This window comes from Hemicordylus capensis, chromosome 1 (assembly GCF_027244095.1).
Source record: "Hemicordylus capensis ecotype Gifberg chromosome 1, rHemCap1.1.pri, whole genome shotgun sequence".
In the NCBI taxonomy this organism is placed as follows: Eukaryota; Metazoa; Chordata; class Lepidosauria; order Squamata; family Cordylidae; genus Hemicordylus; species Hemicordylus capensis.
In genome coordinates, this window is record NC_069657.1 from 205,602,236 (window position 1) to 205,746,414 (window position 144,179).

The 144,179-nt window shown below is 44.7% G+C and overlaps 4 long non-coding RNA genes across 5 annotated transcripts; 2 read left to right on the top strand and 2 right to left on the bottom strand.

Moving 5' to 3' along the window:
* Positions 1–769: 769 nt before the first annotated feature.
* Positions 770–16,854, bottom strand: LOC128340858 (uncharacterized). Of its 2 annotated transcripts, none has more exons than XR_008314035.1 (4): positions 16,709–16,854; positions 6,002–6,086; positions 5,018–5,123; positions 770–914 (listed from the first exon to the last, which is right to left on the bottom strand). It is a non-coding gene; the product is annotated as an uncharacterized LOC128340858 (long non-coding RNA). The 2 variants fall into 2 exon arrangements; XR_008314034.1 differs by having other exon boundaries at positions 6,002–6,163.
* On the top strand, positions 16,669–119,160 carry LOC128340856 (uncharacterized). The gene is made up of 4 exons (XR_008314031.1): positions 16,669–16,689; positions 96,010–96,055; positions 97,979–98,046; positions 118,383–119,160. It is a non-coding gene; the product is annotated as an uncharacterized LOC128340856 (long non-coding RNA).
* LOC128340861 (uncharacterized) lies at positions 25,181–27,606 on the top strand. Its single transcript, XR_008314038.1, has 2 exons — positions 25,181–25,490; positions 27,001–27,606. It is a non-coding gene; the product is annotated as an uncharacterized LOC128340861 (long non-coding RNA).
* On the bottom strand, positions 48,032–63,629 carry LOC128340860 (uncharacterized). Its single transcript, XR_008314037.1, has 3 exons — positions 63,536–63,629; positions 55,858–55,974; positions 48,032–48,390 (listed from the first exon to the last, which is right to left on the bottom strand). It is a non-coding gene; the product is annotated as an uncharacterized LOC128340860 (long non-coding RNA).
* Positions 119,161–144,179: the final 25,019 nt, after the last annotated feature.

The following is a 144,179-nucleotide window of genomic DNA, read 5'->3' on the forward strand; positions in this document are numbered from 1 at the left end:
TGGCACTGGTGCCATCACCACTACCTCCTCCATTAAGACAGGAGCTGCCTTCCAGCATGTCCTTCAAAGCAAGTACCCAGGTCAAACATTTCCTCCATTTCGTCCACAAAGTTCTACACAGGACTGAGTAGTTCTGTATAGAACTTTGTGATCCCTTCTTCTTGCTTCCTTTGCCAAGTGGGGTAGCAGACAAATTAGACATGCATTGCCCTTCACTGAGAGGAGCAGAAGTTGTTCTTTTGCTCCTGGGCAATGCATGTGTCACATCAATAGCATTTGTAATACCACAAGGAGAAGCAGTGGATGCATGATTGTTACTATGCTCCATGACTATGCTTTGGCTTGAGTGGGGCAAACTAGCTTGAATTGAGAGCTTGAGAGCCAGCATGGTGTAGTGCTTAGAGTGCTGGACTGGGACCGGGGAGACCTGAGTTCAAATCCCCATTCAGCCATGATACTAGCTGGGTGACTTTGGGCCAGTCACTTCCCTCTCAGCCTAACCTACTTCACAGGGTTGTTGTGAAAGAGAAACTCAAGTATGTAGTACACTGGCGCTCTGGGTTCCTTGGAGGAAGAGCGGGATATACATGTATAATAAAAAAAATATTATAATACTAATTAGGTGCAAATGTGCATACAGCCATGTTGTTTTATAAGGTAGCTGGAAAGCTGGCTGTGGCTAAAGACACTGTCAATATTAGGGTACCCAGAAGGAAGAAATAGAGTCACGTCAGATCTCTTTGGAAAACAAGGCTATGTTTATTAAAGAACAGAAATTTACAAGATAAAAGTGGTAGCTGTTGGAGAACCGACGACAGAAAACTGACAGAGAACCGATGACAGAGATCCCAACTATGAGATGCTGGTCCTTAAGTATAGTATCGAATTCCAACGGATACAAACTTGAGAGGATTCTAGCATAAAGAGGCAGGGGAGAGAGATGAAGGAAGAGAGAGAGAGCAAACGAGAGAGAGTCATAATAATATACCTATCCTAGGCTGGTCTGCAAAGCTGGTGTGCAAGGACAGAGAGCTTGCTGCTGACATCCTTTGTTAGGATAGAAGGCGGCAAAGACTAAAAGATGTTACAGGGAGGGGACCAAGTCTGAAAGACCTCTAGCACAAGAAAAGGCACCATGCCTTAAACTATTGGTTGCCGAAGTCCACTAACTGGGGTTGTACTAAGATAGGAAGCTTCAGCTGGTACAGAACACAGTGGCCAGGTTGGTCTCTGGGTCATCTCGGAGAGACCACATCACTCCTTTGTTGATAGAGTTACACTGGCTGCTGGTAGGTTTCCAGGTAAAATACAAAGTGCTAGTTGTAACTTATAAAGCCCTAAATGGCTTAGGCCCTCGGTATTTAAGGGAGCGTCTTCCTATCTATCTATCTATCTATCTATCTATCTATCTATCTATCTATTTATTAAAACATTTTTATACCACCCAAAACTTACGTCTCTGGGCGGTTTACAACAGAATAAAAACAAAGTAAAACATTCGTTAAGACAAAAATGGGGGGGAACACACACATTACAACAATTAAAATTTTAAAAAATAATATTTTAAAACAGCATTAAAACCATTTAAACCACTAAAACAACATTAATTAAAAGCCTGGGTGAAGAAATGTGTTTTTAAAGACTTAAAAAGCTGTCAGAGATGGGGAGGCTCTTATTTCACTAGGGAGCGCATACCAAAGCCTCAGGGCAGCAGTGGAGAAGGCCCGTCCCTGAGTGGCCACCAGACGAGCCGGTGGCAGCTGCAGACGGACCTCTCCAGCAGATCTCAGTGAGCAGTGGGGTTCATGCAGAAGAAGGCGTTCCCTTAAATACAGGTAGAAGGCATTTCCATAGTTTAAATCCCTTAAATTATGAGCCCCACCGCCCATTGAGGTCATCCAGAGAGATCCTCCCCATCTCTGACAATTTTTAGAAAGCATTTGAAAACCCACCTCTTCACCCAAGCCTTTTCAGTTCTTTAAAATTTTATGGTTTTAATTTGTAGGTGGTTTTTAAATTGTTAAATTGTTTTAAGTTTTTGTATATATTTTAACTTGTTTTATGCTATTGTTAACTGCCCAGAGACGAAAGTGTGAGGCAGTGTACAAAACAGATAGATAGATAGACAGACAATCACACTTAGGGGTTTTCCCTAAATTACACATTGGTTGTATAAGGGGTATCCCTAAAGGAGTATCCCTCAAGGTGAGGGGGGAAAGCATTCCTTTATAGGAAAAGTTTGGCCTCAGGGAATGGCTAGGTGTATGTCCATCTCAGCAATGATCCTTAATCACTCTTTAAAAAGTTTTGATTAGTCTAAGGATCATGAGAATCTTGATTCTATTAAGGCTTCCCAAAAGACAAAGGGACCAGTGTAGGTTTCTTCCTTCAGGCTGAGATTCTCCAGCATGACTCATCGAGAGCAGTTTCTGGAGCTCTTATCATGAAGAGCTTAAAGACATTGAATAGTTTTAATGTCTCTCCTAGTGCTAACCTTCTGAAAACCCCTCCAGGAAGCTTTTCACACAGGGCTTTTGAAGCCCTTTAACTCGCATCTCCTCCGGAATGGAGGGGGTACTTTCACATATCGGCTAGATTTATCCCGAAGTCCCTGCGAATTATCGGGAAGCAGTTCACACACAATTCGGGTTCTTCACTGCACATTAGAGTGTAGCCCAATTTATATCTGGGGTTAAAAAAAATCCATTATTTGTGGCAGTTTTGGGGGGTAACTTCGAGTTTGCAGTAAAGCCTCTCAGTAAACTTGCGGTAAAGCCCTCTGTGTGTAAAAGTCCCAGGTGCAGTAAAGAGGAGAGTGAGGAGAGATTGTGAATGTATGTTTTCCGCATATTTCTTGCACAGGACTACTACACTGCAAGCACTTAGAGCACTTGGAGTACCACTTTCCACTGAGTGCTATTGCACTAAAAAACAAGATACATTGAAACTATGTGTTTCTCATAAAAATCATCATATGGACATTTTCCGGTCTGTGATATTGGTTCTTCTGTTGGCTAGTTTTCTTTCACTTGCATCTGTTGTTAATGAAAACTTCAGAGAAATAAAATTTCTTTCCTGAGACTACTTGGAAATCACAGAAAAAATATTATGGAGAAGTGTTGTGTAAAATAAATCTTAACAGAAGGCAAGTGCCCAAGTATGATGCCCATCAGCTCAATAACCTTTCAATCTTCTGAAGAAGAAGAAGAAAAGAATTTAAATATACAGCAAGATCTTTGATAAATCTGATAATATACCTCAAGAGGACCTAATTTATTCGCAATATTGTGGTTTTACTAAACCAAGGCTGGATAAGAACTAGATTAAGCAGCATGATTAATGTGCTGTTGGATCTGAACACAAAGTCTTCCAGTAGGGTGGTTAAAACTTTATAATAAAGATCCATGAAAAATAAGGCACTGAGCCAGCTGTGTCTGAAATCACAGTAGATCTGGCTGAAATAATATAGTATATCTGAAAAGACTGTTTAATATATTCAGCTGCACAGAGGAATACACGATGCAGAAAGTGAGAGACTTGACTTGCAATCACAAACAACAACTAATTCATAAAAGGAGAGGAGAGCTGGTCTTGTGGTAGCAAGCATGACTTGTCCCCATAGCTAAGCAAGGTCTGCCCTGGTTGCATATGAATGGGAGACTTGATGTGTGAGCACTGCGAGATATTCCCCTCAGGGGATGGAGCCGCTCTGGGAAGAGCAGAAGGTTTCAAGTTCCCTCCCTGGCTTCTCCAAGATAGGGCTGAGAGAGATTCCTGCCTGCAACCTTGGAGAAGTTGCTGCCAGTCTGTGAAGACAATACTGAGCTAGATAGACCAATGGCCCTGTCCACCCCCTGCACAGTACCTCCAGTGACTGTTGCTGGTGTCTATCTTATGTTTCTTTTTAGATTGTGAGCCCTTCGGGGACAGGGTTCCATCTTATTTGTTTGTTATATCTTTGTGTAAACCACCCTGAGCCATTTTTGGAAGGGCGTTATAGAAATCGAATAAATGAATGAATGGTCTGACTCAGTATATGGCAGTTTCCTATGTTCCTATGATATCAGATATTTATTAGCAAAATAATGGGCATTCGGGCTGTCTATGAACCCCATCGCCCACTGAGATCATCCAGAGAGATTTGTCTGTAGTTGCCACCAACTTGCAGCCTTCTTTGTTGCCAACCTGAGACTCGGAAATAAGATCTTCTCCATCTCTGAGAACTTCAAAAAAGTCTTTAAAGACACATATATCTTGACGAGGACATCTGAGGGGGCCCTGCTCCGGGTGCCGACAATGAGAGAGGCCCAGCTGTCGTGCATTCAGGACAGGGCCTTCTCTGTTGCTGCCCCCAGACTCTGGAATGCTCTCCAGTGGCCATTCGTTCCTCGGACTCCATCACGGCTTTTAGAAAGCTTGTAAAGACTTGGCTTTTTACCCAGGCTTTTACATAATCGTTTTTACTGCTGCTTCTGGGTGTTTTTATTTGTTGTATTGTTTTATGCCTGTTTTTATATGTTTTTATACTTTTAGCATGACGTTTTTATTGTGTTTTTATTGTATGTTTTTAACTTTTGTAAACCGCCTTGGGGCTATCTTTTAACGAAAGGCGGTATAAAAATGCAAAAATAAATAAATAAATAAATAAATAAATAAATAAAATATATTCACCCAAGATTTTTCTAACTAGACTTGTGGTTTTAGATAGTTTTAAGGTTTTAATTTCTGTTTTAATTTGTTTTATTTTGCTGTAAACTGCCCAGAGACGGAAGTTTGGGGCAGTGTAAAAATATAATATAATTCAACAAACAAACAAATAAAATAACATAACATTTTGGATGTGAGGGCAGAAAGGGAATTAGTTGGTGCTTGCATCAGCTGTGAATCTTCACATGGAACAAATGTCCCTCCTAATATTCTTCCCTCCCTGGAAGCTATAATGAAGAAAAGCAGAGCCTGAGTGCCTACCTGACATTATCAGCCAATAGACTAACCCCCTCTCTCTTCTCATACTTACTTGCATACAGATATAATACATGTACAAAGCCTCTCACACCCATTGAGCTAATTCAAATTGTTGTCTAGAAACCGAGTGATCCTCACTTCAGGGTGGAACCAGATATCTGTAGGGGAAGAACAGCAGTTCAGTCCACAAATAGCAAAGCAAAACCAGTTTGCTGAGAAAGCAGCAAAGCAAGAGGTCTTGAGACAGTCCTTTAGTATTGAAGAACTACAAGGATTTATGTAAAGAAAAGGTTACAAACCATGTGAAAGAGCCTGCAGCTTAAGTTCAGCTGTAGCTCATGGCTGAAGAGAGACCAAAACAAACAGCCATTTCTGGAGAGACAAAATGGAGACTAACACTGGAAGAAGGGAGGAGTCCAGCACTGTTATCCATGACCCTAAACACCCCCCCCCCCCCGTGATCACTATGAGACATTGGAGCTGAGAGCTGATGCTGCCAGGGTCCTAGCTCCAACAATATTCTCAGCAAACATGTGGTCCCAATCCTGCATCTGCAGAGATGTGAAGGCCAGTGCAGTGGTTGGAATGTTGGACTAGAACTCAGGAGACCCAGGTTCAAATCCTTTCTCATGCACGAAGGGTGACCCTGGGCCAGGCACTCTCTCAGCCTCTCCTACCAACCTCATAGAGTCATTGTGAGGATAACCTGGAGTGTGTGCATATATGCTGCTCAGACTTTCTTGGAAGAAGGGTGGGATAAAAATAAAATATGAGAATACAAGCTAGGGACACTTTCTGGGGGAAATTATCACCTGATGTAGGGTAGCATGGGTTCACCACCTGAGCCTGCTGCTTCTCACCTGTAGATTCCCCCATCCATAGATCATCTTCATTCTATTCACCACAAAGCACCAAATCAAGGATATGAACTGCCAAATGTGTAACTGAGCCCATGATTGTAATGGAGCTATGAAATCCTGAGCTGTAGCAGACATGGGGTGGGGGGCCTTGGCAAAACTTGGGGAATGAAATTTACCTTTTAAAAAGAGCCAGCATTCCTGCGCACAGCAAGCCAAGAGAGATGTGGGCTGGGGTGTTAGGCTGTGGGAATTCCATTGCCTCTGTCGAGGGAAGGTATAGACATTTCCAGTAGCAGCTAGAAACACACACATATATACTTGCAGGACACCACCTTTATCTGTGTGTGGATGGAGAGAGAGAGACCAGCAAAAGTGTGTATGGGGGAGCCTTCCCACATCTCAGAAGAACAAATCATTGGCAATCCCTGTCTCCTGTTCAGTTTTGCTTTTATACGTCATTCTTGTCAGCAATGTACAAACATCCTGGCTTAGTAATCAAACTAGACAAAATATACTTGATGTTGGAGCACTTAAAGAGGCATTCTGCTGAAGTGTTGGGCATAATATGAGAGGTTCACACTTAGGGTCATTTTTAATGATAGAGTGAGAAAGCACCAATAACAAATACCTTTAGTTGGAAGGTGAAAGTCTCACCCAATCTACTTCAAAAATGACTTTAAAGGGGTAAGCATACTAATCCGTAGAGGACAAAAAAAGGATGAAATGGGGGGGGGGGAGTGTAGAAAGCCCTACATATAAATAGTAAACAGGCATTAGACATTTTACTACTCACAGATCTCCAGAACACTTGCTTTATTACAATCTGTGGCACAACATACTAGCAAGGAAAAAAACCTCCTGAGAACCTCTGGCAATATTTTCTGGGAAATATTTCACAGCAAATGTGTTATTTTGACAATCTACAAGTGTATTTTCAGAGTGGAAAACTGAGAAAACTCCCATTTATCTGTCTTATATGTGCTCTCATGAACTCCATTTCAGGATTGTTTCTACATTAAAAATGGTTCTTGGAGTACTAATCTCACAACTTTGCAAATTAATTATTGCATTACCAAGATATTTTCTTTGCTAGTATTTTTCACATAGCTAGACATGTTGGATTAATTTTCCTGCATGCCCACTCCATTTTTCTCTCCTTCAAGCCTGCCTTGGTAACTTATAATGATCCATATTTTCCTTGCCTTCCCTGTTTCCTGCTGTGCAGTTTGGCCCTATGATAGCTGTCATTAGGAAGCTCATAACAACACAAAAATGAGCAGGGCACACTTAGAAATATTATGTGGATTAAAATGCAACCTGAAGCATATTTTGGCAGATATTCAATATAGGCTGCCATCCAGTTTTATAGCACATTGGCTATACAGAAAAGAAACTGCCGGGCTGGTGTAATTATCCCCACAGAAAAACATTTCCTAGTGCAAAACAATGTTTGTCTCCATGGGACAATTTCATTTAGACAAACAATTCTGACCGATTGGTTTGGATGAAAAGGTTTCATTTGGTATGTGTTTGTTGGGGCACTATTCTATGTTCACACAGAGCTGTAGCTTCTTGTTATTTTCTCTGCTCCTGTACTTTTAGCAGCAGCCTCACATGTAAAAGCTAAATGTTTGTATGCTAGACAGCTGCTGACAACAGAGATTGTCTAAAAGTGAAGGGACTTTAGCTTAGAGGTAGAGCACACGCCTTGCATTCAGAAGGTCCTGGTTCAATCCCTGATGTCTCCAGGTATGGCTGGGAAAGTTCCTTATCTGAAACCCTGAAGGGCCATTGACCATCAGGCCCCACTCAGACATAGCGTGAAACCTTGGCTTGATGAAGCTGTGTTAATCTGTGAAGCTGAGAATCATGCCACAGACAATTGGCTAACCATGGTTTGGTAAGCTCTGGCTTCTGGGCAGAGGAACTCCTCCCTCTTCCTAGTCTGCCCAGGCTGTATCCCAGCAAGCTCCATTCTGCTTGTGTCATCAGACTATTGGCAAAGCATCAGCACTCTAGTGAAGCTGCAACCATTGGTTGCAATGTTCGAGGGTGGTATGCTCAGCGTGATTGTGCCTTTTCAGCAGTGTTTGGCCACCCTCAACAAGGCAAAAATGTGTTAAATCTTTAATCACACAACTCACACCACTGTCTTCTGCAGTTGGGGAGGAAGGGTCTTATGGCCCCCTTCTTCCCTCCCCTGGGAAGAGTGGATTGGGCCCCTTTCTTCCCACTTGTACTGGTCAAAGATAGACTGCACAAGTGGTCCCACTACTTTTTCTCGTATGTTCGCAGAATGAGTTTGTTACCAACAATGGCCATTTTTGACATACCCACACCAGCCCATTCTCTAGGAGATATATGAGGAGACACATGATACCCTCCCCATTTCTCTAGAGACTTCTGTTTTTCCTCCCCCTAGACCCCCCATCCCTATCCCGTATGTATGGATAGTATGAGACTGCTAGGAAGAGGGCGAGATTGCTTAGGATTTGGCTCTTTGATTTTTGCTAGCATTGCTCTATTTTTTGTACAAGTTGGTAGGGCAAGGGGGACCCAGCCCCTTCCCCTGGGTGCAAGCATGCTTGGTCCTGGCCAAACTTCATGAGAAGAACTGTCCAGCTAGACCTGTTGTTGCTACTACTGCTGCTATGAATATTTATATCCCACTCTTCAACCAAAGTTCTGAAAGCAGTTTCCATAGAAAAAAAAATTCTACATAAATAAAATGGCCCTCTCACCCCAAAGGGCTCACAGTCTTAAAAGTAACATAAGGCAGATGCCAGCAACAGCCGCTGGAGGGATGCTGTGCTGGGATTGGATAGGGCTGGTTGCTCTCCCCCTGCTAAATGTAGGAGAATCACCACTTGAAAAGGTGTCTCTCTTTATTCAGTTAGTGGGGTGGGGGTTAAGAGCAGGATTAAATCACACTTCTTGTGCAATGAAAACAGATTCTGCTCCAGAGTGGACCACTCTCTCATGAGAATGCCTAGCCATAGAGACACACATGCTCACAGAAGGGCTTTTACTGCCCGACACAATTGACAGTTCCACCAAAGCTTGGGAAGCATCCCTCAGCAACATCTCTCCTGATCCTTGCAACTGCCAGGAACTGAGAATAAAAGCGCCCCTTAAAAGAGTCTGGTCTCCTTGCAACTCATCTACATGCTTGGTTTTGATGTTCATGGTAATCTGGCTAGCTGGCGATTGTTCTAATCCATGGGTATCCTGTCCCAGATGCCTTGCGGTTGCTGGTATGCCGCAGCACCGGATCCTGCTGGTACTGATTACCAGAGATGTAGGACTCATCCTTGGTCTCTCCTTGTCTGCCCAACCAACCTGGAACCGCTCAAATACCTGAAGTGGCCTGGACTACTTTGAAGTCTGGAAGGGGTGGGTGGAAGGGGAAGGTGCAGAGTAGGAGTTCTGTTGTGAACCAGGTCCCTCCGACTGTGGGCCCCCCTATAGATGGAAGGTCTAGCTCATGAGAGTGCAGTCAAATGGAGAGCTGAAAGGCATTAGTGTTTCTGTTTTCTCTTGTGTACTGGCCCTCTCATGAGAAGGCTAACCCCCTGGCTGGCAAGCCAGCACAAGGATGAGAGTGTGTTGGGTCTTTCTCACTGCTTTGCCTGGGCCTGCAAGCCTGGTGGCACCCTTGGTTACAGTGAATCAAACCACAGGATCCTTTGCCTGCTTAATATACATAACCCTTCCCAGGAAGTCAACAAGATATCTTCCTGGAGTATCAGATGAGTAGTCCTGGCCCTTCTGTGGTCCGGCAACCTGTGTCTTCCCTCAGGATCCTCAGGCATATCCCTCAGTCTGGTCCCCCCCCCCCTTTATGAATATTAATGCCAAAGAAACCACATTCCATTGATAAGATCTGAGCGCCCCAGGAATGGGGCTAGATCAGGTGTTAGGTCAATGAAAGGGCTCCTTGCACATGTGTCTAATCTTTTATTTAAAGCATGCTTTCACCAATACATTCTGTCCCTTTAATTTCAGGAACTGCAGGAACATGGCATCCATGTTGCCAAGTAGCAGCAGAAAGAGCAAGGGAAAGGCAGAGGGCTGGGCATCAGGTCTGAGAGGTAGCCAGCAAGAAACGCGGCTGCCCTAGAACTGACGCATTTATAGGTTGCTCTGAGCTGGCCTCTCTATGGTAGTGGGAGGAGCTTCTGCACGAAACCCAGGTTATGGCGCGTGGCAGAATTTGGACAACATGATGCTGCCTTCCAACCTCAGGTTTCAACAGTGAAACTCACTACGAACCAAGGTTTCAAATTCAGGTTTGGAAGTGAAAATGGAGCCACAGCTGGGTGACAAAACTGTGGCTTCAAACATTTGGATGATCACAAATTCAAACATCTGGCATGTTTACCTCTGGTTTGGCGTTATGTTAGAATGGGACCTCAGAATAAAAATACTGACCTGGATGGATCAATGGCCTGATTCAGTATAAGGCAGCTTCATATGATTGTTGAAGAAACAGAAGGCCCTGCCTGTTTCTACAGGAAAAGGACCACAATCTGGGCAGCACATTCACTGGCTCCCAGCAGAGTGAGTCTTTCTCACGGCCATTTCTTTCAGTCTCTACCTTCCATGTGCCAGGAATGGTAGCTGGGAAAGTGGACAACCCAGCAGAGGTTGATGGCAGTTGTGTGCCTTATGTAGCATTGGAAAACTTAGTACTATAACAGGCCTTCCTGTTCTCTGGCTTTCCCAGCAATGGAATTGAAAATGAGACATCCATCATTGAAAATGAAAGGTCATTTATGTAGTTGGTACAAAACAAGCTATAGCAGAACTCTGAATAAAAGGTTAACAACAACATCGGCTGATATCTGGTCAACTTACACCTGTGTAGCCATATTGAAGTTTAGTTAATTCTTGAGTAGTACCCTTGAGCAAGTTAGTCTGGATGTCACCCACTGCCTTGTTCCTCCCTAGTTCACAGCACACAGTTTACTCAACATACAGCAAGCCATCAAGCTCAGCTTGGCACCCCTGTTCAGGTGGGCACCCTGGGTGACTACCCAGCTCACCCACTCCTAAGGTTGGCCTGAGTGGAGTTCAAAGCATACACACCAGTACTTGGATTATGGCAGAAAGCTAAGGGAGCCCTTAACAAAATCCCCAGACCTCACTCCCTGATTCCTCCCAATTTTAGGAAAACCCTCCCCCTTGTAGCCATGAAAAACATAAGCCAAAGGAGCTTCACAAATGGTAAGGAGCTCGCCTCCCCCTGCCTACATTATTAGTTGAGCACTGTGTGTTATTGTACACAAGTGTGAATACTACTTTTGACAATAATAAAAATCAAGCTTTGTTTTAAAAAAATCTTGCAACCAAGCCAAGTTCAGACATACATGTGCACACATAAACACAACTGTAACTGGTCCAAAGGTAAAACAAAAATGAGGTGGTATTTCCCGCCCCCCTACACATGTGTTGTCCACTCTAACACATAATGAGAAAACAGGTGCTGTCTGTATTAAGCCGGCACAGTTGGATGTCAAGGTTGGGGGAGGCCATGGATTGATCTGACATTGTAGAGATATTCATGGCATTATTTCTCCTCCTCCCTGCTCCCTGCACAATATAATCTCCTTTTTACTTGCTTGCCTATTAATCAACCCATTCTAGTGGGAGGTTTAAGAGTTCATATTAAGCAGCATATTTCAATCTTTGCAGTCTCATTCCTGGCTTCTATTTCTGGATCATTGTGTTCAGAATTCTGAGGTACAAGTTAATTAATATGTCAGCAGTATCTCATTTAGATGGGAACAGGATAACACTTAGGCCTATTCCCATGCCTTGATATTGGGTTGTTATCTCTGATTTGGACAGTGGAGAAGGAATTTCCATATTTTTCAAGCATGAAAAAACAACAACTCAATGTCCTGCTTCCAATCTGTATCCTTAAAAAAGAAAAAAAAGAAAACCCTCTCTAGCTATTTATATTACTCTTATGTAAATTTTATACCAAATTCTCTCTGACAATTGCGTTATTCCTTCCCAAAGTGAGGCAGAAAGTCTTGATCACTGAGGAACGAAAGAGACACGACACAGGGGATCTGTGTCTGATCTCCCAAAGCTCTTTTATTTTACTCTAAAGTAGTCACCAGTGGAGAGGTTCTGATTTTGATAAACAGCAGCCCTAAGGGTGGGGTTTTTTTTAAAATCCCTATGCCTTTCCCCAGATCTAAATCACCCCCAAAGCACCTCTGCGAGAATTAGCACCTCTGGGGGAAATCACCCACAATTAGCACCTTGGCAGGGGAGGAATACAGGCACAATGTAGTAGGGATGTGCACGGAACCGGATGGGGGTGGTTCGAAGGGGTGGGGGTTGGACTTTAAGGGTGGGGGAGGGTGCACATACCCCTCCCCCTGCTTCTCCCCTGCCAGTGCTTGGTTTCTGTAAACTCCTTCGGGGTGGTAGCGTTCCCCCTTACCGCCCCTTCCCCTTTTCGGCCAGAGGTGGTAGGAAATACCGGGCACGCCTGCGCATGAGCCTGTGTGACATGCACGAGCACGCACACAACAGGTACTTCCGGCCACAGAGGGGAAGGGGCGGCAGGGAGGTATGCTGCCACCCCAAAGGACTTTACAGGAACCAAGTGCCGATGGTGGGGGGGTGGGGTGGGGAGAAGCAGGGGGAGGGGTAAGTGTACCCTCCCTCAACCTTAAAGCCCAACCCCCCACAAATGTTCAAACCAGCCAGTGTTTGAACCTGTTTGGAGGCCCGTAAAAGGGGCCAGGTTCGTGCACATCCCTACAATACAGTGGGGCAAATAACAGCAGGTTTCGGTGGTAAAGATTTAGTTCAAGAAAATAGTACGAAGGGCAGGTATTAAACACCACCCTCCATAACAGCAACTCTGATCAAAATTGGAGGGCATACCCTGGCTTCTTTAAAGTAAAGCAAAAGTTGTGAGTGTCAAACATAGATCTCTCACCTCACATTTGTGTTCTGGACCCCACATACCAATGTAAGCTTTAAACCTGGTTCATGTTACAGCTGAACCAGGCTAATGTGAGACATTGAGGCTATTCAAAAGTGCAGTGGAAGGGAGCCCAGCTCGGTTCCCACCGCATGGCTCCCGCTGGCAAGCCTGCTTTATTTCCCCACCCTTAAATGAGGTTAGTGGATCAAGCACTCCACTAACCACATAGTTTGGAAAATGTACCCCCACAGTGTAGCTTTGTGCCATGGTGACTCACAAGGAGACACCTGACCAGGAGGCTACAACAAGTCTGCCAGTGTTGGGGGGCTTCCCAGAATGCCCCACACACTAGTACGGGGCATTCTGGGACTCTGGGCCAGGCAGCCCCCAATCCCCACCGCCCCAACTGGCTCTCTGATGGAGCCGGTAATCATGTGGGCAGCTGATCCGGCTGCCCAGGGTGAGCTGCCTCCTCGTCTTCAGGGAGAGCAAGTCAAGCCCGCTCTCCCCGCAGAATCCTCTTGGGCTCTCCACACTGCTCATGGGGAGAGCCTTGTTTGCCGAAAACAGGGAGACAGAGGAAGATCCTAGTTCTAGGATCATGCAATATAAGAACGCAAGAACAGCCCTGCTGGATCAGGCCCAAGGCCCATCTAGTCCAGCATCCTGTTTCGCACAGTGGCCCACCAGATGCCTCTGGGAGCCTACAGGCAGGAGTTGAGGGCATGCCCTCCCTCCTGCTGTTACTCCCCTGCAACTGGTGCTCAGAGACATCCTGCCTTTGAGGCTGGAGGTGGCCTTTAGCCCTCCGACTAGTAGCCATTGATAGACCTCTCCTCCATGAAGTTATCCAAACCCCTCTTAAAGCCATCCAGGTTGTTGGCTGTCACCATGTCTTGTCATAGGTCTTGGGGGGGAGCTACCATGTGCATAAATACACATGTCTCACATTCGCCTGATTCAGATGTAACATGTAACATATTTAAAGCTTACATTTGTAGTATGGAGTGAACTACAGTGTCCCATTACATGCACATATAGGAAAATGGTTTGTATAAACCACAGCAAGTTAACAGGAAGCTCTTTTCTACTTCCCCTCACTGCCCATTGTTGGCACAGGGGGAAATCTTTCCTTCTGCCTTCCTACGAACAGAGAGAAATATTTTTCCTCCTCTTCCTTTTCTTCCTATTCCCTACAGCTGCTGTCATTCCACCTCCTGCTCCTCCTGCTCTCTGGCTTTTGAAAAGGTAAGCTAGATACTCTCCTCTCTACTCCTCCACACTTCTATCCACTTCCCATTCCTCATACTCTACCTAAAATAGGAGCTGGAGGAGGCAGCAGGAGAGATGTGGCAACATTACCCACAGGTAGGGGAGACATTAGGGTGAGGTGATTGTTGGAGGCAGCATGTAGCATTACAAGGGCAGAAGAAATGCCCAAGACAATGAGTTTCTTATAATGCTCCGTAGCATGCAGGAGTGGGAGATTGATCTCTGTGAAAAGGATATCAGTGTGTTTCCACATAAAGTCTGTTTGAAAATGGAAGCTCTTTTTAATTGTGTACACAGGGTCAGAGGACGTACTTCCTTACAGAAGTCTGAAAAGTAGTTTCTCATCATGGATTGGCAGCAAATGGCCAGCAGATGGCACTGCAAAATAGTGCAATGGGGAAGTTTTTCTTCATCTCCTTTTTCTTCCTTCCTTCCTTACCATAGGAAATTGAACTCCACTGTATTAGCCACTTTAAAGGGGATTCTGCTTTTTTAAAAATGACTAATGATAAAAAGAACTCTCCCTTTGTCAATGAGGTAATATTCTCCCTGCCCCACTGCCGCTCAGCATTTAAATAGCACCTCTTTTATGCATCATTCTGAAGCTGTGATATGAAACACACACAAGAGACCCAGTTTGTGCATTGGTTTGTGCTTACCACAGTTGAAAACTCAGACCAGTGTTTGAGATTCCAAATGTACAGGCAAACCATTTACCTGCTTTCATTTCCCATGTGCTCACCAATACAGTCTCTGGGTAGAGTGCTCCCTGGGGGTAGAACGATGCTCATAGGAACATAGGAAGCTGCCATATACTGAGTCAGACCATAGGTCCATCTAGCTCAGGATTTCTACACAGACTTCTCCAAGGCTGCAGGCAGGAATCTCTCTTAACCCTATCTTGGATCTCCAGGGAGATCCAAGGGAGGGAAGCTGGAACCTAGATGCTCTTCCCATAGCAGATCCATCCCCTAAGGGGGATTTCTTACAGTGCTCACATGTGGTCTCCCATTCATATGCAACCAGGGCAGACCCTGCTTAGCTAAGGGGACAAGTTATGCTTGCTACCACAAGACCAGCTCTCCTCTCTATAATGATGGTTTGTCAGTTCAGTCATCATACCAAACCAAAGTTAGCACAAAACTATACCTTGCAACCCCAATTCAAAGCATGATTTCTGATTTGGATTTCTAGCCAATTGCCATGGCTTCTCAATTCATACATACAGTGCTATGCACAGCATTCATTATTGGGATTTGTATTGACCTGATCCAGGTAATGATCAAATCATCGTGGGTTGCATGACTAGAAGGCAAGCTTGGTTGCTATGCAAGACAAAGTCAGCTAAGACAAGGGCTCAGCAATTCCTTAGATTAATTAACACAGCAGTAATTAACATAACTTAGGTAAAGCTAATTAACATTAGGAAGTTTAGTTTTTCAAAACTATTAGGAACACAAAATGGGGGGAAATGGCTATAGTTGTTAGCTGCTTGCCTTGAAGTGACTTGAACATTTCCAATTCCACCCCCTGTGAGGAGAAAAATGGGATAATTTTCAAGCTAATTTAAGGCTTGAAAATTACCCCAAAATACTCCCTCTGCTATTGCTGATCCTTTAAAATGGCTTCCTTTAAAATGATAGGCTTCCCCTATCATTTACCGATCTGGCAGTGAGTGGGATGTTAAATTTTCTTTCTTTCTTAAAACAAAAGAATGCTCTAGCAACTGCCCCCTCCCCCATGCTAAATGTAGCTTTCTCCTCTGGGGGCTCTTGGGAACCAGGAGCCTCTCCAAGGACTGTGGGCATTATGAATACCCATGGGAGGAAGCTATGTCTGGCAGGGGGAATTTGCTGACACTTACTTTGAAGGTTGCGGGCTAGCAAACCTTTCTGAAACCTAAAAGAATCAGGGGTGCTTTCAAAGTTTGGTGCTCATTTGAGGCAAGCTTTTATGAAGCTTGCAAGCTTTTATGAAGCTTGCCAAATGTTTTTATGAGCCTAAAGCCAAACTTTGGTGACACTTTTATTTCCTGGGAAGAAGCCTCCCAGTGGAGCCTACGTCTGAGGAACCTTGGACAGATTGCACTGTAAGTACTTTAATTTCTCTCTGAGGTGATTCTCATGATCACCCGAAGGCGGGCTAAGGGAGCCTAGCCTGCTTTCGTGCAATCGTGTGCTACAATGGGAGCTGCACGGTTCCTGGCAGCTAGCCCTCTGAAGTACCCCTCTCCTTAGCCCAAGTTAGCAGAGTGAGCGCTCTGCTAACCCGGGCTTCCGGATCATGTGCTGCCATGGAGTGGTGCTATGCCACAGTGACACATGAGTAGACCCCCACTGGGAGTCTGCAAGCAGTCTCCTGGGGTCGGGCATCCTGGGACTTCTGGTGGCCATGTGGCCCCCGATCCCTGCAGCCCCCGCTGGCTCCGTGATGGAGCCGGCAGTTGTGTGGGTGGCCGATCTGGCTGCCCAGGGCTCCGCAGACCTCATTTTGGCAAGTGATTGTGAGACTCGCCTCTCTCTCTCTTCCCTGTAGACCAGGGTATTGTATTCTATTTAGCAATCCTTTATGTTTTGTTGTTTGGAGGTTTGTCCCAGTGGGGTTCCTGTAGAAAGTGTGAGAGAGGAATCGACCCTGCTGTAGGTACAGTGATACATGTTACCTGTGGATCCAGCAAACCAAACCATCCTTGGTTTCGTGTATTCATGTTGGGGAACTGACACCCGACCTCGGCATACGTGGGGAGAGGGAGGTGGGGAAAGGGTTAAATTTGTGTATCCACAGTTCAGGGAGTGGCCGGAAATGCCATTGGAGGTAAATTTCGGACACCATTTTGTGTGCGGGAGCCATTTTGTGTCTCATTTAGTTTTTAAAAACCACCCCCCCCACACAAAAAATCATGGAATAATGGCAACATTTTGGCCTCTGGGGGGCATTGCTGGACTACTGGAGGCCCACGGAGCATGGTAGGGCACTTTGCTTTCTGTTTTTTTGCCATTTATGGCAAGATTTTTGGGCCTCCAGGAACCTAAATCCCATGATCACATCGAGTTTAATGACCCGGTATTTGTGATTTCGTTATCCATCATAATTGTGGAGAGCAGAACCCCCACAAATACTAAGGTCCACCTGAATGCTGCCACAGCACCAATTTGCTGGGAGACAGGAGAGTACTTGACCTGCAAACTACCCCTTCCTCTTTCTTCAAGAAATGATTAGCACTTTATTCCTTCCCAGAAATGCATGAGAAAAACACTTAATTCTTTTCTGGCACAGTTTTTAATTTGTTGCTTGGCTAGACCTATGCTTGCAAGAGGATGAAGATGTCAAGTAACTCTTCTATAGGCAACTTTAGGGGGAAAGTGTTTAGTGTGTCATCCTTACAATAGAAACTGCTCCTGTTTTAGGCCTCACTCTCCCTCTCCCTCCCCTTTTCCTGTCAGTCATCTTTTACTATTGCTCATGTTTTATGTCAGATGCTGAAGAGAACAAAATCTGTGTTTCATTTACCTCACCTGGAGCATTTCCAGATAGCAGGCTTTACTGTGAGTTTACTATGAGTTTGAATTTGCCCCACAAACCCGACACAAATAGTGGTTTATTAGTTTTTTTTACAACTGACATAAATCAGGCTGCACTCTAATGTACAATGAAAAACCCGAATCATGTGTGAAGTGCTCACAGGGGCGTTGGAGTAAATCTGGCTGATATGTGAATGCACATCCTCCATTCTGGAGGAGAAGCAAGCTAAAAGCCCCATCTAGAAATGTTCTTATTGCCTGAATACCAGCAAAAAAAGCTCCAAACACCTCAACAATACATTCACACAATCAAAAACTAAGGCTCTCCACATGAGCAGTGTAAAAAGCCTAAAGGGGTTTTGCGGGTAGAGCGGGCTTGGACTGACTGCCCAGACGATTACCAGCTCCATCATGGAGCCGGCTGGGGGGCAGGGTTCAGGGACCTTCCAGCCCCCAGAAGCCCCAGAATGACCCGCATGATGTGAAGAGGTTAGTTGTAGCCTTCCCGTCTGGGGGTGGGGTGGGTGCTCCTGAGTCGCTGCGGTGCAGAGCCATGCTGCAGCGATACGCAGTCCTCTAACCTGCTTTTCAGGCGTGAAACCTGGGTTAGTGGTGGGTTACAAAATAGGGATTGCCGTCGCTGGGATCTGCACAGCTCCCAGTGGTTCTCATGCACACTGGACAACTGCACTCCCTTAGTCCAGTTTCCATGTGCACATGAGAATCGCCTCACTGTGTCCTACCCACATTTGGGAGCTGTTTGTGCTCCCAGTTTTTGGTTGTGTGGAAGCAAGGTAGGAAGAAAACCTCAGTAGAAGTGATTGTGTGGAACCTGGGTAGCTTTTCCTCCTACCTTGCTTCCACACAATCACTTCTACCCAGATTTTCCTTTTCCTTTTACCTTGCTTCCACACAACCGAAAACTGGGAGCACACAGAGGACCGGGTCTCATGATCAGTGAGACCTGGTTTGGGACGGTGAGTGGGGAGAGCGGGCTCCCTCCCCACTCACCTGCAAAAACCAGGTCCAACTGATCGTGAGACCCGGCTCGTTATGTTTATCCTCACAACAATCCTCTGAGGTAGAGGATTGAGTTCCATGGCTGAATGGGGATTTGAACTCAGGTCTCCCCAGTCCTAGTCCAACACTAACCACTATACCACACTGACTCTGGGATTTCTTCCCAGCTACAGCTGGCCTGAATGAGATCGCATCTATATGGTTCTTTATTGGAAAACAGTGTGAATTATTGCTCAGTCTTTTTAGAGTCACAATGAAACTCTTATTGTTTTCTCTTTCTCTGTGCACTGCAACTCTCTGCATGTCTACTCAGAAGTAAGACCCACTGTGCTCAATAGGGATAAGCATGCTTAAGCATGTTGACTCAGAAGTAAATTCCATTGAGTTCAGAGGGCTTACACTCAGGTAAATTGTGAAACTTTACCGAGAGCACGAGTGCAATGCTATCCCTATCTTTTCCTGGTTAGTATAACTACTTCAAGTGGCTTTATTTGCCAGTATGACATTGTGCAACTTTTGTGTACTAAAAGAATAGATGAGGAACACGTAACGATAGACTGTTTATGAAGTTATTACCTTAAATGTTACTACAATAATTACTCTTATGAGTAATTTCTTATGAGCAGGGTCATTCTTGCCGTCTGTTAAATATAATTCATTTGCACTTCAGAGATAATGACTAATCTGTTGCTGCATTAATTTTACAGAAACAACACCCCTCCATCTGAAGCATCAACTTTTATTAATTCCTAATGTCCACACATTAATTGATGTGTTTCCCCCCCCTTACTTTGTTTAATTGTGTAGAACCCTTTTCTATAAAGCCAGGACTGCTGTTTATTCATTGCAGACATGTTCTTTTTCTCAGACTGACTGAATACAAATTCAGGGAGTAATCCTGAATTCCTTCACTGTGAATCTGCAGTCTACAAAAGTATTGCAGCTTGTGAGAAATGGAACTTGCCATGACTGGTATCTTGCAGATAGGTGGTTCTAATGTTCGAATTACAGGGGGGACTGGTCCCCATAGCTTTTGTGATGTTTAGGTACTGTTTTGAGAACATTATCAGGAGCATGCTTCCAAAACATGATTGGTATCTCTTGCACAGTGTGGAGACAGACTGGTGTGGATAGTTCACTTGTTAAGAGAAGTTTAATTAGTGAAAACAACAATCCATTGGGCATCATTGCCATCCACTCTGTATCTCAGATGATACACACTTCCTTGGGGAGGGGGGTCTTTAAAAAAGAAATTTAGTGAGTCCAGAACTGAGGGCATTTCCCTTTCTGGAGCCTACTTCTCACAAACAGAGTGAGAACAAAGAGGAAGGGTATTATTATTGTGGGGGTTTTGTGTGTGTGTGTTGAAGACTCCATTAAAAAACAAAACAAAACCCAAAACCCAAATTCAGAACACGTTAGTTTTGTGATGGGAGTTGGAAGTCCTCCATTGCTGTCTGTCTCCTGCAATGTACTTGGTATCAATCAATCAGTCTTTATTATGGTCATAGACCAGCATAGTGTACTTGGTACTGGCCTGTTAAAGGCAGGCCTTTAACAGCAGTTACATCTGTAGGAATCATCAGTATGGAGATGTTATAAGTTGCTAATGGCTGCATTTCTGTAAATTGTGATTTCCTTGATTTGTGATATGTGGCAACCCTGGGGGTGAATTTGCTTAAAAGTTCTTCACAAGCCGTGATTTTTTTAAAAAAAAAAGTATTTAAAAGCGAAAAGACTGAAACAGGGCGGAGTCACCATTGGGCGAACGGGTTCAAAGAACCCGGGCCTCACCCAATCAGGGGCCGTGAGTGCAGCCCCAGACACGCCCCCTGCATCTGACGTCAGAGGCGGGGGTGTTATTTTGATCCCAAACGGGGCCACGGGGCCCTGTTTGGAGCCAAAATCAACCCACGCTGCATTGGCAGCATGGTCGGAGCAACTCTCCCTACCTTAAAGGCAGGGAGAGCCGCTCCTAGTCCCGCTGCCAATGCAGCAAGGCTGATCAATCTCCGTCCCAAACAGGGCCACATGGCCCCATTTAGGAGAGCAATCGGCCCGTGCTGCATTGGCAGTGTGGCCGGAATGGCTCTCCCTTCCTTTAAGGCAGGGAGAGTTGTTCCAGCCCACGCTGTTCAAAGCAATCCGGGCCGATCTCCTTTCCAAAGGAGCGGCCCTGTTTGGAAGGGAGACCACACCCTTGCGTCTGATGTCAGACGCGAGGGCATGGCTAGCCGGGCGCGCCTGACATCAGATGCGAGGGGTAGGGCCGAGGGGCCGCTGTGGTGGCCGCACACTGGCCGCCGCCAGCCTGGCTCTGCTCCTGAACTGAAAGTGTCCTGATTCAGGCTAGCCAGGACTAGAGTGGCAAACTGATCAGAAAACAACCAAAGTGAGCTGCTTTTCTGATGGAACAGCAAATTAAAGTTAGCAGGTAAAGCTCTTCACAGCATGGAGGTATGCATGATTACCTGCTAGTGTCTGCCCATCTAGCTGCTGATAAAGATCCTGTGCAGCAGCAGATGAAAACCTTGCACATCCCTTCCCAAAAGTAGGGATGAGCATGAACCATGGTTTGTGCACAGGTTCAGCACAGAACCAGTTCGAGAGAGGTCTGAACTGGTTAGGGACCGCTGGTGGGGGGGGGGGAGTGGAGAGCTGGATCTTTAAAAAGGAGGAGAGCAGGTCCTTCCCTGCTCTTTGCTACCCCATTCAGCTTCCTGCTGCAATGGCGCTCCCCCACAAGAACCCACACACAGCTCAGGCACACGCATGGTATTTGCACATGTGCTGACACCATTTGCGTGGTCAGTATGGTGTTGACCATGCAGGGGTTCTTGGGGGGAATGCCATCGCAGTGGGAAGCTGCATGGGGTGGTGGAGGATCATGGAAGCTCCTCCTTTTAAAAGATTGCACTTGCTGCTGCCTCATCCCGGTGGTGCCGAACTGGTTTGGGGCCATACCTGTGCATGAACCTCAGTTTGTGCACATCCCTGCCAGAAAGCTCAGGCTGAACAAGAACTTAGAGCTACATCTTCCCCCATGTAAAATCTCAACAGAATATCCACTAGATCACACTGATTCAATGAATAATCCTCTCCTCTTTTTTACTTTAAAAGAGTTCTTGATAGGCTCCAGACTTGTTTTGTCATCTCTACTAAACATGATTCAAAATGATGGCTGTTCTGTTTTGACAATATAAAGGCACTAGCAATTTTCAGCCCGTCAGATTAACGGGCGCTAGGAGACCGCCCCCCATCTCCCACGGGGCCGAGTGCGGCTGCCAGCGGACCCAGTCCTTCCCAGTCCGTGGCGTCCGCCGCCATCGGGGCCAGTCGCTCCGCAGCGGCCACCGCCACCTCTTGCTGAGGCCGCGGCTCTGCCACCGCCTCGCCTGTACTCCCGGGGCGGCGGTGGCCGCCATCGGGGCCAGTCGCCCCACCGCGGCTGCCTCACCCGCACTCTCGCCGCGGCGGTGGCTGCCGCCATCGGGGCCAGTCGCCCCGCTGCGGCCACCGCCACCTCTGGCCGGGGCTGCGGCTCTGCCGCCGCCTCGCCCGCACTCTCCTCCCGGTGTTGGCGGCAGCCGCTTCTCCGCCGCCGCTTGTCCTCCTCCCAGCCCCAACATGGCCGCCGTGTCCCCGCGGCCGTATCTTTCTCGGCCGATCTGGGCATGCGCTTTGCGCATGCCCAGAACGGCCGAGAAAGACACGGGCCGAAGAAAGACACGGGATCACGCTCAAGCTTATTATTATAGAGGATTAGGAGCATAGGAAGCTGCCTTATTTCAAGTCAGACCATTGGTCCATCTAATCAGTATTGTCTACAGTGACTGGCAGGCAGCAGCTCTCCAGGTTTTCAGGCAGGAGTCTTTCCTAGCCCTACCTGGAGATGCTGCCAGGGCTTTAACCTGGACTTCTGCATGTGAAAAGTGTGTGTGTGTGTGTGTGTGTGGCATTCTGGGGAGCCCCCCCCTCCCGCCAATGCCAGGAGGCTTGCTGTAGCCTCCCGGTCAGGGGGCTACTCGTGAGAGCTACGCCATGGTGACGCACAACCAGGAAAACAGGGTTAGTGGAGCGCTCGCTCTGCTAACCTTGTTTAACGGGGGGAATTCAGCGGGCTTGCTGCCGGGAACTGTGAGGCTCCTGCCAGTTCACACATGCAGTGGAAACCAGGCTGGGCTCCCTTATCCTGGTTTCCACTGCTGGTGAGAATAGCCTCATAGTCACCTATCCAAATGTAAATCAAGGAGAATCTGGTTTAGCAAAGGGGACCATGTATGCTCACTACCACAAGACTGACTCTCCATCCCATAATATATATCTCTTTTCAATGGAAAAAGTCCCTTTTTACCCAGTTAGCCCCTGCCCCCTTCATTTAGGTAAAAATGAATTCCTGGAGAGCAGAGATTGGGGTCCCTTGCCTGATTACTGTGACCCTGATTTCCACACATCCAAGGGTCCTGTTTGCACAGAGCCTATGAGGCTCTTCTCACGATTGGTGAGAAAAACCTGAATGGGGTTTGCCCGGAGAGCGGGCTTAGCACACAAGCAGGCACGCAAGCAGGCAGGCTGCTCCGAGTGGCCGAAGCAGCCCCCCACACGACTGCCAGCTCCGTTACGGAGCCAGCAGGGGCTTGGAGGATTGGGGGCCACACAGCCTCCGGAAGCTCCAGCATGCCCTGCGCACGTGTGCAGGGCATGCTGGAGAGACCCTCAAGCCAGGAGGCTGCTTTTCCGCCTCCTGGTTGGGGGTTTACTCGTGAGTTGCCGCGGTGTGGAGCCGTGCTGCGCCAACTCACATTTGGAAAGCCCAGGTTAGCAGAGTGCTTGCTCCTCTAACCTGGGCTTAGGGGAGGGCTACTTAAGTGGGTGACCCGCTTAAGAACCACCGGGCTTGCAGCCAAGCCCAGTGGATCTCAGAATGGTAGACAATCGGGCTAGCGGAGGCTAGCCCAATTTTCTACCATTGTGTGAATAACCTCTATAACTATAGGCTCACAACCAGCATGATCCATGTCTTGTAAAAATGGAGGTACAGATAATGTATACACAGATTACATTTGTTCACACCGAGATTACATATGTCTTGAGAATACCCATATAGGCTTTGTGCAAACAAGAAGCTTGGAAGTCAGGGGCATGGCCAGCTGGTGAAACCTCAATTTCCTTCCTCCATGCATTAATTTCTACCCAGATGAACACCCAAATGCCCATCTATTATCAAATAACTGAATGGAAGGAACTGAACATTTTAGAATTAAGGAAATATTTGCTTAATACATGCATGGAATGTGACAGGCAGGCTAGTAAGATAAGATTGCATCAGGACAAGCACACTATTTATTCTAGAGAGTGCTCCCCCACCCCCACCATTAATCTTTGCCTCTTTACCAGTCTTATGATAAGATCAATCTCCTTGGCTTATTTAGAAAACAACATACAGGCTGGCAGGAAAATAAGGCCTTTTCACTCAGATCTTTGCTTGTAATATAATCTTTTACTTGAACTATAATGTTGATTGACTTTAGACAAATGAATAAGCAGGTCCCTTTAAAGATCCCTTGTGTGTCTGTTTACTGTGCTAGGTCAAGGTCAGAGTAATACAACACCTTTATGCTTGCTGTGAAGAAAGCCTAATGGATTAATTGGCATCAACTGAGAAAAGTCATGACTGAGTCCCCAAGCCACTTTTTGTGGCAGCTGGAGTTATGTTTTAGTGTTTTATCTCTTTGTTTTTAATCGCCTGTTGTCTATCTTTGTTTTAATTGTGTTTGTAATTATGGAAGCCACTGTGAGAACTTATCTGCTACGCAAGCAAGTTTAAAATGCCGGAAGAAATAAGTAATATGAACTATAGCATTGCTAACTACATAATTGTGTATATGGGTCTAACAGTGGTCCACATGCAAAATAATTGGGACACACACACACTATGATGAAGGGGTAAAGCTTCACCTGTTGAACTTGCCTGCCATACAGATTTGCAGGGCATCAACTAGGAAAACACAGTGGAGACCCTAATAACAAGTGCTCTGAAAATGAATGATTATGATGAAAACATATATGCGGGGATGGCGCTGGGGATTAGACAAATTCAGGGAGGACAGGTCAATGAATGGCAATTAGTCATGAGAACGAAATGTTCAGAGGAAATACAGCTTTGAAGTTTGGGTGGGCACATTCTAGCCTCAGCCCTGACATTATCATGTGTAGCAGCCTCTATTCATTTGATGTGATGAAAACAATCTTGTCTAAAGTCTTTACTTGATCATAATGTATATTTTGGAAGAATAACTGAACTCTGAGATTTCTGTGGGATGCCTTTCCGTGTGTAAATTGCAGGTATGGTTGCCAGATTCAGACCACTAAGAAGGCTCTAGTACTTTGAAAAATGGCATAGAAAAGGAAATTGTATCAGCTGCTGATATGCTTTTGTCACTGGAGCACTGTAAGAAGAAAAGCCACAGCTGAGGCCTGTTCGTACAGCCATTTGTGGGGTTGGTTGAAGCACTGGAGAGCTCCTACTTCATTGGCAGCATATAACCAGAACCTCTGTTTGGGCCAGCAAATCCAGGAAACACATGATTAAGCCAGGAGAGGTATACAGTGTTGAAATTGGGAGCTGCAAGCGTAAAAAGTCGTTGGAGGCCTGGAATGCCTTCCCAGCATGCCTTGTGCTGCTAGCACACAGGAAAGCCTCATAATGTCAGCAGCTGCCATCTGATTGGTCATGATGGAACAGGAGGTGGATCGAGCTCTGCTGAAGCAAATCCAGCTTCAGGATCATAGAGTGTGCTTTGCAGAGTGGCACATCTATGGATGTTAGCCCTTGTAGCCACAACTCTCTATTGTTTCTGTGTGAGGGAAGGCCTTCTGGATCCTGGTGGCTGGGTAGAAGAGGTGAGTCAATTCACATGATAAGGGACTCAAGATAAAAGAGCTCTCCTTTTCTCCTATCTTGCTTAAGAGTGGAGTAGGAAAAGTTACCCTTGTTTGAGCAACTTGGGCTGGAGGGATTTTTGTGAGTTCACATAATGATGCAAACTGGGATAGTTTGCCTTCTACTCTGATTTGGATTATTGTGTGAACCCAGCCCTGGTGAAATTCTGCCATGCACGAGGGCTACCTTAAGGCTTGACATGGATACACATATTGTAGGCATGGCTTCTAGATTCAGTGACCAAAATATTAAACAGAGAGCTTTAACTTTTCTCATAGTTGTGAGTGGTGACCCTTCCGTTTTATGAGAATGGATGCTGTCAGTGTAGACATGGAATGAGCTTGGTGATTCCTTGGAGAGTAGGTTTTGTCACTCTCTTACAGTCTTGCCCGTTGTAGCCACTACACTATGGCACACAGTACATGGCTAGCCTATTGCAATGTAGTGCCGCAGGGTAGAGGCTTGAGAGTTGGAATGGACCCGGGCTCAAATCCTCACTCAGCCATGAGAATCTCTGGATGACCTTGGGCCAGTCACGATCTCTCAACTTAAGCTGCCTCACAGCCCTGTTGTGAAGATAAATGGGGGAAGGGACCACGCATGCCACTTAGAGAGAAGGATTAAAAAAAAAAAAAGAGTAAAGGAGAATGAATTAATCAGAGCTATTGAGATCAGAGCTGCTGCTAAGAGCTTCCGGAATATCTTCTACTGTCCACATGGCCTCTGATATGAAGGCAGTAGAGGCTCTGTTAATGCGAAAGTCAGGCTCTTGCATGCAGTTTGGTGAAATCCGTCTCTGGAGTGCTTTTAATTTAATTTGGGAATACCTGTTTGGGCATTTTGTAATCACTTAGAGGAGGCTGTCATCTTTCATTATTGCATTGACCTTTAGAACTAATAGTGTGCTGGCTCCCATAATTATGTGGAAGAAGATGAAAATGAGTTTTTACCACGCTAGTGGCGTGGGGTATAGATGGAAAAAACTCACTTACTGATGTTGTTTTTTAAACCAATTATATGGTTTTTTGCCACAAAGCCTGGCCTCCTTAAACGCTAATAATTCAAATAACAATCTCCCTAAAATACCTATTTCTGAGAATATGCAAGGGCTTTATGCATCTCCTTTTCAGAGGCCAGTGTGTGAAAAAGTCTAATGGAATTGCATATCAACATTAACAAACATTGAGAGAAAGCATTTACTAAACTATACAAAAGGTCTGTGGGCATAGCTCACCACTCCAATGTTAAGTCTCTCCTTTCCCTGCACATGCGTGTGCATGCAATCCCCCACCCCCCAGCAGATTGGAGTTGTGTGTGTGTGTGTGTGTGTCTTTTCCTGCAATTCTGTGCACATCTACTTGAAAATAAACTCTACTGAACTCAATGGGAGTTACTTCTGATAAACATTCATCAGAGTGTGTTGTATGTCCATGCTGATATACTGATCTTGAGGTTTCTTGACTTCATCAGGATGCCCCTGATTCCTGCCAGAAGAAAAGCAGAAACCATGAATGTAGCTGTTAATGAAGGTCTATAAGGGAAACAAAAGAATATACCCAAGGATTTGTACAACTCCTGAATGAATGAAAAATGTTGGTCCAGCACTACAATAACTAAACAAGAAGGAGCGTGAAGTTTAACATTTAGCAGCAGCTGTGTGAATACTGAGTATATTTAAGGCTCTGAACTGCATACTAAGGCATGGTTTCAAATTGGGTTTAAAGCTTCTGATTTATGCTCCTAATAAGCCAATCTAACATTTCTTTTCTTAATTTTTGATAAATGAAGTGTGTTGGGCAGGATGCTATCCTTCAATTTATTTTTGTTTTAGAACTTGTTAATAACAAATCTGACTGTGCTCCACATGTAAAAGAGCTGTGCAGGGCATTGGGAGCAAGAGTTCTCTTAATGAGATGGGAGTGCAATCTGTTTAAAAGACAAATCTCTCCCCTTCTTCTTTCCAGACAGGACACTTAATTTAAATTGCTGAATCAAAACTAAATGCTGTTTTCCCTAGCTTTGAATTCATTTCATTCTATCATTTTGAAATGGTTTGGAATACAAATTGCATGCATTCAGAGTTTTCTGCTTATATTATTTACATTTTGAAAGGGGCCTAAGGCCCAGAACATATATATTGGCATGCATTTTAATTAAGTTGGTCCACATCCAGAAGAATATATAGGGAGGAATGTAAGTGATTGCACCAAAATAGATCTTGAATTATGAGTATAGGATTAAATGGGTATTTCCCATTGGTATGGACTGAATTTATTTAAATAAATCGCCTTTTCCTCTTGTAAACTTATAGCAAAAAAGGGTTGATCCTGCAAAAATGACATACCTATCCCGACTGCTGAGTGGGGACTACTTTGACTTATTTTAGTATTTAAACAGTGAGAGGAATAGAGAAACTGTATATAATTGGAAGCAGAATGTGACATTTCTTGCTCCACTGGTCAGTCCTAAAACATCACTTCAGTGAGGTTAGAGATAAAATGTATGAAGCAGTATATGAAAAGGAAATACATAACACTAACGCACACAACCTGGTGCATCAAGTTGATTCGAGTGCACACACAGCCTGGTTTGCCACTTTCTGTCCGAGTTTAGATGTAGCGCAAAACTGGGGCATAGCGTTAAACAGGGCAGCTGTCGCGTGAAAAGGGGCAGAGGTTGGAATGTTTGTGAAACTGTGGTTTCACGGCAAAAGCAACCTCTGGTTTGCCTTGGCAAACTCCAAATTGAAACTTAGGTTAACTCAAAGGTTCGCTGCCGAGACCTCCAGTTAGGCTGCTGAAGCGTTATGTCCGACTTCGGATGCTGTCATAACCACAGTTTTTCCCGGTATGGGGAGGGCATCCATGACTGATGGGTAGTCAGCCTCTGCATGCTCCAAGACAGGGCCAATCAAAAACGAGCACGTAGTCCCTTCTCTCCGCTCTGCCCCCTGCTTCCCAGTTCTGGTCCTGTCTTCGCTCCAGGACAGTCTAGTTTTGCTGGACCTCGTTCTCTCATCTTGTTCTCTGTGTGCAAGGGGGGGAAAGGAGTTGCTGGTTGTTTTTCGAGGATTGTCCGGGTTGTGAGTTACTTCCCCTCTGTTCTGCAGCCACGTGTGTTTCCCTTTCTTTACCCTGCCCTACCCTTCCCTTTCTTTAACCCCCCCCACCTAAAATGGAAATATCACAGACCGGTGACATGCTTAGAGGTTCCCTGTCAGAGGGCCCTCTCTCAGATACCCCTAAGATCACCCCAATAACTTCTTTGGAAGTTGGGGAGGGAAGACTTTTGGTCACCGTGGACCTTGCTAATCCTCCTGCGGGAGAGAGCAGTACGATGGCTGCTCTGCCTAAACCAGCTAAAATGCTTAAAAAATCCAAGCACCTTGAAGGGGCTGGAGGCACCAGGCTTAAGAAAAAGAAGAAAGCTAAGAAAGTGGCCTCAGACAAAGCCCCTCTCAGCAAACGGCTTCAACTCCGGGCCGTCAGAGCTCAGCAACGAGATAAAGCGCAGCAGTGGGAGAAAGGGCTAACGGCTCTTCCCGCCGAAATCGTGCCCGACATTTTGACGCTTTCCGCTCCGACCGCGGCTGTTACGGACCCAATTCTGGCTTCAATGGTGACCACAGCCAGCCCGGGGTTGCCGATCCCGACCGGGACGCGCAAGGAACAACCCTTACTCACGAGTAAGAATGTCGGGTCCGTGGTGGAGAGCGCCCATCCGGGGGTTTTTCTGGCGGGAGGAGATCCAGTTCCCAGCGGGGAGTTGCTCTCGGGGAGAGAGATTTCCTGGCTGAGATCCTTTATTCAGAAGCAATGCATGGCTATAGTTCCCAGTGTGCTTCAAGGTGCCAAAACGGCACAGGGTGACTTAGTAGCCCCCTCACCACAAGGTGACTTGGTAACCCCCGCGCTGGTGGTCCCTACGCCCCAAGGTGACTTAGTGGCCCCCGCACCGGCGGTCCCTACTTGAAGGGACCGTCGCCCATCATTCTCTTCGTCTCCAGGGACTAGCCCCATTAGACAGCCTATTCCCCTGGGGGAGAGGGTCTGGATGGCGAGTAAATTAAGGAGGAGACGGTTGCGTGGAGTTCCTGACTTCTGCTCTTCTGATGAGGAGTATTATCACCAAAGGGCTTGTTCTCAGCCCAAGCGGGCACGTTTTACAGGGGAAGCTGCAGTTCAAGATCAGATTCCCCCAGAGTATATCAGGCCTGCTACATCAAGACATCTATCTCGAGAGACCAGGGACTCCAGTGTGCCCCAATTGGCGGCACAAGGGAATGCACCTTCCTGTGATCCCCAGGCTTTGCCTATTTCAAGGGATACGGGTTCGAGTTCAGAGGAGTCCGAAAAAGAGGAGGGGGAACTCTCAGATGAACAGACTCCGCCGGATAAACCAACCACCGCCAGGTTGTTCTCTATTGTGGAGTTTGAAATTTTATTAGCAAAAGCTAAAAGGGCCATTAAGGATGTGTCCAGTGACTCTGCCTCTCAACCAGTGGTGGGATTGGACCAAGAGGTCTTTCCATCCACCTCAGCTTCCCCAGCCACGGTGCCCTTCCCTGCACTTTTTAAAGATGTTATGTTGGCAGAATGGGGGGTGCCGGTGGCTTCAAAGCCAGCATTGCATTTTCCTAAGAAACTGTATAATTTACCCCCTGAGATTATGTCTTTATTAGCTATTCCCATTGTGGATGCTCCCGTGGCCCGACTGGTGCCTTGGTCAACAAGGAAGGCGAAGAGTTCCTCAAGTCTCCCGAGGAGAAGAAAACAGACCACTTGCTGCGGAAGTGCCATGAGGCGTCGGCAACGGTTATCTGGGCCACTGCAACCAATTTGGTCTTTGCCAGGGCAACTATTTTGTGGACCAAGGAGTTGGCAAAGTTGGTCCCGCCTGATAATACCAAATTGAGGCAGGGTCTGAACAAGGTAGCCTGGGCGTCTGCTCTTATGGCAGACTCTAGCCTGGACTGTCTGCAGCACGCAGCTCGCTCTATGGCGGCTGCTGTGGCGATCAGAAGAGGCTTATGGCTCAGACACTGGAGGGTGGATTCTAAATCAAAATTGGCTCTAGCTTCCACTCTGTTTAGAGGCACAAAGCTTTTTGGCGAAGCCCTCGAGCCGGTTCTGGTAGAAACCCATGATAAAAAGAAGGCTATGCCTGTAGGATGGGGGGACAGAAGGTCTCTCAGAGCTACAGGGTTTCAGAGTTCCTTTCGCCCCTTCAGATCATTCAACAGGACGGGGTCTCCTGGATTCCGAGACGGATTCAGAGACAGAGACTTCAGAGGCAACCAGTACAGGCAACACTGGCGCCAATCATGGAACCCTAAGCCCAGAGGATCCGGCCGGAAGACTGGATCATTCGGTTCCCAGCAAGACTGTCGGAACCGTAAGCAATGACTCGTGTCCTGTCGGAGGCAGGCTACGAGCTTTTGCACATTTATGGGGGGAAATCACGTCGGATCGATGGGTTTTACAAACAGTTACAGAAGGTTATTGCATAGATTTTGTGACCACCCCTCCGGATTCCTTTTTCGGAACTCCTGCTTCAAAGGATCTTGTAAAAGAAAAATTGATGCTAGACGCGATCCGACACCTGTTGGACATTCGGGCCATAGAACCCATTCCGGTGTCCCCAAAACCCGATGGGGTGTTCTCCCGTCTTTTTCTCGTCCCAAAGAAGTACGACACCTGGAGGGCGGTGCTCGACTTAAAAAGGCTGAACTGATACGTGTGGAAGAGACCTTTCTGCATGGAGTCTTTCAGAACCATCAAGGCGGCGATTCTTCCAGGGGACTGGCTGGCATCGCTCGACTTATCAGAGGCCTATCTGCACGTGCCAATTCAACCATCGTCGAGGCACTTCCTCAGGTTCGCTTACGGGAAACAGTTTTTTTCAGTACAGGGCCCTTCCATTTGGCCTGTCATCGGCCCCGCGAGTTTTTACCAAACTCCTAGTGGTGGTCATTGCCTACCTCAGGATGCGGGGGATACATGCTTACCCGTATCTAGACGACATTTTGCTGAGGTCAGAAACGGAAGCACAAGTGACAAGGGACGTGGAGTTCACAGTTCAGACCCTAGAAGCGCATGGGTTCAAGATCAATCACAACAAGAGTCACTTGCAACCGTCGCAGCGACTGATACACCTAGGTGTCCTATTCGATACCAAAAGGGCATTGGTCAGTCTCTCCACAGAAAGGCAACTGAAGATCTGTCGAGTTCTCCGCCCTTTATTGCAAAGATCCAGAGTGACGCTAATGCAGCTGGCCCACGTCCTGGGACTAATGGTCTCCTGCATAGACTGCTTGCCTTGGGCGAGATGGCACTCCAGAGCATTACAGTGGCTTCTGCTGCCTTATCAAGAGGCCATTATGGAGAAGAAACATATTTGGGTACCACTGACCAACGAGGTCAAACGGTCTTTTGCTTGGTGGACATCTCCAGCCCTGAAGGAAGGTCTTCCCTTACTTGTCCAGGACAGACTCATAGTGACCACCGACGCGAGCCTCTCCGGGTGGGGGGCTCACTGCTCCGAAGTCCAGGCTCAAGGCAGCTGGTCTCAGGCGGACCTGAGACACAATATAAACTGGCTGGAATTGAAGGCAGTTTGCTTGGCATTGGAAAAATTCCAGGATCATCTGGTGGGTTGGCACGTCCTTATAAGAACCAACAATATCGCCACAAAGGCCCACATAAATCATCAGGGTCACGTTCACTGATGCAAGAGACAGGCCTCCTGTTCACATGGGCGGAAGGTCGCCTCAGGACTATATCCGTGGAACATCTGGCGGGCCTTCTAAATTGCCAAGCGGATTGGTTGAGCTGCCAATTCCTGGATCCAGCGGAGTGGGAACGCCATCCGGAGGTGTTCGAACAACTGACATCTCGATGGGGGTTGCCGATGGTGGACATGTTCGCCTCTCCACAGAACAACAAACTCCCGAGGTTCTATTCAAGATTCCATTGTCGCCATGCAGAACAGGTGGACTCACTGGTCTCGAAGTGGCCCCAGGGGATGCTGTACGTCTTCCCTCCAGTAGCTATTCTGGGGGCAGTTGTCCGAAAGGTAATCGTCGAAAGAGCCGACGTCATTCTAATAGCTCCTTATTGGCCAAGGTGACCATGGTTCTCAGATTTGATGGCACTGTCGATTCAGGAACCATGGATCCTCCCATTAAGGAAGGACTTGTTGATCCAGGGCCCCATTCTCCACCCAGGCCTGGAGTGGCTCCACCTCCACGCTTGGAGGTTGAGCGCTCAGCATTAATGAACAAAGGGTACTCGAAAAAGGTCCAGGATACCATCCTGGCGGCTAGAAGACCATCGACTAATCGGATCTATCAGATCACATGGTCCTCTTTTTGCACATGGTCCCGGTCAGTTGGGGTGGATCCTTTGAATGCTGGAGTTTCGGCTGTCCTGGCCTTTATACAAGCGGGGCGGACAAAGGGCTCAGTACTAACACCTTATGACAGCAAACTTCAGCCCTGGCTTCAGTCCTCCCCATTGCGTCCAAAGAGTCTCTACGCCTCCACCCTGACATCCGCCGTTTTTTGCGAGGGACGACCAACCTGAATTCCCCACCGATTCGTAGGTTTCCCACGTGGAACCTGAACAAGGTTCTGAATGCCTTGACCTAGTCGCCCTTTGAACCTTTGCATCAGGTTCCATTGCACCTCCTTTCATTCAAGGTTTTATTTCTGGTGGCTATCACTTCTACCAGACGGGTCTCTGAATTGGCAGCGCTGTCAGTTAGGGACGAACTCTGCGTGTTCCAAAAGGAATCAGTGGTGTTAAAATTGGACCCAACCTTTTTACCTAAAGTGAATACGATCTTTCATAGGAGCCAAGAAATAGTGTTACCGTCCTTCTGCCCAAAACCCGACATCAGAAGGAAAAGGTATGGCATACATTGGATGTTAGGAGGGCTCTCCGCATCTACATTAAGAGGACTATGAGCTTCAGAAAATCAGATTCGATGTTTGTTTGTTTCCTACCTTTGAGCCTAGGTACGAAGGTTAACAAGGAGACTCTGGCTAGGTGGTTGAGGGCCACTATTGCCTTGGCGTATGAGACCTTGCAGTTGGAGGCTCCTTCTAATATCTCTGCTCATTCTACCAGGAGTGCCGCTATATCTGTGGCATTTTTGGCTAGAGTCTCACTGGAGGACATATGTAAAGCGGCCACGTGGTCGTCCTCAACTCCCTTTGTCAAACATTACAAAATCCCTTCATTTTATGAACCGCAGGCCGCAGTGGCACGTACGGTTTTACAACAGGTGGTTTGAGTGCAGCATCCGCATCCCACCCCGCTGGTTAGCTTGGGTATGTCCCATCAGTCACAGATGCCCTTCCCATACCGGGAAAAAGAAACATTGGTAGACTTACCGTGAAGGGTTCTTTTTCTGGTATGGGGAGGGCATCTGGCCCGCCCGCGGATGCAGAGGTGGAACACCTGGGTGGTGGAGCAACTCCTAGGGATCATAGTGAAGCTATCCCTTTGACTCTTTCTGCCTTCATTTCTTCTTTACCTGCTCTATGCTGTTTTTTCTATTGAGGTCCGGCATTACAAGTTCAGTACGTAGTTATTCGTTGATGTTTTTCATGGCAGCAAGTTACCTTGATCGTCTCTCCCTGTGCTCCGCAAGACCAGAACTGGGGGCAGAGCGGAGAGAAGGGACTACGTGCTCGTTTTTGATTGGCCCTGTCTTGGAGCATGCAGAGGCTGACTACCCATCAGTCATGGATGCCCTCCCCATACCAGAAGAAGAACCCTTCACGTTAAGTCTACCAATGTTTCTTTCATGCTGAATTTCAAACCTCGGTCATAAAGGCGGTGGTGCAGACCTGCCCAGGGATGTGGCAGCTCTATACCAGCAGTGCTTCTTGCTGGCCACCTCTCAGAGAACTTGTCCCACCGTTCCCATCAGGTATGGAGTTGCCCAGCAACAGGGACACAACCATGTCCCATCACAGGCTTGTCATCCTCTCAAGCTGCACAAGCACACAGGAAAGCACACATTTTCCTACTCTGTCCCTTGCTCTCTCCCCCCACCCTCCACAGTTGGGCAAGCAGGAGGGAAAGGAGATGGGATGTCAGGATGGGCATTAAGTGCTTTGCTCCCAGAGAAGGAAGTGACAGTGATGTATGTTCACCAGCACAAACACTTCAGGTGGAAACATAAGCCGGGCACCCTATCACAGCACCGGCAGGGGAACACTCAGCGGGTGGGGGGTGCCCACAGTCGGGTTCAAAAGGCAGCTCCAAGCAGAGATTCTGGAGCAGTTGAGTTCTATTTTTTTTCACAGAAATGTTGGGGAAGGGGACCCCACTGGGGGTTAATGGTCCCTAGGCTTGCTTATGAGAAGAACTTTATGTGAGGAATAGGCATGCATTTACTTGGTGCTACTCTCATTGTATGCTCCCAGTTTGCCCCATTCTTGAGTGGACCGCTCTCTTGTGAGAGTGCCAGGCTATCAGTGCTCAATATCGAGCCAGGATGCTCTATGGAGGAAAGTCGCATGGACAGGTACTTCGGCGAGTTCTGTCCCAGTTCTGGAGACTGCTGCCAAGTAGCTGTCAAACCATACCCCCCCCCCGACATCTCATCCACCCATTTGGAAGGTGCTCCCTGCCAGCCCGTCTGGCCACCTGGACATGTGCACCCTTGCCTGTGGCCCAAAATGGCAACCCCACTGTCCTGGGGCCACTGAAAACTGGGGCTCCCCTCTCCCATGGATCCCCACGCTGGCAGATCTGCATACAGTGCAGTGCCAGGTTGAGCCTAGGAATTTTGAATGGTTTTAAAGGTCCACCCTAGACCCCAGTGTTTTACCCATCCCTGCATGTGGCCAGGCTCTGACACATGGGCATCAAAATCCCCTGTGGGTCCGCACAAGGCCTTATGGGGAAGGGGGAGTTGCAGCCCTCAAGTTCAGTCATTTGCCATTGAGAGTTGGGGGCTCAACACAAGTGGGGCCCCCTATGGAGGGATTATCTCAACCTGTGAGCATGCAATCTGAAGGCGGACCTGGGGCAAACACTGCTTGCTCCTCACTAATAGACTGGTCCTCTCATGGGTGGGATAGCCAGCCGCCAGCAAGCAACATGAGCAGGGCACCCCATCTCAGAACTCGAAGGGAAGCAAATGGTTAGTGGGGGGCCTGGGGTCGGGTTTAAAAGGCAGCCCCAAGCAGGGATTCTTGAACAGCCCCATTCTCTCACAAATCCCTGCACTGGCAGATCTGCATACAGCGCAATGCTGGAACAAATCCAGGAATTTTGAATGTGTTTAAAGGTCTGTCCTAGTTTCTCCCCCATTCGCGCATGCGTCCAGTCCATGGCACATGGAGCGGCAAAATCTCCGATGGGTGCATGCAATTCTTCACAGGGAATTGGGGGGAACATAGGTACATAGGAAGCTGCCATATACTGAGTCAGACCATAGGTCCATCTAGCTCAGTATTGTCTACACAGACTGGCAGCAGCTTCTCCAAGGTTGCAGGCAGGAATCTCTCTCAGTCCTATCTTGGAGAAGCCAAGGAGGGAACTTGGAACCTAGATGCTCTTCCCAGAGCAGCTCCATCCCCTGAAAGGAATATCTTACAGTGTTCACATTTCTAGTCTCCCTTTCATATGCAACCAGAGCGGACCCTGCTTAGCTTAAGGGGACAAGTCATGCTTGCTACCACAAGACCATTTATCCTAGGGCTGTAGAGATTCTGTTCTATCTTTTACCATGGAGAGTTGGGGGCCCCCTTAGGTGGGTTGGCTCAAATTGTGAGTGTGCAGTCTGAGGTTAGACCAGCTCCCTCACAGCCTCCTGGTCCTCCACAGCAGACTGGCCCTCTCATGAGAGAGCAAGCCCACCAGCAGCAAGCTGCCAGTGGAGTTGGATGTTGATTGGGTCTGCATGGACTGTTTGGGGTTGCCGGGGTTACCCCATGGAACAACATCCCAGGTTACAGTGGGACAGACCCCCTCCTGCATCCTTTGCGCTCCCCCATCTACAAACCTCCTCTTAGGATATCTTCAAGTTCTCTTCCAGTGTTCCAGTGTTCTAATTTTTTTTTCCGTGTGTGTGTGGAATGAGTTTTGTTCCAGGCAGAATGTTAAGGCAGTGTGTGCACATGTGCGTTTAGAGTGGGACATTCCTGATTTAACCTGAATGGGATCTATAATTAAAAGAAATTAAAATTAAATTAAAATTGAGGAGACATTAAAAAAAATGGGAGTGGGAACATGCACGCACACCTTAGAGGAGTGGTTCCCAAACTGGGAGCCTCCAGATGTTGATGAACTACAGCTCTCATCATCTCCAGCCACAATAAGTTGTAGCTGGGGGTAATGGGAGCTGTAGTTTAGCAACATCTGGAGGCTCCCAGTTTGGGAACCACTGGCCTAGAGGAAACACTATTCCCCTTCCTTTCCTAAGTAACAGGGAAATAGTGCCCTTCCCAGCCACCTCCCTGCCCTCGAATCGTGCTGGTGGAGGGTTCTTTGTGGGGAGGTGGCACCATAGCTGTCCGAAGAGGTGCTGGCATGGCATTGCATTTAAAGGGGTTTAAATGCCCTTTCCATGATGGCGGGTGGAGTGCTCCAAAAATGCATGACCGTGCTTGGTTTGGATAGTTGTGGCTGCTCCGCTGATGTGCTGACACTTTGCCCACAACCTGACTGTGACGCTTGCTAGGACCAGCCTCAGCGGCCAGGCAGCAGGGAGGGGGCTCCCCTCTCCTGCAACTGGAGGTTGTTGGGCCACGATTGGATGAATGTCTGTGGCGCCATTCACAGTTTGCAACTGAAACCATGGGTTTGTTCTACATCTGAACTCAGCCTCTGTCTCTGGCAAGATTATATTTTGAGGGCATCCTGCATTCTTCCAGCAGGTCCCCCCTTTAAGAAACATCATTCTGTGAATAATTTCAATTATGGCTAAATGTGCATAATTGTTATTAGCTAACACATGCTCTTGTATTTCTGAAAGTCCTTTTCTTTCTAGGGTTAGCAAGAGCCAGTTAGGCCACTTTATGTTGAGATAGCTCCATGAATACGCCCTAGAAATTAATTATAGTAAGTCTAAAATCCTAGCTTTTGTAAAACATCCAAAGATCTTGAATTGGTCTTTGAATAGGCATAAGCTGGAACAAGTTAAGACCTTTTAAATACCTAGGTGTTGTGTTCGAGGCCTCTATGAGATGTAGTGCACATCTGCAGTACGTCACTCAAAATGCACAAAAATTGTCAGCAGCCATTCAATCCTATTTTCATCAGCTCAGTGCTCAATTTGTTCCGGCAGCACTTACATTATTTTTAGCTAACTCCTGCCCTCAGATGTTGTACGGACTGCAATTGGGTCCGTATGCTAATTTTGCAGCTTTGGAGGTTGTTCAGACAAAGTTTTTAAGCTCTATTTTGCAGACCCCTAGATGTGTCCCAAACATGATCCTGAGGCTGGAAGCTGGTATTCCTAGAGTGGAGGCCCGGATGTGGCTTTCTATTTTAAGTTACTGGCTGAAGTTACATTTCTTTCCTACCCTTATGGATAGTTTTAACTCCTGTTGGAAATCGTCAGGTTTTTTTAAATCAAGCCTTTATAGTCTTAGCTTAGATGTCCTGCTGAAGATGGGATTCATCCATGTGAGACTAGCAGTAAAACAACGGATATATGATATGGAGGTGTAAATTGATTGGTCTTTAATCCCCAAGGAAGTTTTTTGGGGGGCTACAGCCCTATAACAACAAACCTGTGAGTTATTTAGATAAACCTACAATTGCTAAATATCGCAGGTGTTCACGTTGGCACGATTTAATGTATTACCGTCAACTGATTTGGAGGGTAGGTTCAGAAGGATTCCTGTAGAATAGAGACTGTGCCTGTGTGCTTCTGTGCCCCTGGTGGCGCAGTGGTAAAACTGCCGCCCTATAACCAGAACGTTGCAAGTTCGATCCTGACCAAGGGGCTCAAGGTTGACTCAGCCTTCCAAGGTCGGTAAAATGAGTACCCAGAATGTTGGGGGGCAATATGCTAAAACATTGTCAACCGCTTAGAGAGCTTCCAGCTATAGAGCGGTATATAAATGTAAGTGCTATTGCTATTGCTATCGGAAATCAGTTTTTCACATTTTACTTTACAGTTCCCTTTACAGGGACTTGCGTCAATGTTTTATTTCTCTGCTATTGGTCAATTATCCAGGGCATACAGACATATTTTATGTTAATTACTTGCTTTCTGATCAGAAGGAGGAGATAACGACTAATGTCGCAAAGTTCTGTGTGGTGGCTAGGAAAGTTAGGCATCGGATAGTAGACCAGCTCGTGTAACTTGGGGTTCATGTGTTATGCTGAGACATTATACCAAACTACTGTAAACACTGTTGATTCTTATTTGTACTTATGTTTTGAATTTTGGTCTTTGACCATAAATACACTTGGCTTGACTTGACTTGTTAAGATAGCCATGTCAAGGTAAGGCCCTGGTCAGCAGCTAGATTACAGGGAGACCTTTTTGAGGAAGGAAGCCCTACCCATCCTGCAAAATGAGTTCCCAGCAGTCCCATGCCTTCCAGCAACCAATAGTGCTTCTCTGGCTTGGCAACTGGGAGGCCAGTTAGTGCTACTAGTGGGGCCAGTTTGCACTTGGAGCCTCCAGTGGTTGATTGATATTTTATAGGCTCCAATGTGAATGGAGAGTGGATATGTAGGCATGATCCAGCCAAAGACAAGCACTTTTAAATCCCAGTTATTCAGTGGAATAGTTGCACAAGTATTTAAATCTTCCCCACTGAAATCAAAAGTGCCTAATTGTTGCTAGAACATGCAATATACACTTTCAATTTGGAGAACTATTCCCAGAGTTGTCTCTGTCAGTCTGAAAACTTTAGCTATAGGGAATAGTACTCTAATAAAAGGAATCTGATACAATGCATTGATTGAAAAGCAATGCTTCCTTAGACCATTACACTAAAAGCTGTTTCACTATTTAGTATTCACAGTCTCCACAGTGGGTGCCATTGATCTGGGAGATTGTACTTGCCTTGATTGTTTGACATGGGAGATCAATCTCACATTTTAATGAATACCTCTTGGTGGACTGACTGAGGTAGGGTGGGATGGATAAAATGTACAATCAATTAAAGCTGATTATGAGAGTTCAAAACTTGGGATTGTTTACTGCCCATGGCTAGTTTGGGTTGAAATGAGATTAACTGACAAGGTCTCTTTCTTCTCAAGGATTATGTGTGAACAGATGATGCATACAATGAGAATGCTAAAGAGAGCAAGAGGAGGTGAGGCTGAACGTTTTTGCCATCCAGCCGTCTGTCCATTCTGACTGTGGGAAGAAGAAGATTTCTCTTCAGTTTACCCCTTTTGGCTGCCTATCTTTTGCTGCCTCCCTTTAACTGGACTTGGTGGAGGAAGTTGTTGTTGTTTATTTACGATCTTAGATCAAACATCAATATACGCAGAATATACACAGTAAAAAGAAAATAATGGAAACAAAGTCTAAAATGTCATCAAATATATAAAATCAGGAATCTTTGACAGTAACCGATTGCTGGAGGAAGCTTTGGGTGAGAGATGTGGCTTTTTCTCTAGCTATTCTCCAAACAGCCCTCGGCACAGAGAAAGAAAGTCCTGTGACTCTTATTGGTTGGTACTGGCCTGGTTATACCTATGTGTTTGGGCTCTGGTACAAATGAGGGAATGAGAGTGCCTTTCGGGGGTCCAACTATTTCAGTAGTGGTGGGGAATAAGAGATTTGGTGTTGGCAGGATGGCCGTCTGTTACAGAGGAAGGGACACCAGAAATTTAATAGCTACATCTTCTTCCAGTTGTCCCGTCAGCTCCCACGTCTCAGTGAGGCTATTCACACGATGGGGAGAAATCGGACTAGTGGACGTGAGCCCGATTTTGCCCCATCATGTGAACCACAGGGCTCAGCTGCGAGCCCGGTGGTTCCTAGGTGGGTAACCTGCCTAACTAGCCCTGCCCTAAAACCCGGTTTGTGGAGCGAGCGCTCCACAAACCTGGTTTTAAAGATTGTGAATAGCCGCGGCTCTGCACCATGGTTACTCATGAGTAGAGCCCCGGAGGGGAGATGAAAAGCTGCCTCCCAACTCCAGGGGTCTCCCCAGTATGCCCTGTGCGCTTGTGCAGGGCATACTGTAGCTTCTGGGGGCCATGTGGCCCCCGAGCTCCCCAGCCCCCGCCGGCTCCATCATGGAGCCGGCAATCATGTAGGCAGCCGATCTGGTCGTCCAGGGCTCCCTCCCTGCTCGTGTGTTGGGAAAGCAGGCTTAGCCCGCTCTCCCCGCGCACTCTCCAAAACCGGGTCTTACTGATCGTGAGATCCGGCTCAGTGAGTAGTTCCAACTACCCACAGAACCAGACCATGCTCCTCTGGAATGCCAGATAAGACTGAAATAATCCATGATTTGATCATGGACGAGGGAGCCAACCTGCTTTGTATAACAGAGACCTGGATTGGGGAGACTAGTGGCCCAGTTTGGGCTCAGCTTCTCCCTGCTGGGTACACAGTTGTGGAGCAGGTTAGGGGAAGTGGGTGGGATGGTGGCATTGCAGTGATCCATAGGAATAACATGTTCCTTTCCAGAATCCCTGTGAAAGAGCTGGCCTATATTGAGTGTATATACCTTGGCCTGGGGACCAGGGATAGATTGTGGATTCTGTTGGTGTATTGAGCACCCTGCTACCCAATGGCATCCCTAACTGAGCTGGTTGCAGAGTTGATATTGGAGTTGCCCAGGCTTTTGGTGTTGGGGGACTTCAATGTTCACTTTGGGACTAGCTTGACTGGTGCTGCTCTGGCCCTATCCAACCCCAGCACAGCATTCCTCCAGTGGCTGTTGTTGGTGTCTACCTTATTTTTCCTTTTAGATTATGAGCCTTTTGGGGACAAGGGACTATCTTATCCCCCCCCCCACCTATGTAAACCGCTTTGAGAATTTTGTTGAAGAGTGGTATATAAATATTTTTCATGGTGTGTCGTCGTAACACCCTCAATTTGGTTGTTGTTTTTTTGCTCAGATCAGGGTGGTGTTCCATGGGTGGGGACTCCTAGAGTGTCTCCATTATCATAGACTACCATCTGGTTAAGGTTGGTTTCACGGCCACAATCCACTTCTGGATTCCATAGGATTCAAAGAGGCCTTGGAAGGTTTTAGAGTTGGTTCTCCTGGTGATTCTGTTGATGTCCTGGTGGAGACCTGAACTTACTAGGGCAGTAGACACAATTGCCGTAAGTGTCCTCTCTGTTCCGTGTCAAAATCAGCCCCATAGTATACAGCACAGCTATAGGAGCTGAGGTGGCAAGGGAGAAGACTGCGACTCTCATCTGACAAAATACAACACAACGCCCATTTAAAGGCTTATAGTGTGGCAATACGTGCAGCAAAGAAGCAATTCTGTTCTGCACATATTGTACTGCAAGTTCACATCCAGCAGAGTTGTTCAGAGTTATGAGGGGATTGACTCAGGTCCTCTCTTCTCTGAACTTGTATTTGGAGTCTTCATCATCCCACTGTGATGCCTTTAATAATGTTTTTGCAGATAAAATCTCTCAGATTCGGGCTGACTTGGGCTTTACTGTTACTACAGAGTCAACGGCAGGGGTGTCCAATGGCAGGGGTGTCCAATAATTCCACTTGTTTGATTAGAATGGATTGTTTTCAATTTGTGACTCCTGAGGAAGTGGACAAGCTTCTTGGAGGTGTTTGGCCTACCACTCGTTCTTTGGATCCATGCTCAACATGGCTTCTATTAGCTAGTAGGGAGGCTGTTAGAGATGGCCTAGTTGACATCATAAATGCCTCACTGGGGGAGGCCAGGATGCCTCCATGTTTGAAGGAGGCAATAGTGAGACCTTTACTTAAGAAGCCTACTCTAGAGCCCTCAGTGATGGATAAGGTGATTGGGCAAGGTGCTTGATCAACTCCAGGTAGTTTTGGAGGATACTGATTATGGGATACTGATTATCTAGACCCTTTTCAAACTGGCTTTAGAGTGGGCTATGAGGTTGAGACAGCCTTGGTTGGCCTGATGGATTATCTATACCAAGGAACTGACAGAATGAGTGTGACTCTGCTGGGTTTTTTGGATCTCTCTGCGGCTTTTGATACCATTGGCCCTGGTATCCTCTTAAATGGTCTGAGGGATTTGGGAATAGGAGGTACTGTTTTGCAGTGGTTCTGTTCTTATCTCTCAGGCAGATTTCAGATGGTAGCACTCGGGGATAGTTGCTCGGTTAAATGAAAGGTATTGTATGATGTCCCTCAGAGTTCCATCTTATCCCCAATGCTTTTAAATATCTACATGAAACCACTGGGTGAAATCATCAGGGGATTTGGAGCAGGGTGTCATCAGTATGCTGATGACACCCAAATCTATTTCTCGATGACATCATCATCAGGCGATGGCATCGCTCCCCTAAATGCCTGTCTTCAGGCAGTAATGGGATGGATGAGGGATAATAAATTGAATCTGAATACAAACTAGATGAAGGTACTAATGGTGAGGGATCATAACTGGAGTGATGTGATAGAATCTCCTGTTATGGTTGGGAACAGAACATGTGCCTGCCCCCCCTAAAGGAACAGGCACATAGCTTGGGAGTGCTTCTGGACCCAGGTCTCACCCTGTTGTCTCAGGTGGAGGCTATGGCCAGGAGCACTTTCCATCAACTTCTGTTGATACGACAGCTGCATCTGTTCCTTGATGATAATGATCTCAAAACTGTGGTGTACTCACTGGTAACATTGCTTGACTACTGCAATGTGCTGTACATGGGGCTAGCTTTGTATGTCATTTGGAAACATCAAGTTCAAAATGCAGCAGCCATATTGTTCTCTGTGGTTTCTCAGAGAGACCATATTATGTCAGTTTTAAAACAGCTGCACTGGCTGCCGATAATGTTTTAGGGCAAAATACAAAATGCTGGTAATTACCTTTTAAAGCCCTAAACAGTTTAGGACTGGGTTACTTGGGAGAGCCCCTTTTTCAGTATGATCCCCATCCCCTTTAAGGTAATCAAGAGAGGTCCGTCTCTCGCTGCCACCAGCTTGGATCAGGTCATCTCTGGAGCTGCTTCTGGGCTCTGGCATGCGCTCCCTATGGATATTAGAGGCTTAAGAGTCTTAGCGGACTTTAAAAGAGCCCTAAAAATATCTTTTTAGCCTGGCCTTTAATGAGTATTGAAATGATTTTACAATGTTTTTTATTTTGTTTTAATGAGTTATTTATTTGATATTTGTCTGTTTTGATATTTGTGAACCGTCTAGAGCCATCTGGGTGAGGTGGTGTAGAAATCTAATAAAAAATAAAATAAAGGCAGAAAGGCCCAATCATTTTTCCAGCAAGTCATCAGCAAGATGGGTCATTAACTTTTAAATAGTTCAGTTGCAGCTTCAGTTATATTTTAAACAGAATAATTATGGTGGTGGAGGTGGAGGGAGAAGAAAACATAATGGAAATAACCTGAAAGCTGAATGTGAGCAAACCAGAATTCAGCAATATTCCAGCTATAAAAACCAATTTCTGGAAAAATGGTTACCTTTCTTAGTGTTTACAGACCCCCTCTGAAGCATTTCATAGAAAATCTGTTAATTAACTCTGTTAATATATACTAGATAATCTATAATTTGAAGTTTTGAAATGATTAACAGCAGCCCTATAATCTTACTATCTATTATTTATTGCTTCCTCATAAGTTAATATTTGGAATTGTACTGTAAAATAATATTCTTTGCCTTTTCTTTCTCTCTCATTTCCACTGTTACATCATCTCTAGCCTAAAGCATAACACAATGCCTGATTAGTGCATGTCAGGGTCGGACTGGGGGACACTTAGAGAGCGGTGGAATGTATGTGGGGAGGGCACTGGGTTTTGACCAGGACTGAGGGAGGGGGAGATGTGGGGGGCTCATGCCTCCCGCAGACCGAAGCAAGTACACCTTAAGATTGAAGCGTGGAGAGCAAAGCAGGCTGCTCAGCCCAAAAGGGTAACCTGAGGTGGTTATATGCTGTTGGCACCGCTCCTTCTGCAAGAGGAGCCAACGCGGGAGTCCCGACTGCCAGCAGCATCCTGCTCCTACCACACCCACCACCCCACGCAGGTCTAATACCACGGGCAGCTAAGCCGTGGCCAGCAGTGAGGCATGGTGGGACATGAGGATCTTCCAGGTGCCCACCTGCCTGACTCCTTGGGGTGGGGACACTGGGGGCCAGGTCGGGTGAGCCCAGGAGGGCAGCGGCTTTGGACGCCTTTGGACAGCTGCGCTCCCTGGTGCGCAGCACCACCAGCACCCTTCGCAGGTCATCATAGGGTGCACCGGTAATCACCCTGGTGTCCCAGCAGCATAGTCTGGCCCTGGCACAGTCTGGCCCTACCAAACCAAAGGGAGAGGCGTGGGCTGCATGTGTACAATAACATTTGGTATGACTTCATATGAACCAGGGAGTGAAATAGAACACAGCCCTGGAGAGTCAGATAGGAGTGCTGGTTTGACTCATTGAAGCTCTTCTCATGACCAGTGAGAAGAGCTTTGGGGCTAACTGCAAGGAAGGAGGGTTAACCTTCCCTTCCCCACAGATGATCCTCTGTTGGTCTCTGGGCGGGTAGATTGCCCACCCAGATGAGCGGCGGCTTCCCTGCGGTGCTCCCACACCTCATGTGGCCGCTCCAGGGTTCGCATGACACCCCCCCCCAGCCCAAATAATGCACCACATGAGTGCGTAGTGCATTACTGGAAGCCCCCCTCCCCCAGAGTGTGCCTGTCATGGCTGCGAGCAGCCACGGCAGAAACATGATTAGAAAATGAGCACTCGCTCCCTTAACCTCATTTAACGAGGAGGCTACTTAGGCAGGTTTGCCAGGATCGGGCACGATCCCGGTGGTTCACACCAGTGAGCAAAACTGGGCTGGGTTTCCTTAGCTCAGTTTTGCTCACTTGTGTGAATAGCCTCATTGCCTTAGCCAGGTATGTGTCTCCTCCTCTAGTCTTTCCTATGATCACTTTTAAAGGGCCTTTAAATGGCCTTGCTCATTTAATTTTGGATGTAACCATTTCATCTTGGATGCTTCTGAGTGAATGTACATTGTGTGGCCTTTTGAGGGCTACACAAACTCTTGCTGCCCTTACCACTTGCATCACAAGTGCCATAGGTTGGCCATCTGTGCAGCTGAAATGCTAGAATTACTGTGTATTTGGCATTTGAACAAAAGGAGGAAAGAAGTGCAAGGGATTTTTAACATTGTCCTTGTAGTGGAAACTCTAATCTGTTTTGGCTCTGAGCAAAGAAAAGCATATAGTGAATCTAGGGAGACTTCTCCTTGACTTGACCCTGATCTCTCTTGCTGCAGGGCATGTCTGTGTTTGTATTTACTCCTTAGGAGAACAGAATATACTTGAGAAGAAAATGGGAGCAAATGAATGCTCTCCAGTTGCAAGACATCGACACTGGGTTGAAAATGAGTATTTAAAAAGTGATGTGCTTTTATATCCTGATGTCTATGCTTTTTCAACCTGGGAAAAGAGAATTTTAAAAAATGGGAATAAGAGAGTAAGGACAGCTTTTTATAGTCTTAATTTTTAAAAAAAATAGATGGGGTGTGGGTATACTTAGGACCTGTGTCTACTATACAGCTCCCTGGATATAAGCAATGACATTTCATGGACCAAACCCAAGGGCTATTAAGAAAACAGGAACATACTGCACTGGAAATTCCTTAAGATTTCTCATCGTAGTTAAAAAATAAAATAAAAAGTTGACCGAACTTCAGAATCTCCTTTTTACACATTGTTTTCTAATTGGGTGAAAATCAGCAAAAGCAACAACAACAAACCACTAACTTCAGAAATCTCAAACAACTCCCCTATTTTATGAGTAGTTTAGTATCATCAAATAAGAAGAGACTGGGAACAATGGAAGGATGCATGTTGTTACAGAATTAAAGATCTGTTTAAAGTGGGAGAAGTGATATCCAGTCAAGAATTATCTGGAAACATGGGTAGTGTCAAGCAGATCCTTTTTCAGTATTTTCAACTGAAACATTTTAACTCATGTTTCAAGATTTGAGGCAAACAGGACATATTTGGCATTTGGGGAAAAAATCAGTATTGAAGCAGAAAGAACAAGAATAGCAGAAGGCATTCCCCCTAAAATATCTGTTAAATTAATACAGATGGAAGAGAGAGGAAAGGAAAGGCTTCAGAAATACAGTAGAAGTGGAATAGGTTTTGCATCTAGGACATTTCTGCTCAAAAGTGGAAGTGATCATTAATGAGATCAAGTGTACTGTCACCACTAAATGGAGGGGAAACCACACTAAAGTATGGTATGATTGGTATCTTACTCTCTTAAAACTCAGTAAGGTTAATCAGGTGACAATGAATGGTTGCTGGCATTTTAGAGCATTAAGAGCAGATGACAAACTATGAGAAGAAATGTTCTACAATCTCGAGCTGTTGGAGGGAGATGGCATACATGATTCTTTGACCTTGTCTATCTTGCTAAGTCTCCACTAAGATTTTTCTTTAATACAGATGGAAGGCATATATCATATATCAGAACATAGTAGCTATCAAGAAATGATTGATAACCTAATAGTAACTGCAATAATTGAAATTATGAAGTAATGAAAGACTTAGACCAGATCTATCAGCAGAGCAACAAGGATACTATGAATATGACAAAATGAACATATCTGGTTAGGTTTCAAGAAAGGAGGGAATGTATTAAAAAGATTAGGAATTTTTTAGGATATTGGAATGACCATGGCATATAGGACTATACAGTGCAACTACAACGTTCTGATATACATTCTCAGTGTTTAAGCATAGAATGAGTATATCGTTTTTCTTCTTTATATTGTTTGGACTATCCCTTGATATCTAGGGAAAGGAAAGGAAAGGTTGTGCCATTAAGTTGCTGTCGACTCCTGGCGACCATAGAGCCATATGGTTTTCTTGGTAGAATACAGGAGGGGTTTACCATTGCCTCCTCCAGCGCAGTATGAGATGATTCCTTTCAGCATCTTCCTATATTGCTGCTGCCCGATATAAGAGTTTCCCATAGTCTGGGAAACAGACCAGCAGGGATTCGAACTAACAGCCTCTTGCTCCCTAGACATGTTGCTTTCCCACTATGTCATTAGGTGGCTCTGATATCTAGGAGAGGAGATCGAATATGTATGATTTTTGTAAGCTGGTGGCATTTCATCCCCCCCCCTTTGAAGTGACCTTTTCTGCAAGTATTGTACCTTTTTGTATATAAAATACATTGTATTCTTTGTATCAAATATATTTTGATACTAAAAAGGGAAAAGAAACTTGCTCACTTGTCCAATTATTTAGTCAAAATAATATTGCTGTGCACACCAATTTAACAGTTCTTAATGAGGATCCATTAAAATGTGCCTTAGTAATCCATACACTTTGCCATGGTCTGAGCTTTTAGAATTGAGTGGTACAAGTTATGTGCTTTAATCTAATTAGATAGTTCTATTTAAATGAAAGAATGACATTTTGGCATTTAAAGCTGTGAGTTAATTTTCGCTGTGAGTAATCATTGACTAATTGGTAGGGTGGGAGTGTTTTGAAAGCAACCATAATTTCACTTGGAGCACCATGGAGAGACAGCATGGGGTTTGCTGTCGGTAGTCTCAAATACACCCTCCAAAAATACAGTAATTCTAGAACTCCTAAAGTGAGGAAAGACAGTGGGCATTATTATGCTGTTATCACAGATAAAAGTATCTTTCTTTCTTCCTCCCTTGCACCAGTAGGATGTCCTCCATCTCTAATCATGAATGCCGTAAGAGCATGTAAAGTCACTGCAGAAAAATTAAAAATAAATTTGTTACTAACGACAAAAATAAAAGGACATCATTTTCATAATAAAACGAACATGTTCTAGTGAAAAGAATCTGTTGTTTGGTGAAGTTTATGATATCACAATTCAACTTTTAATGTGAAATATATATTTCTTGCCACTCTTGAGTTGATTTACACAAGGTTACTTAAAGCGTGACTTACATTTACAATCATTTAAACAGTGTTTAGGCTTGGATCTTAAATACCTAGTTATTTAAGTAAGGCATTCTCACTCGGGACATGCCTTCATCAGAGCTGGATAAACTTATTCAGCATATGTGGTCACCACAGCCCACAAGTCCACTACTGAGAGTCTGAAGTCCTCCACTAATCTGAATGGCAGATGGACATGGTAACAGATCAAGTATTGACTGTGCAGACTACATAATCTGAAGAATGATGTAGGTACAGGCTATGTCCTAGACAGCATCTTGCTTTCTTTTGTGTGGGACTGCTTCCAAACCTCTGGATGAGATAAAGCAGTATAAAATGTTTCCAAGAGCATTTCTGTAGTCAGCTAAGTAACATAGGCATTATTGTTTCTCGTTCAACTAGAATATGTCCCTGTGTGTGTGTGTGTGTGGGGGGGATAGCTTTTTAGAGCGATTTGTTCCGGAACCACCAAAACATTGTTACAGCTCCTAGGTGATCATACTTAGTTATGCTTTTTGTTTGCTAATAGTCAGGGTGATCGGTTGATTTTGTCTTAATTAAGATATTTTTAACTTAATTCGATAATTATTAATTATCGAATTAATAATAAGATTTTAAAAAACAGTGGTACATAGGCTGGTAACCTCCAGGCTTGACTACTGCAATGCACTCTGTGTGGGTCTGCCTTTGTATGTAGTCTGGAAACTACAACTGGTACAGAATATGGAAGCCAGTCTGGTCTCTGGGACAACCTGAAAGAGGTGATGGTGGTGGTGCTGATGAAGCCCATACTGTTGCTCTAGGAAATCTGATGAAGGAACAGTGGTTTTGCTTTCTACTTGTAGATGCTCTTTACTTCTCACATGCTCCATTTGTGTATTTGGAAGTAAGACTGACATTGTGAGGAGGACATAATCATCTCCAATCCTCTCTCATCCAAAGGAAGTGCTGCCCCTGGAACTGTTCAGGGAAGAGGGGAGTAAACACCACAATGCAGGCATTTGGTTGTCCATGTTCAAATACTTTATGCTCCTTTTATATCTAATTTGTGATAGGATTTCTAGTATCACCTTTTCGGAGTGTTCTTAGTTTTCACAGAGCTATTGTTGCTAATCTATTTTTCTAATAACTCCGTGTTTGGTGTGTTTGTCCTATTTCATACGTTTTAAAAAAATAATCAAACTTGATTGTGCCACTATCAATAGTATGGGTTAAAAGTAAAACTATAACAAGCAATTGACATTTATAATATGATATGGGTGTTAAGATACAAGAAGTTCAAGCTCATTTTCATTGTTTCTCTCTCTCAGGGTGGGTGGGTGGGTGTTGCAAGAGGTAAAGTGCATAGAGAAAAATAAGAATACACATGTCATTGAGACAGATGTGTAGGAAAGCTTACAAGCAATTTGAACAGAAAGTGAGATATAATTAATTCAAAAGGAAGGGGGCAGTTTTTGAGAAACCAGAGCCAAAAATACTTAGTACATTTGTTTCTATATGAATATTGTTTATATTGTATTAAATCCATCATCCTTTACACTGTACCATATCCTTCCAGTATCATGGGTCAAGGCCCACTGTGAATGATTATTCTAGAAGTGGAATGAAATGCACAAACATAGCATAAACCTGATGGGGAAATGAGATTGGGTGCTAAGTAGAGTTGCCAGTAGGGATGTGCAAAATGTTTGAGGTACAAAACATTTTGTACTCGAAACGAGCCGTTTTGGGTGTTTTGTAGACAAAACAAAATGCCCATTTTCCAAATCTGAAAGTTTTGTACACAAAACAAAACTTCCCTGTTTCGGCTATAAAATGTTTTGTTGTTTTGGACCTCCATTTTGTGGCGATCTCTGAGTCAGTCTCCATTTTGTGTTTGACATCTCTTTGAATTTCCCGCCCTCCCAGCCTTCCAATCGGTGACCTAAAGCATTGGCTGATGTGCTGACGATTCTCTCCTTGTTGCCCATTGGCTCTTTTGCCTCTTGCCACTTTTTACTGACCCCACGTTGGCCAGGGGAAGGGTCCAAGAAGGGGCAAGGGTGGGGGGGGGAGTTCAAGGAGGGGTTTTCAATTCATTCAACAAGTTAGTTACTCATTCAACATTCTGCCTTTCTGCCTCATTGAAGAGAGAGAGAGAGAACTAGTTTGCATTGCATGGCATGCCTCAAGTTGCCATGATGATGCCATGTCATTGCCTATGCCTGCCTGCCTTGTTTCCAGCCTGAGCCGAGCCTGCCAGCCTGCTATGGCTACTGCATGCCAGCCTGGAAATGGATTTATCTGCTGCATTGCATTTTTGTACCAGAAGAATTTTTTTCACCCCCTTGAGAGATGCCATGCCATTGCCTATGTCTGCCTTGTTGCCAGCCTGAGCCCAGCCTGTGGATTCTCTGGTAGCATATGAGATTTTCAACGACAAACCATGAATCCACTCTCATATGCTACCACTCAAAACACCTCAGAAACAACAGAACCCAGTACCCCATGGGTTAGCCACCCATGGGGGGTGGTTGGCACCCTATGTGCACTACACCACCACTCACTCTGGGCCACCCCAGTGCCCCCCAAGTGCAGTTATGGGGCTTCTGAAACCTCCATCATTCCCTATGAGGAAGAACCTTAAAGATGCGTAAACTCCATTAAATCTTTCAAAATCAGCCCTCTGCCCAATTCCTTTGAAATAATTCTGGCAGCTTCCTTGCCCCCACTGGGCATGACCACCCACCCTACTCTGCTCTGGGCCACCCCCTTTCCCCCCGACATGAAGCTATACTTTTGCTGAAACCTCCATTATTCCCTATGGGGAAAATCTTACTTTAAAAATTCACCAAAAATCAGCCCTTTGCCCAATTCCTCTGAAATGTGGGTAGTAGCTTCTACCCATTGGACACTACCACCCCCACCCACTAGTTTTGCCCTGGGGTCATTTTTTAAAATCTAAAATGTTTCCGATTTGGATTTTGCAATTTTGAACAAAGAACAAAATGGGGGTGTTTCGGATTGGCTGATTTTGAACAAAGAACAAAATGGAGGTGTTTCGGATTGGCTGATTTTGAACAAAGAACAAAATGGGGTTGTTTCAGATTTGGGCCAAAAACAAAACAGAAAAAAAATGCACAACCCTAGTTGCCAGACTAGAGGAGAGAGTCCAGCCAGAGAGGCAGGAAGATTCAAGAACAAGGAAAAGCATGATCTTGCTTGAGGTTTGGGCCAGTGGCTGAATCAGAACTTGAGCTGGAACTGGAACTAGATCCAAATCCTGGGAGCTTATTCGAGAAGGAGCTAACAAAGAGGAGCTGTTGCACCAGCAACAGTCAGGTTGCCAATGCTGGGCTTATATAAAGAACTGAAGACACCCCCCCCCCCGCCGCCCCTGGAACTGAGTTGGGTCCAGATCTGCTGCATGTGCCTGAGCTGGCCTCCCTTCTTCTGGAGTAGGTCATGGCGGGGGGAGCAGGCCACCAGGCGGAGATGTTCTTCTCAGAAATGTAAGCAGACAACCTGACTAAATTACTTGGAACATAGGAAGCTGCCATACACTGAGTCAGAGCATTGGTCTATGTAGCTCAGTATTATCTATCCATACTGGCAGCAGTTTCTCCAAGGTTGCAGGCAGGAATCTCTCTCAGCCCTATCTTGCAGAAGCCAGGGAGGGAACTTGAAACCTTCTGCTTTTCCCAGAGCGGCTGCATCCCCTAAGGGGAATATCTTACAGTGCTCACACATCGAGTCTCCCATTCATATGCAACCAGGGTAGACCCTGCTTAGTTAAGCGGACAAGTCATGCTTGCTACCAAAAGACCAGCTCTCCTCTCCCTACTACGAGCTGGTCTTGTGGTAACAAGCATGACTTGTCCCCTTAAGCTAAGCAGGGCCCACCCTGGCTGCATATGAAAGGGAGACTAGAAGTGTGAGCACTGTAAGATATTCCTCTCAGGGGATGGAGCTGCTCTGGGAAGAGCAGAAGGTTCCAAGTTCCCTCCCTGGCAGCTTCTCCAAGATAGAGCTGAGAGAGATTCCTGCCTGTAACCCTGGAGAAGCCGCTGACAGTCTGTGAAGACAATACTGAGCTAGATGGACCTATGGTCTGACTCAGTATATGGCAGCTTCCTGTGTTCTTACTTGAGGGAGTCCTCTTGAAATTAAGTAGTCCTTTAGAGAAAAGCTTGAATAGTCCTGTTGAGTAACTTAGTCTGGATGTCAGCCATTGAAAATCATTGCATATGGCTTGCTTGTTTTAAATTTAGGTTTGCAGACAAAACCATGTTGTTAAAGAAAACCCAAGGCCTAGGGAAGAACCACAGGTCCTTTTAGTCTACACGAAATGTATGCTAAACCAGTTCAGAGTATCTGAACTGGTTGCCAAGCCACTTTCTAAAGTTAGGGTCTGAATGGGAATGTAACTGGAGAGTTTATCAAATACTATTGACTTATCAAATACTATTTGACTCTCTGGGATGAGGCATGGTTCCAGGTCTGTATTAGTTGTCAGACACCAGTGCAGACTTTTCCACTGTACAATTTAAAGTTCTTTAATTGCTGTTTTGTTCATTATTTTGAGAGATTGTATTTTGTGATCGTTGCTTGTTACGGGGTGTGTGTGGTGGTGTGATGTTCTTTACCATCCTGGGAACATTGTTGAAGGACAGTATAAAGCAGGCCTGCACAACTCAAATGACCTGGCGGGCCGAAACCAACCGTGACTTGGTTCATGGGGGCCGAGGTCAATTCTTAGGGTGCTGATTATTAGAGTAACACTTAATATCAATCAACCAACCAAATTAAAGTGAAATGAATTAAAAATGAATTTAATCAATATTTAACTTTTGATGTTCTGGCAGGCCAAGATTGATTAAATTAATATGAAATAAGTTGAATGAAAATTCATTCTAATAATATAAATATTATACAATCTGTACAAAATACATAATAAAATGCATTGTTCTTCCTTTCCACCTCTGCTAAATTATCACACATAACATGGAACGCTTTTAAGGGGAAAAAATATGAGAAGCTCTTCTCATAATTTTGGAAAAGAAGGGAGAAAGGGAAAGAAAGATGGAAAGGATACAGCAGGAGGCTTGGCTTGAGAGAGAGAGAGAGAGAATATGGAGCAGTCTTGGTGGGGGGGGAGAGAGAATGAATGGAGCAGTCTTGGTGAGAGAGAGTCCATTCCCCGTTCTCCTCCCGCCACTAACAGCTTTCCCTCTCCATCCCTCGGCAATGCTTTCTCTCCCCACCGGGCTCCCTCCATCCCTGCCATTTTTGCCCACCCCCGCCACTGGACTCCCTCATGGGGTCACTGTCCACCGCCACCTCATACCTCATTGCCGCCACCGCCACCCCCCAATTCCAGTCACCGTGCAGCTGAGGAGATGCCCCCGGGGCTATTTCCCCTTCCTCCCCCTGCTGCTTAACCCCCCCCCTCAATTCCAGCCACCATGCGGCCAAGGAAATGGGTGCGGGTGTCTTTCCCTACCCTCCCCCATGACGACGACAGCGCACGGTGACAGAATTCAGAGTGATGCTCGGGCCTGCAATTTGGCCCGGCGTCGCTTACCAACTGCGAGGCACGCCTGCGCAGTGCCTCGCAGTTGGAAAGCGACGCCAGGCCAAATGGCAGGCCCGAGTGTCACTCTGATTTCTGCCGCTGTGCGCCGCTGCTGCTGTGGGGGAGGGTAAGGAAGAACACCCGCACTCTCGCAGCCATCTCCTCTGTCGCGCAGCGGCTGGAATTTGGGGGGAGAATTCTTGTAAGCAGCAGGGGGAGGAAGGGGAAATAGCCCCGGGGGCCAGGAAAAAAGGCCTCGCGGGCAGAATGTTGTGCAGGCCTGGTATAAAGCCTTCAGTAATGAAGAAATGGTAGCTGTGAAGGTGGCTGTTCCTTTTCCTCCTCTCTATTCCTGCTACCACCACCCTATGCTGAGGATAGGGCCCATGCAAAGGTGCAGGTGGGTGAGTGAGGGAGCAGGAGGGCTGTTTGCCTGAGAGCAGCTATTTGGTGGGCATGTGGGTGCTGCCAGTGTACCACAGGGTCCTAGTTGAATGCCCACTAGAAGATCTTAGGGATGCACAAGCATCCCTCTGCTCATCTCCAGAGTGCAAGACCTTGAGGCTATATGCATGCTAAGTGTTCACACCCAAGGCTGCTTCCCCTCCCCCCTGCTCCAAGGCTCCCAGAAACCTGTCAGTGGAAGCAGCTGCAGTTGCTCCAGGCGCTAGCTGAGCATATTTTCCCTGTCAGAAACTGGACTGGGACTACAAGTCCCAGCATACCCAGTGGGAAAATGTTGCTCTGTATGCCATTCCAAGCACAGAGGAGTACTTTGACCAGCATCCCACTCGAATCCTTGTGACCCCCTGCCAGTTATTCATTGAGCAACAGAGCCTCACCGCCCCCAGGCTCTCTGGACTTCCTTGTATCCTTGTAGTAGTAGAGCAAAGGCAGAGTAAAGGTGGCAGCTGAGACAACACCTGGCCGTTCTTTCTGAGCAGAGAACTGTGAGGAGTTGAAATGCAAACTTCTCCTTTGTGATGGGTTTAAAAAAAAAAAAAGAAACCTTCAAAACATGTCTCTGGGGCTGAACTTGAACATCTCTAGTCCTTTCTGTGTGCAAAAATAGCTATATCAACAAAACTTTCCATGAATCTTCCCATCACCAGCAGCTTTTTAATTAATACAAGATTGATTCATTCAGCCCTCTAAAAAATAATCACTTTCTCTTGTGATAATCATGCTGCTCTTGTGGTGGCAAGCATAAATTGTCCCTTTTCCTAAGCAGGGTCTGCCATAGTTTGCATTTGAATGGGAGACATATGTGAGCAGGGTAAGATATTCCCCTCAGGGAATGGGGCTGCTCTGGGAAGAATAGAAGGTTCAAAGTTCCCTCCCTGGTGGCATCTCCAAGACAGTGCTAAGAGGGACTCCTGCCTGTGACCTTGGAGGAGCTGCTGCCAGTCTGTGTAGACAATACTGAGCTAGATGGACCTATTGTCTGACTCGGTATAAGGCAGCTTCCTATGTTCAACAATAATAGAAACTGTTCTTCCTCCACCTTCATTCTGCCTCCCTTCCCCCAAGTCACAAAGCAGGTGTGAGCCCTGTTTGAATTTGGGTGTAATTTTTCTGCTCATCTGTGATTGAAAGAATATGCAGCAGCAGCAGAGCCACTGCTTTAAATCTGGGTCTGCTGCAATCATATATAAATCAGGGGATGGAATCTGATATTAAGAACAAAAAAGGGTGTGTGGATAAGGGGAATTTGAATTACCCATTTCTGCAGTTTCTCCCCATCGCCTTTTCTTCAGATGCTTTTTGTCCAGCCAGGAGAGAAAACACAATTGGCCTCTTTAGTGTTTCTGTAGGTTGGTCCTCAGGACTACATTTCCTGAAAGAAAGAGGAAGAAAAAAGCAAGGAGAAATATGGAGAGAGAGAAAAAGACTCCTGTATAATAAGTACAGATTTTTTGTGTGGTAATTATTATTTATATAGTCCAATCAATATGCAGGGTGCTTTAAATCATCACAATCAGGTGACAGGTAGCTAGCTGCCTAGTTTAAAATCTTTGCCTAGTGCACAACTATAGGAAAAATGTAAGCTGCAGCCATCTAATGGTGCAAACAGGTACTGCACTATTACTGTAAGGGAATCCAAGATGCTTTGCTGGGTGGGGGGTGGGCAGCGGGGAGGGAATGCATATGCATTTGGGTAGAGCTTCACTACATGTTTAATTGTGCAAGGTTATAATATATTAAGGAACAACTTCTGGCTTACGGTATTTGTAGCTGTTGCTCAGGCATCTTTTGAAAGAATCCAGGTGATGAATCACCGTCACCAGCAATGGTAGTGGAATTGCAGAGGTCCAGGTCCAGGCAAAAATAAAAGCAAGGCTGGAGATCATTTTAGAGTGGGTCTGGCAAGTAAAGAACTGACTGAGTGCATTTGGCTCTTCTTACAAAATCTATAAGAAGTGAACTATTTTAGGCTGCGTTCTTGAGACAGGATTGCAAATCATTGCAATTCCTGCTGCTGAAATCCTAAATGGATGGCCTCTTCCTTCGTTGCTGCAGTCTTTCTTGGGGACTGTAGAATCCAGGGGAAAGAGTTGTGGTACACAAGGACAAGTCAGTAGAGTTGAATCAGGAATATTAATTATTTAATGGGACAGATATTGTTTACAGAGAGGCATGTGCAGACTGCTTTTCTAGTGCTTTTGCTGCTGGCTGGTTTTTTGTTTTTTTTGCTGTTGTTGTTAGCCCCACTCCAGAAATGGAATAAAAGTAACTAAAACACCACTCAGATGCTGGCCTGGATCAAGGAATGGATTAACCAAAAACACCACAGGGTCAGCCTTGAGCAACCTAGTCAGGATCCTGCTCTACAATTCCTAACAGCTGCAAAGACCGACTAATCACGGGGGCCTTCTTGCTGCTACTAGCTGGACTTGCCTTATTGCAAAACTCTCTCAGGTTTTTACTCATTTATAGTTTTTATGCTTGTATTTTATAGTTTTTAAATTAGATTTGTTTTATATTTTTAGCTTAATATTTTAATTGTCATTTTTGTTGTATGTTTTTAACTTTTGCAGACCGCCTTGGGGTTGTGTTAAATGAAAGGTGGTATAATAAATAAATAAATATCATGGCAAAACAAGTGGAAGATGCTGACCAACAGACTGCATCCCTTGCTTATCCTTTAGTAAGAACAGCAAACACAGATCCACCTTGGAGCATGTAGACTTAGTGGTGTTCAGCGTGGTAGGATGCCTTTGTGGTTTTATTTGTGCTATTACTTTTATTTGTTAAAATTGAATAAATACAGTTTGACTACATCTCAGGTGTGCACATCTGATGGCGGGGGAGATGGCTACACAAGCACCCAAAGTTTCCTTGAGTGGGGTCTCCAGCTAGTTCAGAGTAAAAGAAGGAAAGTAACCCTTTGACCCTTGAACCTGGACCTTGGTTCTGGGTTCTGACACAAGGCAGGAGCAGGCCAAGACTTCTGCTTGCCTGAAATGGGGGCACCAAATGTCGCTGCTACATGTGCTCCTCTGCCCAACACCATCACCATGCCTGTCCCTCTGTCTGCCACTTCCACTTGGCAGCAGCACTCCTCTTCCTTGGTACATTGGATTTGAAAAGGAGGAGAGAGATTGATCAGAAAAGGAAGTGCAGAGAAGAGTAGAGTAGTGGGCTAGAGCAGGGGTTCTCAACGTTGGGTCTCCAGATGTTATTGGACTTCAGCTCCCATAATCCCTTGCCCCAGTGGCCTTTGGCTGGGGATTATGGGAGTTGAAGTCTAATAAGGTCTGGGGACCCAGCGCTGAGAATCCCTGGGCTAGAGCATCTCCCCACCACTCTCCTCTCCTCTCCTCTCCATCCAACTTCCTCTTCTGCTCTGTCCCTACCTCCTTTTCAAATCTAGTATGCTGAAGAGGAGGAGCTGCTCTTTATGCTGCTGTCAACCAGCATCAGCAAAAGGCAGATGAGACAGCAGTAGGCAAGTGTGTGGCAGTGGAAGGTGTGGGGGCAGCAGTTGCCACCCTCCACACAAAGTATTTAGAGTTGAAAGGGATCTTGGAAGTCAGCTCACCTCATTATGAGGCACCAAAACATTAAGGTTTGCATTAGTGTGTGCTCCTTGCCTGAAAAATTGTGGGAAAGAGCTTAAGTGCCTTAAAGTGGTATCTGCACCACAGGGGTGGGATAAGGAGTATATTTCTTTATGCGTGTACGTTTCAGTATAGAAAACGTTAAAACTTTATCTCAGGTTGCCAGCTTTAAAGTATTAAAATTCTTGTCACACAGTATTTCTGTAGCAGCCATCATCTGCTACTGCCACCTTTTGTAATGTGCTGCCAACGCTCATAAGTTTTGTTACCTGCTGTATTAGTCCCTCTTTTTTCCCCAGTTCTCTACTTCCTCCTGTGTTTGGCTATACATACATGCACACACACACAGGAGATGGGTGGTGAAGAAAATAAAGAAAAAGCACCAGCTCTGCCTGCCAAGCAACGGGACATTTATAGTGAAATCTTTCTTCCAATGGATTTTACAAACTGCACTTCAATCTGACAATTGTTGCTCACTGTGCATTTATGAGCCGAGTCCTGCCACAGAGTGATGGGAATTTTTATATATTGCTAGCTAGCTACTTTAACAGAGATTGTAATCTTGTCAAGCTTTTTTGAGCTTACTTTTCAAAAAAAACAAAAACACAACTGAATGGATTCATGGATTCTTAAAATAGAGTCCTTAATGCTGAGTTACCCCCTTATTAATCATCAGGAAGAGTCCTGCTGGATTCGATAAAGGGTCCATCTAGTCCAGCATCTTGTTTCCGTGTGTGGTGACCCAGAAATTTGCAGAAAGCCAATGAACATTTCACTAAGATAACATGTACTTAAGGGCACAGTCATGTAGCACTGTGAGATGTGCTGTATGACTAGCAAATAACCTTGTTGCTGGTACTTCCTGATGCCAGAGTAATGCTAGCAACCCAGACTGAGGGCAATTTCATACCTTACTCAGAGGAAAAGCTAGGTTTGCAGCTGAGTGTACACTCCATAGACTTGGGCCAATCTCAGCTTCCTGGCAAGTGCTCTGGTATGACACATGTTGAATACATAAATAAATGTTTGTCCTACCCACACTTGACACTTTGAGATGCATACTTAAAAATAACTTATGTGTACTCCCAGGTAAAAATGTGTAAAATCCTGTAAGATGAGATATGAATATGATGAATATTTATATACCGCTTTCCCAACAAAAGTTCCCAGAGCAGTTTACATAGATATAAATGGAAATGGCTCCCTGACGCCAAAGGGCTCACAATCTTTAAAAAACAACAACCCCAAAACATAAGCTCGACACCAGCAACAGGGCAGGGTGAAAAAGTGAGGGCAGGGGAGAGGGACTGTGTGCCATCTTGAGCTTCTTGGAGGAAGGGTAGGTGTATTTATCTGACTGGAAGTCTGCTTTCAAGATTTATCTAGCTTGCCCAGTGTGGGATACACACAGTATGCTGAGCCTGCAGCCTTGCCAGGCTGAGCAGAATCCAACCTGCATTCCTTCTGGCTGGCAGCTTGTCCTGAATGCCTGATATCTAGCACATTATTTGTTCGGAGACTGGAACCAAGGCACGTTCTTATTTTAATTATCTGTGTCTTAGTTGCTTTTCTAAATTTTCTATAACAAAATTATAGAATAGCAACTTCTCAGATGGTGAGAAGTTCCACTAGAGCCCTGCCAGATGGCAATTTTACTTTGGAAGGGCAGGTGTGCATTCACATATCGTCCAGATTTACGTCAAAGTCCCTGTGATGTATTGGGAAGCACTCCATACACGACCCAGGTTTTTCATTGCACATTGGAGCTTAGCCCGATTTGTCAGGGGCAAAAAATTCCACTTTTTGCCTTGGGTTTTTGGACAAATTTGAACTATCTGATATGCCCTGTAACTTGCAGTATTTCAACCCTCTTAATCCTGTGGTAAAGCCTACTGTCTGGGAAAGGCCCAGGTTTCCTTCAGATAAGATGTATGGTGTTCTCAGTAATATTTGCTTTGTTGCAGATATTTGAGTGGCACAAAAGTGGAAGCAAGCAGCATGCATACTCTAACTAGGCAGCAGTCCTACATCAGATCCCCAGTGGGAGCTGTTCAAGGTGCCTTTAGCTCAGACCTAGTTCTCTCTGCTTCTGCCCCTGATTTGTTCCAGTCTGTACAAATGCTACTCTACATGCACATGTGTGTGTAGATGTGTGTACAAACACACAGAGTGCCCCCTCCCTTTAGCTGGAGGGAGTGGGGTGCATCTCCTTCCACCAGCTCTGTTGTCTCTCTCATTTGAAATAGAGTAATTACAAACTAGGATTGTGCACAGACCATTTTCCATGGTTTGGTCAAAAATTGAACTGGTTCAGTCAACCCCCCTGGCTGGGCCAGTCGATTCGATGAACCAACTCAAACCAGTTTGAAGTGGTTCGCCCATAGGCAATAATGAGGAAACTGAACCTACTGCCCAACCCACAAAACAATTGAGTAATCAGGTGATTTTTAATGAATTTTTGAATTTTATCTGGGTCAGTAGGTCAATGACTGACCCAGGTAGCACCTATACCCTATCATCCAACCCACTAGTGTCTTTCAGCCCAGCACATAGCCACCCACAAATTCAACTAGAGCAACTTCTACCACATTTTGAAAGAGTAGTGCATCTTGCTAATGCAGAATCAGATTGCAGAGCAGACCAGAGCAGTGAGTAAAGTACAAGGCTCGACATGGAGCTCAAGAAATACTACACACATGCTGAGATCTGCCACTGTGTTTATTTCTCACTATTTTACAAACAAAACAAAACACAGTTTGAAATTCCCTCCTTTTTGCTCGCTCTCCCTCATCCCTCCCCCCCAGCCAATGGGGGCAGAGTTGCCATGACAACATTGATTTTGAATGATAAGCCAACCAAGAAGAAAGGAGATTGCAAGCCAATTGGAAGGCAGTGGCAGAAACCAACCAGCAAGGGAAAAACAATAAGGCAACAGCCCTCCAAAATGGCACCCAGAGCCGCCCACCTTAGCCATTCAAACTGTCGAACCAGTTCTCTTCTAACTGGGTTCTATTTGGGTTGATCTTGGACTGGCCCCATTCCCTGAAGGGCAGTCTGGTTCACGATTGAACTGTTTTGCACAGCCCTATTACAAAAGATCTCACAACCATTGATTCCCATTAAGGAAAAATCACCCAAGCATCCTGGCCTTCTAACAAGCTATCTCCCTTACAGAAGAATCTTTGGCCTTCAGCAATAACAATATTATTCAAAACAGTGTATGATGAAAATGAGATAAACATAATGATACCAGAATAAAAGAAGAAACAAAATAAAAAAAATCTCAAGACTGTAGTCCAAAACATTATTTTAAAAAATGCAGTATTAGCAGCAGCAGCAACAACAACTATACACGCATACTAAAGAGTTAGTAGTAGAATAAAATCTATCCATATCCATTCTGTGAGGGTGTCTGGCTGCAAGGATCCACCTGATGAAAGAATTAAATTGGTGGATGATAAGCTCACAGATCTAGTGATATTTAATGGCTGTACTGAAGGAAAGAAACTGATTACTTTTTGGCATTAGAGACACTGAAGCTGCTTTATTATTATTTTATTTTATTTTCAGTCTGAGGCCAAATTGGTGGGATTCACATTACTTAATTAGCATTAATTAATTAATTAATCAATCAGCATTAATTGACCCCCGTCCCTACCCCATCCATGACAAAATGAGGTCGTTACTGTTTTTTTCATTTGTCCCTCAGTCCTTTTGGCTTATTGCTCATAAAAGACAAGATGAACTTAGTTTTACTAAAAGTTTTAAAGGATAAACAGCTCATCTTTTTTTGTGAGGGGGATGTAATCATGTAAGAAATGGTAATTAACCTTTGTGTCAGTATGACTGAAAATAGGAGAAGTCACAGCTGTGAACTAAGCCTAGCTTTCTCCTTGACTGTCCTCCAGTCACTTTTACTCTCTCTAGCTTCATTTGTTGCTTGCAATAAAACTTTTTGTACCTGCCAGCTGGTGGACAGGCCTAAAGCACATGTAACCAACTAATGGAGTCTCTTATCTAGCAGCTTAGCGTGTGGCTTGTGTCTTCTGTACATGATCACAGCAGTCATTCAAGTGTGGTAGTCCTGAAGTGCCTGGAGAGCTGCTGGCGCAGGTGCAAAACCTGTTGTGAGCCCCGTCGGAAAAGAGCTGGAGTTGGATTAGCTGCTGCTCACCACATGTTTGTTTTCCAGAGGCCAAAGCCACGTACTGTCCTAATGTTGAAACAACTAGGCAGGAGTGATGATTTAATGCCATTGTGGAAGTGTCCCTACTAATTACATTGTCAGACTGCAAATCCTCCCCCCAGGCATGAATACTGAAGGCAGGACTAGAATATGAAGTCTTCTGGTTTAGACCTGTTTCATTGGAGACCTTATTTAAATCCAGTCTGGACATCACTAACCATTCATGCTTAAAACTGTTACGGGAGCAGTATACAGAATATCTGCAGGCAAGTGCATTAATCCAGTTATTTGCTCTATTTGAAGAGGCTCTAATACACACCCTGGGTCTGGTGCATAGGGGGAAGCTCTGTTCTTTTCAGTGGGGCACATTTTACTATCATGTCAACAAGGGTATTGTGGGAAATCTTGTGAATTGCTTTGTTGAAATCAAGATACACTATAAGGCTATTCACACCATGGTAGAAAATCGGGCTAGCCTCTGCTAGCTTGATTTTCTACCATCGTGAGAACCACTGGGCTCAGCTGCAAGGCTGGTAGTTCTTAAGCGGGCCACCTGCTTAAGTAGCCTGGTGCTTAAACTGGGTTTACAGAGCAAGTGCTCCGCAAACCCGGTTTTTGCAATTGTGAGTTGCTGCGGTGCGGCTCTGTGGCGCGGTAACTCACGAGTAGACCCCCTGACCGGGAGGCTGAAAAGCAGCCTCCCGGCTCGGGGGTCTCTCCAGCATGCCCTGCGTGCTTGCATTTTGACGGAGCCGGCACTTGTGTGAGCGGCTGCTGTGGCTGCCCAGAGCAGACTGCCTGCTCGTGTGCAGGGAGAGCAGGCTAAGCCCGCTCTCCCCACAAACCCTCCCCAGGCAACTCCCACAGATTGTGGGAACCGCCTCTATGTCTACAGCATTCCTATGATCTATTAAACTAGAAACTCTATTTAAAAAGGAGCTAAGATTAGTCTGGCATGACTTATTCCTGACAAACCCATACTAAGGTTGTTCATATGACACAGGCTACTTGGGTGAAATCCCTTGTACCCTAGGAGCCCATGACATCTGGGAGACGGGGAGTTCTCCAGACCAAGCAGCTGCAGCCCTGAGTAGCCCAGATCTGCTATCCAGACAAGAAGTGAAGTAGGACAGAAAAGGAACAAGTCCTACCTCAGTTTTCAGTCGTGCTCACCATCAGGGCTCTGGCAGCCATAGAGTCCTAACTGCAGTGCAGCTGGGAGAAGAGGCTGCCTCTCCACTGCCCCCATGGTGCATTGTGGGATGTAGGACTTCCTTTTCCTGATCCCATCTTGGGCAACCGCTGCCATGCTGCTTGTGTGGGTGCACAAGTTGCAGAGGCAAGAGTGGGCTTGGATCATTTGGTACAGGAAGGTAGGTTCTTGCCTCCTCTTTCCGCCAGCTAACCTGAGCTTGGTCATGCGTACGACCTTACTGTCTTCTAGAACGCTGAACCGGTTCGGAAACTCCGGTCACTTTAAGGCACAGAGAGGATGCCCTTAAATCCCCCGTGGCGCTTCCCCTTTGGTGCTGCTTCAGAAACTGCTGGTGTGGGATGGCTGTATGCCCTCTTGCTGCCCTGGTCAGTGTAAAACTAGAAGTGGCACGCACACAGGTGCCCACGTGCCCACCACTTCTGGTTTTACACTGACTGGGATGGCAATAGGGTATACAGCTGCCCTGCGCCAGCGGTTTTTGAAGCAGCGCTGGAGGGGGAAGCACAGCGGGGGAAGTAAGGGTATCCTCCCTGCACCTTAATGCAACCCCCCTGCTTCCCAGTTGTGCACAGAACCGGTTCCGTGCACACTCCTACCACGTTCTTTCTAAGTGCTCAGAGGCCAACCACGTTCTTTCTAAGTGCTCAGAGGCCAACTGTCTAATAATAGACAGGGTCCTGAGATCAGCCACAAGTAATGCCTTGGTGATCCCGGGCCCTAGGGATATTAAACTGCAATCAATGAGAGCCAGAGCCTTCTCAGTGGTGGCCCCAACTCTATGGAATGGTCTCCCGGATAATATCAGAGCTCTCCACAATCTGTTGGCCTTTTGTAAGGCATGTAAGACTGAAATGTTCTGCCGGGTGTTCAATCTCTGAGAAAGCTGGTCGTAGAGTAATCTTGTAATCCAAGGTTATTATGTCATGTGGAATGAGTATTGTATGGGGTTGTGGGTTATGAGGCTATGTAAGATATATTTTTATGAAATTGTGTTGCTGTGGATGTTATTGCTTGTAAGCCGCCCTGAGTCATATGGGAGTAGGGCGACATATAAATCTAACTGACTAACTAAATATGTTCTAGGCAACTCTGTGTGCATTGGAGCATACAAAAAGTGCTAGATTTGTTCCAGATAGAATATTTTTTTGGCAGACAGAATTCCTCATTAACATTGTGAGGGGGAAAAGTTGTGTCTCAGGAATCCCAACTATTTATTCACATTAGCTGTGACAATGGTTTTTCCTAACCTTGGTTTTAACATCTTATTAACATTAACTTGATTAGGTTTTTCTAGGGGATTGTGGGTTTGTTTGGTTTTTGGAAGCAACAGCAATATTGACTTCATGTTCTCTGAAGATTCTTTAGACTATTGATCATGCCACTTTGCCTTGACTTGATGGTTTTGACATGGCTGCCAGTCAATGAAGTGTTCAAGGATAATATAATCTAAAATCCTCCAAACTTCTAATTCTTCTTTTGTCTTTCAACGGTTCTCCAACTTGGTCAGAAGTAAGGTTTCATGCTGAGTGCATAATTTTATAATCTGATTTTCCTATGTTGATACATTTTGGAAATACAAAAAGAAAGATACCACAGAAGCTGATATTTCTTATGCAGTTGGTATGTGCAGGAGCCAGTTCTTTCTTTCTTTCTTTCTTTCTTTCTGTAAACCGCACACACACACACACACACACACACACACACACACACACACACACCCTACACACACCATATCTAAGGCACAAAGCCTGATAAAGGGTTGTTCTGTGCCTTAGCTGTTACTCAGCGCCAAATCAGATGTGATGCAGGAGGTGTATGATTGACATATTAAAAATTCCTGATGGCGAATTTGACTAGAGCAGTGGTGCTGAGGGAGGGTTATTCAGTCCTTTCTATCTATGCTGTTTCCCCAGTCTAAATTCCTCCCTGAAGTTACTGTTAGCCCCCACAGGAGAAAATGCAGGTGCAAATGATTTTAAACCCCTGCACAAGCCCTCTGTGCTTGTTCTAAAGTAACACAAATAACAAGCTTCCTTTGGAAAGGAGAGCTGGAATGAAGTACAATCAAGAGGGTCTCCATGGAGATGCTGTAGCCAGTGCTCTACTGCCCTCATTGAAGTGTATTGATGCCAGTAGAGTGCTGCCTTAGGGCAGGGTGAGTGAGCAAGTGCAGACAGGTGGGATGGTGCCTTCCCTGTGGGGACCCCTGCTGTCTGGGAGCCGGATACAGGATGTTCTTTCCCCATCTCCTAGTAGCAGCCCTGGAGAGGAGGGCTCCCAGGGTGTTTAACCCTTTCCCACTCTGGCACAACCAAGATGAAAATTGCACTCTTGAAGCTTCTATGAACCCTGGGAGGGAAGCTTCCCATTGTTACAAACCGAGAAAAAACAAACACACACTGCAGTCCAAGGTAGGTAGCACCACATCACACAGAGATATATTTTATTTTTAAAAAGCTTTGCTGTTACTGTGCAAAACCCCTACACCTTACTGCAAAGTCTCCAGAGAAAATATGTTCTGTAAGACTGTGATATAATTCTAGAACTACTCTTCTCTGTATGTATGTATACATATGAACTCCTTCCTCTATCAAACCTCCAGAGAGCAACTACCTACCAATAGTGTTTCCCATCAACACAGCAAAAAGAATGTTTACCATAACACAATTTGATAATAAATCCTTCTATACATAATTGGGCATGGTTTGATTATTTCACACTGAACAAATTACAGTATCTTTTATAAATCCTGTCCTAAATGTTTCTTCTTCTTCCTCCCCCTCCTTCCCCTTCTCTTCCTCCTTCTCTCCCTCCCTTCCTCCTTCCCTCTCCCTTGTAAAATGTTTTATCAGACACAAACAAATGTTACAACTATTTGCCAGACAATTATTTTATGGTTTTACACTGTGCAGTATTTTAAGCCCTGAGTAGCAAATTGATTTGCATATATCCCTGGAGCATTATAATGATTAGTTAAAATGAGTAAAAGCCATTTCAGTTCACACTCATTTAGGAGCAAATCCAGGCTAGACAGGAGGACTAGAAATAGCTGTACTACTCTAATAAGTGTTTTAACAACTTCTCAGACAGAACTAGTTCGTTATTTTAGAATCTCTTAAAGAGGGTTTCTAAAGCATATGCTTGTTTATGACAGAGTTTTGAGCTAAATGGGACACACACACACACACATATATAACCTTGAATGTTTCCATATTGGTTAAGTGGACATTTCTTTTTTGTTTAGTAGACATGTACAAGATAGATCCAGGGATGGATCCGTCCATCTGTCCAGATCCTCAGCATGCAGGCAAGGCATGAGATAGATGTAACCCATGAAGCCTGGGGACATTTCCCATCATCATTCCTCCAGAGCAGGGCTGCACAACTTCGACCCTCCAGTGGATTTTGGACTACAATTCCCATCATTACCAGCCACAGTTGCCAATAGTCAGGGATGATGGGAGTTGTAGTCCATTATCTGCAGGAGGCCCAAAATTGTGCAGTTCTTCTCCAGAGCTTTGGTAAGCCACTCCTCCACTGGGGAGAGCCAGGAGCGGCAAACTGCCCAGCTGCCTGTGTAAGAAGATGTTCTACTTCCTCAGGGATAAAGACATCTGGTGCTACCTTGCCCTGGTTGCCAGGCAGCACACTTTAGGGAGGAGTTCTTTGGTCACCCCAGAACATCTGACGAACAGCATTTGAACATGTTGGGATATGCAACAGCTGCCGCTTAGCTTGCTTGCTGTATAGTTTGTATGCAACCTATTACAAAGCCAGAGGGGCACTATAGTTTCCTCTGTATTGGTTGGGCTAGCTAGGAGTTTCTTCTATTCTCCTTCCTGTTCTTGTTTGTTCCTGCTCCTTTGTGTATGAGTCAGCAAGTTCAGTACTGACATGAGTGCCTTTGTTTCCCACATAAAGTTATCTTAAAACTTTTCACTGCTGTTTGCTCTGTAATCCATTCAGACAGAACACTCTGCAACAGAACAGCCCCTGCCACCACAGCTGGAACATTTGCTGCTGCAAGAGGGGACATTTTCATTATTCATCCTTTGAGCTCTTTTGTCAATCACCATTCCTTTAAAAAGAAAAGAATCTAATTTTTTGTGTATCATGTATTATTACCAGTTGCTTTGGGTGCCTATTCTCAGGAAGAAAAGCATTATATACATATATTAAATAAACACAATAAGACCATGCATTTTTGTGGGTGTGGCCTTCCTTCTGGAGACCTCGAGAGAAGAGAGTTCACTGAATACCTCTGTGTGGGATAAAGAAAAGCTTCTCTTGATTGATATACTTGAGATTGAGAGGAGAGCTGGTCTTGTGGTAGCAAGCATGACTTGTCCCCATAGCTAAGCAGGGTCTGCCCTGGTTGCATATGAATGGGAGACTTGATGTGTGAGCACTGCAAGATATTCCCCTCAGGGGATGAAGCCGCTCTGGGAAGAGCAGAAGGTCTCAAGTTCCCTCCCTGGCTTCTCCAAGATGGGGCTGAGAGAGATTCCTACCTGCGACCTTGGAGAAGCCGCTGCCAGTCTGTGAAGACAATACTGAGCTAGATAGACCAGTGGTCTGACTCAGTATATGGCAGTTTCCTATGTTCCTATGTACTAGTTAGGGCCATCATCAGAGGCGCTCTTACCCCTGGACTTTGGGCTGAAGTCTAGGGCCTCCACAGCCCTGGGCGGGGGAGCAAATCCTCTTTTGTCTGCCCTGGGTAGTGTGGTTGCCTGGTGGAGCATGATGCTTAATTTGCAGGGGAGGAGGATCTCCAAATGCCTTTAGGTACAGGCTCCAAAATTACCTAGGTGCATCTCTGCCCATCACTGTGCCCTCAATAGAATGGAACAGTTCTCTGCCTTGCCGGGTGGTGGGAATACTTTGTTCTCAGAGCTGCAGATGGAGGAGATAATGGATTCTGCCAGTAATTTATTTAAATATATAAATATGTGCATGTTTGAAAAGAGAAATAGAGATATCCCTTCTCCATTTCAATGAGGCTAACATGGAATTATGTAGACACTGAATAAGAGTCCTAAAACTTTCTGTTCTTAATGAGTATTCTTGACTGAATCTCTCTTTGAGATTCTTCTTTCAGTACTAAGTGTAAACTTTTTTTTTGGCGGTGGGGGGGGACTTTATATTTTTCTAAAATGTTAAGTGATGAAATAATGAACATAACTTTGCATTGGTGTATTCTATCATATTTCATAAGGTGGAGATACAGTTTACATCAGAATCTGAAGATACTTTGATTTTCAAGTTCAGAGAAAGGTGACTGAGAAGCAATTCCATTCTTGGAGATTACAAAATAGATACCAACTTAAATGCTCTGGTCTGGTATAAGTACAGTACCTTTTAAACTTTTAATATAGTTGTGCACGTCATGAGTTAAATAATAACAGGATGCATCATGAAATATTATACTCTTGTTTTTACTATTTGCGCCTTATTGACTCGAATGCCACTGTGTGACGAATTTCCATTCCACCAAACCTTTTCCAACTAATGGAATGTGTCTGAAATAAATCCAAATATCTATTTTCACTGTTTTCTAATCTAAGGGGAAATGTTTCTAGGCTGTGCTATGTACTCAATACTCTGAGGCCTATGTTTCAAAAGCATGTTATTTTTGTATTTTGGGTTGGGTCCCAAGCAGGTGAAAATTGGTGTAGAAGTGCTGAAGTTCTGCTTAAAACATTAATCACAATGCACTTCAATCAGCCATTTTTGTTGAAGTCCATCAACAAAGAGCATACTTCACTAAGTCTAGCAAACCCGTAATCCATGAAATTCATACAACGTGAGACGAAAAGAATGTTCAAATACAGTACAAGGGGTGGGGAAACCCTTACTGAAGCAGATTCTACAGCAGGGCTGCATAGCTTTGGCCCTCCAACAGGTTTTTGAGCTACAAATAATCCATAGGGATTATGGGAGTTGTAACCCAACCTCGGCAAGAGGACTGAAGTTATGCAGCCCTGTTCTACAGTACAATCCAATTTGGACAAGATACCGCTGCTCTTGCTTTCATGGTTTTATTTACAAGCATAATGCATATGCCTAAGGATAGTCTGCTGAGGCCCATGCACTGTAGAGAGCTGGGTGGGAGGGCAAAATGTTTCTCTGCAGGTTTACTGTGAGCAGAGATCAGGCCAAGCCACTCAACTTCATAAGGAAAGTTTTATCTCTACCCAAATGGGTCTCCAAGTACTCTCATTACCTTCTTCAATGGCAGATAAAGAGAGCCATTCATGCTTTGGTTCAAAAAGTACAATACTGGTATGTAGTACAAGCAGGGAAAATTGCCTACCTTCACCCTGCTGCCTGGTAAGGCACAATGAAGGCCCACTTTCCACTATTCTTTGTTCACATCAGCCCTCCACAGACATTATCCCCTTTGTATATACACAAGGGAGAAATGCAAGTACACCATCTAACCATGCTCCCTATCCCGACATACCATGTGACCACATCGGTGGGTATCCACATATTCAGTGCTTCTCAACATGGGGTAGCACTGAATGCAAGGAGAGTTCCTCCATGTGAGTTGGAACTCCATACAGACAAAGATGGAACATACGGACCCCTAGGGTTTGTGGCTAGCTGATACATGCCAACCCCTCCTGTCTGCATTGGCTGTATTTGGAGGGGATACTGTCTGAAGAGGGCTAAAGTGAACTTCAGGCTGAGCTTATCACAAGCCTCAAACCAGTAATCCCAGTGACACAGACTGCTTTGCTCAGACTACTAAGCTTGGCCTGTGATAAAGGATAAAGTTTCCTAAAGTACCCTACTCAGCAAGAATAAGGCTTTTGTTGCCTTGAGTCAATAACATGAGGCCTGCAGCTTTGTTTATAGATTCAGATATCTAAGAGATAATTTTGATTATTGGTAGCTAATGTTACATATGACATGAAATTGCTCATTGGTACAAATTCGTGTGTGTGTGTTGATTGCTTCTCTCCCAAGTGAGTCAATTGAACAGGCTGTATATACTACAGATTTATAGTATGTGAAATCAAGAATGAGAGGAGTTAGTAAGATTATTATTTTTTAATTTTTTCCCCCAGTTCAAATTTTATTGAGTTTTAACAATAATAATAACCATAACAATCATCACAATCATAATGAACACAAATTGACTTCCCACGCACCTCTTTTCGTGATACTAACTATAAATTTTACCCTTATAGTAATATTAATTAAACACAAATACAAATTTAAACCTTCCACCACCATTAATCAGCCCAACCTGCATTTCAGATTTCAAATCCTGCTGTAAGATCCATAGTAGGGAAATAATTCTTTAAATAAACCAAAAAGGGTTTCCAGTCTTCCTTGAAACGTTCTAAACTTTGGTCTCTCATCAGTGTTGTAAGTTTTGCCATTTCCGCATATTCTAAAGTTTTTATCAGCCAATCTTCTTTTGAAGGCAGTTCATTAGTCTTCCATTTCTGTGCATATAATATTCTGGCCGCCGTAGAAGCATACATAAAAAAAGTTAAATTATTTGTAGAAATTGCTCCATGTGTTATTCCTAGCAGGAAGGATTCTGGCTTCTTAGGAAATGTCAGTTTAAGTATCTTCTTCAATTCATTGTATATCATGTCCCAATAGGCCTTAGCCCTCCCACAGGTCCACCACATATGAAAAAAAGTACCTTCAACATGCCCACACTTCCAACATTTGTTTGAAACGTTTTTATACATCAGTGCCAATTTTTTAGGCATTAAATACCATCTATACATCATTTTGTAACAGTTTTCCTTCAAAGCATAACAAGCAGTAAATTTCAAATCACTTTTCCATAACTTCTCCCATGCTGCCATTTCTATATTATGTCCAACATCTTGAGCCCATTTTATCATAGTTGTTTTAACCAATTCCTCTCTTGTCTCCTCCAAAAGTAATAATTTATACATTTTGGAAATTAATTTTTCATCATCTTGACATAATTCCTTCTCAAAATTCGAAATCTGATCTTCAAATCCAACTTTAAGATCTTTCTTATACATCTCATTAGTACTGAAACCAATCTCTGACCACATTTTGTAATTCATTTAAAGATTTTAACTTACAATCCTTTCCATGAAAATACAACAGATCTCTATACGTACCCCCAGCCATCTGCATATTAACTTCTTTACGTGATATAGCTTCAGTCGGGGATATCCATAACAGAGTTTTTGGTTCCAACCAATTTTTATATTAGGAGTTAGTAAGATTATTAGTACATATATTGACTGATACTCAATATTAAGCTGAGGTGGTAACACAGTTTTATTGAAGCCTGGTAGATGTGTGGTAATTGCATGCAGCCAAAATGCAAGCCCAGCAATAATAAATAAAACAAGTAGTTTTGGTAAGAACTAATCTGCCTACTTTCCTTTCAGTATCCCTACAACTGGACTAAATTTGGTCCAAATTGGTTAGGCAGATTGCACCCACCTGTGCCTCAAATGTTCATGCACCTGCCATCTTGAACTGGATGACATCATCGCAAACTGTGCATTGGAGGTGTCCCTATGTGCCCCTACAGATGTAGCAAATTTAGTTCAAACAAGTTAAGCGATTCACATATTAGCCCTCTTGCATCTCAAATATTTACACGTCCACCATCTTGAATTGGGGTAGATGACATCATAAACTATGCCCTTGAGGTGTCCCTAGGTGTCACTCACAAGTTGAACCAACTAGTTGAACTAGTTGAACCAAGTTTGGTTCAAATCAGTTAGATGGTCCGCAAGTTTGCCCATCCGCGCTCAAATGTTCATGCATCTGCCATCTTGAAATAGGAGAAGTGACATAACTCAAACAACAACAACAAACTACAATTAGTCCCAGAATTGCGAAGTTCACACACACACACACACACACACACACACACACACACACACACTGTTCATATGACTGGGAGGGCGGGGCAGTGGGTGGGCGGGGTGGGGGGGAAAGGCTGGTTAAGCTTACCTTCCCCCCCAGCTGAGCAATGTCTTGTTTCTGGGAGAGCGGACTGTGCTCTCAGATGAGCAGTACTGCATTCCTGCAGCACACAGCCCCGGAGGCCAGGGTGATGCATCCCAGCCTCCGGGGATCCCACAATGTATCATGTGACGTGTGCAACGTGTTGGGGAATTTCCCCAGGAGACAGGCTCTCTAGGCACCCATCTCTGTGTCCTCTGGGACTAAATATAGCCCCAGAGAACATGATCCCAGAGCCCAGGTTCGGGGCTCACTCAAGCCCTTAAACCAGGCTAAGAGCTGGGTTTAAAAATGGGTCTAGGTGGCGCTACCCTGCTGGGATTGGTCCTGATCCCGTTGGTTCTCACACGCAGCCTAACCCAGGCTGGGCTAAGCTTCCCTAGCCTGAGTTAGGCTGTGCATGAGAACAGCTTCACAGAATGCTGGGTGATCTCATAAACCTACTTTCCTTAAGGAAAGTAGGCTAAATAAATAAATAAATAAAATAAACTTCTGAGGTCATTGCTTGCTATTAGAAAATGTAAAAACTGTTTTTGCTTGTACTCATTTAGCTCATCAATGCTGGCAGAGTTTTTAAAGAGGATAACCAAAATAACTGTCAAACCATGCTGAGGAGAATAATGCTCTTTTTTATGAGCAGCTGCCAAGAAGGCAGTATTTCATATAAGCTCAGCTTCCATTGTTGCCTAATGAGGTGTCAGCATGGCAACTAATGTCGACTTAGGCTGCAATAATGCATAGTTGTCATTCCAGAGATTTCTGAAGGATTGGCTTAACGGGGCACTTACTTCAGCAGCTGAATTATATAAGCCACAATCTTCACACAAATGTAATGATCATATCTCACAATGGCCCCATTCAGACATAGCATGAAACCTCGGGTAGACGAAGCTGAAGTTAATCTGTGAAGCTGAGAATCATGCCACAGATGACTGACTAATTGCAGTTTGGCAACTTCCAGCTTCTGGAAAGAGGAACCTCTCCCTCTTCCTAGTCCACCTAGGCTGTATCCATTCCCAGCAAGCTCCATTCTGCTCGTGTCACCAGACTATGAGCAAGTCATCAGCACGCTAGTGAAGCTGAAACTATTGGCTGTCATGTTAGATGGGGCGTGCTCAGATCGACTGTGCCTTTTCAGCAGTGTTCAGCCACCTTCAACAGGGCAAAGACATTTTAAACCTTTCCTCACACTGCTCTTACCACTATCTTCTGCAGTGGGGGGGGGGATTGTGGCCCCCTATTCTCTCTTCTGGGAAAAGAGAATTGAGCCCTTCTTTTCCCACTTGTACTGGTCAAAGATAGATCACACAAATGATCCCTATACTTTTTCTCATATGTTCGCAGAATGAGTTTGTTACCAGCAATGGCCATTTGTGACACACCCGCACCACCCATTCTCCCACAGATATGCCATGATAGACATGGGCCCCCTCCCCATTTCTCTGGGGACTTCTACTTTTCCCTCCCCCTAGACCCCTCTCCCTATCCCATGCATGAGTGCTTATGGATGGATGGATAAGCTGAAACTGCTAGGAACAGGGCAAGATTACTTAGGATTTGCCCCTTCAATTTTTGGTAGTATTCTATTTTTTGTACAAGTTGGTAGGAGAAGGGGGACCCAGCCCCTTCCCCTGGGTGCAAGCATGCTTGGTCACGGTCAAACCTCATGAGAAGAACTATTCATTTAGAGCCAAATTAAATCATATAAGAGAATTTTCTTGTGCAACAAAGATGGATCTTGCTTCCAGAGCATACCACTCTCTCATGAAAGTGCCTGGCTATAAAGACACGCATGTGGGCTCAAGGGCTTTTACTGCTGAGCCTGTCTGACAGTTCTACCAAAGCCCCGAGAAGGGTCCCTCAGCAGCATCCTGCCCAATCCCGGTGATTGTTGGGAACCAAGAATATAAGTGCCACTTGAAAGATCCTGGTCTCCCTGCAACACATTTCCATGCTTGCTTGTGCTGCTAACGGCCACCTGGCTAGTCAGGGTCCTTTCTAATCCATGGGAGTTCCATCCCAGAGTGCCCCACAGTGGCTGGTTTATAGTTGCCACAGCATCAGGCCCAGCCAGTACTGATTAGCCTGGGATGTACGATTCATTCGTGGTCTCTCCTTGGTCTCTCCAACCCACAACTTCTCAGACATCCGAAGTGGCCCGGACTACTTTGAAGTCTGGAAGGGTTGGGTGCAAGGGGAAGGTGAAGAGTAAGGGTTCTATTGTTAACCAGTGCTGCTGGGAGCCCCACAACAATGAGTCCCTCTATAGTTGGAGGTTTAACGCATGAGAGTGGAATACAGAAAGCTTGAACACATTCGTTTTTCTGTTTTCTCTGGTGGACAAGCCCTCTCATGAGAAGGCTAACCCTCTGTTCAACAAGCTAGCATGAGGACTAGGGGTGTGCAAACAGGTTTGAATTCGAACCAGCTTAACATCCAACATGCCCAGTTTGAGGGTTTGATGTCAAACCTGTCTCGAACCGAACCTGTCCCTGTTTGGCTTGATCTCGAGCTGAACCCCGCCGGCCAGTTAGGGGGGTCTAATGAAAAAAATTTAAACTGAAAATTACTACCTCTGGGGGTGCTGCCGTGGCTGCAGGGGGGTCTCTGGAGGTTCCCTTCCCACCTACCAGCACCCCCCCGTTTCATTATGGCCCAGTTTGGGCAGTACCTGGCCACACAGAGGCCCATTGCACATGCACAGCAGCATCCAAAATAGTCACCGCAATTACACAGAGGCCCGGAATGGGCCAAAAACCACCCAAACCAAGCCGTAATGAAACCAAGGGAGGCTGACAGGGAGAGGGAGAACCTCAGGAGATCCCCTGAGGCTGCGGCTGCGGCCCGGAGGTGGTAAGATTCAGTTAAAGGGTAAGGTAGAACCCTCGAACTGAACTGTTGTTCAGGGGTGTTCAGGTGTTCACAAAACTGAACATGCTCAGTCCGGTCCAGACTTGAACCAAACCAGGCATACCAGTTTTGTGCACACCCCTAATGAGGATGATAGTGTGCTGGGTCTTTTTTCACTGTTTTGCCCGGGTCTGCTATCCTTGAGCTTTCCCAGACAGCAGGCTTTACCCCAGGTTTTCTGCAAGGCTTTACTGTGAATTCCAAATTGCTCCAAAAAACCAAAACAAAAAGTGGATTATTTTTTTTTACCACGGAAATAAATTGGGCTGCACTCTAATACATGATGAAAAACCTGAATTGTATGTGAAATGCTCCCTGATAGCTCAAAGGGACTTTGGGGTAAATGTGGCCATATGTAAATGCACACCTCCATTCTGGAGGAGATGCAAACTAAAAGCTGGGTGTGAACTAAATCCCAAGATATTTTGCTTGCCTTCATACCCCCTCCTAGGAAGTCAATAAGATCTGTTCCTGGAATGCCAGACGAGCAGTCCTGACACTTCCATGGTCCAGCAACTGGTGTCTTCCCCTGAGATTCTCAGGCATGTCCCTCGGTCTGGTCCCCCCTCACACCTTTGTGTACAGTAAGACAAAAGAAACTACACTCCATTAATAAGATTGAGAACTCCAGGAATTGAGCTAGATTGGTGCTAGTTGAAAGAAAGGGCTCCTTGCATCTGTGACTATTCTTCTCCTTTTATTTAAAGTGTGCTGTCCCCAGTGCCATTCCATCCTTTTAAATGCAGGGATGCAGCATCCCTGTTGCCAAGCAGGAGCAAAGAGATGGCAGAGGGTGGAGCATTGGCTCCAAGAGGCGGCCAGTGAGAAACACACCACCCTAGAATTGACACATTCATGGGCTGCTCTGCGCCAGAATTGTGTAAAATTTATTTATTTATCTATTTATCTATTTATTTATTTATTTATTTATTTGATTTACACATGAATAATTCTATTATTTCCAATGAGATTATCTTGTATAAAATACATGCTGCACAGCTACATGCATGCAACATTATAACATCTATATTGCCTTGCACAGTATGTGGGCCAGTGACCCTTAGTATCTTCTAAGCTCTTTGTCCAAGATGCTCAGGGCAGCTTATATGATGTTCTCCTCTTCATCCAATTTTCTCCTCATTATCTCGTTCCTGTGAGGTTGCGAATATGTAATTGGTCCAAAGTCAGCCAGTGAGTTTCATTGATAGGATCTGAGGCCCAGCCTCTCTTGTCTAAGTCCAACACTTTCAACACTGCACCACAATGGCAGATTGGACAAAGAGCTACCAAGCACACAGAGCAGCAAGGAGGTTCCTTAGGCACAAGTTATTGTTAGCAATAGCAATAGCAATAGCAATAGCACTTACATTTATATACCGCTCTATAGCTGGAAGCTCTCTAAGCGGGTTACAATGATTTAGCATATTGCCCCCCAACATTCTGGGTACTCATTCTGGGTACTTGTTGCTGTTACTATTTTATTATACAGGTGGCCTTCATTATTCACGGAGGTTCTATTCTTGCTTATAGGTGCAAATACAGAAATCGCAAATAATGAAACCTTGAGCCGGGTCTCATGATCAGTTAGACCCAGTTTAGAAGGGTGAGCGGGGAGAGCGGGCTAAGTTCGCTCTCCCCTCACACAAGCACAGCAGGAGCCCTGGGCGGCTGGATCGGACACCCACATGATTGCCAGCTCCGTGATGGAGCTGGTGGGGGCTGGGGGGAGCGGGGGCCGATTGGCCCCCGCAAGCTTCAGCATGCCCTGCGTGAGTGCGCAGGGCATGCTGGTGAGACCCCCGGAGCTGGGGGGCGGCGGCTTTTCTCCTCCCCTCAGGGGGTCTCCTTATGAGTAGCCACAGCAGGAAGCCGTGCTGCAGCTACTCACAATTTTAAAAAACAGGTTTGCAGAGCTCCGCAAATTCGGTTTTAGCGGAGGGGTACTTGAGCGGGTTACCCGCTCTAGAACTACTGGGCTAGCAGCCGAGTCCGGTGGTTCTCACTATTGCAGAAAATCAGGCTAGCGGAGGCTAGCCCGATTTTCTGCAGTTGTGAGAATAGCCTCGAGTGTTAATGGAACTGCTCCAAGGTGATTGGCGAAACACCCCTAATGTGGTGGGCTTGTGTGGGGGAATTAGTGAGCTAGAGTGGAGCAGTCCTACGTAAGAATAAATTTGTGCAAAGTTCTTTTCCTGGGGAAATGAACTGACAGTATGTTGAGGTTCACGAATACAATTGGTTTATTGAAGAGTTTTGGGGTATAGCAAAAAAAAAAAGTCAGTTAAGGCAATATTATTACTAAAATCTGTTACAGAGATTAAGCAGGTAGCTTGAAAAGAGGCAATTTGAGCTTGGTGTCCAGATTAATGGAACTCCAGGCTGGCTAGAGAAATAAGGCTTCATATAAACAGGTTTTTGGATTTATGAACGAACAGGAATTGAAAGAGGCCCAGAGGGGCACAGTTATTATACTACCTCACTCCATGTGGCTCTGATGCAACCGAAGGACCTCTTTCCTCTGGCCTGGACTGTGAGTCGGGAGGCAGCAGCAGAGAACTGAACACCATTTGGTGCTTAGGCAACAGGGGTAAGTCCAAAAGGGATCTGGTCTCCTGTAGCCAGCTTCTTGTAGCAGCTACGTGTGCTGGGCAGATTAGGCCAGTGAGGAAGGCTGGTCAGGAGGCTGAGAGCAGGAGTGGCATGATGAGCAAGATACTGACAGATGTTATGGCGGGTATCAGGACAGTGGGTGGCTCCAAGGTATAAAGACCACACTGGTTCAAGAAAGTGGGACCAGTTATAGCCCAAAACGTACCTGGGGGGGGGGGGGGAAGCGATGCTGATTCCTCCTCCTCCCTGAGGAGGGGAATTCCTGTGAATCTCAAAAGAATCCATTGTCTATTTTGGTGTGCTAGCTTAAGAACAGTGGCTCGAAAAGGTAAAAATCAACCTGTATGTAAATGGACTGTATGGACATGAAAGGATTTATCTGTCAGGTTGGAAGGACCCAGTAAACCAATCAGTATTTTAACGAGCACATCTCCTGAGTTCCTATGGCCCATCAACCTCTTTTGTTGGGGAGGGGAGCAGTGTTTGCAATGCCTAATCTGCTTTCCTGCTGAGTTGCTTAGTTTAGCTTGTTTGAGGCATCCAAGGAGGGGGAGTAACAGGGTCAGTCTCTGGACAGAGAGACCTTGAAGTTAACTCAGGTCTGCTTGGATATTCCCAGTAGAGGGAAAGGCATGAGGTGAATCCCCTTTTGATTCATGTAATAGCTGCTGAACCTGGGGGTGATCGTCCCACTGCCTGCTAAGTGACCTGTCCCCATGTACCAACAAGTGATGAGCCCACAATTCCGTGAGGCTCTGAGCATGTTAAATGTGGGAACAACAAGTCTGTAGTCCCAGGCATCAGCAGAGATGCTTCTGGGAGGCCGCAGAACGGCAGTGCTGGCAGCTACCACCGGCTCATCTGGTGGCCACTCAGGGACGGGCCTTCTCCGCTGCTGCCCTGAGGCTTTGGTATGCGCTCCCTAGTGAAATAAGAGCCTCCCCATCTCTGACAGCTTTTAAAAAGTCTTTAAAAACACATTTCTTCACCCAGGCTTTTAATAAATTTTGTTTTAATGGTTTAATGCTGTTTTAAAGTATTATTTAAAAAAAAAATTAAATGTTGTAATGTCCCCCCGCCCATTTTTGTCTTAACGAATGTCTTACTTTGTTTTTATTCTGTTGTAAACCACCCAGAGACATAAGTTTTGGGTGGTATAAAAATGTTTTAACAACAACAACAACAACAACAACATGAGTTAGTAGGAATGGGAGGATTAGTTTCCTAACAAAAAAAGTGGGGGAGAAGCAAGGGGGAAGAAATAAGAGAAAAAAAGGATGGTAACTTATTCTCCAGGTCTCCAGCTCTCCAACAATGCCCCACCAAACCCAGAAAATGCCAAGAATAACTACCCAAGGATAGAGATGTGCACAGAACTGGCGATGGCTGGCCGGTTCAGAGGTGTGTGTGGGGGGATAGCTTTAAGATGCGGGGAGGGTGCTTTTACTCTTCTGGGCCGTGTTTCCCCAGCCAGCGCTGTCTTTAAAATCATTGGCACAGAGTGGCTGTGTACCTCCTTGCCACCCCGGCCAGCATAATACCGGAAGGGGCTAGTGCGTGTGCGCATGTACATGTGTGCATGCACATCAGCCCCTTCAGGCATTACGCTGGCCAGGGTGACAAGGAGGTACACAGCTGACCCATGCCAGCGATTTTAAAGACAGCACTGGTGGGGGAAATACGGCGGGGTGTAATAGCGCCCTACCCATGCCTTTAAAGCTATCCCCCCCACACCTTTGAACCGGCTTGAACGCCGGTCTTTCAAACCAGTTTGGTGGTCTGGGAATGGACCACCAAACCGGTTCATGCACATTCCTAGAGCACGGATCGGGTCTGGGTGTGTTCGGTGGTGGCAAGGGGTTACCTTTAAGGAGCGGGGAGGGTGCTCATCCCCCTGTTGCTTTCCCCCCGCTGGTGCTGTCATGAAAACCTCCGGCATGGGGAGGCAGCATCCCTCCTTGCCACCCTGGGCAGCATTGGACTGGAAGTGGCTGGTGTGCATGCGCACGTCCATAAAAGGACCGTCAAACCGTGTACATCCCTGCCCATGGATAATGAAACTGGCTCTCTAAGATCCAATTGCAGATACATGAAACTGCAGATATGGATCCATGGATAACAAGGGCCACCTGTATATATTATAAAAAATTTACTCCACTTTTTAAATCAAGGAGAACCCAAAGGCAGCTTACAAAAATATAATACAATGAAGTTCTCCCACCTCACTCTGAGATTTATAGAAGCTTTTTAGTTTTCTACGGACATTGCTATTCTCAGCATGAATAAAAGGGAGAGAAAACAATGTCACAATCCAAAGCACTACATTAGGTGTGCCAATGGATTTGTGACCACCTCTTGGCTTATTGCCTTTTAATTTGCAACAGCAGCCTCCCTCAACAGTATCAGAAATGCCTGAAATTCCTTCAAGCGGTTTGTGATTTGGCTTTAAGATGGAAGTGGCAAGTTGGAGGGAGCCACTCTTCAAAACTCGTAAGTCCCAATCCCTGTAGGAATTAATTGCATGTTTTTCTGGTCTAGGTAGTAGTTTGCTAGAATCCTGCATGATGTCCAAGGTGAATGGTTCTGCAGTGAGCAATATATTGGGAGTTTGGGTTTTGATGGGTCTGAAATCTTCCATAGCTAATTGCTTCTTTTTAGATGTTTGGCTAGATAGAGGTTAGATGGATGTTTATAATTCATAAATTGTTACTTAGCTTCAAAGAGCTGCCTTCTTGACTAAATTTCCAACTATGTTTTGACTACGTTAGCATAATAGTTGACATGCATGGAATTTGTTATTAATATGTTGTGTTATACTATTTCTGGTCAGTGACTGTAATAAAGGATGATGATGAACTTGCTTCTTTTTGATCAAGTGCTTAACATTTCTAAGCTACTGCTCAGACATTTTTATTTTAAAAAGAAACTATAGATTTGTACAGCTGTATAAAACAGCTTTTGCTCTCATTTTCTCTACTTCAGAATCCAAGAGCAGAACCCAGAAAGCTGAAAAATCATCAATTAGTAAAGGACAAGCTTAACCCGTGCAGAGCATAGGAACATAGGAAACTGCCATATACTGAGTCAGACCATTGGTCTATCTAGCTCAGTATTGTCTACACAGATTGACAGCGGCTTCTCCAAGGTTGCAGGCAGGAATCTCTCTCAGCTATCTACACGCTAGTACTTGATTGCTCCCCTCACCCTCTGCCACAGCCCCCTTTACCTCAGAGATCTCTCCACCCTCATGATGTATGGCAGATTAGATATAGAAGTGCACAGCTTGACATAAGCAATGCCATTATGTTTAACTAAGCTCTTTGTCCCCTGAAGAAGAAGAGCCTTGTCAGTAGTTCACTGGTACTTTTCCTTCCCTTAAAGTCAAAGTAACAAAGTGATGATAAGGCTGGTGAGACTGGCTGTCTGCCCGCATAGCTTGTATGTTGTTCCCCAACCTTGGCGCGTTATCCTGACCACAACGTTCTGTTTCTCTGTGTAGCTGCATTTTAGAAAGCATTTTTAGAGTATAAAGGTATTGCCTTCTGAATGATTTTTTGTCCTGCTCTGACATGAGTTGAGCAGTACCTATGCTACTTAAGAGCATAATAAAGCTTTGATTTTAAGTCCTCTCGACTGGGCTGATCATTGGGCTCCATCTGCCCAGGAACAAACCTCCCCTATTGGGGTCAAGGCTACCCCAATACACCACTCACATGAGCCACACTCTTGCTCCTTCTCCTCCATCCTGTTGCTTCCACCCCCCTCACCCCTCTTGGTCACGGCTGCAGCATTGCTGGCACCTATTGGCCAAGCTGCAGACCCCTATTCCCAGAGACCTCCGCACCCCCACCCAAGCCCTGCTCCTGCTCCTCCCCACAGGAGCAGCAGCAGAAGTGGTTGACCAGGCCCTTCCTCACTGCTGCCAACGCCATGGCCACTTGTCCCCCTCAGGCCGCTGACAGGCCCAGGCCCGTCCCTTGCTTGCCTGCCTCCATCTGCCAATGGCCTCGATAGCCGCAAACAGCAGCAGTGGTTGACTGAGCCCTTCCTTGATACCAATAGGTGCCATCATGGCCGCTCGTTCCCCTCAGGCTGCTGACAGACTCAGGCACGTCTCTCGCCCTTCCTTCTTTCTCTCTTCCCCTCCTTTCTATCTCTCTCTCTCTCTCTTTCTCCCTCCCTCCCTGAGTTTACAGATCTTTTTCATCTTCTTTCTTCATCTAATTCTACATAATGAATAGGTAGGGAGAGAGAGAGAGAGGTTTCCATCTTCTCTCTAGGAGGAAAGGAAGAGGACTGACTCACTACAGGAAGTGCCTTAGGAGTCAAGGAAGGGGTCATAGAGCAGAGGAAAGCAACTATCCTAATGACCTAGGTTTCAGACTTCAAAGTAGTCCGGGCCACTTCAGATGTTTGAGAAGTTTTGGGTTGGGTGGGCAGACAAGGAGAGACCAAGAATGAATCCTACATCCCAGGCTAATCAGTTTCAGGTCTGGCCAGAAACTGTTTTAACAGCAGAACTGTGTGGGACTTTGTCAACCCTGGTTGGCTAACATCATGACTTCTGTTCAGGCAGAACACACAATTCTGGTTGGCTAACATCATGACTTCTGCTCAGGCAGAACACACAATTCTGCTATTTCTTTTTGCTCACCTAATATCTATCTATCTATCTATCTATCTATCTATCTATAATTCTCTAAGGCATACACGTGGCTAATCCTGTGTGTGGCAGCTCTTGTGAGAGTCCGCGAGCAGAAGCACCGTGGTGATTGGACAGTGGAGATTCCATATGCAAATAGGGAGGAGCCTGTGAGAGCAGAAGCACCATGGTGATTGGGGAGTGGGGATTCCATATGCAGATAGGGAAGAGAAGGCTGTGGCACTGTGGTGATTGGGGAGTGGTGATTCCATATGCAGATAGGGAGGAGGAGCCTGTGATGGTTAAGGTCAGTTGGAATGCAACTGTTACTGTTCGGAAGATGTTCTTGACTGTACAGAAGAGGAATATCTATATATATATATAGATATAGATATAGATAGATAGATAGATAGATAGATAGATAGATATAGATATAGATCAATGAATGAATGAATGAAAGATAGTGGGCAGGCATCTGCAAAGAGAGGGGTCATGAAGGAGGAAAGAGCCGTTAGTTTGGTGCTTGTGCTAAATCAAGGAGAGGGGTGCCTTTTTGTGTGACCCCAAAGTACTGCTATTGGCAACACCACTCACACCTCAAATGTTCGTGCATCTGTCATTTTGAATTGGGGTAGATGACATCATCACAAACTATGCTGTTGAGGCATTCTTATGTGTCCCTACAACTGTACCAAATTTGGTTCAAATCAGGTAGGCGGTTCACAAATTAGCCCACTTGCACCTTAAACATCCATATGTCTGCCATTTTGAATTGGGGTGGATGATATCATTACAAACTATGTTGTTGAGGTGTCCCTAAGTGTCACGAGAACTGTACCAAATTTGGCCTACATTTGTGTCCCTATTACTTTTCAAATTTGATGGGGGGGGAGAGTGAGAGCGAGAGAGAGCAGGAGGCTGGGTGATCCCATAAGCCTACTTTTGTTAAGGGAAGTAGGCTAAAAAAACCTGTCTCTATCCTAAAAAGGCTCAGTCAGAACCTAAAGAGAAACATAAGATAGACACCAGCAACAACCACTGGAGGAATGCTGCGCTAGCGTTGGCTAGGGACAGTTGCTCTCCACCTACTAAAGATTGGCAACTCTCCCATGAGGTGAACTGAGGCAATTGCCTTTTTTGGCGATGGCAGAATGCAGCTGGCATCCCCACCTGCCACCCTGGTTGGCCCTGGCACCCCTTGCCTTCTGGCCCTGGCAGCAGCAAGCAGCTGACATAACCCTGCCCCATCGCTCATCATACCCCACCTCTTCCTCCAGAGTCCAGATGAAAAACTCTGCATATCACCATGGACCCTTGGCTGTCCATGCCATATCACTGTAAGTCAGTGGTAGTGGCAGCATTCTCTGGCCCTCTGGGTTTCATTCTCTCGAAGCTTGGGAAACAGAAGCACTGAAAGCCAGGGCAGAATGCTGCAGCTGGCAGTGGCTTAATAATGGGAGCCCATGCAGCCACTCCGGACTTCTTCCTTCAGGGCGCACTGTGCAAACCGTGCACCCAGTAGGATGAAGCCCAGGGCAGCTGCATGGGCGCTTGTTTTTAAGCTGGCAGTGGCAGCAGCATTCTCCACTCTCACTCTCACTGGCTCTCCTTTCTAGGTTTGGAGTGGAGGGAAGGGAACCCAAAGGAACTGAGGGCCAGAGAATGCTGGCAAGGCATTAGTAGCAAGGCAGCACAGAGAGCCCAGGAGTGTGTGGTGCTGTGTGGAGAGAGTCTCGCCTGGTCTTTAGAGGCAGGGGTGTGGTGGGGCTAGTGAGGGGGCGGGGTTATGTTGGCTCTGGCTGGCGACAAGGCCGGGGTGAGGGTCAGTGGCAAAATTTTTGTCAGCCTTGACACGAACAAGTGTCAGGCTAGCACTGTTACTAAATATGAGAGAGTCACCACTTTAGAAGATGCCTCTTTGCTTGGTTAGCAGGATTAGTTTTAAATGCATTATTGTCCTTTCTGAGTTGACAACGCTGCGGTTGCTCGTTCTGTTTGCATGGATGTAACCTTCAGTAAATGGGGAAACTCATTTACCCTTCTCTTCTCTCGCGGCTTGTGAAGTGTGCTCTTAAAAGTGCTGCCAAATAAAACATTTCCACCAAATGACTTTTATGTCATTAATTACTATCCTCTTACCTCCTTTGACATAGGACAGCTATTGTTATCCCATCACATTTCTGTTTTATCCTGCTCGTAAAACTTGCATTTTCTGAGAATACCGTCGATCTGATGATGGGTGCCTCCCCTGTTCCTGCATGTTTTTCAGAATTGTGTGTTAGCCAGCCACTGTGTGATGAAATCTGTCTCTCTTTAATGTCTCTTCATCTTCACTCACTTCCATCAACATAGAATTTTCAAATAGCTTGCTCACACCTTTCTGCCAATTCTCCCCCCGCCCACAAGTGACTTTATTGCTTACAATGTGTTTGCAGTTTGAAGCTTCTTATTTAGAAGCTCACATCAAAATTATATATTTTCCTCAAGGTCTTTGCAGGATGGCATTTCATCTCTTTGTTTTGTTCTTCTCCGACACAACGTAGCTAAAAGACCTAAAAGATCATTTATTGACTATCAGCACAAGAGAGCATACTCCACTCTTCCATTTAGCTTTTGAGCTTTTTTTGTGCCTGACTGTGCCCCACAGTCTGTATTCTATTTATGGAAAAAAACCAAGTCAATATGTTCCCTGTAAACTATATTTTTATTAATAGGGTAATGAATGCTGGTTAGCTATTTCTACCCAGTAGCAGCCAGTATGGGTGCCGCTCTCACCATACCCGAATGCTGCTTGGAGCAGCAGCACGCCACCCAGCACCCCCTGCGGTGGGGGGAATCACCCCCACCACCCACCTGGCCGCCGGCAGGGGATCATCTCCGCAGAAGCCAGGTGAGTGGTGGAGGTGATCCCCCGCTGCAGGGGGTGCTGGGCAGCGCATTGCTGCTCCAAGCAGCGTTCAGGTGTGGCGGGAACAGAGGTAAGCACCAACTGATCTACTCTTAAAGGTGCCTCTCACTGTCCCCCACTCCAGTGGCGCCCGTACCATTTTCATCATAAGGGGAAATCCAGGAGGCTAGGTAATGTTTCTTAATGCTCCATTCATGCTTCCCTAATAGGAGATGCCCAGAGATTTCTCTGGAATTTGCAAAGCCATCCAGAGGTGCACCTAGGTAATTTTGGAGCTTGGACCTAAAGGCCTTTGCAGCACCCACCCACCCCCACCCCCATGCAAGTTAAGCATCATTCCCCTACACTCTCTCTCTCCCTCCCCCCCCTCACACGCACACCATGACACATGCAGTATTTTTAAGATGTGGATTTTTGAGAACACAAACAGCAACTGAACTTATAAGAATGGAAGAATATAAAAGAGGTATATTTATGCAAATATGCATTAGCAGAAACATGCCAACACGTAACTTAACATTTTCCCATCCCAGGTATTTCTTTCCCCACTCCCCGTTCTGTCTCCAAAGCAGAGGTCATGCTTAGCTGTCCGGCACAGGTCGCAGTCACGCTTGGCCTCCTGGGGCAGTGCGGGCTGGTGGTGCAGTTTGGCGACCACACCACCTCTCAGATTCAGGATTCAGGGTGTTCCCCAGGGGGTGTGGAGGCACTTCTGCCTCCATGGAAGTGAATGTGGAGTAATCCTGTTTATGTGGGATGGTATGTGTTTGGCTTTTGCATAGCCAAACATGTCACATTTTGACAAGACATGGCACAACATGACAGTGACACTGTTGGGAGGGGCCATGTTAGGCCCCTCAACTATTGTATTGCATTGTGTCTCAGAAAAATGACACCATTTCCAAAAGTGCCTGTATCAAGAAAAGAGAAAGGGGCATTTTTCTTCTGGGTCCTTGAGTGGCATGGGTGCTACTGGAAAATGAGTTTTTTCCCCCCTGAGGCCTCAGCCATGACTGGAAAAAACTCAGTTTCTCGGATGTAGGCATGAGCCTGAATGGGCTTGGGCAGCTGCAGGGGCAGGGAGTGGTTCCCTTAAAAAGCAGGTAAGCAGGTCCTTATGGCTGTGGCATGCACATGGCTGCCATGCACACACAGCAGCTGTGTGCATGCTGCAGCTGCATACAGGCTGCAGGGAGAAGCCACGCAGCCACACACAGCCTTTTGTAGAGCAAGCGCCACACCTGGAAAAGTGGTGGGACTGCACAGGTGCTGGTAAGGACCTGCTTACCTGCTTTTAAAGGGAACTGTTCCCCACCCACTGAACCAGTCCGGCTGTGGGTGCCTGAGCCAGTTCAACATTTCCCTAAGGAAATGTGCCAAACTGTTTCAGGCACATCCTTACTCTGAAGCCCTCATGCCACTCAAGGACCTAATCTGAAAGGGGGGAAATGGTCCTTTAAAACTGAAGTTATGGGTTTGCTTCCTCTGGAGTGAAGATCAAGAAATATGCAGCCCTCTGCCCCTACCCAGTAAAAGGTAGGGATGTGCAAATTGATTTGGATACAAATAGATTTGTACCTGAATCTAGCTGATTTGGGTGATTTGGAGACAAAACAAATCACCCCTGTGGTCCATCGGGTACAAATCAGATCATGCCTGATTCTATTCAAATTGATTCAAGTTTCGGATCCCTCCTATTATTTCCCCCAGATTGCCAGCTTTCATTTTTTTTTTTTAAAGCTAAGCTCTAGCCCTTATAGAAGTGGAGTTATGGAGCAAAATGTGTGGTCACTATTTTTCAAGTGTTTGGATTCTTTGGTGTATAGTAACTTTCATTCAATTAATCCTTATGAGGATTCATTACACACCTTCATTTCTTCTATTCATTTTGACTGTATTTTCGACAGCGCCAACTGTCAACTGCCATATGCCAACTCCACCCCACTTCCATCTGCAAGGCAGTGGGGTACTACTCAGTTTAAGTGCCTAATGGGTAGAGGCTACCACCCAAATTGCAGAGGAATTGGGCAAAGGGCTGATTTTTGGTGAATTGTTGAAGTTTTAGTGTCTTAGGGGCAGACTTGGGGCATAAAGTGGGATCTGGGGAGGAAGAGTGGGGTGGGATGGTAGTGCCTAATTAGTAGAGGCTACCACCCAAATTGCAGGGGGATTGGGCAAAGGGCTGATTTTTGGTGAATTGTTGAAGTTTACGCATCCTTAAGGTTTTCCCCCATAAGGTATAATGGAGGTGTATCGCTTCACGTTGGGGGGAAAGGGATGGCCTAGAGCAATGTGGGGTTGGTGGTAGTGCCCAAGGGGGGCAAGGAAGCTACCAGAATTTTTTCAAAGGATTTGGGCAGAGGACTGATTTTTGGTGATTTGTTGAAGTTTACGCATCTTTAAGGTTTTTCTCCATAGGGAATCATGTAGGTTTCAGCAGCCCCATAACTGCAATTGGGGGGCTCTGGTGTGGCCCAGAGTGAGTGGCAGTGTAGTGAACAGAGGGTGCCAGCCACCCCCATTGGTTTCTAACCCATGGGGGTACAGGGTTCTCTTGTTTTTGAGGTGTTCTGAGTGTGGATTCTCTGATAGCAAATGAGAGTAGATTCATGATTTGTATTGAAAATCTCATTTGCTACCAGAGAATTTACACTCAGAACTTCAACAGTTCACCAAAAATCAGCCCTTTGCCCAATTCCTCTGCAATTTGGGTGGTAGCCTCCACCCATTAGGAACTACCACCCCACCCCACTTTTTTGGCCCTGGGACCCATTTTTTGATCAAAATCGATTCGAATTCAGATTTGGATTAATTTGGATCCAAATCGAATCTGGGGTGATTCGGATGGGTCAGATTTGGACCCAAAAACAAATCGGGGGTGTTTTGATTTGGATCCAAATCGAAACACCAAACATCTGAATTGCACGCCCCTAGTAAAAGGTGAGGAGAAGGAGAGGGCAGTGGGGGGGATAGTTTTGACAGATATGTCAGATCTCTACAGAATTCCACAATGACAACAGAGAGCTTTCTGACAGTTCCGATTGTTAGAGGCTTTCTGATGTCAAGGAAGAACTCCTTCCATAAAATGACCAATAGAGGGCATGTCAGGTCCAACACACATCATGCTACCCTAATGTGTACAGTGGAGTATCCATCAGATTCCTGATTAGGGCCCTATATTATTGATCTGAATCTTGACTTCTCACCATTGAGTTATCTTTTTTTAAAAAATGTAACCATGAATGGATATTAGGGAGTAACTTGAAAATACTGGATTGTATCCTAAGAAGGTTAGTCACAGCTGTGCACCATTGAAATCAACGAGGCAAGTTAGTTGTAAGTAATTTCAGTAATTTTAGTGGGAATTTGGAAGCCTAACTTTCTTGAGATGCTATCTCCATTTGCCTGATATATACAGGTAAGTTGGACTAGCAAGCTCTCACCCAATTGTCTTTAATTTTGCCAAGGCTAGTAAAAGCATAATTGATCTTTTAATCCAGTTAGTTTTCCTGATGAATTGGTATGCCGAACTAGGAAAGTCATTATTAATGCCGAACGTCTAGTTCCAATGCGTTTCCAGTCTTGCTTGATAATGAAGGATGACATCCAATGGTTTTGTGCGCCTTTTCTCAGTGGCAAAGGAAAAGCAACTCAAGGTCTTAACTGCAAAACAAGAAAATAAAGATTACATTTCAGTTGAGTTGTAATGTGTGTGCCCTAAATAATGCATATGCCAGTCAGCGATGAGTAGTAGTTTGGCTGCATGCCAACCCACTTATTCCAAGATATCTCCACCAAAGAGCATGGAACTGTTACAATTTAAAGTGTGTGGATTAGCAGGAGTGGGAGAGTAAGATGTAAGGCAGCGGCACAGACCATATCGAAAGTGTATATAAAGTGTATAGAAGTGTATAGAATGCATGCCATATAGAAATATGGCAGGATGGGTTTCTGTGATTGTCATGCTGCCTTTACAACACAAAGCTGATTCATACTTTACTTCCTGAATGTGGGCATAGGTGTCTGAATTTGCAGCAAAATTACACACACAGCACCATTAATTGTGAATGACACAGTCATATTTAAATGACTGGGGTTTCCCACAAAAGGCATGGAAATGTTGAACAAGTGGCACCCAGCCACTTTCTTTTTGCATTATTGCAAGGAAACCCATCAACTGGAACCTGCATTGATGACACTCCCATGACATGCATTTTTTGCATTCAAGATAGGATACTCTCTTTTTAAAAAGTAGACATGTGTCAGACCGCTGATAGGCTACTGTAAATGAGAATGACAACAGACATCTTAGGATGGAAGTTATATGAGTCAGGGAGTGCATCCTTTAGGAACTAGGATAGTCTTATAGGTGTTCTCAAAGCCAAGTAAAAGAACTGCTAAGAATTTGTTGCTTGCTTGCTTTCCTTGTAAGAACTGACAAACTTGCAAGCATTCACTGGCATTGGAATTTAGTAGCGCTGTGCAGTTGGGTTGGTCTGACAGGCAAGTCGCACCCAATATGCCCTCTGTCAGGCAAGATCAGAATGAGTTTTGCAATGGCAGGACCCCAACAGTTGGAACTTTGACTAAATCTCCTCCTATCACTGTGCAACTCTGTTGCAGTTCTGACATGCCTGTTGCCTACCAACACCCCTGACTGCCCTCTCCTCCTCCTCCTGCTTTTCCCTGCCGTCTTCCCATCTCTTTTGTTTACCTGGAACTAGGTGCCGGGCATTTTTCAGACTATGAGATTTGCAATGGGTAAAGCATTGCAAAGTGTGACAGAATAGTGCAACCATTTAAAACCGAGAGTAAAGCATTATTCAATGCTTCATTGCAGGCTGGTGGCCATTCAGATTTTCCATCCATTGCAACTTGTTTTCAAGGCAGGACTGTCCATATTCTCCTTGAAATGCATTTATCTGCCCCTCCTCCTGCTCCATTTGGGCCAATGGAGCTGTGGGGGGGTGGAAGGGTGAGGTGGTTTTTTTTGGGGGGGGGGTAATTTCTTGGCTGCTTTGTGCAAATCTGCCAGCAAAAGGGGCGGGGGGAGCACCATTCCAAAATAAAAATCTATCTTTGTCTTGCATCATTCCAGTTTTACACAAGCAATAACCGGGGGGGGGGAGGGAATTAGAAAAAGAAAAAGAGGGGGAGTGGGGGTGTGAGGAGATCCTCTGGCGTGACTAAAACAAGGGAATTGCTTATGTGGCGGGGGGGGGGCAGTGAAAGGGAATCCTGTGGAGAGCCTGGAAGGGGAAAGACAGGAACTGGTGTGCCTCCAGAGAAATAAATAAATAAATAACTAGGAGGGAGGAGGCGGAGGGGAGGCAAGTGCTCCTCCAGTGAGGGCTGTGGAATTGTACAGTAGTAAGTGAATCATGATTCAGTTCAGTGGGCTTCCTTTTAAGTAAGCGACTGTTCTCTCTTCCTGCCCTTGGCTGTGTAATAAGCAAGTGGGATTGCACAGAAGGAAATGATTTAGTTCAATGGGCTTCCTCTTCAGTAAAAAGTGCACAAGAAAGGGTTGGATTCAGAAATCTGCTCAGCTGCACTAGTACGTGTCTGGCCAAAGTAGCAAATTAAAAGGGGAATGCACAAAAAACCCTGGTAGAAAAATAATAATAATAATAATAATAATAATAATATGCCACACAATACACCAGATATAACTGTAGTAGAGAAGAAAGAAAAACAAGTCAAAATAATCGACATAGCAATACCAGGGGATAGCAGAATAGAAGAAAAAGAAATGGAAAAAATCACCAAATACAAAGATCTACAAATTGAAATTGAAAGGCTGTGGCAGAAGAAGACCAAAATAATCCCAGTGGTAATTGGCGTCCAAAAGACCTTGAAGAGCACCTCAACACCATAGGGGCCACAGAAATCACCATCAGCCAATTACAAAAAGCAGCTTTACTGGGAACAGCCTATATTCTGCAACGATATCTATAACCATTGACAATAAAATTCTGGCATCCAAGGTCCTTGGGAAGGACTCGATGTCTGGATAAAACAAACCAGTCAATAACAACTGTCTGACTATGTAAACAAGAAATAATAATAATAATACCCCTCCTCCCTCCCCCTCCGTCTTCCCTCCCCTTTTGTGTTGACAAGCTCATGTTACATTGGAAGCAAGCGGAGGGGGAGGGAGGTGTGGTGTTTGGGATCTGTGGGGAGGAAAGGAGGGGAAAGCCGAGGTTTCTTCCTACCTGTTTCTCTCCCCTTGGCGAGGGGGCAGAGGAAGCAAGCAGTGGCGGGGGGGGGGGAGGGAGGAGAGAACTGTCCATACTGCAATATGCTGCAACACATAAACTCCATTGCAAGCCTCCCTACCATGGAAAATACAGCTGCTTTCCTGCAATGCTTTTACCATGTTAAAAGGCCATCACATATCATTAAAATTCAAAACAAGGCATTTGAAAAATGGACAGCACCCTGCTGACAGTGCAGTGAGCATGATGTCAAAACATTGGCAATATGGAGGGGCACTTATGGGACACGCAGCAGCATGTAATCTGGAAAACACCCAGCAGACAGCAGCACAATGTCCCCTTCTGGAGGCTGGAGACAGCCACCTGGTCACTTGTCTCTTGCAACTGCTTCTGTTGCAAAAGTGATTCCCGCCCCCCTTAAGCTCCCCAGGACCCCAGCCAGCAGGGTGGATTGTCAGAATTATAGTTTTTTTAATATATGCAGCCATGGTGAGACCCAAGTCCATTACTGGGACTCCCTCTCTCATCCTCAGGAGCAGAGTCAACACAGGGCCAGGGCAGAACTCCAAGCTGGGGGCACAGAGCCCATCAGCTGGTCTGAGGCAATCTTCCAATGGACTTACTCATGAGGAAGTGGAGTAGCTCGGGCCCTTGTGTCAGACTATGCCCATCCTGAGACTCCAGGAAGAGCTGGGGCTTCTGGCTCTCCTAGAAGTCTCATATGCTGCTTTCCCTGGAGCAGCAGTGCTTTTCTCAAACTCTTCTTGGCTCCAGCTGCTGCCTTGTGGCCTCACCTTGTTGCCTGTCCATCTAGCTGCCGAACCCAGGCTCCCTTGCCCCACGAGACCTGGTACAGACTTGACTCTAGTTACTAATCACATAGAATGTCATTTCGCAAACGACATGTCAAATATGGTTCGTGATAATGGGGAGTCATGCCAAAAGTCAAATGCCTGTTAAATGACTGTATTTCAAGACATGCTGAAATACATCTTCACTGTAAACAATGGCCGGTATGCCTAACTTGTCCTTTTAATCTCAATGGGATTTTCTTGAGTAAATTTAGTCAAGATGTCAGCCAACGGCATTCAACAAATTTCCAGTTTTATGCATCTTGGGTTTGTTTGAGGAACTTGAGGCTTTTGCCTTGGATCTGGTCTTCTGACCCAGACTTCTAAAGCTTTTAAGAACTCTTGTCCCATTTTTATTCATCAGTAAAACTAATATCTACATCAGCAGAGAATTGTGTAGATAGAACCTATGTCCAAGGTTGTGAAACTGCTTATGAGAAAAGATTCAAGAAACCATGATGCTGAAAATAGTATATAGCAGAAATCACAAGTTAGTAAAATGCCATGTCAGAAGCTGCATGTTGCTAAGTAATTGTATGATGGTGAAATGCCACATCATTCTTGGAATTATCATCTTATTGCATAGATCAGTGGAACATAAACTAATGGATTTGTACAGCTGAAGAGAGATTTCCTTTCACCCACCAAGTTTTGAAGGAAGTTTGAAAAACGGATTTCTGCTCTAAGCATGTACACACATCCAACTTTTGCCTTTGGCTAATGGGTTTGGAACAGTTTTGTTGTGTTTAAAAACTCTGCAAAATTTATTTGATCAGGGGCAACAGTGGAATAAAAATATGGTTTGTTTATACCATGAGAACTGATGCTTTACTCTAACAGCTTTCAGCTCTCTTAGAACAATGGCCTGTCTCCAGCCTACAGTGGACTCTGAGCTTCTCTTGCTGAAGGAAATTTCCCCCTTTTTAGTCTAATCCCATATTTATTCATTATCTACAGTTTCTAGTATGTAGCATGATTATTTTAATTTTCACTTGCTTGTACCATCTGTTTTCACACTGTATTTATACAGAATCCAGAGTAGCCTAGAGAGATGATGTCTTTGCCGGGAAATTACCAGCTGAATAACTAACATTGTTTCAGTGCCTCTAATGCACTTCAGCCAGTCTTCTCTTTGTGCATGCTGTGGGGGGTCTGGCTTGTCCTTTTTTAGTTTGTGGCTGCAGAAGAGTCAGGCTTAGTGGTTGACATTTATGATGTCTCCCCTGGGATAGGCTGTCTGGTACAATCTCTGTGTCTACCGCACACCCTGGGATTTTGAATATGAAAAGGAAGACATTGTCAAAGGTTTGGGAAGAAAATAAAAGCACGGGGCAGGGGGATATTTCTGAGTCCAGACTCTTGGAACAAAGGACATTTTCTGCTGAAGATGGGAGTGGCTGTCTGACAGCAATGATAGTGATAGTCTAAATCCACTTGGAGCCTTGTGAGTCATTGTGCATTTGCTTGGGGTCAACTATACATTCAAAAATATGCTTCATAAATGCATGCTTATTTTAAAAATATTAAATAACAGGTAGATCAGGGCAGGGGGGAAGAGAGCTTTAACCATACCCCCTGCCATGCTCCCTATTGAAACTAGGCCCTGCTGCAGCTGTTTGCAACAACAACAAACAACAACAACAACAATCCCATTGATGTTGATGGGGCCTTGGTAAATTGCAGCCAGGTGGCAGATGAACTGGGATCACAGCAGGGTTAGAGTTAACCCCACCCTACCCCCGTTGCATGATAATGATCTGTCGGAACAGGAGTGGCAGTTGCCTCAGGCAGCAGATTATTAGGACATCAATGGGGTGGCAAGATGGTCGCTACTTCCTCCTGCCACTTCACCTGCTCACCTCCATTGAATCAGTGCCACGTGGTAGCACAACCATTGCTTGGCAAAGAGCTGCTCCAGGATGGTCCTCTTCTTTCTCTTCATGACTGTGACACACATTGCTGCTGTCTGATTCAGAATACTCCTTCCTCCACCACCTCCTCTGCCACCTCCCTTGTGCACTGCTAGGCTGGTTATGAAAAGGGGGAGAGTGTGAAAGAGGAAGTGTGGAAAGGGAAATAGTGTATTGGAGACAATTTATATAGTACTATATTCCCCTCTCCACATTTCCTCTTCTGCTCCCAGCAGTGCACAAGGAGGGCACATATGTGGTTAAGCTGTGGTGGCTAATGCTGCTGCAGAGGAGGAGGAACTGGAGTGGACAAAAGTGGTTGTGTGCACAGTCATGCCCACTGAGTCAAGAGGCAGCAGCTGTTGTCATCACAAAGAAAAACAAATGGCAGATGGCGGAGAATGCAGCTGTGAGGAGGGATAGCATTTGACACCATTTCTCAGGAGTGCTGAGGTCTTGGACCACCATTATAGTAGGATAGTAGGAGGCCTGGTCCAGGTGCTATTTAATATTTAAAAATAAGAATGTGTTTCAGGTAAGGTGTAGTTTGACCCCCAATCCCATGGAATTGAACCCAGGGGCCTTTACACACATGTGGGAGCCATTTTGTTTGTGGTGCAATTCCACATGGTGGGTGACTGGAACAGGACCAATCCGCTGGGTTTTTCCTTCTCAATTGGCACCCCACTAGGAGGAAGGGTTCCAGCTGCTTGGAAAAAATCCTTGGTCTTGGAATTTGGCCCTACCTGTCTGCTTGCATTTACTCCCTGATAGTGTCCAGCCATGGAGAACTGGATATTTAAAAAGCAGCTCACACAGCTGCATACGAAAAGCATCCTAAGAACTGCTCATTGTTAGACACTGCTAGGATCATTTATATTTCTTTTCAGAATGAGGGTTGGTATGCTATGGTCCAGTTCCCACATCTAAAATTCCCCCATGTGAAGTGGCCTTTTGCTTCAGCCACATGAGGAAGGAACAAATGGAACAGGGCTTTCTTTAAACCCTGCCCTTGCAATTTATCTCCTCCTTATAGGAAGATGCTGAAAGGCATCATCTCATACTGCGCAGGAGGAGGCAATGGTAAACCCCTCCTGAATTCTACCCAAGACAACCACAAGGCTCAGTGGGCACCAGGAGTCAACACTGACTCGACGGCGCACTTTACTTCATAAGTGGAAGGACTCAGTCACATGAGTGATGCCTGCTGGGGATCTGTTGCTGGGATGGATGCCATGGTACTTATGTCACATCCACGGTGGTGACAAGAATTGAACTTCATACCTTCCTGTTTAAGCAGGATCTAAGGTTCTGCATCTGTAGTTTTGATCTTATTGCTGAAATGTTACCTTTATATCTTTCTTTGTGCAAGCTCAGACTAGCTGACTGGAAGAAAAGGGGTCTCAAAGGAACAGCAGGTAAGAAGCCTGTGAATCTCTCTGGCTACCTTTAGGTTTCAGTTCATCTAATTACAAATAACAGTTCTTACACGTGCAGTGTCACTGTGATCCAGCTTCCAGCTTCACTGCTTGTGAGGATCTATATATTTGTTCCAGTCACAAAACATTGCCTGTAACATATCTGTCACACAACCTGTATCAAAAGACTTGTATTGGTGGGATTGCATCTCTGCTTGTACCCAGTGGAAATAGGCCCATAAAGAGCACCACACATAATCGTATAACTGTCATCTTTTCCTTGATGATTGTCCATTTGCCAGAGTGATGAACTGCTGGTCCCTGAATATAGCACGTTATGTAACCTGTTACTGCTCCCATAACTGTAGATCACCAGCAGACTGGGATCTCACAATATCAGGAAGAAGGCTTTAGAGAAGCCGATTCAGTTTCAGAATTGAATATAAAATGAAAGGAAATGATTTCTCATCCCAATTCAACAAAAATGGAGCAAAGCCGTTTACATGGCACATTTACATAAGAGGTGGTGGGCCAGGGACAGGACTTATATGGCACTACTGATGCACCATTGAAAGGTCTTTTGCCACCCAAGAACTAGTTTCATCAAGCACAACCCTACACATGGTAGAAAGCAATTCTAATGGGATCACAACCTTCAGAAATGGTTATAGTGGAAAGTGATGACTCCGGGCCAAACCTAAATGAGCACAGTGCAAGGGCAGCTCCAGAGAGGAATGAAGGAGGGCAAGCACACCCTCATAAAAGTTGTTTGCCCCCCACCTGCTCCCTGTTTCTGTTTCAGTCCGGTGAGGATTCCCCTATACAAGCAAAGGGGTGGGGGGGCTCCTTTAAGAGTGTACTAAGGGTGACCATGGGGCAACAAGAAGGCACCTTACTGGCTTCTGCAGCAGCGGCAGGGTGGCGGTAACTAAGTCCCGTCAGTGCTTCCCCCAGCAGTGCGGGCCAGTGGTTGCACAGAGGCCATTTGCGTGACCACACAAATTGGCGTGGTCACACAAATGGCCTCTGTGGATGCATGGAGGTCATGTAAATGGCTTTTGAACATCCGTGGAGGCCGGAACCGGGCCACCGGCAGCCTGTGCTGCTGGGAACGAGTGTTGGAGGGACTTCGAGGACCCGCTGCTGCCATTGCTGCCGCCACCACAGAATCTAGTAAGGTGATCTCTTGCCACTGCCCCCAGCCACCCTTAGAACACTCTTAAAGGATTCCCCCACTCCTTTGCTTGTAAAAGGGAATGCTCACTGACTCGGTGGTTCAGTTTGAACTAAATTCTAACTGAACCATCTGAAAAGCTACCCAGCTTCTCCTCCTACCTTGCTTCCATACAATCATTTCTCCCTCCTCCTACCTAGTTGTTTGCACCCACACAACCAAAAACAGAGAGCACACACAGCTCCCAAATTTGGGTAGAACTCAATTTTCACTTGTGTGAATGACCTCATTGCCTCTACTAGCCAAGTTTTAATGGATCATTTTCTCCCATGCTGTGACCCAAACCAAATCCCCTCCTGTTGCTGTTAGTCACAGAGGGGAAATTATGCCTGTATGTTTTCCTTTCCACAGCAAATTGCAGATTTGGAATATGTGTGATTTTAAACAGGGGAATTGTTATGGGATAAAAGATTAAACACCATCCCAATGAGTCATGAGCATGATCATGATACAAAGTAGACATTTTCACATCGATTTTTTGAGAACAGAAAAGTTCCAGTTATAGAACTCCCATGTTGTGTCTAGTTTGGCCCTCTCCTATGTAAATTCAGGGTGCCAGAGCAAAACCATTACTACATGAATGCATTTGTTTGCATCGTGTGGTTTTTTGGGTAGGTAGTACATGTTTTATAGCTGTTTCCCTCATAAACTCAAAGCAACCTTATGTTTGTTTAACTTATGTTTGGAAGAAGAAGAAGAAGAAGAAGAAGAAGAAGAAGAAGAAGAAGAAGCATCCATACATCATCCTGGAGAATAGGTGAGGTGCCACAAGAATGGAGACCAGTTAATGTTGCTGTAGTTTTCAAAGGGGGGGGGGGGAGGAGCATTTGGCTGACTGATACCAGGAAAAATACAAGAAAAGATTATGAAGCAGTCTGTTGGTAAGCAACAATAAAAAGGCAATGATTAGTAGAAACCAGCATGGATTGGTTAAGAATAAATCCTGCCAGACTAATCTGATCTCTTTTTTATTGGGTTCCTAGTTTAGTGGATTGTGGGAATGCTGTGGGCATAATTTATCTTGAATCAAGCAAAGCATTTGATAATGTTCCCCATGCTATTTTTACTAGCAACCAGTGGTCAGTTATGGACTAAACAATAATACCATCAGGTGGATTCAGAACTGGGTTGGATGAGTATGAATGAATGAATGAATGAATGAATATGAATGAAGGAATGAGTATATGAACTGGGTTGCAAAACCATACCCAAAGGATGCCCATCAACTATACCTCAAACTGGTGGGAGGTTTTGGGTGGGTTGCCACCCTGTCCTGGGTTTGGTACTCTTTGATGTTTTTATCAGTGACTTGTGAAGGGATGGAAGAAATCCTCATGAGATTTGCAAATGACACAAAACTGGAGTAGGGTCTTAGGTAACATTTCAGAAGGAAGGAATAACATTCAAAACATTATTCAAATCTGAGAGAGTGCCTTTATCTACAAGATCCCCCACCACTCATTGAAATAATCAGGAGGGGTCCATCTTCAGGTTCCACCAGTTCATCTGGTGGCAACTAGGGATAGGGCCTTCTCTGGTATTGCCCCTAGATTGTGGAACATGCTCCTCCCAGATGTGAGGGGATTATCTTCATTGGAGACCTTCAGGAGAGCCTTAAAGACCTATCTTTTTAGCCTGGCGTTTAATTTCAATTTTAATCTGCTTTTAATTGGTTTCTGACTTTAACTGTTACGTATTTCTGATTTTCATGTACACTGCCCTGAGCCATTTTAGGAAAGGCAGTATATAAATCTAATCTAATCTAATCTAATCTAATCTGAATGAATGAATGAATGAATAAATAAATAAATAAAGGACTTTATAACGGAAACGTGGGCTGAAATGAACATTTACTTACTTACTTACTACATTTCTATACTGCCCTATCTATCCAAAGGCTCTGTGTGGTGTACATGAAATGTAATAGTGACAAAAGCAAAATTTTGCACTTAGACAAAGTCCAGATGCACAGGTATAGGGTAGGAGACACCTGGCTTGGCAGTAGCACATGTGAAGAAGATCTCAGGATTGCAATCTGTTGTAATCTGAACATGAGTCAGCAGTGTGATGCAGCCTCAAGAAAGGTGAATGCTATTATTGGCTGCATTAATAAAGGTAAAGTGTGCCATCGAATCGGTGTCGACTCCTGGCAACCACAGAGCCCTGTGGTTTTTCTTTGGTAGAATACAGGAGGGGCTTACCATTGCCAGCTCCTATGCAGTCTGAGAAGATGATGCCTTTCAGCATCTTCCTATATCGCTGCTGCCCAATAAAGGTGTTTCTCATAGTCTGGGAAACAGACCATATTAATAGACTATGCCTTACAGAACCATCATTTTCAAGGCAGAAGAAGTAATAGTTCCACTTTATTCCATACTAGCCAGTTCTGTCTAGTTCTGAGTGCCACAGTTCATAAAGGATGTAGAAAAATTGGAATTGATTCAGAGGAGAGCAGTGAAGATGGTCAGTGGTCTGGAAAACAAGCTCTTTGAGGAAAGGCTGAAGAGACTAGGTATGTTTAGTCTGGAGAACAGGAGAGGGAGAGGAGGCATGATAGCACTCTTCAAATACCTGAAGTGCTTTCACATAGAATAGGGCAATGGCAATGGAACCAATTAATTTGGGATGAGTGAGCTGTCTCTCACTGACTGCAAGTCTCCAAGAAGAGGCTGGACAGCGAAGTGTGAAGCACTGAAAGGAGGTATGTGGGGAGAGTGGGTTTTCCTGACCCTCCCTGCAGACGATTTCTTACCTTTCCCTGGGTGGATGCATCGCCCGCCCAGATGAGTGGCGACTCTGCTGCAGGCCACCCATGGCTTGCCCAGCAGCTTGGGGGATTGGGCGCAGGGAAGCACTGCCATGCAGCGCCCCGCCCCCAGACCCCCAATAATGCACCACGTGAGTGTGTGGTACATTACTGGGAGCCCCCTCCCCCTGAGTGTTCCAGCTGCAGCTGCAGCTGACACACCATCAGCACTAGCGCCCAAAACCCGGGTTAAGTGGTAGGCTACTTTAGAGGGCTTGCTTCCAGGCCACCAGCAGGAGCTGCATGGCCCCCGGCGGTTCTCACATACAGTGAAAACCGGGCTGGGCTTTCCTAGCCTTGTTTTCGCTGCTCGTGAGAATAGCTTCAGCATCTTTTGAGGTTGCTCTAGCCCTGGGTTTTCTACATCAAGCAGGGAGCTAAACTAGATGGTCTACAAGGCCTCCTCCCACTCTATGATTCTCTGGTTTCTATGTTCTAAGATTATACATGTATGAATTGCAGCAGGCATCTCCTTAGAAGAGGCATTTCCCATTCTCTACTGCAAATGAGGGAATGTTTCCTTTAAAATGACACTTGTTACCTGCAGTTTGTTGCAGTATTAAAAATACACTTAATAGCTGACATCCTGACTAAGAATGCAGCAGCCACTTCTCACAAAGCACTCGTGCTTCTGCACTTCAGACTAATGCAGATCCTCTGTACACGCTAGAGGGAGAGGTTGGTGGCATTTCCACCAATCTCCATTTCCTCAGAAGTGTTCCTTATGACCCAGAAGTATGTCCTTGAGGGCTGCATGATCCTGATGGACGAACATCTGGGTTTCAGAGTGTGCTCCTGAGGGCTGGGGAAAAGTGGGGTGAGGGGGAGAATCACACACATCCCTGTAGGCAGGCACACTGCATTAGTTCAAAATGGTACAATTGGTCCAAATGGAGAGCCAGCGTGGTGTAGTGGTTAGAGTGCTGGTCTAGGACCGGGGAGACCCGAGTTCAAATCCCCATTCAGCCATGAAACTAGCTGGGTGACTCTGGGCCAGTCACTTCTCTCTCAGCCTAACCTACTTCACAGGGTTATTGTGAAAGAGAAACTTAAGTATGTAGTACACCGCTCTGGGCTCCTTGGAGGAAGAGTGGGATATAAATGTAATAAGAATAAGAATAATAAATAACAACAACAACAACCCCCAGTGAGGCACCACCTTGGTGTGGTTGTGGGGCTTGAGTGCTCTGAGGAAGGTGACAGCTATGCCAGAGGTCCAACCATACTGGACAGGTCTCACCAGAGGAGCCAGACAAAGAGTGCCTCTCCCATCTACAATATGGTGAGATGTAACTTTGATAAATCTATACTGGATCGGTCGTCGCCTGGGTCAACAAGGACCGTGCCACGTGCTGGAGTCCCTGGACATCTGGTGGCAAGTGGGCTACAGGACTCAGGATCTTCAGTTGAGAAACCAGGACTGGAGACAGCAAGGTTACTGGAAGAAACATCGCTTAAACGGAAAAAATATACGAAAAATGCCAACAAGGAAATAATGATCTGCTATTACAAGTCTAGTCCAACTAGAAGAGGTTATTTGAAAAGAATGTACCACATTTGGAAAGAGAAGCATCCAGATATAGAAATAACAGAACAAAGGCTAGCAGACCAGAGAAGATTCATAATAAGAAATAAAGTATTCACAGGAGTTGAGCTGGAAGAACTGCAAAGACCAACACAGGCTCAAGATATGGAAGAAGAATTACCACCAACTGAAGAAGTGGCTCAGGCACAGTTGGGGGAGGTGGTGTTGGAAACAGAGGATGCCACTGTTGCTGAACTGTATCAAAATCAAAACCAGGCAACCTACCCTTTGCCTTCACCTCAAAAACCCAAATGCCGTTTAACAGAACAGCAACAAGAACTAAAGCAAAAAATAACTGAGCACATGAACCAAACAACCACCAGGGTTCGACTTCCAGCTCTAAAAACAGTTGCCAAAAAACAACTTGCTCAGGCATTAAAAGATGTCAATGCTGTACTTGCAGAAATAACAACCAATAATTTGCAAGAAACAAACCACTGTACATTAGTACAGTGCAGCAACAATAACAACACAAGAGCTCGGATATAAGATCAGTGGACCTGTAAAAAAAGAAAGTAGTACATCACCTAAATGGAAGATTAGATTAGAAAATAAAATCTCCAGGCTTAGATCAGATGCTAGTAAATTGAATGATATGAAAGACAAGAAGCTGAAGAATGAAAACACAACAGTATCTGATCCAAAAATACCTCCTAGATTCAAGGAAAATTATTAGAGAAGTCCTGGAAATAATAAAGCGGCAAATAACAGCAGTGTCAAAGAAGATTAGCAGATACGAAGCCAAAATTACACAACACAGGCAGAATCTCCAATTCCAGTCGAATCAGAGACGTTTCTACCAAAGCATAGAAGGAGAAACTGCAAGAAACCTAGAAACAGCAAATAAAGAAGAAACAGTGCAATTCTGGTGGAAATTATGGGACGATCCAATAGATTATAATAAAAAAGCAGGCTGGGTGAAAGAGGTCAAAAAAAGTAACCAAGAAATGCAAGATCTAATAATAACACCAGAATTAATAAGTGAAAGAGCAAAGAAAATTAAAAATTGGACTGCACCAGGCGATGATCAACAGCATGGCTTTTGACTTAAACACCTGACAGGCCTTCATAAACAAGTATCAAAACAGTTCAATCACATTTTGCAAGGAGGTGATATTGAACAATGGCTAACAACTGGGAAAACTCATCTCATAATGAAAGACCCAGGAAAAGTGCAGTTCCAAGTAATTACAGACATCCTGCCTGCCAACCATGTTCAAATTATTAACTGGAATAATAGCAGATGAAGTGATGCAACACTGTTTGTAATCGCCATGACTCCACTTTCACAAATACTAAACAAAACAGGCCTCAGATACCAAACGTCTAAAACATCAAGTAAAATCAACCATCTATTGTACATGGACGATCTGAAGTTGTATGGAAAGTCCCAGTCAGAAATCGACAAACTGCTAAACACTGTCCGTATATTCAGTAGTGATATAGCAATGGAGTTTGGTCTAGACAAGTGTGCTGCATTAATAATGAAAAGAGGAAAAATAAGAAAAACAGAAGGAATAGAAATGCCCAATTGAAGCAACTTCAAGAACCTGAAAGACAAAGAACATTACAAATACTTGGGCATTCTCCAGGCTGATAAGATTGCACACACTGAAGTTAAAAGAAAAATTCGAAGTGAATACATCAGGAGAGTCAGAAAAATCCTAAAGTCCAAACTCAATGGCAGGAACACCATACAAGCCATAAACACCTGGGCTATACCTGATATCAGATACACTGCAGGAATAATAGACTGGACCCAGGCAGAGCTAAAGACGCTAGATTGTAAGACCAGGAAAATCATGACCATCAATCATGCTCTGCACCCCCACAGTGATGTAGATAGGCTATACCTCCCTCACAGCTCAGGTGGAAGAGGAATGCTGCAAGTCCATCAAACAGTAGAGGAGGAGAAAAGAGGCCTTGAAGAATATATCAAGGACAGTGAAGAAGATGCACTTCAAATGGTCAAGAACGCGAAACTATTCAAAACCAATGAAACAAAGCAGGCCTACAAGAAAGAACAAGTCAAGAACTGAGCAGAAAAATGGAGAAATAAGCCCCTGCATGGTCAATATTTGCACAATATAAGTGGAAAATCAGACATCACCAAGACCTGGCAATGGCTTAAGAATGGCAACTTGAAGAAGGAAACAGAGGCTTTAATACTTGCTGCACAAGAACAGGCACTACGAACAAATGCAATAAGAGCAAAAGTCAACCACAAACAGCAAGTGCTGCCTTTGTAAAGAAGCAGATGAAACAGTGGACCACCTAATCAGCTGTTGTAAAAAGATTGCACAGACTGACTACAAACAAAGGCATGACAAGGTAGCAGGGATGATACACTGGAACATCTGCAAAAAATACAAGCTGCCTGTCCTGTAGCCAAAGATTGGTGGGACCATAAAATTGAAAAAGTTGTAGAAAATGAAGATGAAAAAATATGATGGGACTTCCGACTACAAACAGACAAACATCTGCCACACAATACACCAGATATAACTGTAGTCGAGAAGAAAGAAAAACAAGTTAAAATAATCGACATAGCAGTACCAGGGGATAGCAGAATAGAAGAAAAAGAAATAGAAAAAAAATCACAAAATACAAAGATCTACAAATGGAAATTGAAAGGCTGTGGCAGAAAAAGACCAAAGTAATCCTAGTGGTAATTGGCACCCTAGGTGCAATTCCAAAACAACTTGAAGAGCACCTCAACACCATAGGGGCCACAGAAATCACCATCAGCCAATTACAAAAAGAACTTTACTGGGAACAGCCTATATTCTGCGACGATATCTATAACAGCAACAACGTTGACAATAAAATTCTGGCATCCCAGGTCCTTGGGAAGGACTCGATGTCTGGATAAAACAAACCAGTCAGTAACACCTGTCTGACTGTGTAAACAAGAAATAATAATAATACTTCCTGGGATGTCAGCCAACATTTTTATCCTGAAAATTCCAGACCACCTAATCAAGGGAACTTTTAAAACTGATTAAAATGGGTTTAAACTGGTGGGCTAAATGTTGCAACCTATCTCAGCCATTTGTTACTAGCTTAGAAGGATTGCTTTGAAAATGAACACATCTGTGGCTTTCTCCTTCCCATCCTAGGCAGTTCACACATTTGCCCATAACCCAGTTTGCTTATCACTCACCCAATACTACAGTTCACAGATGAGAGATTTATTGTTCTTTTACCTCTGTTGTTTGATAGGAGAGAAGTGTGTGAGTTGTCATGGTGTGTTTCGAGGCACATTTTATCTAATATTGTCTGTGCTTTCCCATGCTTGATTCTCTATTTTCATTTATGCTGCACAGTGCACATAGAAGCCAAAAGTTAAAACTACCCACCAATCTTGCTTAGTATCTCTCTGGGGACTTTGCTCTTAAACAACATGCTGTCTGACTTTGAGTTTCTGAATTTCTCTGATTCCAGTAGCAGAAAGGTATTTGCGGTGGCTTATTTATTTTATTGAATTTCTGGGTTTATTCTGTTATTGGTCGGGAAATGTATTTACTATTGTGCATTGTGCCTGTTGGGAAGCTACAGAGGGAATGTTCTTTTGGTAAGATTACCTTTAAACTACCGTGAGCTATGAGAAGCTTTTATATGCTTCTCTAGTGTGGTGCACAGCTTCAGTATTGAGACATTTAGCCCATCTGCCTGTCTGGAAAAAAAATTAATTGGTTTATGGCTGTAACAAAGTAAAACATTTGAATGTGATATAAGTTACTTTATGGGTCCATGTTTTTCTATATGTTTTCCTCTGAGCTGTTCATGGAATATATTAAAAACTGGAATGAAATCTAATACTATACCATGGTGTGCTATTTTCCTTAAATCTGAGTGAGTTTGCTGCAGCAGTAGCGCAGCAGTTTGACACACTGAATGGCCAACATTCAGACGAACCCTCCACCAATGCTCCAGGGTTTTCCATTGTATGAGGAGGCCATGCTTTTGGGTGATCTCCCCTCTGCCGTCACCTGTCTCTCTCTGAGGGTTCCCCAACCTTCAAGGACATTGTTTTGAGATGCATAGATGGCTGCAAGGGAAGGGTGATTACTGAAATCAGCCCCCCCCCAACACACACACATACACACACATACACACAATGGAAAACTGTGGCGCATCGGCAGAGGGTAAGTCTCAATGTCAGTCAATGAGCCGGGTCTCACAATCAGTGAGACCCGGTTTGTGAGAGTGAGCAGGGAGAGCGGGCTAAGCTCGCTCTCACCGCACACGAGCAGGGAGGGAGCCCTGGGTGGCAGGATCGGCTGCTCACACGATTGCTGGCTCCGTGATGGAGCCGGCGGGGGTTCTACTCATGAGTAACCGCGGCACGGAGCCACACCTCAGCTACTCATGATAAAAAAACCTCGGGTTTGTGGAGCGCTCACTCCGCAAACCCGGGTTTAGGTGCGGGCTACTTGAGCAGGTTACCCGCTCAAGAACCAATGGACTTGCAGCCAAGCCCGGTGGTTCTCGCAGTTGTAGAAAATCGGGCTAGCAGAGGCTAGCCCGATTTTCTACTATCGTGTGAATAGCCTCAATATGTTTTGTCTCTCTAGCTGCTATTATGAAACAATTCAAAATTATGAAACAATTCAAAAGCCCGGCTGATATATAGCTGAGCTAGTGAAGAGCTTGTGTGATGGACTAGTGACCCAGGCATCCTGCCCCTCCACAATGCAGATAATATCACTTGTTATCAGGGAGTTCCATGAAATTAACTATTTACATGAAGAGCATTAGTGTTGTGTTTCATAATCTTATGAGTCATCTTGTCACATTCTGCCTGGACTCAGGCTCTGCATGTCACTGTCCTTTGTGGAAGCCTGCTGTATTGCTTCAGGCCTTTTGAGCCTTCTAGGCCAGCCCCACCCTAGGCCAGCCCCACCATTGGCCACTCACAACAGAAAACCCCCCAAATAGCTTCCTGTCTGGGGCATGGCTTGCTTCAGCTTCAAGGTATTTTTGGTTCTGGTACATTCTAAGTGAAGCGGTAGGGAAATGCTTGACTAACAAGCAGAAGGTCACTGGTTTGAATCCCTGCTGGTACTATATCGGGCAGCAGCGATATAGGAAGATGCTGGAAGTATCATCACAATCATACTGCATGGGAGGAGGCAATGGTAAACCCCTCCTGTATTCTACCAAAGAAAACCACAGAGATCTGTGGGCACCAGGAGTCGAAACTGACTGGACGGCACACTATACCTGTTCATTGTGTCTGGTCTCTTTTGGTTTCTCTGACCTTTGGCTTAATTCTTGATTTCTAGCTTACTGCTTGACCTTTGCCTTTTAGTTTGTCTGCCCATCTTGAAACTTGGCTCTCTCTCTGACCTATGGCTTGTTTCCTGATCCTGATCAGCCATCTGGTTCCTGACCCCAGGTTTTGACAATGACTTCTGCCATCTATCCTGCCCCTCAGTTCCTGATTGCTTGCCAGATTTTCTTTGTCCTGAACTTCCATGGTTTCACTAGAAGAAACATTGAGGCAGGGGGTGGGGGCATAGAAGGTGTAAAATGCAGTTCTGGGCAATTGAACCTTGCCCCACATGTTAGATTTCTGAAACATAAATGGGGGCAGATGGGGAGGCAAACTACTTAGCCCTATTCAAATATTATACTGTATGAGTGTACAGATATCTGTACACAGGTACATGTTTTTGTGTGAATGACTGTACCTGCATTGATTTTTAACATGACAGCTGTTTAATAATCTCACAGCTACCCTCTTTTCTAAGGGTAGTAGCTTTATAGTATGTTAATATAGCCTTATAGTATTAGAGTAGTAATTTTAAAGTAATATAGTTTTATGGTTCCATAATCTGTTTTTGTTATTTTGAATCATGCTCTACTGTTCTATCTTATGCTGGTCTCTGAGCTTAATAAAGATGATAGAAAGATAGATAGATAGATAGATTTTTAAAGTGAACCTGGGTACATACAGGTCCCTCAAATACATGGTACAGACAGGAAGTGTGCTCCTGTACTTGTTCAACATAAGGGCCACATTCGCATGTAACGTGAAACTGGAGGCAGATGTTCCCACTGTTAAGTTAAAATAACCTTCAGCATGGAAAGGGCATTTAAATCCCTTTAAAGGCCGTGCCAGCATGTCTTCTGACAGCAATAGCACCACCACCTTCCTAAGAGTCCTGAAACAAAACTGTCCCACACACGCATGATTTCAGACAGGGATCTTGGGGGTGGGTGGGTTAAACTTTCCTGTTACGCAGGAAAGGGAAGGGAATGTGATGACTTCCCATGATGGGGTATGTATATGAAGGAGGAAAAAGGATTTGGAGGTTTCTGGTCCACTGTGACCTAGGATGCTCTTGTAAGAGATCACCCCAGCAAAGTAGTCCTTGTAGACCAAACCACACTCTTGCTCCCCTGGTGGCTTGCTACCAGCAGACTTGTGCTCTCGTGAGAGGGCCAGTCTACTGGCGAGGATGTTCAGATAAAACACCCTCAGTCTTCCATTGGGCTTCGCGTTCATGGGTTGAGCTAACCCAAAAAAGGGGCCTCCCCTTGTGTGGGCCCCCCACTTTCTCTGGTTAACCATAGAACATTTGCACTGCAACCCCCTGCTCCTCTGGGGATTATTCTTGCACAGACCCAAAGGAGATTTTGATGCCCAGTGTGTCAGAGCCTTGCTGCGTGTGCAGACAGGGTAAACACCAGGTGTGGGGAGGGATCTTTACTCTCATTCAAAATTCCCGGGTTCAGACCAGTGTTGCGCCATATGTAGATCTGCCACCACAGGGAAATGCGAGGTTTCCTGATCTTCAGCAACCCCAGAAGAGTGGGGTCACCCTTTTGGGGCATAGGAACATAGGAAACTGCCATATACTGAGTCAGACCATTGGTCTATCTAGCTCAGTATTGTCTTCACAGACTGGCAGTGGCTTCTCCAAGGTTGCAGGCAGGAATCTCTCTCAGCCCTATCTTGGAGAAGCCAGGGAGGGAACTTGAAACCTTCTGCTCTTCCCAGAGCGGCTTCAATAGGCACAAACCAGGGTGGGCATGTCTATATGAGCAAATGTGCTGGCAGAAGCCATGCTTTGACAGCTTCTTAGTGGCAGTTGCCAAAAAAGGGAGAGCACATGCCAGGGTGCCTGTCCCCTCGGCTTTCATATATACAGCAGCCTGGGCAGCATTTGCCATCCGGCCCCCATGGCCTGACACTGTCATGAGAATCTGGTCCATGGAGAAGGGGATGGCCTCTCACATTGTTAACGATTCAGCTCAACACCACTGTCGCCACAGATTATTCTTCTCATGAATTGTGAGGGGATGTCCTCATGACCTTACACTCTCTTGAGTGAGAGGTCCACTCAGGATCAATGTCTATCATTATCACAGTCCCCCCTCTCAGTGTTGGCAATGCTGTTCCTGCTGCCCAGCCCTTCTTATGAGTAAGCCTAGGGAAGGGGCTGGGACACCCCTTCAAGAATACCTGCTTGGATATTCTTCAGGTTCAAGAATATCTAATTGGGGCTGCCTATTAAACCCAACCCCGAGTATCCCTGCCCAGCCATATGTTTCCATCCCAGGACTCTAATGGTTTGCCCTGCTAATGTTGCCACCTGGAATGCTTGTGCTTGTCAACATACATCTCTGTCATTTCACTTTCAGGGAGTAAAATGCTCAGTGCCTATCCTGTCATCCTGTCTCCTTTCCCTCCTGTTTACCAGGAGGGTAGAGCAAGGGACAGAGTAGGAAGAGGGCATGCCCCTGTGTGATTTTGCCATTTGACAGGCTGACAAGCCTGGACTGGAATTCAGTGGCATCCCTGTTGCCGGGCGACTGCTTTGTTGGATCAGAGATAGGAGGGGCAGGGCGAGTGCTCAGAGAGGCAGCCAGCAAAAAGCACCGCAGTCACAGAGCAGCAATGATCCCAGGCAGTTCTGCGCTGCCGCCTCTATGATTGTAGTTCCAGAAACTGCATGGAACTGCAGTTATAGCACTGTCTGCATTTGGATGTAATGCTGTGGTGGCCAAACCTCTGGTTTCGGCGGCAAACTTTTGTGCAAACCGAAGGTTCAAATTGGAGTTTAGTGAGGTAAACTGCAGGTCATTTACAGCTTGAAACCACGGTTGCACGCATTCGGACATAACAGAGTTCCGACCTCTGCCCTGTTTAACTCCCGTTTTGCCTTACATCTGAATGCGACCAATGTGTGAATAACTCTATCAGTGGAAAGATCTGTATCTGTGTTCGCTGTGCACTCATCTTGCAAGCATTGAACACAATGTGTGAATAGTGTTCTTGTCTCAGAGGGTGCTTGCCCGCTTGCTCTGGAGCCACCCTTACTGACCTTGGGTCCTGCAGCACTTCAAAAAAGTGCTCATAGATCAGCCCTGACATGCCTTGGGTATTTCTTCAAGGCAGGAAGGTAGCATATAACATTTTAAAATAAAGTAAGGTCAGTTGGAGGGGTGCTTATATTGCTAGGGATGTTCACAGGCCAGTTTGGCGGTCCTTTTATGGACCACCAAACCAGTTCAGAGGTCCAGAAAGCCAACAGGAGTTTGAACAGTCTTTTCTGCTGAAGGAGATTCTGTGCGGCCAACAGTCCAGAACTAGATTTATAGACTCGGTAGGTAGTGGCAAGGGCTTTTTTGGCATTAACACAATCTTTGTCAAACCACTGCTTGGAGACCTGCTGGCACTGTACATGTGGTTTGCAGTTCTTACAAGAGAGGAATTGCTCTAGTTCCTGGACTAGGGCATTGTAGGACTCCAAGGATGCACCAGCAGGGTCATTAGTTAGTAGGGAAGATTGAATGTGCTGCAGGTGGTCAGAGGCAAGTAGCTGACTTAGTGCTTGATCCAACTGTGGGGGCCATTTAGCGCAACAGTATACTGCTCCTGCCAAGAATAGGGGGGGATTATAATGATGCTCTGTGTGGGTCTGGTGAATGAAGGGTTTTAAAAGGAGCGAAATTGAGAGATGATCACTGTCAAATTTGGGGTATTTGGTAGTAATTAGAGTTACATTTCTATTCTGCCTTTCTTCCAAGGAGCTTGGAATGGTGTGCAAGATCCTCCTTCCCACACATTTTATCCTGTGAGGAAGGTTAGACTGAAAGTTATTGGCCAGAGTCACCCAGTGAGCTCCATGGATGAGTGAGGATTTGAACCCAAATCTCCCCGCTCTTAGGCCGATACTCTCACTCGATACCACACAGGCTGGCTGTCCTGTGCTTCTCAGTCCGGTTGTACAAAGTGACTGTGAACCTGCAGTGAGATTAAAAGAAAAGCATTTGGCTTTTTGACTTGGCATTTTAACTCAATGTGCTTGGTGGATGCTAGGAAAATCCAGCTCCCTTTGAGCATGGGATGCATTCTAACCATGTCTTATTTGTACATCAGTCTTTTTCATTGCCAGTGGTCTGATGGGTTTGTTGGGAGATGTCCCAATTGCCATGTGGTTTATTACGGGGAGGTTTCTTCAACCCATTAATTGTCTGTAGCTTTGGTTATTGCAAAAGAATTATGCAAAAGCTTTCTTGCTTTCATTTATGTCTTCACCAGTTTGTTTAATGGGTGCTCGGGCTATTTTTAGGCCATCTGTCAAGTAAAGACATTTTCTTTATAGTATTCCTTGCATTATACTCTGCATCTTTGGGAGGCATTTTTAATTTAAGTTTCTGCAGGGAATTAGAGTAGCTCCTCATAGTAGTTTTTTTAATCTTTCCTTGTTTCCATATGTCATCCTGTGCAGACTGATTATCTGTGTGTTTACCAACTGAAAAGCCCAGTTTTTAGGCTACTACACCTCCAGAGATAGTGTGGCATACTGTAGCTGCTAATAGCAGAGGTGTTGCTACAATTAAAGGTGGGACAAATGTCTCTGGATCCCTAGGGGCTGCTGCTGGCTGAGTGACAGCTTGCTTTTTGTTTTTCCCCTTGTGCCACTCTGAAGAATAAGTGGTGGGGGGCAGGGACCCATCTTCACTTTTTATCCCGACCTTGCTATGCCCCTGGCAAGACTGAAATTTACAGATGCGGAAGTCCTTATCACGAACCACAACTCTTTCATGAACTCACTAGTTGGTCTTACTCAGCTCAGCTGGAGCCTTCAGTTGCAATACAGTATAGGGATAACTGGCACAGAGCCAAGGTAGCATCACCACATTTGATGCCATATCCATAGGTGGGAAGATAGGGCATTTGGGCAGTCTTTGAGAGGCACAAAATGGAAAGAGGGTGCAAAACTCATGCCAACATTCTCCTCTCACAATGCTCCCCTCTGAGTGAGGCTATGTTCTCATGTAGCATCAGATCCCAAGGGATGTTCTAGGGGAAAATGGCATCCCTCCCATGAACCACCATTTTTAGCCTACTTTGCAGTAGGCTTATGAGATCACCCAGCATTCTTTGTGTGTGTTTGTGTGTCCACCTGAGTGTCCCCCCCTATCAACTTCGCAATATATAGACCAATATGAACCAAACCGGGTACAGTTGTAGGGACACATAGGGACACCTCAATGACGTAGTTTGTGATTATGTCATCCATTCTGATCCAAGATTACGGATATGTAAACTTTTGAGGCGCAACTGGGCTAACTTGTGAACCACTTAACGATTTGAACCAAATTTGCTACAGCTGTAGGGACACATAGGGATGCCCAAATGGTGTGGTGTGTGATGATATCATCCACTCCAATTCAAGATGGTGGCCACGTGAACATCTGAGCTGCAAGCAAGCTAATTTGTGAACTGTCTAACCAATTTAAACCAAGTTAGGTACAGTTTCAGTAAGTGACACATAGGGATACCTCAACAATGTAGTTTGTGATGATGTCATCCACCCCAATCCAAGGTGGCAGATGCCTAAATGGTGTGGTGTGTAATGACGTCATTCACTCCAATTCAAGATGGTGGCTGCAAGAACTTCTGAGGCGCAAACAGACTACTTTGTGGAGTTCCTAACCTATTTGAAACAAATTGGGTACAGCTGCAGTGAATGACACACACATGGACATCTCAATGGTATAGCTTGTGATGATGTCATCCACACCGATTCAAGATGTCGGACACATAAACCTTTGAAGCACAAGTGAGCTAACTTGTGAACTGCTTAACCGATTTGAACCAAATTTGCTGCAGCTCTAGGGACACATAAGGACACCTCAATGGTGAAGATTGTGATGATGTCATCCACCTCTGTTCAAGATGGTGGACATGTAAACTTCTGAGGTGCAAGCGCACTAACTTATGGGCAGTCTAACTGATTAGAACCAGATTTGCTACAGCTGAATGGACACATTGGGATGCCCCAATGGTGTCATTTGTGATGATGTCACATACCCCAATCCAAGATGGCGGTTGCAGAAACCTTTGAGGTGCAAGTGCACTAACTTGAGGACTGTCTAACTGATTTGAACCAAATTTGGAACAGCTGTAGTGAGTGACTCACAGGGACACCTCGGTGGTTCAGTTTGTAATGATGATATCCACTCCAGTCCAAGATGGAGGACACATGGACATTTGAGGTGCAAGAGATCTAACTTGTGGACCTCGATTTGCACCAAATTTAGGCCAGATGTAGAGACAGTGAAAGGAAAGTAAGTTGGTTACTTCTTACTAGAACAACTTGTTTGCTTTATTTCTCCTCAGAAAGATGTATATTATGATGTAAGCTTCATTTAGATGTCATTAATGGAGGCATGACTGTGGGAATACAGCCTCCAAAAATGAAGCAGCAGCCCCGCCCAACATGCTAATAGCTCTCCCCTGCTGGACAGGTCAGTCGGACAGGTCAGACTGGGGTACCCCACTCTCCTGATCATGGGAAGGCATACACTTATGCTTACAGCCTTCACCTCTTCAGACAAAGGCTGTAAGTGTGACTGACACACCCAGCATGGAAGAGCAATTGGCATGCCGGGTGGGACTTCCACCTGATTTTCAGAGGCTGTATGTGAGTATAGCCTTTGTTAATAGTGTCTGAATGAGGTGACAGTGTCACTCAGTAGTAAGAAAAAATGGCAGCCGGCAGCCACTAGGAGGAGCACTGCAGCATAGGAGGTGGGTAGCAGTGGCAGGAGTGAAAGAGTCAGCACTGAAAGGTGAAAGAGGTGGGCCAGTGTTGCCCTCCCAAGCCCCTGTAACTGAAAGTTCTTGTTGAAGAACTTAAGGCCTAGCACTATTCAAATGGACCTACCTTACACATTTATAAAAAATGCAACAGTGAGGTATGTTAAATGCTTTGAGTAGTCTAAAGTGCTAAACTATTATTATTATTCCCCATTGAAAATATGCTTATGTGCATGAAAACAGTTTCCAGTAGTAAAAATTCAATGGTTAATGATAGCTGTTTGGATACTAAGGTTTTATCATTATCATTTCTCTGTCCTCATATCTTCTTCAGGATGTCATTTTAGGTTTTGGTAGGATGGAGGAAGGAAGCAATTTCAGTGTGCATGAAGGAATTCTCACAAAGATTCAAAGGTGGTTTCTTTGTGATTAAACTGCAAAAAGCTGAATATGTTAAGACCATTTGTTATGGTTATTTATAAAAAACACCTTATAATAACTAGAGATAGAAATATTTCTGAGAAATAATCGCATGTTGTTTGAAACATAACTCCCCTCTTTCCTAATAGTTGCTGTATTCTCCTTTTGAAATACTGAGTTTATGATAAAGAATAAAAGCAGCAAAGTTTTATGGCCCCTTAAGATGTTCACATTTATTGTGGCATAAGTTATCGTGGACTAGAGCCATAAGTTATCATAGACTAGAGCCATGCATCAGATTCATGGAGGTTATCCTCGGCTAGTAGGGGTGTGTATGCAAAATGGATATATGGCGGGGGGGTAGGACTATAAGCAGTAGAGCTTGCATGAAATACCAGAGGTACAAGCTCCACTCAGGTGTTATGAAAGTGGGTACACTTGTGTGGCACATGCTTACAGCATCTCCAAGAATGTGCTGGCAAGCCCTGCCCTCCCCATTACATGCACTAAAACCTTGCCCGACCCCCACCTCTCTCCATAATTATAGCATTTGTCTGAAGATAGACCAGCGTTCTAATCATGGGGATTTCTTCAGAGTACAGTGTTGGTCTCTTCAGGTAAATGCTGATACTGTTGGGGGCAGGGCCAAACAGAGTTGGAGGCAAGAGGACTTCACTCTCAAAGGGGACCTCAAATTTAGACACATGTTAACTTTTCTGGCATTTGATCAGTTTTGCAACTTGTTTTTATATGTTGCTATTTTTATTACAAAAGCTAGAAGTGGGCCTCTCTGGACATCTGAGAAGGCCTGGTGGGAGGTGGAGCTAAAGGGCATGTCAGCATAGGTGCAGGGCTTATAGGCATGTGTGCATGGATGCTGTACTCAGATCTGTCTTTGCTTCTCTGTTCTGTTTCTTAGTCTTGTTTTTAGTTTATTGCACACCATTCCATTTCAGCTCAACAGCTGGCTTGACTATTGCAATGTGCTCTACGTGGGGCTGCCTTTGTATGTAGTTCAGAAACTTCAGTTAGTTCAAAATGCAGCAGCCTGATTGGTCTCTGGGGCAACCCGGAGAGACCATATTATGCCTGTCCTGAAACAGTTACACTGGCTGCCAATATGTTTCCGGGCAAAATACAAAGTGCTGGTTATTACCTTTAAAGCCCTGAATGGCTTTGGTCCGAGTTATCTTAGAGAGCGCCTTCTTCTGCATGATCCCTACCCCACGTTAAGGTCATCTAAGGCGGTCCCTCTCCAGTTACCACCAGCTTGTCTGGTGGCAACTCATAGTGGGGGCCTTCTCTGTAGCTGGGCTGTGGAATACACTCCCGGCAGAAATCCACAATCTGAGCTCATTACTGTCTTTCAGGAGAGCCCTTAAAACCTATCTGCTTGGCCTGGCCTTGCAGGGTTTTTAAACTACTGTAAACTGTTTTAAATTGTTTTAAATGGTTGTCCCGGTTTTCCAGGGATTTTAGCTATTTGCAGGTTTAATTGGTTTTATTCTGTTTTTATAGTTTTGATTTTAATTGTTAACTGGTTATAATTGTTTCTAATCCTCTTGTAAACCGCCCTGAGCCATTTTGGAAGGGCAGTATATAAATCAAATAAATAATAAATAAATAAACAAACAGCAGCTAAACAATATTCTCGATAATAATTGCCACACAAACTGCCTTTTGGAGTTGCTAAAGTACTAGTAGCCATCAACAGCCCTGATGGCTTACTCTATGGTGATTGTTGCCATTGTCCTCATCATTATAGTTCCCAATAACAATCCTTAGCATCTATGCAGCACTTCTTGAGTGTTCAAAGGGCATCACAAACATATCTCGGTAGTTCTTTCAAGAAACCTGTAAGGCAAGTCACTGTTATCTCTATGTTATGGAAAAGAGAACAAAGCGGAGTGCAGGGCCGTCCCTAGCAGGGTGCGGGGCTGGGGGAGAATCAGCATGTGTGGGGCCTCCTTAACATTTCATATCATTACAGAATCATACTGATTGATGACATACAGTGTAAATAGTGTGAGTGAGGTTTTTGGACATGCCCAACCAGCTTGGACATATAATGCATTTCTAAAGAAATAAAAATAAAAAGAACAACACATGCTTCACAGTTCTCAGACCTTCTGGGCTGCAAATCAACCTGAGCACAGTGCACACATAAATAAATAAACAAACAAACAATATATTGTTCCAGAAGTTTTTGTAATCACCCAGAGATGAAAGAACCGCCCAGAGACGAAAGTTTGGGCAGTATAGAAGTTAAATAAATAAATAAATAAATAAATAAATAAATAAAAATAATAATTTTCTGCCGTGAAACAAGCCACTTATAGGACTTTTTGGATGGTGTTTTTTTTTTTTAAGCCAACAATTTGTCCAATCCACTTCAATTTAAATATACATATTCCTCCCACCCTGCCCTACATCTCTGCTCAATACCAAAGCCCTATGGCAAGCCAATCCCTAAATATTCAAGGGCAGGGGAAGATAACCACAAAAAGGAAATCACATCATACCTCCATTACTAAGGCTGGGCTGGGCAGAGGATCTGCAGAGAGCTCTGGTGCTGGGCACTCTCTGCCTGCCCGCCCACCTGCTTGCTTGCTTCTTGCTGGTGCTTCAGGCTTCAGGGAGGCCTGCATGGAGGCCTCTCTGGAAGTCTCGCCCACCCATCAAACTGCTGAGAGGCGGGAGAGGCGAAGCTCTAGCAGTTTGCCTGGGAGCCTTTCAAGCTGCACAAAGACACACACAGGATGGGCTCTGGCTGGACTGCAGGGAAAGATAAGTGGCTGGGACTTGGGGAGAGAAGAGGGCAGGCTGGACTGCAGTGTGCCCAGAGCGGCCCTGGCTGAGCGAGAAATAGTGACTTGATGAAGGCTAAGGCTTCCTGTTGAATTCATGGCTGAAGTGATTTGACTTATGTACTCTTAGCTGCCACCAGTGCCAGCCTTAGGGGTGGGCGAGCCAGGCAATCACCCATGGGGCACCACCCTAAAGGGGGGGCATAATGATGCTCATAATAAGCTGAGCTTGATGGTTTGCTGTTTGTTAGAGTCTACTGCCTGCAAGGAGCTAGGGAGAAAACATATGGCTCAACTGGGGAAAGCACTAGAGGCACTTCTGGGCCATTTATGTACTGCAGTACGCTCTGTGTGGGGCTGCCTTTGTGTGTAGTGCAGAAACTGCATTTGTTCCAGAATGCAGTGGCCAGGTTGGTCTCTGGATCATCTAGAACAGTGATTCTCAAACTTGGGTCCTCAGGTGTTATTGGACTTCAACTCCCATAATCCCCAACCAAAGGCCACTGAGGCTGGGGATTATGGGAGTTGAAGTCCAATAATACCTGAGGACCCAAGTTTGAGAATCTCTGATCTAGAAGAGACCATATCAGTCCTGTGTTGAATTACACTGGCTGCTGATATGTTTCTGGGCAAAATACAAGATGCTGGTTATTACCTATAAAGCCCTAAACAGCTTAGGCCCTGGGTATTTAAGAGAACATCTTCTTCACCATGAGTCCTACCACCTGATGAGATAATCTGGAGAGGTTCGCCTGCAGTTGCCGCCAACTCATTTGGTGGTGACTCGGGAACAGGCCTTCTCCGTTGCTGCCCCTGGACTTTGGAATGGGCTCCCTGTTGAAATAAGAGCCTCCCCCATCTCTGGCAACTTTTTAAAAGGTACTGAAGACACATGTATCCACTCAGACTTTTAATTAGATCTATGGTTTAAATTTTTAATGCTGGTTTTAAATTATTTTAATGCTAATGTTTTTAATGTATAAATGATTTTAATTGTTTAATTGCTTTAGTTTTGATTTTAACTGTTAAATTGACTTTAAATGTTTTTATTTGTTGTTGTTGTTGTTGTTGTTATTTATTCAATTTCTATACCGCATTCCAAAAATGGCTCAGGGCGGTTTACACAGAGAAATAATAAATAAGATGAATCCCTGTCCCCAACGGGTTCACAATCTAAAAAGAAACATAAGACAGACACCAGCAACAGTCACTGGAAGTACTGTGCTGGGGGTGGATAGGGCCAGTTACTCTCCCCCTGCTAAATAAAGAGAATCACCACGTTAAAAGGTGTCTCTTTACCAAGCTAGCAAGTAAACTGCCCTGAGCCATTTTGGAGGGGCAGTATATAAATTAAATAATAAATAAATAAATAAATAAATATATCCTATTTATAGCCTACTATTTATCCTAGGATCATCCCTGGATGCCATAGTCCACCAGCTCTCATCCATGGGAAATAACCCTGTAATACTGTGAGCAAATTCTTTATTACTTTACTTTTTCCTTTAATTGTGAATTACTCTTAGAGAGAGCTGAGGAGCTTGCTTTCTTGTAGTGTTTTTTTGTAACTATCATCTTCGTTTGTAGCTGTAATTAGAACCAGAACCTGTGAGATGTTCTTTAACTTCATCGCTCACTAATTGCAAAGAATATTTTTAGCGTTCACTATTGATTGTATGTGTATTGAAATGGCTAATGAAGGAAAGGACACTTTTTGTGGTCTTTTTAAAGCTTTCAACTTACTTATGGTGTGCAGATGCCTCTGGTAAAAAGCCTTTGCAGTGCATCTATGGGGAAAAAACCAAACATGTATGTCTCACTGTTGTGTAAGTTAAATGGTTAGAGATCCCTGGAGACTCATTAAACCTATAAATCCTCCAACTCAAATATACTGACATGCTAATAATAAGTAAAAAAGACTTAAAAAAAAAAAGACTAGGGCATATTTTCAATTTGATTTTAGAGTTTCAAGGTTCCTGCTGTAGTAAACGCAAATGTGTTTTTCCTGAGCATTACCAAATGACATTTTCTTTCTCTTTTTATTGCTTTAAATGTTGCCATTGTATATATTGACTCACTCTTAGTAAGCATTCCCAAGCACTGATAAAGATATGCACAAATTTTCGTAAAACTGGAAATGGCCCCCTTTTTAGTGCAATTGTCTCTTCATAAAGCAAAATAGAGTTTTACCTGTCCTTATGTGGATGTGTCTCAAATGAAGGAAGAGCAAATTATAGCTTTCACAGATAGCTTTCCTGTGCTGTTTACTTTGCATTATAAAGAGGAAGAAAATTAGGGTCAGAAGAAACAACATTGATTTCTTAGTACTTTTTTTTCTTTCAGTGCTCTAAGGAAGTAAATATCTGGTCATCATACCTGGAGGGTTACTTTGATAAGCAAGTAATGGAGTGATAAGCCAGCAGGACTGACTTTAGAGAGCCATGGCAGGGTGTGGGGCCTGAGGCAAATCAGTCTCTGTGTGTGGGGGGTGGTGGTGGTGGCTTCCATTAATTTATTAATTTTAATGGGGATTAAAAGAACAGGGCCTGGGGCAGTTGCCCTGTCTGAAGGACAGCCCTGTATGGCCAGCCACCCGATCCTGATCCCTTAAAGTAGTCTGCCATCAATGCATATTGTCATATACAGCATTATGGTGATACAGTTGATAGCCCTCAGGGGGCAAGATCTGGCAAGAGAGCCAGTGTGGTGTAGTGGTTAGTGTTGGTTTAATATTGAGGCAGTCCAATTCAAATCCCCATTCAGCCATGAAATTTACCGGGTGACTATGGGCCACTCACTTCTCTCTCAGCCTAATCTGCCTCACAGGGTTGTTGTGAGGGCAAACATAACCATGCACACTATTCTGGACTGTTTGGAGGAAGAGCAGGATATAAATGTAAGTAAACTTGACTAGAGGCCCTACAACTGCTGATCTCTAAATAACCCTTTCCAAACCCATATTAAGGCAAATGTCTGCACTAACTGCCTTCCTTGGGTGAAACTGGACATTACTTTAAGCATGTGCTATGAATCTGCATTTCCCCCCTTGTGAAATAGCACATGTGTGGCAGCACAGTTCAGATCAGAACACTGCCACAATCTCCATCCACCTGTGCAGTGTTTGCAGGGGGAAGCGCCAACTGGCACCAATGGAAGCTTTTCTTCCAGGTCAAATAGCATGTGCAACAGCCCCTGATCCAGATTGGGACCATGGTGGTGGGAAGGGTTTAAGTTCCACTCCTCATGCCATGGTCACAATCCAGATCAGGCTCCCACACTCACTATTTTACACACATGGATCAAGCATGCATCTGCATTGATTGATTGATTAAGTGCTGTCAAGTTGGTGTCGACTCTTAGCGACCGCATAGATAGATTCTGTGCAGGATGATCTGTCTTCAACATGGCCTTTAAGGTCTCTCAGTAGTGCATTCTTTACTGTCGTAATCGAGTCCATCCACCTTGCTGCTGGTCGTCCTCTTTTTCTCTTTCCTTCAACCTTTCCCAGCATTATGGACTTCTCAAGGGAGCTGGGTCTTTGCATAATTTGTCCGAAGTAGGATAGTTTGAGCTTGGTCATTTGTGCCTCGAGTGAAAATTCTAGATTGATTTGTTCTGTGATCCATTTCTTTGTTTTCCTGGCTGTCTATGGTATCCTCAAAAGTCTTCTCCAGAACCAAAGTTCAAAAGTGTCAGTCAATCAGTCACTTTATTTCAGGCACTGACCAGAAACAGAATAGTAAACAAGATAGCGGCACTTACACACAATATAACAGTATTTAGCCACTGAATTAGTAAACTCAGAATTAAAATTAGACGATAAGACATTTAGATAGAATTCATCTGGATGTCCAGGATATGTCTTCAGCCAAGGTAAAATAAAATTTATACGAATATCCTTGTGGAGGTCACAATATAAAATAACATGATCAGTAGTCTCCACAGCACAGGGGCGTAACAAGGCTGGAGTGGGCCCAGAGACAAAATTTTAAAATGGGCCCCTTGCTGATACACACACACACACACACTTCACAATATATAGTCATTTGACTTCCCTCTGGGGGGCCCCACAATATATAGTCATTTGACTTCCCCCCCCAGGCAGCCGCCTCCCCTTGCCTAATAGTAGTTACGCCCCTGCCACAGCACCTGAGCCACACGGGCAAAGCCAGGAAGAATAAGAGACCCCATTAAACCTCCCATAAAGCACTGCCAATGGAAGCACATTTAATCGTGCTAGTGATAGGGCACGTCTGAATTTAGGCAGTGTAATATTTCTTAGGTATGTAGCAGCGTTTGAGCTAAAAATCTGATCACCGAGATACATACCCTTTGAAATTTTAGCTACTTCAAGTTGTAACTCAACATCCAATATTCGTTGCTTGATGAACTTCATAGCAGAATCATAACCCAAGCTGCTTAGCTCGTCAAGTGAGATCCCATAAAATTGAAATTTTGTTTCAACCAATCGTTTCCACATAGAATTAAAGGTATCAATTAATATAAGCGGAGCAAGACCCGGTTAGTTGCATCAATGCTTTTTCTATCTTGCTTCTTCAAAATCCAGCTTTCGCATCCATAGAGTGTCATGGGAAAAACCATTGTCCAAATGATTCTAATCTTTGTAGGTGTAGACACATCACGGCATCTAAATATCCTTTCCAAGGCCTTCATTGCAACCCTTCCAAGTGCTAGTCTGTGGAGTATTTCTTGACTGCTGGATCCTTTACTGTTGACAGTTGATCCTAAAAGGCAGAAGCTATTCACCACTTCAGTATCAGTTTTGAGGCTGGTTGCTGTACCCGTTGTCATTAGTTTAGTCTTCTTTTATTTTTATCCAGCCTGTACTTGGATTAATTTCATTGATTTTCATCCCAGCTAAATAACTATTCTAATATTCATTCAGACCTATGATTTTATCTAGAGTTTGCTAACTGTATGACCTCCAGAAAAATGGTAGACTAGTAAAGAATTGAATAATAATAAAACAAACAACTCATTGTGCTTTGCCAGAGACCATGTTGCTGCACTAGATAGTGCACGTGCAACTAAAGTCCACCAGGTGGTGTAAAGAAAGCCAAGCGAAGGCTATAACAGCACTACAGTTGTGGTTAACCTTTGCCTATTGCAGTTAATCTGGTAAAGACTGTGTCAAACCTGTGTGCTCTCTCATTCTCTGCTTCTCTGATCATTCAAGATAGTATTGTAGATACTAACTCATATGCCATCCATCACAATATTTAATCTCTTCTCTCTGTGTTCCGGGTCACTGTTGTGATGAACTGTGTCTTGTCTCTTCTCTAAAGAAAAAAAAAGTTCTGCTAAAAAGTTCTCAGAGGACTCAGAAACACACAAAATCTAGAGAACACATAGTGGTAAAAAAATCTTTTGTGGCATTAAGCATTATATCACCATCTCCATAAACCCACAATTTCTCCAGTTAATTCATTATATTGCCCTGGGCAGATGAAGAAGCTCATGTATACTTTATTGTAGCTATAATATTAAAGCTGTAATCATATGCAAAATTTTTCTTTTTATCCAGGCCTTCCTCCAGGAGTTCAGGGTGGCATGGTTTCTCACCACCACCACCACCACCACCCTGCCCATTACTGGAAAGCCAGTGTGGTGTAATGGTTAGACTGAAACTAGAAACAAGGAAACCTAGTTCCTAGTCCCATGACCGAAGGCTATCTTTGGTTCCCTGACTGAAGGCTATCCAGTGAGTATTATGACTGAATGGGGATTCAGTCATAAAACTCACTGGATAGCCTTTGGTCAGTCACCACCATAGCCTAATCTGCCTCACAGGGTTGTTATGAGTTGCAAACATGAGGGTAAGATAACCCAGTGTATACCATCCCTGGGCTCTGTGGAGGACAGCAGGATAAATAGAACTAGAAGTATTAGGCTTATCAGAGCAACTGACTAAGCCATAGGCAACCACCAAGCAGGAGCTAGGAGGTCAATCCAGAAAGCAGAGCTAGTACAGACTACCATTGCCCACGCTAAGCCGAACCTCAACTGCAAGTTTTTATATACCCCTTGCTAGTGAGGGGAACCAATGACCAGCCTGGGTGGATGGAGTCACTCTAGTACCTGGAAACCACTGCCTGGGCATTATTCACACATGGCTTCATGATGCAGGGTATCTGAAGAGTGAATCTGCTTTGCAGCAGATTCTCAGATGTTTAATTCAGGGGATTAAATGGACAGTTCACATAGGGTCGGCTCCTCTCCGCAATCTCTGCAGATCTTTTCCCAGTGTGCGTTCCCACAGCTTGCTCTGGGTTTTTTCTCCAACCAATCCCATCCCAGAGGAGGAGGCGAGAGAGCTTTTCTTGTTAGTTTGACAGCTGGTTACGGAAAACTGTCATGACAAGTTGCCAAGCAGCTGGATAAAACAACAGAATACTTAACCCTAACCCTAACCCTGCCTTTGTGAGTGACAGCCTTCATCACCTCATGCCCCCCCCCCAAACCCAGACCATTTAAGAGGCAAGGAAGTTTAAAGTAGAAATTATTGTTTTCTCTCTGTCTGTCATGAAGAAAAATGCAGCTTCAATCAGCTCAGACAAAAACAGCTCAGGTTACATCAGAACCTGTAGTCGCCATTCTACATATGTAAAGCCTATGTTAAGACCCACATTTTGCAGTTTGTGCTTGTGTTTAACTCAGGAATTTCCCCCTTCCCTTCTGGACTCCCTCCACAGAATTTCACCAATCTGCCACAACCCGCCCTCCCCCACCGCCCCACCAGCACTTGCAATTGCAAATCACTCAGAGCAGACCATACCCAACACAGCTGTCAAACTCCCCTTCATTGAGTTTTGAAAAACACTGAATTACTGGCAATGGCCATTCCACACATCTTGGGAGAAGCCCTGCGGCATACCAGAAATCTCATCCCCCACCCCAAAAAAAGCTGCTGCAGATAGAGGATTTTTTTAACCCCAGACATAATTCGGGCCAAGCTAGAATGCGCAGCAGTAATTAGGAGGAAAGCAGAGTCCTGTCTCTACTGGTCCCTGATGGCCTGCAGTGACTTCAAGGTAAATGCAGCTAATTTTGTGGACTAGCACACTCCATTCTGTAGGAGATTCAGATTAAAAGCCATGTGTGTAAAGCCTCCTGCCCAGGGAAATGCTCCAACCAAATCTCCAAAAGCTCAACCTCAACAGGAAGTTTTTATATATCTCATCCTGGTGAGGGGAGCTAATGGTTAGCCTAGGTAGGTGGAGTCACTCTAGTATCCAGAAACCCCATCCTACCTAGAGAAATGTTCCAATCTGTGCCAATAATAATAATAATAATAATAATAATAAATATTATAATAATAACTCTCTGCACAAGGCAGCTGTGCGGAACACTGCAAGATCTTCATTCTTATTCCACCCGTTTAGAGTTATGGAGAAAGAGATCATTTCTTTTTTCCCCAACAAGACTCTCTCCATTCCTCAGACTTCATCAACCTCTGCTTATTATTATTATTTTTTAATTAAGCTGTCCAGTTTGCATGCTGCCCTTCTCAGTTCTGCCCTCTTCTCAGATGGACTGCTTTCCCACCAACATAGCCGGGATTATCCTACCTCTACTTAGTAAGGGCTAAGTAAGATTTTACTGTAATCACACCATTGGCCTTGGTGTGCTTACTTTCCCACCAGTAAATAGCGTGCCAGGGAGGACTGATCTGGATGAGGCCCATGGTGGGAAGAGAGCATTGCCACCACCGCTCCAATCTCCCTGCAGGATGTGCTATTTGCCCTGTGGGGAAAAGCTCCCATTGAAGCTAATGGACTGCTCATACTGGGTGATTTGGACATAAATTGCATAAATAAATAAATGGAGTCTGGTGGGGGGTGGATTTCTGGAGACACCCCCCCCCTCCGTAGCCAAATCTAAATAAAATTTTATTCTAAAAAGTTTTTTGTTTAAGTTTTTTAATTTCAAACTCTCGTGAACTGAACTGGTGGGGGGGGAGGGGAGAACAGGTCCGGTTCGAGTCCGGTGTGGACTCGAACAGAACTGGGCAACCTGGTTTTGTGCACACCCCTAGTTCAATGCAACTTTGTTTTGCATCAAACTCCTGAGAAGGTGGGGTCAGCAGAAGCATATTACATTCATGTTACAGTATCTCCACTAGTTTCCTATTGCTTTCCAAGGTGCCAGTTCTAACCTTGGATCCTCCATACTTTTGAGGGAATCCCACTGGTTTCTAAGAGCATTAGACCCTGATTACTGAACTCAAAATCCATGTAACCAAGCTAGGGTCATGCCATATATTCTCTGGTTTCAATATCCACTTTGAAACTAACACGCTTCATGCAGCTGAACAAATTACATTAAAATACTTGCCTTACTGAACCTTCATGTGGCTTCAGTAAAGTCGGACACCCTTTTGTCTCCCTGGCAGCAGCAGTAGCTGCTTGGTAATATATTCTTCCTCCTTGTTTGCCCTCACAGGACCCAGCCCCATTCTTACACTGCCAGTTAATCTGATTGGCTGAGGCAACTCACATGATTTTGTGTATGACATTGTCTTACCAAATGTAGGAATATAGGAACATAGGAAACTGCCACATACTGAGTCAGACCATTGGTCTATCTAGCTCAGTATTGTCTTCACAGACTGGCAGCGGCTTCTCCAAGGTTGCAGGCAGGAATCTCTCTCAGCCCTATCTTGGAGAAGCCAGGGAGGGAACTTGAAACCTTCTGCTCTTCCCAGAGTGGCTTCATCCCCTGAGGGGAATATCTTGCAGTGCTCACGCATCAAGTCTCCCATTCAGATGCAACCAGGGCAGACCCTGCTTAGCTATGGGGACAAGTCATGCTTGCTACCACAAGACCAGCTCTCCTCTCCCTAGTGATATGACATATTGGACATATTGACCAAATCATATAGATCAATGCATGAGATAGGATTACATGGCAATGTCAGCAAGTAGGGCGGGGTGGTGGTGGTGAGAATGTTCAATCAAAGGAGAACCCCTTGATTCTAACTGGGCAAGGAGGCACCTTTTAACATGGTGATTCTCTTTGTTTAGCAGGGGGAGAGTAACTGTCCCTATCCACCTCCAGCACAGCATCCCTCCAGTGACTGTTGCTGGTGTCTATCTTGTGTTTCTTTTTAGATTGTGAACCCTTTGGGGACAGGGATCCATCATTCATTCATTCATCCTTTATGTAAACGGCTTTGGAAACTTTTGTTGAAAAGTGGTACTGTATATAATTGTTGTAAAAAAATAAAAATATAAAAGAGAAATGGCACTGCAAAAAAACCCAAAAAAACCAGAAGCAACTTGAATGTGTTCTCAAGTGCTAAGAGGGGAAGCAAGGTTTGACACTCACTCACAAAACATACACTAGTTTCAGGTCAGCCCTTAACCAGGCCCTCAGTGTATCGGGCCGTTCCATGTCTCCTTGAAAGTAGGGGTGATCAACTGTTCGATGTAGAACTGGTTTGTATCAAACTGGGCTAGTTCAGTGATTCAATTGTGGACCAAACCAGGGCCCTTTACAAGTATAGCCGAACCGCCAAACTGGTTCAAACAGAACAGACAAGCCAGTCAATTTGACCGAATTGGTTTGGCAGCACATGGCTTGGTTTGAATTGAATTCAAATTCGAACCAAACCACAAGTTCTGGTTCATGCAGATCCCTACCTGAAAGGTTTGTTCATTATTGGCGCGGTGGGGAAGTAACTTGCCTAGGGAGCAAGAGGTTGCTGGTTTGAATCCCCACTGGACTGTTTCTCAGACTATGGGAAACACCTCTATCAGGCAGCCGTGATATAGGAAGATGCTGAAAGGCATCATCTCATACTGTACAGGAGATGGCAATGGTAAACCCCTCCTGTATTCTACCAAAGACAACCACAGGGCTCTGTGGGTGCCAAGAGTCGACACCAACTAGACGGCACAACATGATGAAACCCTTCTGTTTCTCCTGCAGAAAAGGCCTCTCTACTAGGCATGTGCAAATCAATTTGAATTTATTCGACCTGAATCTGATTGATTTGAGCTAGAAATGAATCTGCCCATAAACTCCTGGCCAAATTCGAGCTCAAATTGAATTGTGTTAGATTTGATTCAAATTGATTCAAGATTCGTGTTCCTCTGATTAATGCCCCCAGATTCCCAGCTTTTTTTTTTTTAAGCTAGGCTCTAGCCCGTGTAGAAGTGGAGTTATGGAGCAAAATGTGTGGTCACTATTTTTCAAGTGTTTGGATTCTTTGGTATATAATAACTTTTCCTCAATGAATCTCTATGATGGTTTGTTACACACCTTCATTTCTTCTGTTCATTTTGACTGTCTTTGGACAGTGCCAACTACAACACCATCCCGGAAGGCAGTTGGGTATTACTCAGTTTATGCTCTAAGATTTTTTTCAAGTGTTTAGACTCTTTGGTGTCTAATAACCTTTCCTCATAATGAATCCCTATGAGGATTCATTATACACCAAAGAGTCTAAACACCTCAACAATTCTTAAAAGATAAACTAAGTAGCCAGTGGCTTGCAGGTTGTGGGGTAGTTGGCATATGGGTTGACACCACCCCCACCTGCAAAGCAGTGGGGTCAAAATGAACAGAAGAAATGAAAGTGTGTAATGAAGACACCAAAGAATCTAAACACTTTAAAAATTCCTAAAAAACCAAACAAACTGAGTACCCCAGTATGTGTGTGTGTGTGGAGGTGGGGTGTAGTTGACACATCGCACTTGGCAGTTGGCACTGTCCAATGACAGTCAAAATTAACAGAAGAAATGAAGGTGTGTAATGAATCCTCATTGGGATTCATGATGAGGAAAAGTTATATTACACCAAAGAATCCAAACACTTGAAAAATAGTGACCATACGTTTTGCTCCATAACTCCACTTCTACAAGAGGTAGAGCTTAGCTTTTAGGGTTAGGGATAAGGATAGGGCAACTTCAAAGCCAGCAAGGTGTAGTGGCTAGAGTGCTGGACTAGGACCAGGTAGACCCGGGTTCAAATCCCCATTCAGCCATGAAACTAGCTGGGTGAATCTGGGACAGTCACTTCTCTCTCAGCCTAACCTACTTCACAGGGTTGTTGTGAGGAGAAACCTAAGTATGTAGTACACCACTCTGGGCTCCTTGGAGGAAGAGCGGGATATAAAATGTAAAAATAAAATAAAATAAATAAATTATACAAATTCAATAAAAACAAAACAAAAAAAGATTAAATATCAACCAAGTGCCCCACTGTCTTCAAATTATGATGGTAGGTGGCACCTATGGGGACCTAGCCACCACCCAAATTTGGTGCCCTTAAGACCTTTAGAAGTGAGCCAAATCGATCTTAATCCAAATCAAATCAAATCTAACTCGAATCTGATCAGATTTGAGTTTGCAGATTCAAATCTGAATCAAATCTGGCTAGTTCAATTCAACCTCATATCAAACAGCAAAAAATCAATTCCTACACATCCTTCTATAGCCCTCTATAGTAACAGTCATAAGATCAATCTTGTATAACCAGATAGTAGTGAGTATTCAATAAAACCCATATTAATACGATGCACAGATTATAACTGGGTTTTGCACAAGTGCTGAGGCCACTATTCCAACAAGATTTTAAAAGTGCAAAGAAGGTCATATTTGGGTATATAAATTAGCTAATGATATTGAGGGCTTTGGGGTTGTGCGTGTGTCTTGGTAAACCTTAATGTGTCAGTTTATCATGCCTTTTTAAAAGACCCATTTTCACGCAACATAACTAATGCAAGCTCCTATGATAATTCTGCAAATAAATCATGATACCACAAGACCATTTGTCTTCATCACATCAGTGGAAGGTGTCATGGGCTATCAAAAAGCTAATTTTCTTGTGCCTACTTATTTGCCACTGCAAAGCTGAAGGTGAAGCAAAGGAAACTAGCTAGAGCAGGGACAGCCAACTTTAGTTTTCTTAAGGGCTGATGTACTGTCCAAATGCTACTGTACTGTCCCCACATGTTCATTAGGCCTGTGCAGAGCTTTGGCCAAAGCCAAATATTCCACATAATTCCCCTGACACCACACAGAGGTGACTTATTCCTACTGCACAGCAGTGTTCCTTCTAACAGGGATTCCCAGATGTTGTTGCCTACAACTCCCATAATCCCCAGCCAAAGGCCATTGCAGCGGGGGATGCTGGGAGTTGTAGTGAACAACATCTGGAAATCCCTGTTAGAGGGAACAGTGCTGCACAGTACTGTGCTCTGTCCAGCACTGGTGGGGGCAGCTTTGAGAGAAACTCTTGAGCCCCAGTGCCTTCTTCGAAGGTATGCACAGAGTACTGGGAAGTGTAGACCTTTTCAGGGCTTTCCCCACAGAGCTCTATGCTAGGGATCATTGAGAAAGGGGCTGGAAATAAAACTTCTAATATTATAATGCCCTTATACAAACCTTTGGCACAGCCACATTTGGAATACTGCGGACACTTCTGGTCACTGCTTCTTAAAAAGAACCCCGTACAACTGGAAAAGGTGCCAAAGAAGAGTGCAACCCAAATGATCAAGGGCCTGGAACATCTTTACAAGGAAAGGATCAAGAGGTGACTGAGGCTCATAAAATTATGCATGGTGTTGAGAGAGTGAGGTTTTCCTTCCTCTCTCGTAACTCTTAAAATCATTTAATGAAACCAAACCTGGGCAGGAGATTTAGGACAGACAACTGGAAGTACTTCATGTAGTGCATAATTAATCTATGGATTTGCTACCACAAGACGTAGTGACTTAAATGGCCTTACAAGGAAATGAGCCAAATTCATGGAGGGCAAGTCTATGTGCTACCTCCAGGTTCAGAGGCAGTATAACTCTGAATACCATTTGCAGGGGGAGCAACAGCAAGACAGGATGCTTGCCTTCCTCTCCTTCCTAGATTTTTGCTAATCATGTGAATGGCCCCATTGTCATGTAACATCAAACCCAGCTATGGAGACAAGGAATTTGTATATGAGAGAGGTCAGACTGCAATGAGGAGAGCTTGTGCACACATCCAAAGCCCAATTGTCCCAAACCTAGCATTACAGCCAATCCAGACCTGATAAACTGATGCTGAATTCAAATGAAATGTTTGAAGTCAAATGCAACTTTATACTCTTGACACCAAAATACAGCATCTTTGCCTTCTTCCCATTCAGTAAATGCATCAGTTGGGTTAAAGGGACATAAGTAATTGGTTGGTTGGTTGGTTGATTAATTAAGTGCCATCAAGTCGGTGTCGACCCTTAGTGACCACATAGATAGATTCTCTCCAGGATGACCTGTCTTCAACATGGCCTTTAAAGTCTCTCAGTGGTGCATTCATTGCTGTCGTAATCGAGACCATCCACCTTGCTGCTGGTTGTCCTCTTCTTCTCTTTCCTTCAACTTTCCCCAGCATTATATACTTTTTAATGGAGCTGGGTCTTCGCATAATGTGTCCAAAGTATGATAGTTTGAGCCTGGTCATTTGTGCCTTGAGTGAAAATTCTGGATTGGATTGTTCTATGATCCATTTGTAGGTAGCAGCCTCGACATAGGTAGCAGCCTTATACTGAGTCAGACTATTGGTCCATCTAGCTTAGTATTGTCTTCACTGGCTGGTGGCCTCTCTCCAAGGCTTCAGGTGGTAGTCTCTCCCAGTCCTATCTGGTTGCTAGGGAGTAAACCTAGGACCTTCAACATGCAAACATGGAGATGTTCTTCCAGTTAGCTGTGGCCCCATCCTCAAAGATGAATATCATACAGCACTCACATGTAGTATCCCATTTAAATACAAACCAAGGTAGACCCTGCTTAGAAAAGTGGACAATTCATGCTTGCTAATACAAGACCAGTTGTCTTCCTATTATCTCCCTATTATGAATAATGCCTATTATGAATTAACCTAATGGTGCAGTGAGGAAGTAACTTACCTAGGGAGCAAGAGGTTGCCGGTTCGAATCCCCGCTGGTATGTTCCCCAGACTATGGGAAACACCTAAATTGGGCAGCAGCAATATAGGAAGATGCTGAAAGGCATCATCTCATATTGCGCGGGAGGAGGCAATGGTAAACCCCTCCTGTATTCTTCCAAAGAACTCTGGCTCTGTGGTCACCAGGAGTTGGCACCAACTCGATGGCACAACTTTATCTTTTAGCCCTCTTGCTGTCTTACAGTGCACAATATACATGGCCTTTAGGGGTGAAGTCTCCACTGCATTCATTTTCAACCGTGGGATTTGTCACAAATTACTGAGAAAAATCAATGCAGGATCCTTTTGGCATGCACAGAGAAAGAGTTTTTGGTCAAATCATTTTCTTATCATAGACTGGCGATTTCTTTCTGGATGACTAATTCTTCTTTTACTGTGAGAGTGTATACTGGTCTATGACCGTAATAAAGATTGATTTGATTTGATTTCTGTGAGATCATATTTTGTTTGCAGTTTACACTGCCTTGCCATGCTCCTTTAAATAAGATACATCAAAGAAAGGAAGAAGAGAGAGCTTAAATCTAGGAAGCCTAATGCAATGCATGTGATTTGCTGTGCTAACCTTTTGTGTATTGATCAAATTACCTTCCTGTTATCTGATTTCATTAGCAAGCCTGTCTTTTTTCTCAACTTTAAAAGATAATTAGAAAATAGATGTAGGGAATTTACCTAAGTGAAATGCAAAGAAAAAAGGAAATGGGCTTCCCATTTTCTTAAATGGTTCCTTCTCCCCACTTGATTTAACAATTTCTATCTTAACTTTAGGTTTTGAAGTATATTTGAAATGTTAGTAAATTTTTCACTTCTCCTTGCAGGACCAATTCCAAGCTTACTCCATCATACATAATAGGATTTCCTGATACACAGAACTACTTTTCAGATTATTAATGCGATGTAACTCTCAACTTATGCCTGGCCTCCAATTCCTATATATGATGGAATTCTCTGCCTGTGCATATATGATGGAATTCTCTACCTGTGCATAATTGGGCTTGTTAACTATTCTCCAAGTTACAAGAAAGAGGATCTTGAGTGTCTGGAGCTACCCTTTCTATAACTGAGATATCTCAACTAGACCCACTGGAAAAAATCCTTAGAGATGTCTCACCAGCACTTTTGTGATTTCAATGAATACAACTCTCAGGGACGTTTGGGGCTTCTGGTTCCCTTTATATGATGAAAAATAACTTCACATTTCAACAAGGAATTCCTTTTGCATATGTTGACAATTTCCTTGGTTATACAAGAGAATGCGGAGGCTGCTGTTTGTGTGACAGGCATTGAAGGGCATGGTCCATGGTCTAAAATCTTAATAGGCATACTTGAGTATCTCTTTCTTGAACAGCAGTGCTGATTCTAGCCAAATCTGATAACTGTGTTGCTCATCAAGGAAGAGATGAGAAGGAAGTGTAAGCTGTTCACAATGTTTCTGTGTTTCATCTGAAGTGGGGTGAAGTACATTTCCTCTGTGGAGAGATTTACATTTTATGTCTTATTCATTTATTTACAGTTACATTTCCAAACCTCTTCTAATAAATATATCACAAAGTGGTTTACAAGGTATTTACGTAGACAACCGGTCCAGTGTTCAGAATATTGGACTGGTTGTCTAAGCAAATATTTGGAGTGTGAGTAGAGAGGCCATTTGGATGAACAGCCCCCTCACATGATAAAGTGACATGCTGGGAGATATTGGAATGACTTCTTCCTCTTTTTTTTTTTTTGCATTTTAAAATTTTATTGGTTTTTACAATATCTTAACAATCCAATTACATTTAATTAAATAAATATTGACTTCCCGCTTACCAATCTGTGCGGTTCATGTTAGCTATACATATAAAACATTGCTATAGTAATTCAAAACATATATACTCCACATTGCAAACTTGATTTTACCCTATCCAACCTGCTGTTATTACTAAATTTCAAACCCTGCTGAAAGGTCCATGTTAGAAAAATAGTTCTTTAAGTAAAGTAAGAATGGTTCCCAATCTTCTTTGAAACATTTCAAGTTTTCATCCCTTATAAGTGCTTTAAGTTTTGCCATCTCAGTGTATTCCGAAATTTTTATCAACCAGTCTTCTTTTGAGGGCATTTTATTGTCTTTCCATTTCTGCGCATATACTATTCTAGCCGCCGTGGTTGCATACATAAAAAAATGTTAAGTTTCTTCTGGAGAACTCTCCTTGAGTTATTCCCAGCAGGAAGGATTCTGGCCCCTTAGGAAATGTCATTTTTAAAATTTTCTTCAGCTCATTATATATCATATCCCAAAAGGCCTTTGCCTTCCCACCTGACCACCACATATGGAAAATAGTTCCTTCACATTGTCCACATTTCCAACATTTGTTTGAAACATTTTTATACATTAATGCTAATTTTTTTCGGTGTCAAATACCACCTGTACTGATGTATAATTTATATACATCACATCTTATATACGTCTTATAATAATTTTCTTTTAAAGTATAACATGCAGTGAACTTTAAATCAGTTTTCCATAATTTTTCCCAAGCTACCATATCTATATTATGACCCACATCTTGAGCCCGTTCTATCATAGTTGTTTTAACCACTTCATCTCTTGTCTCCTCCAAAAGCAACAACTTATACAACTTAGAGACAAATTTTTCATCATTTTCACACAACTCCTTCTCGAATCTCAACGTTGGATCCTCAAAACCTCTGCCTCTTTTTGACACCTCTCTGATTTGCTCCTCCAACTCCAGGTCACTCTCAGCATTTGACCCAGAGGGTGATAGCATGTCCCTAGTAACACATTTCCTTTCAGTCCTCATATTGTCACCCATAATGATTCTGTGGAAGACTCTGGTCCTCCCGGGTTTTCTAGTTTGTTGGACTCTATCCCTTCTTTAACTTACAATGCTACTCCACCCCCAGTCCACCCCAACCCCCCATCCAGAAAGTAGAGTTTGTATCCAGGAAGAATAGTGTCCCATTGGTTCTTACCATTCCACTATGTTTTCGTTATACCCACTATACCTATATTTTCATTAGCAACCAAGCACTCCAGCTCACCCATCTTGGCTTGGAGTCTTCTTGCATTGGGATATAAACACCTATAGACAGAGTCGCTTACCTGGTATTGGTGTGTGCTATCTCCTTTACAGTCATTTGACCTTTTTGACCAGCTGCCCATCTTCTCTACTCCTGGTCCTACTCTGTCCCCTTCTGCTTTATCCAAAACATTTGCACCCTGGCACCTCAGGGGATTTTGGCTACTGAAGCAGATAGCACCCAGTTCCTGTCAGCAATTCCCCAGGCATCATTGCAGGGACACAATGGGTTGGTATGGACAATATCTTCCTTGCCCACGTGATTTGGAAGGAGCAGTGATGTAGTTGCAAATTCAGAAGTGCAGGCGCTCTCCATGACAGCCCTCATAGCCATGCCCACCCCAACAGCCAGAGAAGCCAAGAAGTACTGGTGCTCCATCGCTGCGTGCACCCCCTCCACTACACCCCTGGGAAGGAGACATGCCGAGAGCACACCCATCAGGATGTCCTCCACAGAAGTCATTCCAAATAATTATATCAAAATATGGAATACAGTAAAAATTGATTTTCAAAGATGGACTAGAATGAACTTATCTTTAATGGGAAGAATTTCAGTTGTGAAGATGAATGTTCTACCTAAAATGTTGTTTCTTTTCCAGACTATTCCTATAATTAATACGTTAACCTGTTTCAAGCAATGGCAAAACGACTTAACTAAATTTGTTTGGCAAGGGAAAAGACCAAGAATTAAATTTAAAAATTTAACAGATGCTAAAGAAAGAGGTGGTCTTACCCTGCTGGATTTAAGGTTGTATTTTGATGCTGTTTGTTTGACATGGTTAAAAGAATGGATAACATTAAGAAGTCCCAGAATACTTGATCTGGAAGGATTTGATAGAAGGTTTGGATGGCATTCATATCTGATAAAACCAAAGTGCATAAAGTTTTTCTTAATCACTATGTAAGAAGGAGTCTAACGGGAGTGTGGGTAAAATACAAAAAATGGCTGGAATCTAAAACTCCATTATGGGTATCCCCGATTGAAGCTTTGGCACGTAAAGAGACAAATATGCAATCTGAATGGGGTACCTATAGAGACTTGTTATATTTTCAAGAGAAGGGCTGTAAATTAAAAAATGACTCAGGGCGGTTTACAATTAAAACACACCACTAAAACAGTAAAGAGCTAAAACAAATTAAAAAACAATATAACAATTAACAATTTAAAAACATTTTAAAACAACAATTAAACAATTACAGTGATTAAAAACCCCGAAATCAGGTTTTTAATTTTAAAATAAACCAGAAATTCAATCCCCCACAATTTAGGAAGCTGAGAAAGCTTGGGTGAAAAGAAGGGCTTTTAGGTATTTTTTGAAAATTGCCAGAGATGGGGAGGATCGTATCTCAGCAGGGAGCGCATTCCACAATCTCAGGGCAGTGACCGAGAAGGCTCGTCTCTGTGTAGCCACCAAACGAGTTGGCAGTAACTGGAGACGGACCTCCTCAGATGACCTCAATGGGCGGTGGGGCTCATAATGAAGAACACGCTCTCTTAGGTATCCAGGGCCTAAGCCGTTTAGGGCTTTTAAAGTTATAATTAGCACTTTGTATTTTGTCCGGAAACCTATTGGCAGCCAGTGTAACTCCATCAGTAAAGGAGTAACATGGTCTCTCTGAGATGACCCAGAGACCAACCTGACTGCCACGTTCTGAACCAACTGAAGTTTCCAGACTACGTACAAAGGCAGGCCCACATAGAGTGCATTACAAAAGTCAAGTCTGGAGGTTACCAGCCGATGTACTGCAGTTTTGAGGTCATTGATCTCGAGAAATGGGCGCAGCTGGCGTATCATCCGGAGCTGATAGAAAACACCCCTGGCCACCGGCTCAGCCTGAGAAACCAGGGAGAGCTGTGAATCCAGAAGCACTCCCAGACTGTGAACCTGTTCCTTTTGGGGAAGTGTGACCCCATCTAGAACAGGCAGATCAAAATCGTCTCTAGAGTTCTGACCCTGCACAATAAGTACCTCCGTCTTATCTGGATTCAGCTTCAATTTATTCTCCCTCATCCAGCCCATTACTGCTTCCAGACAGGCATTTAGGGAAGATATGCCAGCACCTGAAGAAGTTGACATGGAGAAGTAGTTCTGGGTGTCATCAGCATACTGGTAACACCCAGCTCCAAATCCCCTGATGATCTCTCCCAGCGGTTTAACATGTAGATGTTAAAAAGCACTGGAGAAAGTACGGAGCCTTGAGGGACACCATACTTAAGCTCAGATTTTGAAGAGCAACAGTCTCCAATCGACACCATCTGGAATCTATCCAAGAGATAGGAGCGGAGCCACTGTAAAACAGTGCCTCCCACCCCCAACACTTTCAGATGTTCCAGAAGGATACTATGGTCAATAGTATCGAAAGCCGCTGAGAGATCCAAAAGGACCAACGGAGTCACACTTCCTCTGTCAGTTGCCAATTGGCGATCATCCATCAAGCCGACCAAGGCAGTCTCCACCCCTTAGCCCGCCTGAAAACCAGTTTGAAATGGGTCTAGATAATCAGTTTCCTCCAAGACCGCCTGGAGCTGAGAGGCCACCACCCTCTCAATTACCTTGCCCAGCCATGGGAGGTTGGAAACAGGCCTATAATTGCTCAACTCTGAGGGATCTAATGCACGCTTCTTTAGAAGAGGTCTAATGACTGCCTCCTTAAGACAAGGAGGCATCCTGCCCCCCTCAGAGAAGCATTTATGATATCCACCAGGCTATTTACAACAACCTCCCTGCTAGATCGAACAAGCCATATTGGACAAGGGTCAAGAGAACAAGTGGTAGGCCTCACCAATCCAAGCAGCTTGTCCACATCCTCAGGAGTCACAAACTGAAGCCGATCCAGTCGAATCACATAAGAGGAGCCATTGGGCACCTCCAGCTCAGACATCAAATTAATTGTGGAGTCTCCATCTAGGTCGGCCCGAATCCAAGATATTTTATCTGCGAAAAACTCTTTAAACACATCACAGCGGGTAACTGATGACTCCAAATTCTGGTTCAAGGGAGGGGGGGCAGATACTAATCCCCTCACAACCCTAAACAACTCCACTGGACATGAATTTGCAGAGGCAATACGGGAGACTCCAACGTGAGTTCCACAACCAAGTCCGTGAGCTCAGTAAGGGATTCCGCTGGGCAGTGGGGCGATCGGTACACCAACAGAAGTCCCAATCTATCCCTGGTCCCCAAACTCAAGTACACACTTTCAGTATGGTCCGAAACCCTGACAGGGACCCTGGTAAGGAAGATGTTATCCTTATAGACCACAGCCACCCCACCTACCCGCCCATGTCCCCTCACCTGAGCCCATTCTCCCCGCAAACCTCATTTTGGCAAGTCTCACCAATAGTGAGACTCACCTCAAAGTCTGGCAAAAGAAATGCAAAGAGACATTGAGGCGCTTCACACAATCAAAGTGAAGCACCTCAAGCTGGTGTGCAGGGAGATTGGTCTTAGCCCACTCTCCCCACACATGAACAGAGTGCTTGCCGGTTGCACATGACTACCTGTTCTGTCATGGAGCCAGTTGGAGTTGCTGGGAACAGGGGCCGCCTGGCCCCCGGAAGTCCCAGGATGCCCCACATGAGTGTGTGGGTCATTCTGGGGAGACCCCCATGCTGGGAGGCTGCTTGTAGGTCTACTTGTCATAGGTCTACTTGTGTGTTGCCAGGACATGGAGCAGCACTGTGGCAGTAAATGATCAGTCAAATGGAGTTAGCGAAGCGTTCACTCCACTAACCTCATTAAAGGGGGGGGGACTTAAGTGGGGTAACCGCCAGGAGCCGCATGGTTCCTGGCGGTTCCCACGACCGCAGGTAAGTGGGCTGCGCTTCGTTAGCCCGCTTTCCTGTGGTCATGAGAATAACCTCATTAAGGGATGCAAAAAGAGGGTTTGAGAAGTATATAGCTAGAAGTATCAAGGGGAATAACAAAAAATGCTTTAAATATATCAGAAGCAGAAAAGCTACCAGGGAGTCTGTAGGACCATTAGATGAAGAGGGTGTGAAAGGGATTATTAAGGAGGATAAGGAAATTGCAGAGAAGTTGAATTCTTTGTATCTGTCTTCAGAGTGGAGGATACTGACCATGTACCCACTCTGGAACTGAGCTTTTTAGGCTTGGAGGCTGAAGAACTGGGCCAATTTGAACTGATGAGAGAGGATGTTCTAAACTGTCATGAAAAACTAAAAATTAACAAATCACTATGGCCAGATGGCTTCCACCCAAGAGTTCTGAAGGAACTCAAATGTGAAATGACTGATCTAGCAAAAATATGTAACTTGTCCCTGCAATCAGGCTCTGTGCGAGAGGACTGGAGTGTAGCTAACATAACTCCAATTTTCAAAAAGAGATCCAAGGGGGATCCAGGAAATTACAGGCTGCTTAACTTAACTTCTGTGCTAGGTAAGTTGATGGAAAGCATATTTAAGGAAAAATTTGCTAAACATTTAGAAGAACAGGCCTTGATGAGGGAGGACCTGCATGATTTCTGCAAGGGCAAGTCTTGCTTCATTAACCTTTTGGAGTTATTTGAGTGGCAACAGGCATGTGGATTAAGGTGATCTGGTTGACATGGTATGCTTGGACTTCCAAAAAGCTTTTGACCAAGTTTCCCACCAAAGGCTCTTGAGTAAACTTGGGATAAAGGGAGAGGTTCATGTGTAGATTGGTAACTGGTAGGACAGGAAACAGTGTAGGAATATATGGACACTTTTCACAATGGAGGGAAGTAAGAAGTGAGATCCCCCAAGGATCTGTACTGGGACCAGTGCTCCTTAACTTGCCCATAAATGATCTATATACTGGGATAACCAGCGAAGTGGCCAAATTTGCAGAGGACACAACTATTTAGGGTATTGAAATCCACTACAGGCTATAAGGAGTTCCAAAAGGATCTCTCCAAACTGGGTGAGTGGGCAACAAAATGGCAAATGTGGTTCAATGTAAGCAAGTATAAAGTGATGCTTATTGGGGCAACCCCCCTCCCCGCGATTTCACATATACACCAATGGGGTCTGAACTGTCAGTGTCTGACCAGGAGAGGGATCTTGGGGTCATGGTGGACAACTCATTGTAAGTGTTGACTCAGTGCATGGCAAATGTGAAAAAGACAAATTCCATGCTAGAAATCATTAGGAAAGGGATTGAAAATGAAAATGCTAATGTTATAATGCCCTTATACAAATCTATGGTGCGGCCACATCTGGAGTACTGCGTACTGCTTTGGTCACATATCTTAAGGACATTGTAGGGCTGGGGAAAGTGCAGAAGAGATCATTTTGGGCAACCAAGATGATCAGGAGCCTGGACCACTTTTCCTATGAGGCAAGGATACATCATCTGGGGTATTTTAGTATGGAAAAGAGATGACTGTGGGGGAGGCATGATAGAGGTGTGTAAAAGTGTGCATGGAGTAGAAAGAGTGGTCACAGATAAATTTTTCTCCTCTTTCACAACACCAGAACCAGGGGTCATCCCATGAAACTGAAGGATGGGAAATGTAGGACCAACAAAAGGAATTACTTTTTCACACAGCACATAATTAACCTATGGAAATATCTGCCATGTGATGTGGTGATGGCCACTAGCTTGGATTGCTTTTAGCTGGGCTTAGACAAATTAATGGAGGACAGGTCTAAAAATGGCTACTAGTCTCGTGGCTATAGGTTACCTCCATCCTCAGAGGCAAGATGCCTCTGAATACCAGTTGCAGGGGAGCAACAGTAGGAGAGAGGTCATGCCCTCACCTCTTGCCTGTGGGCTTCTCAGAGGCATCTGGTGGGCCACTGTGTGTAACAGGTTGTTGGACTAGATAGGCCTTCAGCCTGATCCAGCAGGGCTGTTTTTATGTTCTTATGCAATGGATTATATGCCCTGTCAGAAGGAAAGTGTGGCCTGCTGCTTTTGTATGAGGAGCATGGGGAGAGGAACCACAAGTCATTCGTTCTTCCTCTCTTGATGCTTATTTGGAACATCCTAAGTGACTTTCTAATCTGACTTCCTTCCATTATGTGTGCAAATTGATAGGTGTTCTTGCCATTGTTGTTAAAGAGACCAAATAACTGGGCGGGGGTGGGTGGCGGGTGGACTCTGTTCATGCATTGCATCTTGGTCTCTAGTGTACTGAGTTTTTGCAGAATAAAATAATGGCTGATCAAAGTCAAAACTTGTTTACAGATTTGCAAATAGGCATTGAGGATGCTCACATGGATTTCTGGCAAGTTCTTGAAAGAAAAGATAAATGTGACTGACTGAACAGTGACAAGTACAATAAATAACACAGATATATAAATATGAGCTGATAGCATGATTTCCCTTATGTTACAATAATAACACTTAAAATGCAATGGGTAAGTGGAAGAATCACTGTTCAGCTGTAAGATCTGCATTTACATCCTCTGACACACAACCCACACTTAAGTCAGGATTTATAACATTGGTAAAAACAGTTTTTAAAGTTTTATAAAAACTGACACATTTCCTTTGGAGGTTTTATTTTAAAAGCACTGTCTTGTTTCTGCTTAAATCAATAGTTATATTTACATACATTCCAATGGGATTACAAGATATGGAGTAAAATATTTGAAAGCAATTTGATATATGATAATAAAAGATGAGAAAGATAAATCAGTTTTGTTACATAACAGGCATAGTATCTGTCTGCTCCAAGTATGGAATTATTAAATGTCTAAGATAAAGCTTTGTTGTTTTTATAATCGAAGGACGTATATTCTCAGTGGAGCTGAATGTCCCAATAACCAAGACAGCTCTTAATATTAAAATGAGATGGTAGACTATTGCTGGATGTTGTCTGTGCCCCAAGCAAATCATGAGTAGGGTCCACAAACACCACAAGCTGTGGTTTCCTGCACAATATGAGGGCTTTTATATGGAGGAGAGTGCAGATTTTTAACTGAGGGACACTCAAACAGAGAGCTACAGTCTATCACTGATTTCTGACAAAGTGAGCACACCAGTATGATACACATATTTGCAAACTTGTGTTTGTCTCAATCATACTGTGCATGTATAGGCCTATATTAAAAAAATTATAGGTGTACCCCTAATAAGTGTAAGTAGTTCTGGCTTTATTAGAAGCCCAAATTTTATCTAGAGGTGTGCACATTACTGGTTTTTGTGGTTCAATTTGAGTTTCAACCAGACCCAAACCAGGGGACCTGGTTCAAGGACTGGTCCCATCGAACTGGCCACTGGTCCAGCTTGAAATTGAACTGGGGTCGAACCGGTTCAAAGTGGTTCTGCTGTAGGGAATAATGGAAATACGAGATGACCCATTATTCCCTATGGGTAGCACCTAGGGACACCAAAATTGGTTAGATGGTATATCATGATGGGTGCTACCTACCACCCATCCCACAAAGCAATTGGTCAATAGGTCAATTTTTAATGATTTTTTTATTTTTTCCAGGGTCATCAGTAGGTCAACCCTTGACCTACTGACTTTGAATTTTTTTTTTAAAAAAATCATTTAAATTTGCCGATTGCTTTTTAGGTTGGGTGGTAGTCCTTCACAACATGCCACCAAACCTGTTTTGGTGCCCTAGGCACTACCCATAGGGAATAATGGGCCAGTTTGAATTCCCATTATTCCCTATGGCAGAACCAAACAGCACTGCAAGTTCACACACATTATTTTTAAAATATAAAAGGATTCTCCCACAGAACATGTCACGAAGCCAACCAATAAAGAATCACTGACCCAAATTCTGTGCCAGCCACAATGCCAGGTGCCTTGCCCAGTGCCCTCCCCTGAATGCCTACCTGACACCACAAGTTGCTCTCCCGACACATGCAATTATTCCATAGCAACAGTGGCACCCTTTTGACAAAAAAACATAAGAACAGCTCTGCTGGATCAGGCCCAAGGCCTATCTAGTTTAGCATCCTGTTTCACACAGTGGCCCACCAGGTGCCTCTGACTCTATGTGTATGTCATCTAGAATGCAGAATGCACAGTTAGACCACCTGATCACAATCCACAGCATGCTGCGAGGACAGATAGACATATGTCATGGAACAAATCTCACACTAAAAATCAACAACAGACAGAGATTTCACCACAACACCAGACTGAAGCTCAAGTCTCAGAAAGGAATGGCAGTCAAGACAACAAAGTTCTTCTGCCTTTGCCCATCTGAAATCAAGCAAATTCAAGCATATTTAATTGTGTGTGGGCATCAGGGGCGTAGCAAGGTTGGAGTGAGCCCAGAGACAAGATTTTAAAATGCCCCCCCCACTTAAGCTCATCTTATGAAGTAAAGAAATCTTAAATGAAGCTGAATAGTGTTAACAAAAAGCATAGTTATTTATATAGAGAGTCATAGACAAAACCTATGTGCCACAATAGAACATCATCCTCAATTATTTTTAAAAAGGTTTTGTAAATTGTGGATGATGCAAGTCATGTAACGGTACTAGAGAGAGTACTAGAGAAAGACATGCTGTTCAGGTAGCCCCAGGTCTTAAATTAACACTCACATCAATTTCAGAGATGAATACAACTGAAGGAAGCCCAGGTGGGTGAGCAGCTGGGGGAGTCTTGCCTCTGGGGGGTCCCCGAAGGCAGTGGGCCCCCAGACAACTGTCTCCCCTGCCCTATTATAGTTACACCCCTTGTGGGCATGCTGAGATAGAAAAAAGACCACATATGAGAAGTCTTCTTTCTTCTCTTTGTGTCTGCATTGTAATTTGCAGTCAGGTTGGGTTGGGCCTTGGCTGACAGCCTGCAGGCTGACACACATCAGGGAACCAGTCTAGACTCATAAGAACATAAGAACAGCCCTGTTGGATCAGGTCCAAGGTCCAGCATCCTGTTTCACACAGTGGCCCACCATATGCCTCTGGGAAGCCCACAGGCAGGAGTTGACATCATGCCCTCTCTTCCTGCTGTTACTCCCCAGCAACTGGTATTCAGAGGCATCCTGCCTCTGAGGCTGGAGGTGGCCTATAGCTCTCCGACTAGTAGCCGATGAAAGACCTCTCCTCCATGAAGTTATCCAAACCCCTCTTAAAGCCATCCAGGTTGTTGGCTGTCACCACATCTTGTGACTGAGAATTCCACAAGTTGATTATGCATTGTGTGAAAAAGTACTTTTTTTGGTGGCCCTATATTTTGTGGCAATCAATTTCAAGGGATGACCCCTGGTTCTAGTGTTAAGCGAGAGGGAGAAAAATTTCTATCAACTTTCTCCACACCATGCATGATTTTATAGACCTCTATCATCTCTTTTTCTAGTTTAGAAGAAAGTCATCTTTTTTCTAAACTAAAAAAGCCCCAGGTGTTGTAGCCTTGCCTCATAAGAAAGGTGCTCTATGCCCTTGATCATCTTGGTTGCCCTCTTCTGCACCTTTTACAGTTCTACAATGTCCTTCTTTAGGTGTGGTGACCAGAATTGTAAGCAGTACTCCAAGTGTGGCCGCTGCATAGTTTTGCATAAGGGCATTATAATATTAGCAGTTTTATTTTAAACCTCCTTCCTAATGATTACAAGCATGGAATTGGCCTTTTTCACAGCTGTTGCACATTGAGTCAACACTTTCAATGAGCTGTCCACCATGACCCCAAGATCCCTCTCCTGGTCAGTCACCAACAGCTCAGATTCAATTAGCATATATGTGAAGTTGGGGTTTTTCATCCCAATATGCATCAATTTATACTTGCCAACACTGAACTGCATTTGCCATTTTGTAGCCCACTCACCCAGGTCAGAGAGATCCTTTTGGAGCTCCTCACAATCTGTTTTGGATTTCACTACCATAAATAGTTCAGTGGCATCTGCAAATCTGACCACCTCGCTGCTCACCCCAACTTCTAGATCATTTATGAATAAATTTTAAAGCACCGGTCTGAATACAGATCCCTGGGAGACCCCACTCCTTAGTTCCGTCCATTGTCAAAACTCTCCATTTATACTTACCCTCTGTTTCCTGTCCTTCAACCAGTTAGCAATCCACACATGTACTTGTCCCCTTATCCCATGACAGCTAAGTTTTCTCAAGAGTCTTTGATGAGGAACTTTGTTGAAAGCTTTTTGGAAGTTCAGGTATACTACGCCAGCCGGATCAACTTTATCTACACACCTGTAGACACTCTCAAAGAACTCCAAAAGGTTTGTGAGGCAAGATTTACTTTTGCAGAAGCCATGCTGCTTCT